The sequence below is a fragment of the Leuresthes tenuis genome, unplaced genomic scaffold, assembly GCF_036924035.1.
Source record: "Leuresthes tenuis unplaced genomic scaffold, fLeuTen1.0.hap1 SCAF_18, whole genome shotgun sequence".
In the NCBI taxonomy this organism is placed as follows: domain Eukaryota; kingdom Metazoa; phylum Chordata; class Actinopteri; order Atheriniformes; family Atherinopsidae; genus Leuresthes; species Leuresthes tenuis.
In genome coordinates this window covers 5,848,640-5,992,818 of record NW_027325372.1, presented here as the reverse complement: position 1 = coordinate 5,992,818, position 144,179 = coordinate 5,848,640, and the positions used below count along the sequence as shown (strand labels likewise).

The following is a 144,179-nucleotide window of genomic DNA, read 5'->3' as shown; positions in this document are numbered from 1 at the left end:
CGTGAAAGGGGTGTCATCTGTCACCCTGTCTGTATGAGCGATAGTCTCAATTTCTCTCATGTCCCCACCCGTCATGCATCGTCCTGCAATAGCTCTAAAGTCCCCCAATGCCAATTTCTGTCCTGCCGTCAGAGAATCCAATTTGCTGAGCCACAAATTTCCACCCTCGGCTACAGGTGGTAATTTCTCCACTATGGCCTGTATGTCCCCTATAGTAAATGGTCGGTACCGGTCACCTTGTCCTGGTACTGCTGTTAGTGGGTACATTGTGACCGGAAGGATTGTCTCACCACGTCGGCGCTGGCTAACTCTTCTGCCTATCGTATCTGTCAGTTCCTCTGCCACCTTTATTTCTTTCTCTACACTTCTCATCAGTCCGTCCCTTTTTTGACAGAGCTCTTCTATCTCTCTCCGACATAACTCATCTAGCTCTCTCTCTTTCCTGACGGCTGAATCTTCCTCCTCTTCCCTCCATGATCCTGCCAAGCTAAAACTTACTGGTACTTCTTGTCTTTCACCTTCCCACTGTCCCTTTCCTTGAAAAGAAGCTGTCCCTGCTGCTTCTGCTTCCTCCTCACAATCTGAAATCTCACTTCCCCTCATGACCTGCCTCCGTGGCTGTGGTGTGACTTTTCGTTTTACCGTGTGCTGTGGAGCCTGTTCTCTTGCCTGTCTCTGCGAGAATGGGTCTGGGGGCGCCGAAAGGTTATCACCTGTGAAGGGGTTATAAGAGGATTTGGACGTCGTCCCTGTCCTTACTGAAGTCTCAGCGGTTGATGCTGTAGGAGTGGCTGCACCTGCTTCAGTCACCCTGTCACTTACAAGTGTCTCTTCTGAGGATCCAACCTGAAGTGTACCACTAGTCACATATAGTGTGGGATATAACCCTGGTGTCGGTGCAGCAGGCGGTGCATATGGAGGTGGCCATGTAGGAGTGTCAGGTGCAGTTACCATTTGTTTGCCTCCTGGTTTTCCTGCGTTCTCATGGAGATGTCTCACACTTTGCCAGAAGACCGCCAGCTCAGACCAGCCCCGTCGTCGCTCCTCCTGCTCTTTCGCCTCCTTTTTTAATTTCGAACGTTGCAGCACACCTGCCTTTTGTCCCTGCTCTGCCAGCTCTTCTTTCCTCACCTTACATTCTTTCTCCTTTTCCCACAACCAGGCCCCTAACGGACCGGGGTCTGACATTTTCTTGCCCTTATATCTCACCAATTGTTCCACTTGTCCCTTTATGTCGGCTAATTTCCTGTCCCTACCCTTTTTAGGTAACACTGCCCCTGCTGCTTTTAACGTATTCTCTAACTGCAGCTCGAGGGGCCTCCAGGCACCCGTACCTGGGCCCCATCCCCCATCATCTATTTCCCTGTCAAACTCTCCCTCCATTTTACTTCTCTTATTCTAAATTCTGAGGCCAGCCGGTTTGTATGACGTACGTCCGAGCAACAGGCCTTGTAAGGTGATGATTTATTAACGGCCAGTCAGTTTGTATGGCATAACACCCGAGCAACTGACCCTTTTGACAAACCAAGCCACTTATGTTAGCACCGCTAGGTTTCGATGGCTCAGACAGATTACGTTATCACCGTTAGGTTTCCTCTGTCTGATTGTCGAGTTTGTCAAGACACCGTTTTATGTACCCATTCACCTTTAGACACCTCAGAATTTTGTTCTTCCCACAGCCCACTTCTCCTTCTCCTTCTCTCTCTCAAACAAATACAAAAACACACAAAGCACGTTAAAATCTTCACAAACTTTTTCAAAATGCACTTATAGAAAAATACCTCAGGAACCCTGTTCCTGTACTCTAGTATAGGGGACTCTAGCCCCAAACAGACTTCAAGAATTTATGAGGAGTATAACCTCAAGGGACTCTAACCCAACTCCGTAGAGTATACTACTTTAGGGGACTGTAACCCCAAACAGACTTCAAGAATTTATGAGGAGTATAACCTCAAGGGACTCTAACCCAACTCCGTAGAGTATACTACTTTAGGGGACTCTAACCCCAGGGACTCAAACCCAGTAGAATTCGGGGTGTCTTCACCTCCCCGGGACTCTAACCCAGCAGCCTCTCAGGCTTCCGGTTCCTCGTCAGGCAACCGGTGGGGTCCGCCACGACCAAAGACAGTCTGTTTTATCCTCTTTTTATATTCACTTTTCTTTTATAGTTTTTTTTTTTTTTTTTTTTTTTTACGCAGTTCTCGACATTAATTCTTATCGTCTTTTGCTGATTCAACCACCAGTTTCAGGACAGGACACGTTGTTTTAAGATATTCAATGTGCAGAGTTTGATAAAACAGGTTCTGCTTACCTCTGTGTTAACGTGCCGGCTCGTGTCCTGTCTCTGTCACCGTGAAGGAATCTTTTATCCGAATGAACTCCGTCCTCTCCTCACCACATCCCGAACGAGCCCCCAAAATTGTTGAGGTTAACCTGTGCCTCTTTCCGAGTCCGTTGATGCAGTGAAGGAGGAAGACAGAGGAGACGATATAAGAATCATCACAGTTTTATTTACGCAGTTTGCAAAGTGCGGAGAGCAGTTCAGTACAATGCATGCGAACAGCACAAAGTACGGAAAAGCTCTGTCGTTGTCTAGGGGTGTGATGTTATATAGACTTGAGTTCAGTCTCCGCCTTATGAGATGTGTGTGCGTCAATATCTTATCTCTTCCTCTATGTGTGTGTGTGTGTGTACTTGTATAAGGCGTTACTTTCAGAAGACCGTTGTGGGTGCAGTCCTAGTTTTACAACCTGTTGTTCTCAGAGATATTTCCTTATCAGGCTGCTGTGCAAGCACAGAAATGAGCAAGTCAGTTATACAGGATATCACCTTATACAGCTATCCTCACTCACATCTTTTAACTGGACTTCCCAAAAAGAGCATTAAACATCTGCAGCTCATCCAGAACGCTGCTGCTAGAGTTTTAACCAGGACGAAGAGATCTGAACACATCACACCAGTTTTATAATCTTTACACTGGCTTCCAGTCAGTCACAGAATAGATTTTAAAAGCTTTCTGATGGTTTACAAATCCCAGAACAGTTTAGGCCCAAAATACATCTGCTATATGTTCAGATAATATAAACCTCGCAGAGCTCTTAGATCCAAGGACTCAGGTCAGCTGGTCCAGTCCAGAGTCCAGACTAAACACGGAGAAGCAGCATTTAGCTGTTATGCTGCAAACAAGTGGAACAAACTGAGATTAAACTGTCACCAAATGTAGACATTTATAAATCCAGGTTAAAAACATTTCTTTTCTCATGTATCTATGAATTAAATCTGCACGATATATTCTAACTTATCTAGACTGTTGCTTGTTTTTATTAATTTAGATTATTTTATCTTTCTTTATATTCTTTTACATATTGCCTCTTCCCCCTGCTTGCGTCTTCACTCACCTTGACTCCCCACGTCTTGACTCCCGGGGCACTTGGCCGGGGGCACTGGAGCATGCACTGGTCCACTGTCCTTGGCCCTCTCGAGTATTGGGTGGGGCCTCTGCCGGAGGGTTTAGGGCCCATGTCTGGGTGGCGGGGCTTGGCAGGGTCGGTGGGCTGTTGTCCCTGGTTCCCGGGGGGCCTCTGCTCTATGCTTATGAGGGCTCTGTCCAGGGGCTTCCTCTGCAGTCTTCTGGGTGGATGCATGGTTGTCCCTGTGGTGGGCTTCCCAGGTTCAGTGCTGTTCTATGCTGTGTCTGGCTGAATCTCTGCCTCAGGAAGAAAGTCACCAAGTCTTGGACCGCTCGTTGGTATTTTACTGGAAATGAACTGAGTAAAAGCAGATTCCGCTAATTATGTAAAAAAAAAAAAAGCACATGTCTGAAACATGGTGAGAGAATTCACAGTATGAGCGCATCAAGGGTGAGTTCCACAGAATCCACAGAGCTCTTAGAGCCAAGGACTCAGGTCAGCTGGTCCAGTCCAGACTAAACATGGAGAAGCAGCATTTAGCTGTTATGCTGCAAACAAGGGTGAGTGCCACAGGATCGGAGGACACTTTTCAGAGCAGCTCAGGGGCTGGAATGTGGGCAGAGCCATTTTATTTTTGTTTTTATATTTTTTAAGTAATACATTTACTATGTCCAAAAATGTAACTAATGAAATATAACTTACAAAAAACTAAGACATTGTACCTCAAGGTTTTAAGTTGTCGTATGCTATGAAAATAAATGTATTCAAAGAGGTATGGACCCCAAACCCAGTGAGCCATTGTACCTCTACTAGCACAGGTTGATGTCACAGAATGGGACCACATTCTCCAAAGGTATGAAAAGATCTGTTCACAGTGTGCAGCTGATGCTAAACTGCTGACATGATATGCATGAACACACTGATTATATTTGCTTAACTGCTTGGCATTTGTTCTTCTTATAATAATTGCAGGGCTCATTAGAAATCAAGCATCATAAGTACTTGTACCCAACTTATTCCATAATTGAAAAAGTTAATCTGTCTAGCAACTAAGCTTATGCTTAATGCAACTCAGAGTTGCGGGAGGGCTGGAGCCTATGCCAGCTGCATTAGGCGAAAGGCGGGGTACACCCTGGACAGGTCGCCAGTCCATCACAGTGTCACACAGAGACAAACGAGACAAACAACCATTCGCTCTCACACTTGATTGCAGATGTGAAAAATGTGAAAATTATCTTCCGTGACTTGTTAAATCCCTTTAATCACATCTTTGTTTTGGTAAGAAGCCAAATGTCTACTTTCACTCTGAACATCCCAACACATGAAATCATCAGCATTTGTGGAACTTCTTGTGTTGATGTGACCTCATTCGGAATAAGAAAACACATTTGCCAGTATGTGCAGACACGGATTTAGCACGAAATTACTCTCTCGGGAACACCATCACTGAAACGATTTAGGTTTTGATTCATGTCTTGTCGCATCATTTCCTTTTATTTTGAAATATTAACTTCACTCTCGTTTCAGGTAACTTGCTCTTCCTCCTGTGTCTGAGTGTCTTCCCTGATTCCCAAAGTGTTTCCACCTGTTCCCCTTGGCTCCTCATGTGCTCAAATAGTCTGCGTCTCCCTTGTCTTGGGCCAGTGTGTTGCCTCTTGTCATGAGTCTCATGCTAGCGGCCTTTGAGCCACAGTATCCACAACCACAGAATCCTCGAGCCTGCAGTGAGTTATCCTCCTGCAGAGCATATCCTTTGTTTGGTAAAATTATTCCATAGCTTTAATTTAATTCACGGTAAGTTTCACAGCCTGGTTTTGTCCCTCCCGTTTGTAGAGATTTTGATTTGTTAATGTTTCATAGGAACCTCCGTTAGTGGAGCGATTTGTGTTTAGTTCTTTAAGATCTTTGCTGCCGTTTAAGGCGTGTTTATAGTTAATTGTTAAGCTTCATAGTGCCTCTGTATTTTTAAGAGAGCGTCATTTGTTTAAATCTGCCTCAATATGAGAGCGTGAGAGTTTATTTGTCTTTTCATAGCCTTTTCTGCTTTCCTCCTAGAGTGTAGAGTTTTTTGATTTTGATCATTGTCATAGCTGCACCCTCCTCTTCCACAGTTATTGAGGAGCGTGCTCAGGAGTTTCACAGCCTCTTTATTTGCTCTGTGTGGAGATCCTCAGCCTGCTGTTGTTTATATTAATAAACACTATTGACTCTAAATCGACCCTGCATCTGTGTCCTGTGTCCGAGGCCCTGACAATCACCAGCTGCAAACCCAGATACCGACCTAACCCTCACCAAGTGTCATTCCCCTAATTCAGAGAACCTTCCCAGAGTAACTTATCTCATGTCTGCCTAATTCATTTCTTGTGTACAGTTGGTACAGAATTCTGCAGCCAGACTCAAAACTGTCTGAGTCTCCAAAGCAGCCATCCTCTGTCATTTAGCTGTGCCCTCAAAATTTATGCCTTTTCAAACACAGTTGATGTTGCATTTTAGCATGGAGAAAATGCAGACTCAGTGTCAATGCAGCGTGATTAACTTTTGGAAGTCCTTATGAAATTTTCCTCCCATCTTTTCTTAATCCTTTGACATTTTTCAGAAGAAAAGCTGAAAGGAATTACATTTCTTTTTGACTACTCCAACGGATCTCTAGACTCGGTGGCAGTGAAAAATAGTGATTACATAATATTGAAAAACATTTGGCAAGAGGGGCTTGAACATGACAAAATGATTCAGTAGTCAACAATCTGGCAGCGCGCTGAAGCTGCATCCGCATATTTGAAGAGGCTGTAATGAGCATCTGTGATCAGTGAACAGCGAGGAAGCAGGGAAATGCTTCGGAGCAGGCAGAAGGCATGACAGCTGGAGACATATTTTTGTGTGCAATTCTCATATTCTCCAAAAGACAGATAATGGCTCCTTGTAAGGTGGTATTTCCAGAACAGAGAGGACAGCAGACAGGAGATAAGTTATTCTGGGAAGGTTCTCTGAATTACGAGAATGACACTTGGTGAGGGCAAGATCTGTATCTGGGTTTGCGGCTGGTGATGGTGTTCCTGAGAGACAAGGAGAGTACTTGTTTAGACCAGAGAATAAGGTAAGCATAGGAAGACTTCCAGGCAAATGGCAGGATATAACACAACGATCTGGCACTAAGTGGTGGTAAGACCATTTGTGATATACTGCAGAGTTGATTAGCTTGATGGAGAACAACTGCTTCCGGAGAATCTGCCAGCGTAGAGAAACAGCTCCACTCATACCAATTCTCAGGAGGGCGAAGACGCACATACAGAGGAAAAGGGGATGTGACACACCTGAATTCGTACACTCATGATAGCAGCGACCAATAATGACTTTTGACTAATTCTTAAAAAACTTTCCCCGTTCACCATGAATCATGCTGAAACATGCTGTTCACTGTCCAGAGGCTAAACCATAAAGAACGCACTTGGAAACCAGACACTTTGACCACGGGGATTTCCAAACCATACTTGCCACATATATTCCTGTACACTGTTCCAACCACTTGATTATGACGCTGCATGTGTGTCTGCATCTTACACCCTACTACTATGGGCTGTACTGTCTCAAAGGCCTCTTTGCACACTTTGCACCTGGGGTCCTATTTGGAGTGGTAGACCCAAGCCTCTTGCTCTCAACTCTTGTTTTTGTGTTGCTACAATTAGTGCCTCTGTGGTGTCTTTTAACCCGGTCTTTTCTAGACACTGATAGGTCTTCTCGATATATTTTCTTGGTATACTTGTTACAGGAACTTAATATTCCATTTTACTTCCTACTCTTTCTCCTTTTCATCACTAGATATCATAGTCTGGCTAGAATTTAATATCTTAATATCCTAGCTGTTCTAGAAACAGCTAAGATACTGCATAGAACCCCCTCAAGCTCCTGGGCATCTGGTAGAAGAAGGGCAGGTGTGGAGTTTTTTTTATACATACCTCAGACATATTATATATGTCAAGTTTAGATGCAGCCCCCTCAAGTTAGAATAGTGGGAAATAATTTGTGTCAATGAATGTCTTCATGAAGTCTACAAATGTACAAATTAATTCTGAATAACTACATATTTGAGTAGAATGAGTAGAGCTGTGACTGTAGAATCAAACCGTCATATGTTTCTGGATGCACATGTTGACCTTTCCATATTATAAAATGATGAAAATAAATGAAGATATCTAGGTGACATGTAACATTCCAAAGTGAGCTCATGTTAAGCATTACTTTGATCAGATCTGATTGAGACTGCAACTAGGCCACACAGAAACATTTGGCTTATTGTCTCCATCTAGTGGTTGAATCAGATATACACAAGTCTAAATTCAGTCTCTTCAATTGAGTTTCCTATACAATTCCATTTATATGAGTGCAATGTTTTCCCCTTGTAAATCCATCCATCCATCCATTTTCTATACCCGCCTAATCCGTTGGTCAAGTCGCTGGGGGGCTGAAGCCTATCCCAGCGGTCATTGGGCGAGAGCCGGGGTACACCCTGGACAGGTCGCCAGTCCATCACAGGGCCACACAGAGACAAACGAGACAAACAACCATTCGCTCTCACACTTGATTGCAGATGTGAAACAACCACACATACGCTCACATTCATTCCTAAGGACAATTTTAGAGTCACCAATTAACCTAACATGCATGTTTTTGGACAGTGGGAGGAAGCCGGAGAACCCGGAGAGAACCCATGCATAAACAAGGAGAACATGCAAACTCCACACAGAAAGGCCCCAGCCGGGAGTTCCCTTGTAAATCAATAAATAGATAATTTTGTGGACAACAGCTGCACAAAGAGAGCAAACAGACACCACAGAGAAAGAATCAGCAGCAGAAATCAGGCCCCGATTTTCTGGCTGTAAAGCCACAGTGTTGCTACAAAAACCTGTGTTATGACAATTTCTAATAAATCAAAGCCCCAATATTATATCTTTTGGATCAAAATCTACATTGATACAACCTCAGAACCATTTGCAGATGCCTTGACTTTAATCTTCAGAATATTATTTATTGAATTTCAAGAAATGATTAGTTCATAGTTACTGGCTCGTGACTATCATTTCATCTTCTTAAAACGAATACCATATTTTGACAGAATTTCTGTTTGAAAATGAACTATATTAGCATGAAGAACACTTTGAACAGTGAATACAATTTATTGAACAGCTCCCAGAGTGTAGTGGGAAAATCCAACAGTTTTCAGCTTGTTTGACACCGCCTTCATTATTATTAAATGTCTTAGCAGTGTCTTAATGTGATATGTTTCAAAGGTGATAAATGGTCCACACTTATACCTTACACCTTTCCACCTTTAGGCAAGGTTCTAAAAAGCCTTCTACAATGCATTTCTCATTCACCTTTGCAGACACATTGCTTCCTATTAAACTTATTCTCCATCATACACACACTCACAGCTGAACACATAGGGGACATCATGGAGTTCAGTGTCTTGGCCAAAGACACTTGACTGAACTCTGGATTGAACTGCCAACCCTGTAACCAGAGATAAACTGCTCTATCATCTGAGCCACAGCCATCCCAAAGACACAAATAAATTCATTTATGAACTGGATCTTCATAAATGAATTTCAAGCCGAAATATGTCAATCCTAACAAATATAAAGCCAAAAATGTAGAGTAACTTCGTGAAATCTATACTATGTAGATTATATTGATGCTTACAAACTAGTGTACAATGTTTTACTGTGCTGCAACACACCTACTTCTGCCTCACTACCTCACAAACAACATAATGAACATTAACTGTCTTTACGGTGCTTTCTTGTGGAGTTAGTTGAAAACAGCTCACATTGAGGGTTTTTAACATGAGATACATTGTGATTGATGAGGTATAAAAAACATGTCTTTGTGTAAAGTTATAAAAAATTACAATATGGAAAGCTCGGGCACAAGGTCTTGCTGACAGAAAAGTATGAATTTGAATATGTTTCTGTCTGTCTGACCTTCATCAGAGGATTTCAGCAGGATGTGAGATGTCATCTGAAAGATCTTCAAATTGTTTTCCAATTGCACCTTCCGCAAGTAAAACTCACACTTTTTCAAGTATACAGGGATTTCTTTTCTTAAAAGAAAGTTTGTAATCTACACTGTTGCAACTTGTAGGTTTTTTTGCTTTTTTCTGTTTGTTTTGGTTGTTTTTTTATGTCTGTATGTGTGTATTGTGCAACAACACTCCAAAGAGTCAAAGTAACTAAAAACATAACTACAACTACGTGAACAACTACAATCACAGTATGACACCGGCAAAAGGACAAAGAGATTCCAAACAACCAAAATATGCTAAACAAAGGGATAGATGCAAAACCGTTGTAAGCAATGAAAATCAAGAGCCTGACTAAGACATAAAGCTGATGACATTTAATGACACTGGCCTATTGGTATCAGTATATTTTTAATTAATCATTTATGATATACTTTTTTTTTCAAACTTATTGTCATGGGATGTCTGGACACACCCTCAGTTTGACATGAAGTCACCACACTACAAAGACATGAAAACCAACCTCAACTAGAGCTATCCATCTGTTATAAAATACTAAAAAAAAAACTGTAAATAACATCTGAACACATACATGTGTGTACATAGCATCCTCTAAAGTATGTTGTACAATTAACATAACTTCCGCTGATGGTGCTAAAGAAAACTAAAGTTGTAGATTGTAATGCGTAAAAGCGACCACCAGGTGTCAGGGTTTCCCTACTTTTAGCAGCATAAACAAACCGTCGACTGCACGGGAAGGAAAGGAGGGATCATGTGCGTGTGTGAAGAAATGTGCCTGTGTGATTTGTTGACATATTCGACTGTACTCACTTTGGATTCAAGCCTCATACTGAAAGCAAAGCTGTTACCCCTTCTAATCTTTTCCAACCACTATGCAGAAGTAAAGGACGTGTGTATGATTGTGCTGTGTGTGACTGCGTGTCTGTGAGTGTACAGGCATGTAGGGATGGAAGCGGACAGTGATAGTTAGGTAAGCAGGGTGTCGACAGGTAACCAAAGAAAACGGGACTACACCTTTGCCGTATTCTTGCCGCTCCACCTGGTGAAGGTCTGCAGCTACTTTTGCTGTTGTGTTTAACCCTTCTGTTGCCCTCACCGTCGGGGTGTTTACTTCTGCAGGAGAAATGTCGGAGGAAAAAACAGACATTCCCAATGACCTGTTCGGTAAGTTACCGTTAGTAAGCTTAACTTGAACGTCAGCTAACTTGCTCCCTGACGGACACTGTTAAGAAATTAAGTAAATAAGTCAGCGATATGTTGAGTAAACTAGTTAGCCATTATTTGCATTATTATTGTCGCTGGTTAAACATATTTTCACAAAAAAAGACCTTATGGCTCACTGAAGGAATATTAAAGATATATTAGTTTTTGTGTATGCTTTGAAGTATAACCGATTTATACCTAATCACTATGCAGCAAGTAAAAGTCACATTAAGTGTATTAAATGTATGAAGAAACTGAAGTTTCATAGACGAACCGAAATTGATCTCAGCTCTCGCCTTAATACATAGGAGCATATTCTGCTGATTTGTCTTGCATCAACTGAAAGTTTAAATCAGTTTTTCATCTTTTCTGTGCTGTTGCTGCATGTCAGCGAAAAGTTATTTTCATGCCCTCAGGGTTTGGCTGGCTACCTGAAAGTTTATCCTCTGCCACTTCCTTATCTGAAGTGGGGGAGAGAAGGCTTTGGGAGAGGGGTGTGTCCTGCGAAATTCCTTTGGATTGTGAGATATTATCAACACAGACTGCCTGGATCACTGAGCGTCCAAAAGAACAGTAAATCACAGCAAATTTACTGGAGAAAGTAAACTGTTGAGTTAAAGTTAGATGTGTAACTGGTGCTGCTAGGGTTGCTGAGACCCTAAGCGAGTAAGCTGGAGTTTCCTGACTCTTGGAGACTTAAATCATTGGACTTAAGTTGTTGATATCTGCTATTTTGGGCTAATGTCTTGTTTTTGTTTGAGGGTTTCATTTTAACAGAGAAAGAAAAAGCAGTAGGCTGTGACTCATTTATGTAAGCACTTTAAAATAATGATCAAAGCTAAATTACAAAAAATTGACCCTCAATAAGCCACTTTTCGTTTTATTTATTTTCAGGCAATCATATTAAGCTAGTGCTGCATGATGAAGCTGACTCACAACCCCGTGCTCTCTGTTACGCTGTCTGCAGCCCAATCTCCCACTGTATGTCACTGGGTTGAGTGATGAATGGGCCTTTTTGTTGCCAGCTCTGCTTTTGGTTTAATAGGACAGAGTGACCTGCTGCTGCTCATCATCAGCATTTCAATTTGAAAATAAAAAACAACCACGTCTGCCCTTTTTGTGAAACTAAAGGAAAGTGAGGATAATGTGTGCCTCTAAATGTTGAAGAGAAAGTTCAGCAGTGATACAGACACGAAAGCATTTCCATGTCTAACCTAGCCTTTTCAGTGTTAGGATGGTTCCCAACTACTCATCAACCATTCTCTTCAGTTAACTCTTATTAATGATTAACCCATAAGAAAGAAGTCACATCTCACCTAATTTCGATCACAAGCCCCTGATCATAAGTGAACATCTATTAATCATTAGCAATCATTTGCATTAGCAAGTCTTGAGTCTTTGGGGACTATCATATATTCAGATATGTAAATGAAGGAAGCAAAAATAGTTATTTATGAAGCTGGAACCTTTTTTTATGTTTCAAGACATCAAGATAAAATCAGCCATCCGTGCTATTTGAAATTGCAGAGAGCCACCAAAAGTCTAAGAAAGGCAAAGTCAGACAGATGGCAGGTCAGGCGTAGGAGACTGTAGGAGACAGTTCAGACTACTTGTGGAGTGGGGCAATACAACTACAATACAATACAAAAATGCATTGTGAGGAACCAATGAAATGAGAAGTTGGCACAAGTTGCATGGAGACGTTAGCCGGATGCTACCGGGGGTAAGTGGGAACTCAGACGAGTGAAGCAAGCTGGATCCTGTGCCCATTTGCTCTTCTAGATCCAGTCCCAGTGGATAGCAACTAGTGTCTTTGTGCTTGGTCATGGGAGTGGTCAATAGCACCCGCTAGCCCTCTGCTAACTTCTCATAGTCCTCAAAGCTTGTGCTAGCTTCTCATCTCTTGGTGTCTGAGGGTGAGTACCTTATCAAGGAGGAAAAGTTGGGAAGAGATCTATGAATATGACTTGGGTATGACTCAACATCTTGAAGGGCATTTTAAGGACACGCAAGGGTTTTTCTTTGAAAACCTTACAAATGTACAATTTTGAGGAACTTGGATTATTTTTTAGAGGGATTTCCTAAATGCTGTAGTGGGTCTTTGATAATTAATTTATGCAATCAATCTGCTATCAAAGTGTTCATGTCAGCACCACCTGCAAACTGTTGGTCATCGTTGCAAATACTTGAGATTGATGCCCTTTAAGACGATCATCTCCAACATTAAAACCACATGCTAGATACTGTACAGACTCCCCTCACACTGCCAAAACAGTGGGACGGGAAACACGAGCCAGCCGTGTGTAAGTGGGAGCTTGCATGGCAGAGCAGCCCACTCAAGATACCAACATAGTTGTCGCTCCTTTGATTTCACCAGACTTGCATGCTATTGAAAAGCACACATGAGCCCAATCAGACAATACAGTACAAGTGAGGACCAATGTGAAACTTAACGTATTTCTTCAAGCGGATTTTGACTTGTTTAATTTGCACTGCATTGATTGGGGTTCTGGAGTGATGTGACAACAAACCAGCCTTTGGTCTCACATTGGCTTTGGTAAATCCAAAGCTTCAGTATTCTGTTCCTCTGTGTTTAGTTCAGTTTTTTAAAAGGATAATGTTGTCTGGAATTACCAACATCTTGTGAGTAAGTGTTCTTATTGTACAGTAATGTCGGGTGGGGGGTATAAGTCAAAGTAACGTCCACATAAACGCTGTGACCCAGTGTTTCCTCGCAGAACTTATTGATGGAATTATGACTTCATACTACTGCTAGGTTTTAAAACTTCAGTGCACTTTCAGAATATTGGGAATGTTTATTGAATTAGCTCCCAGGCTGCCTTTGCATGAGCAGAATATAGAGTGTGAGAGCAATCATCAGTTTTGTTTTTACTTGTCACAGGTTCTTACTATTTGATTAGGGAATTGCTTAGTTCTCATATGAGCAAGTTGGACGCAGAGAGAAACCCATGTGTTTCTGATCAGCCCCTACGCTGCCTCATGCTGTAATGTTTTGATCCTCCTCATGACCTCATCATGTGTCTGAGCGCAGAGGAGAGGAGGGGAACAGCATGATGTCAGGAAGGCGGGCCAATGCTCTCCTGCTCATTAGGGCTCTCTTTTTGCCAGCACACATTACGTTCACACACTTTTCTCTCTAACTTACCCGCATTTCACCTCTTCTTTAGCGTTCTGTCTCTCTTCAGGTCTCTCCTACCTCCTTTGTTATTCTTCCTGTCATACTTTCTGTCTGTTGCGTAATCTCAACAACAACTACTACTTCTTTGCTCTCCCCCCATCTTGTTTCATCCTTCCCTAAAGTTTCCCACCACTACAGAAATAAAATGTTGGGGCCTTTTGCAGAAAAAAATGTTTTGTGAAGACGTTCCCACCAATTCAAGTTGTTTAAAACATTGTATAAAAAATGAATTTATACTTCTCACTATTTACACAATCAAAGCTAATAACAATCAGCACATGCACCAGGAAAATGCCAAAAATAGAAAATGTTTTCTTCTGAAGTCTGATTAGGAAAGCACCAGGTGTTCATTTTGTGTGTAATTTGATGCTTACAAGTTTTTTTTCTTCCAATGAAATAACAATAATACATGCAGCTGGCATTGATATAGTCAATTATTACTTTCTGTATACTCTTAGTACTAATTCTGTACTTTCTCAGCCGGGGAGGATCATTATTTTATATTTGCTAGCTTCAATCATTTCTCTTGTGTACTTTTTACTCACCTTTTATATCGTAGAGCAAATCGGGAAATAAGCTGATCCAAATTTGGGTACAGCTTCTCGTAAGAATCCAGTTTAAAACATGAATTTAGTTATTTGTCATATACAGCTGTTTCCATGTGACTCGGATTCATGTTTGAGACAATTTCTCTGACAATGATCTACCCTACAAAGCTGCTTACCAGAGCTGCTCATACTTCATAATTCCATTGACACAGTCTGTTTCATTCACTCTACACAGGCAATAGAATTGAGTGTGAGGTCCTTTTTCTTTTTTAAAGTTTGCTTCAAATGCTTGAAACATTATTTGAAAGGCAGCTTTAGTTTAGTTTGAAAACGCTAATTCAAGCTGATTTGAGGTTTTTGTATTTTATTCCTGAGGAACAAGAAAGGAGTAAACTAACATCCACTAATTTCCACCACCTTGCATTTTATAAATCAAAAGTTGCTACAAAGGATTCACAAAAACATAAATACTGCATTAGGAGTTGTTTTTATGAACCTGTAATTATGAATTTACTAAATATGAACCTGTTGGCAATGCATTCATTTTTTCAACACTGTTCATTCATTTTTCTTTCTGATAGCTGCTAGTTGCACCTAGTAGCAACTTCTCTGGCAAAATGGAGAGGTTTGGGCCAGCAGGGGGAATAGGGAATTGGACCAAAATCCTTTCCATCTAAATTAATCCCATTTGCTAGCATTAGACATGTAGTGGCCAATATTGTTTGTTGCGCAGCTAGCTGAGAACTGCAGAAATCCTAAACAGGACTTAAATGCTGCTGCGGGTAATCAAAGCTCCCCTCTGAAAAACCTGCACCCATTGTGTAATAGGCTGTAATGTGACCCCTCCAGCTGTTTCTGCGTTAATTATCCAGTGTTGTTTGTCCTTTTCTCCACCCCATAATGTAGAGAGTGTGCGGGAGGCGGTGGGACGGAGGGTTAAATTGACCCTGAAGCGGAAAGTCCAGTTAGAAGTCAAAGGTGACAAGTTGGAGAACAGAGTGCTGGTAAGTGAGCGCTTTTCTTATCCAAACACTATAATATGAATACAATCAAATCCACTTTTTTCTGTCAAGTTTGTTTTCATCAGATTAAGTCTCGTCTTAAATAAAATGGTGTGTATGACTGGCAAAGTGTCACTTTTATTAACCCCAAAACATCCAGTCAGTTGTGTTGCTGCGGGCATGTTGCTACAGGAACTAGTGAGTAGGAGCAGTTTAATTTGAACCAGGAAGTACAGACAATAAAACACCACATAGCAGGTTATATTTCTGTGGCAAGACTTGGGATACATTGGGATTTGATCACTTTGTCAGTAATTAATCTCCTTCATCATCAAGAAAAGAGAGCACGTTATCCCTGTTTTTGCACTGGCTCCAAGTATGCTTTAGAATTCATTTTAACTTACTATTGGCTTATAAAGAACTTTGTGGCCTTTCTATCTGACCTTTTAGAACCATATGAGCCTGCACATTGACTGAGTTTGTCTGAGAAAGGACTTTTCCTTGTTTTAGAAAAATAGTTTAAGGCCAGAGATGACAGGGCATTTGCAGACAAACTCTGGAATGAGCAATGAACTGTGTGCGCCGTAACTTCGTAATTCTTATTTCTTGGTTCAGATGTGATCAGGAACAGACTGGATGGTTGAGGTGAAATAAGTGACAGTAGTCTTGTCACACAGCAGGTGTGGTTTATAAAGACCAAGAAGAATTTTCAGGGTCAGGCATAACTGGGAAAAACAAGACAAGTGAGAAGAAGAAAAAGCACAGTGAAGGAAACATAAAGGGATGTGAATACTTTAATCACAATATATGAATGTTAGAAGAAGAAGTTAAAAGTATAAAAATAGAGCAATTTATACACGAAAAACACTATTTATTTAGAATTATGTGCATTTGAAAAATGTTTTGTCAGATATTTTTATATTTCCATTTGTGTTCATATTCATTGACACTTTTATTTATTTCTATGCATATTCATACAACTTTTTAATTTGTTTCTATGTAGATTTCCACTTCAATTTCATATTTGTTGAGAGATTTCTTCTTTTTCTTTTTTAACTCATCATTCCTCATAGATAAGTCATACCCCTGGTCATGGTGAGACTTGCAGTATTAAGGAGAATCTTTTTGTTTTCATATATTAGTGGACTGTTTGTTCAAACACTGCAGGAATTTTGTCTTCATAGAAAAGGCAGACAACCATCATCTATTTTAGTTCCTTAAAAAAAAGTCCACTAAAGTTACTGGTCGAGACATAGCTTAATGCACCTTAAGTGTTCAGTGACACCACTATGTGTTGGACGTGGTTAATTCTGTGACTTCTGAGTTGTCCAGCAGTGAAGCTGCAAGTGCTTGTTAAATATTTTGAATGACTGCGGCTACAGTAGCTCAGTCTGAAAGAAGCTGCTGTTGTGAGTCATGATTTGATTGCCTCCCCTTTGTCTCTCCATGTCTACAAACACAAACTTTAAAATGACCTGATATTGGACTTAAACTGATTTGATTACAGGATCATTTCAAAAGTAACAAATTATCTGATGTTGCTAATTGCTCATTTCATGCCAACTTAAGTTTGTGTGGGGGCATTGTCATGCTCAAACAGGAAAAGACCTTCCCTAAACTGTTGGCACTCTCTTTGAAATACCATTAAGACTACCCAAAATGCACAAAATATCAAACCTTTCTCTTTGTTCTTTTGTTTTAAAATCATGGAAGAATGTACAAGCAGACTTGGTTTTGACTTGGTATGAGGTCAAAAGTGGACTCCTTATCTGACTCTGCAGGGTGTTTTCTTGCAGATTGTATGAATTGTGCTGAAAAGGCGCTGAACACAGCACAGAGCCACTTTGCTCAGGAACATTGTTGTTGCTCTGGCAGGGTATCTGGTCTCATGTGACTGCAGGTATGTGGATTCACATGTCTATACGTGGGTGAGTGAAAATGGAAAAGAAAAAGTGGATAGAAGGACTCGAAAGAGAGACATTTTGATTTTAAAGCTCTGTGCCCTCAGCCAAGGACATTTTTTAAAAAATGTCATTTGTTTTAACACGTACCGTATTTCTTTGTCGACATACCACAGCTCTGCAGCTCCTGTTCGGACTTGACTTAAGCAGCCCACTCACAGCCACAGGGTGTTTGGACACACGCACACACACACACACACACACACTGAGATGTACACTACATTCCTCAGCTGTCGATCATTAGATTAGAAACCCATGCAATGATTTCTTTAAATGAGGCAAAACAGACCAAATATTCATAGTAATACATCAGACAAATTCGTTTTAATTTCTGCTAATCAAATGTAAGGAAAGATCTCATTGCAAGAGAAATAAAGCAGTGAGTCTTTTAGATGAAGGCAGTTGGGATGAACGTGTGAATATGTTTTTGCCATTTTTTTTTACCAGCCGTTGCAGCGCTGATCTCGGTGGTTCATCTGGTTGCCTGTTCATTGTTCCCTGAATGAAACTGATCTTTTTGTACACTGTCTTGAAATCATACCGTTAGTTTCTGTCTCTACCTCCCTGCGCTCATATTTTGTCTCGAAAATCTGACGTCGTGATGGCCATAGTTTGACTGCACTAACCTGGATTCTCATGTCTTATTGGTAGTGTGAGGATGTGGTGGTTAGCACTTTTACTTGGTACGACTAAACACATATTTTTTTTGTTTGCTTATGTGGTGACTCTTTTTCTATTTTACATTTCATATATAAAATGTGAAAGTGCTATGTTTGTATGTATTTCTGAGAATTAGCAAGCAGAAAATGTATGGTTTGTCAAAATTAGAGCAAATTAACAGAACTATTGATTGTCAATGAACTTATCTTTGTTGACAGTTTGAGAGCGAAGGTCTTGTCCTCCAGCACTGCTTTCACACATTTTTCTTCCTGCTGACTTTGGATATAGAGACAGAAATGCTCACAGGCAATAGACTCCCATTTCATTTGACAGTCCAGGTCTTCCTTATGAAAAAAGGGAATCTGGTCTTTTTATGTCAGATACTGCTATCAGTGCATTTTAGTCCAGATTTCACTCACATAAAAATGCTTGGAGTCTGCAAAACACCTGAACCGGGATGTTTCCAGACTTTATAAACAGAAACAGGCTGTTTGAATCTCATACTGTCTGCTACCTTAGTACCTTATGGAGGCCAGTATCGTAGCCAATTTTCTGAGGCTGCCGTGAGTCCACGAGTTGGAGGACTTCATAGCTTATTAACTGGTAGCTGGCCATAAGCAGATGTGACCTGGATAGACCTCGCTCAGCTATACAATGGGTTACTGTACATACCACAGCTGGCTTAGCCTCCTGTCAACCACAGCACGCTTTCCCTTCATCCCCTCGCCCTCGTGCTTTTAACGTCATTATCAGGAGAATGCGATAAGGACCATTTAACTTACACCATTTCAACCATAATTCTGCAAACATTTCACACACACAGGATGAAAATAAGTTACTAATTTTGTCAGCTTGAAACACATGAGCTAATCTTGAGTGAGCAGCCATAATGTGCAGTCACTCTCTGCCAGAACAGCAGTTCAACACCTGGTGTAAGATAATATATATTATTATCCCACTCAGTGAAAAACCCTCTCAGGAGTCCAGCGCTCCTTTAGGCTTCTCTGCAAGTGGAAATAGGCAAAGCTGTTGGGAGGTAAGGCGAGAAGGGACTCCTCTGGTCTTACTCAGACTAAAAATTAGCAGATTTCCTCTATTTCTTTTATCTTTAAGTTTAATTATCCATATTGTTCCTCTGACCTTACCACCTTTATTATTAAATTATTTGAATGATGGATCTAAAAAAGACACATAGTGATGTGAGTGTGTGTGGCACCAGCGTACCAAAGTGCAGACACCACATGTAAGGTTAAATAACAAAAAAGAATTTCTGAATATATGAAATAAATACTCACTGAACTGTTTTGAAAGCATTTAGTGACTGGGGCTGCCATATATATGTACTGCTAGTTATAAAACACCTTACAAATTCATAATCTTGTTAACTTTTTCTTTATCAAATATTTATTTCACTAAAGTCCATTTCAAGCTCCTTTACTTTTTTGGAAGGTTTGATGAGTGTTGTGTGCTGTGGTGATATTATTGAAATGATTACAGTATTAAACCTAACTTTAAACTATTACAAGTCCTGCAATGTGTGTGTATTTTTTGGAGAAGCTTTTCCAACAGTGTCTGTGTCTGTGTGTCTGCAGGCTTTGGCATCACATCGAGCCTACCTGCTAACAGCACGGGTCCCTTCTAAGGTGAGGCAGCCTGTATATGAGTGTGAATTTCACTCATTCTACACGCTTAAATGTTGTTTTAATCCCCAACATTGTTTTACTGCTGTCATTTATTTGTTTTTGTTAGCTGATTTACTCATTTTTGCTCATGTTGAAATGCTAAACTACAACAGTCAACACTTTATAGATTATAGCTGCCGAACATCAGCAGATTACATGTATTTGCTCGAAAGCAGCCTCACAGAGCAGCTAGCGTAACTGTGAACTCAAAGCAATTCGTAACTCATCACAAATTACTGCATAATACCTGATTATTTAATTATCTACACTACAGTGTAGTGTTAGATTATCTGATATTTTTCTTACTGTAAAATAATCTCATGACATGATTAAAACCCACAATGTGTTCATTTGTCTCTTTACTCTCTCTGACATCTTTATCCACTGATTTCAACTGAAGATCATAACCTCCGACACACCCCACTTATCTACAGTTTCTTTCAAAAACGACTCTGGAATTTGGACACGGACATTTTTAGCTTTAGCGTCCCAAACGGGAGGAGTTAATGCATTTCTCTGGGACTATTTTCAGCAGCAGGTTAATCCACATTTGCCACTCTAATGAACATTAGGGGCAGAAAGACGATGTACGTGGGCTTATCTCAAAATAAACTTCTTCATGGTAATACAGGAACATGTGACTCAATGTAAGACTGTGACTAACTGAAATTTCCCATATATTGACCCATCTAACATACTTCCTGTTGCATCTGTTTTTAACCTCTCAGAATGCTTTTTTTATTAATCTCTGCTTTCACAGTTGTATAAACACACATTAGTTCAAATTTCCTGTGTTTTCAGTTTATCTGAAATGTCCGAAAGTTGCTGCATCTCTTTCCCTTTCACTGTCCTTCCCTTTCTCTTTCTCTTGCTATGTCTTTATGTGTCTCTACCAAATGAAAATAGGTCCCACCACATGGAGATATTTGATAGTTTTACCCACAGTGCAGCTGTAAGAGCACAGCCTGTGGGAAAGGAAAACAGTGACAGGAAGAAAAGTTCAAGCCAGAGGGCCAGAGACAGAGAGAAAAACATAGTGCTTCCACCATGAGCAAAAAAGGAAAACTGAAGTGTTTTTTGTTGAAAGATCAAATGGAAAAGACTAACTGTCACAAAGCTGAAACAACTGAAGTGATAGAAAGTGATCTGACCCCTTTTAATGCAAGACACGATCCAATAAACAAACTTAAGGTAAAAGAAATTAGCACCTCTGAATATAAGTTTCTGTGCCAACATGTTTCGGTTGAGGCCTGAGCTTGTGAATGTCCATGTTTAAGCTTGATGAACAGTTTCAGAAGATCAGAGTCATCAGATACCTGATTTATTCTCAGAGAAATCAGCCCAGAAGTTAGCCCAGGGTTGAACGCAGCTCTCAAATTACTGATGCCATTTCCTTTTTCTCAGCCTCTATTTTGATGGATCTCTGGTAACTTTCCAGGCAGGCAAGAGGGGGGGGGTATCACTAATAGTGTGTGAATCAAGCCAGACAACTTATAAATAAACTAGGAAAATCTGATGCGAAGGGAAACTGGTCTTCAAACTGCAACTCGTTGTTTTTGGACGATGCATCTGTGATTTTATGTTTTTCCCTCTTTTTAAAAAATATCAAAGGTAGAAGTTGTCACCTGATGATAGTGATTTTAATTTGATTTAAAAAATACAGCCATTGTTGCTGTAAAGTGTTCACACCTGAAAATAATCTCTATCTTATCCTTGTTATTTTTAATCCATTACTGCAGAGATTTTATTCAAAGCGACCTGTACCAAACAAGAACTGACTGTAGACCATATTTAAGAGATAGATGTAGCCACCTCAACAGCACCCATTGATTTGTGAATTCTTATTTTGAGGCCTCAACATTTGCATGTTGTTCTTCATGATCTGAGAAGAAGTCACCCTTATTCAGGCTCTTAGGATTACTGTGACCTGGAACTACACTGCAGTTTACAAACTGAACATAATGCTTTATTAAAGAGGACAAAACTATCAGTTTAGAATGGCCCTTCTATTTAGATGACTTGTTACGGACTAAAAGCATTTAGTGGAGTAACAAGTCATCTAAATAGAAGGGCCATTTTTCCCTAGACTTTGTTAGTTTGTAATGTTTTGTAACTACAGTCACCCCCCGCTGGCCATCTGATATGGACTTTTGTTTTCTAGCTTAGCTGTATGAATTTAACCCTTTGTTATGTTTCCATCTCTTGACTATACTACAATCCCTCTTGCAAAAATTTTTTTTTAATCTAAATGAGATTACCTGATTGAATTCAGATTAAGCACCAGTAAGTCTTAACTACCTGTGTACATCACACAAATTCAGGCAAAGCAGTTCCAACCTTTCAGGGCATGTTCATGGGACCACTGGGCGTGCCCTGTGGTGTCTGGGACTGAGATGTGGATCGGGCCTGTGGATCGGGCTTGTTCTGGCACATCCTGTGGACGCTTGATCAGTTTGGGATCAGGGGAGTTTGAAGGCTGAGTCACCACCTTGGTCTTGTGTTCTTCAAGCCGCTCGTGCACAGTTTTTGCTGTGTGACAGGGCTCATTATCCCAGTGGGTAGTGTAGTGTCCATGTGGAGGTGAATGTTTAGGTGGGTGGAGTGTGTAGAAGACACATCCAAGAGATTACCAGGATGCAAGATTTCCTAGCAAAACAAAGTCATTTGCATCCACCTCCAGTTGTTTTTGATGTTGTGGATGATCATTGTATTTTTAAGTCTATAGTTAACTCAAAAATGGGAATTAAACAGCGTTGGTTTTGTTTTTTAAAATAATTTTGAACTTTTGGTAGTTTCTGTAAATGCTACTCAGGTTTAAAAAACAATCTATTGACCTATGAACGTAGTTCAGAAACAGCAGCAAGAATAAATAAATTACACTTAGATAACTCTCTGAACGGAATCTGCAAAGCAAAGACCTTCAGCTCAGCCAGCTGACCCCTGACCTGTTGTTCCAGAGTGGGCCACTAGTTTTTCTTACTTTGTGTGTGAGAGGGAGAGTTAAACAGAGGGTGGTTTGTTCCTCAGTGTGTACTGTCCCAGCAGAGAGAGGCAGCAGGGAGAGAAAAAAAAAGACAATGGAGGAATTTAACAGCTGGCAAGACGAGCAGAGGAGGGGGCACTGCTTCTCTATGCCCTTCTTTTTTTCTGCTTCATTCTCACACTCTTCATGCTCTTACACTGCTTTTCTTTTATTTCTCCATTCCTTGCACATCTCTTAAACTTTATATATATATATATATACGGTTTCCATCTATTCCATATTATGTTGCTCTCTTACCATTTAGTCTCTTCATTATACTTTCAATCTCTTATTCATTCCGTCTATCTATCCCCTCTCTCTATCTCTCTATCCCCGTCTACTCTTTGTTTTTCTCCAACTTTTCCCTCTGTCACACTTGCTCTCTTTGGCAGCAAGATTAGATCACACAATTATTTTTTGCTTACTCTGGATTCAAAGCAAAATGTGTGCAAGTGTTTGCAGCTTTTGTTTTCACATTTTTGACACATTTGTTTTCACATTCTTTCTTTTTCTTATTTCAGGTCCTTTGTTCAAGTCCTGATACCATGTCCAGCTTCATATCATTAAATGTTTCAGTTTCTGTATGATGTCGTGGAAATAATTCATTATGCACAGCCACACAAGCTCCTCTGACCACCACAGTAGAGAATTAAAGAAAATCTTTGACAAAAGTGTGGAGCCACTTGTTAAAGCTTTTAAAACATTAGGAAATATATCTTGGAGGTTATTGTGACATAGAAAACTCTTTGCTCCAAAACAAGTAGGAGCCTGAAAAGTCATGTTAAGCTTATACCTTAAGCTCAACATAAGCTTGAACAGCTCATAGCAAAGCAACATCAAACCTGCAACTAGAACAGCCTCTGCACCGGATGTTGCTCCCATTTAACCACATGAGCATTAGTTAGGTCCAACAAATGGATGTTAAACGTTTTGTTTTGATATTAAACGCCATAATTAGAGGACATCTATCATCTGAAATCTGTTGTCATCCAGTTACAATTACAGTCTGTGTCTGGTAAACGTGTCCTGTGAAGATCCTGCAATTCTCAAGGGAAAGTATAAAGTTAATCTGTTTACTTTATTATACTCGATTGTCCATGTAAGAGCTCACCTGATGGAGAGACCTTTTGGGACATTTGGGACATTTGTGATTTGCTGAACAAAGAAAAGAAAAGAAAAAAAGTGTTGAGGCTGCTCGTTTGTTGTCTCAAAACATGCAATGCCTCCATGAGTAGATGTTGAAATACAAGACTAACTTCATAAGTTGAGGTATGAGTTTCATCATCTGTCCCTTCTCACTAATTTCAGGTTGAACAGTCGTTCAGCTACCTGGATATTCAGGGAGTTAGCAGCACCAAGCTCACTCAGGTACAAACACAGCACAAAAAGCAGTTTTGAAAGATATTTGAAGCATAGAGACACCTATGCTAAACGTTACATACTTGCATGCATATTTTATTCAATCATAGTCTCTGATGAAAGATGGTGGGGTAGGAAATTTCAATGTAAACTCATTCATTGGTGATCAGGAGGTTGCATGTTTGCTACAAACAAAACAACACACACACAGTAATATATACATATATATATATATATATATATATTCTAACAATTGCCATTGTTAGAATTGATTGAACCACCTCAGTTCACCTCAGCTTGTTCCATGTAAAACCAAAGAACAGAGCATCACTTTGAGTGATTTGTGCTTCTTGGTGTGTATCGCCCCCTGCAGTTAGTATTGGAACATGAGCGTGGTCCGTGGAGCCTCCGGCTGGGCTCAGCAGAGGCAGTGGACGAGGTGATCGCTCACATCGGCAGCTGTCTCCATCGGATCTGCCCCACCAGATCGCCTGTGTAGGTACCACACATCCCGCAGCCAGATATCAACACTGAGAGGACAGAGCTGAGGAGAGTCAGTGGTAGAGTCAGATGATTGGAGAGAAACAATTTCAACTTTCAACTTTCATGCAAACGCATGTGACAGAGCTCAAATGCTAAAACAAGGATTTGATAATGAATTGAATGCTTTGAACAATTAGCAACAATTAATGATTACTGCATATGTATAAGATGAAAAAAGAACATGTAACCCACTGTACAAGTTTAAGAATAATTTCTTGACAAGTCATTTGTGTGCTGTTACGTGTAAATAAGGGGGTTAAATGTAAAAAGATGTAGTTTACATACCTTATGATCTATAGACTACATATTGTTGTAAGTTAGTTTAGTTATCTATTAACAGAAAATGCCCTAAATGTGGCTTTTTTGCTGTTTTTATTATTATATCAGAATAATCAAGCAATTTGAATATGTTAAATCATTTTTATTTTATACGTTGATGGCGAAAATGATCTGCAGATTGATCACACAGAGAGATAGTGTTAATCCCAGTTTTTTTGTTTTTCTTAAGGCCCTACTGGATTGGCATTCAGCATTTAGATTTATGAGAGCTGGCTTTTCAGTCTTTAAGCCATCTGTGTGTGGAGCAGGAATGTTCTTTTTGTGCGATTTATTAGGCTCTTCAAATTGTATTCAAGTTTCCCCTCACCTCTCTCTGTAAGGAAGGAAGATGATGAAAAAGTTTAATTTGAAGCCTCCAGAGAGGATGACCGCCCTCCAGACCATCTGGGATGAGCAGGGCTCAGCTGACGTGGGACCCTGTGGTAAATCAGCCGCAGAGTTTAAAGGGAGAAAAAAAATCCAACAAGATTTCATGAAGCGTTTGTAATGAAATACGTTGTTGTCGTATGACTCTTTGCAGGCGGCTTTTCTCATCAGTACTGGTGTGTGTGTGATAACTTGGGGATGCCGTACAGAGAGGAGGTCCAATGGGTCAGTGCCAAAGTCTCAAATCCCATTTTTCTTTAATATGTATAGTAACAGGGCTTGTTCTTTCTCCTTACTGCAAGTTCTCTTCTTCTGCTTAATTTATCCTTTCATATTTATTCTTCCTCTGCAGTTCAGATTGAAGCAATGACTCAGGCAGTTGTTTGCCACATCTGCTGGAGCTGCATCTGATTTCCACCATTAGTGTTTCCATTATCTCTGTCTTTGCTTCCTCCCACTGCTTTGATTTGCACTTCTGACGCACTGTTTTCAAGCTGTTTTTTTCTGCCTGGCTCACCTTCTCCAGGATGTGGACACCATCTATCTCACTCAGGACACAAGAGAGCTAAACCTGCAAGATTTTGTTCACCTGGAGAACAGGTAAGCACACTCCTGAACTCCCTGAGTTATTCCATAGAATAAAGTGTCTGTATTTGGATTTCTTTTATCATATTTCTTGCAGGGATTTGGTGGCAATCATTGCAGCACTGGAATACAACCAGTGGTTCACCAAACTCTCAACCAAAGACTACAAACTGGTAACATCCTGCAGTTCAGTTTTCCACAGAAAATATTCTCCTGTGACAGTACTATGTGACACAACTTATATCCAAGACATATTTTTCTGCTATCACTGACGTGGCTGAAATATGATTCAAATCCTCTGTCTTTTGTTGTTTTTGTGCGTTTCTGTTTCAGTCTACAGATGTGTGCGACCAAATTTTACGAGTTGTGTCTCGTTCCAGTCGACTAGAAGAACTGGTGCTCGACAATGCCGGACTCAAAAGGTCAGACGGCGGAATAAGTAACTGAAGTTGGTGTGTTTTGTGCGTGTGCATAAATACAGGTCAAATCAGTTTGGTCTGATTCCAGATTCTCTTTGTCAAATAGAAAATAAATAGAAAAAATACATTTAAGAGCGTGTTGATTATTTTTAATAAAGTATGAGGGGTTATTAAGTTTGTCCATCATACAGTTGCTAAACCGTTTCCCTGATCCTGACCTTTAGTTTCTGTTATCTTTATCTTCTTCAGTGATTTTGCCCAGAAACTGGCCGGCGCTCTGTCACACAACCCTTCCTCTGCGGTCCACACACTCAATCTTAGCAACAACTCTCTGGAGGACAAAGGTTAAAACACCTCAGAACTTTTTATTTTGTATGCAGGGTTTTGCATAGGTTCTATGTACTTTTTCTAAGAGGATTTCTTTAGAATGATACATTTCTTTTTGTTTCTTTCATAGTTTGCATTGTCTTTGTATTCAAATATTCACTAATGTTAGGCATAATTTCAATGTTTAGGGTGTTGTAAATGTTCTCCTACCACACTTTTATTGCTAAAGAATTTTCTTTATCTGTAATGATCTCTTGATCACTCCCCCATGCATGCGCCCTCTGTTGGCCATGCTCCCTCTTGAATTAATTTACTGAATCTGTGTTGCTTTCAGGTGTTTCTGCTCTGAGTGCTCAACTCGCCAAACTGCCCATGGGCTTGAAGCACCTGAACCTCTCCAGGACCTCCATGTCTCCTAAAGGTGAACACACACACAAAAAGGGAAAATGTAAATTATTATTGGTATGTGTTGTATTTTTTCAAGCTAGCATATGTAATCTCTTGCAGGTGTAAATAGTCTCTGTCAGGGTCTCTGTGCCAACCCAGCTGTTGCCTCCACTCTCACGCACCTCGACCTGTCTGGAAACTCCCTCAGAGGGGATGATCTCCCGGTATGCAGCTCCCTGCCCTCCCCATCTTATGTCCCACTTCATGACAAATGTTGCAGTCATACATTTTTTTAAAACTTTGCAGAAAACACTGGACTAAGAAAGATGTAGTTAAAACTTGCACTCACAACCATCAATACTTTTGTCGACATGGGGATTTTGTCAGTCACAATATGCTGTTTATAGTTGTCTGAGTTGTTTGTCTTTTTTTTTTGTTCCTCACAGAATCTGCACGGCTTACTGAGTCATCCCAACATCCTGGAAACTCTGGATCTGTCCAACAGCGACTGTTCGTTGGAACTGGTAAGACAAATTTAACAATAAAAACATAACTCTGGTTAGTCTTCTTTGTGGTAGTATTGTTGTATTATGTCTGCAAATGTCTGGTTTCAGCCTACTTGCATAAGTTCAGTTTGTTTTTTTTTGTTTTTTTAGGTGTGTGCATCTCTACTGAGAGGATCTTTGAATCATCTTTCTGTCCTTAACATGTCAAAAACAGTCTTCTCTCACAGGTCAGATACAAACATCAGAACAGCTGACAATTGGTGAACTTTTATGTTAATCTGTTGCACATTAAATACTCCACAGCATATGACAGAATAATGTGCAATCTTTGCATTCCATTCTGATATTGACACTTCTCTCACTCACACAGGAAGTGTAAAGAAATCCCTTCCACCTTCAAGCAGTTCTTCAGTTCTGCTCAGGCTCTGAGTTCCGTGAGTCTATCAGGAACCAGGCTGCCTCTGGAGGCGCTGAAGTAAGAAGAAGTTTGATGTCAATTACAACAGTTTAAAACTGAATTGTGTTACATAACAAAAACACAAACATCTTCTATCAGTTCATCAAATTTAGGAGGACGTGCATCTATCTGACGCCTTCAGTTTGTGTCAGTATTCGCTGTCAGATGTTATCAAATCAAGGACAAAAGAGCAAATAGAAACATGTTTCTACACATAAAGTCACAGCAGTATACCAGAGACCAAATATGTCCAACAGACATTAAGGTGATCTAGGAAGAGACATGACTCCTTTTTCTACTTGAAGGATTTGAATATCAAGTTTGACACTAAAACAGCAAATTAAAACCTGATTTATGAGCTGTTCAAACCACTCCAGGAAACGTTAGAGATCTTTCCTTGTGGTGAAAGTCTACACAGAGGATTTCTACTACAATAATATGTCAGCTGAGGAAAAATGACTTCATTCATCCGTTCATTTTCTACACCAGCTTAATCCTGTTCAGGGTCATGGGGGAGCTGGAGGCTACCCCAGCCACCACTGCTCAAGAGGCGGGGAGAAAATGACTTTATTATGGTTTTTAAAAACATCCTGAGTAACTTTAATCTCTATAGATTGACTGTTCTGTGTGAAAACTGATGTTTGATTTGTTTGTGGATTTCCTGTCCGCAGGGCTTTGTTGTTGGGCCTCGGCTGCAACCCGAACATCAGTGACGTGTCTTTAGATCTCAGCTGCTGTGAGGTAAAACTGACATGAACTGTTTAAAGTCTGTTGAACTGTATGAATTCATACATTGGTGATAATCAATCAAATGTTTTTTCTCAGCTCCGCTCAGCAGGCTCCCAGATTCTGGAAGGTTGCATCGCTGAGATCCCCAACATTTCCAGTCTGGATATTTCAGACAATGGTGGGGATATTTCATCCTCTCTTTGCTCCTTGTAACTGGTGCTACGTTAACCTAAATGATGATCATAAGTCATTTATTTTTCCTCAGGTTTGGATATGGATCTCACCACCCTTCTCGTGTGGCTGGCCAAGAACCGCTCCATCAGACACCTTTCACTGGGCAAAAACTTTAACAATATCAAATCCAAGTGTGTGAACAACTTTAAAAAAAAAAATAATGTATTTGGGTATTGTAACAAAGCCAATCATTTAATGAAACTCTAATCATCTACTGTTCCGACAGAAATGTGTCTCTGGTCTTGGACAACCTGGTTCATATGATTCAAGAAGAGGATTCAGTGAGTGAAACTTTCTTAGAATCTATGAAACATGGTACTAAAATTAATTATTTTCTCCTAATGAGAACAGCTTTTATTTTATCATCCCATCTGTAAAATTATTCAGAAAGCAGTCAAAATACACTGTCAGTGAAATTCCACCATTCTTTGCAGCCTTTGACCTCGCTCTCCCTGGCTGATTCCAAGCTGAAGGCCGACCTCTCCATTGTCCTCAACGCTCTTGGCAGCAACACCTCTTTGACCAAACTGGACATCAGTGGAAACTCAATGGGGGACATGGGGGCAAAGATGCTGGCCAAAGCTCTGCAGATCAACTCTAAGCTGAGGTGAGCAAGGAAACAGCGGTAAAAATTTTGCTTTTAGATAGTTTAAGGGTTGCCAAAGCCTTGTCGATTCTCTTTGTTGCTGTTTGGAAAATTCCAAATGTATCAAAGTGATTTATGTTGGGATATGAGACAAGAAAAAGAGTCATTAGTGAGTCCTGCTATTTTTGGATAAAAATCTTAATGATGGACATTTAAATAAAGTGGTGGAACAAGAGTTTTGTCATCAAGCAATTCGACTTTCTGCTGGTCAGTAGTATCTGTTCTGATAAAAGTACTAAACAAATCATGGCGCAATGAAGCACTCAATTTTTAAAGATTCTTTGGTTTGCATGTTTCTGCAGGACATTAGTATGGGACAGAAACAATATCAGCCCTCAGGGTTTACAGGACATATCAGCTGCTTTGGAGAAGTAAGTATGAGATAGAGGGAACGTATTTAAGTCTCAGAAGGTGTTGCTGCATGCTGTAAGCCTGTGATCTTTTTCCATCAGAAACTACACCATTCGTTTCATGCCTATTCCCATCATGGATGCAGCTCAGGCGCTGAAGGCGAATCCAGAGAAGACAGAGGATGCCTTACTGAAGGTTGTCCACCTTGTTTTTAGATATGGCAAAGTTTTGCAAAGTGCCTTGTGTGTGTGATATCACATTTCTGAAAGTTATGCTGAAAATTGAAAGCCGGGGTATTCTCATGGTTGGTCTTGCAGATGGAGCAGTACCTGCTGAGGAACCACGAGACCCGTAAATACCTGCAGGAGCAGGCATACAGGCTGCAGCAGGGAATAGTCACCACGACCACACAGCAGGCAGGCAAAGCAACACACACACACACACACACACACAAACTAGATTAGCAAACCTTTGACTTAACAAAATCTATTATTATTGCAATTATTTAACTTTTTGCAGTTCTCTAAGCTCTAACCCCTTTGTGATGCAGATGATGGATATGATGTGTGTAAGGGTGCAGGATCACCTGAACTCTCTGAGGTTCTCAGAGACCAACTCTGTTCAAGAGGACATGAAGGTGGCACAGAACCTCATGAAGGACGCAAGGAACTCAAAAATAGTGAGCAGACATGGCTCATGACCAGAAGATTTGGGCTTTGTCCAACAAATTTCCAAACCAAATGTAGAACATGAGAATGTTTTCCTTTAACAAATGCCTCTTAATTTTAAACTTTGCTGTCTTTTTCACTCTTTCTTCTTACATTCTTACTTTTTTTCCAGCTGCTCCCCAACCTGTACCATCTAAGGAGTGGTGGGTCAAGAGGTGCATGTGTTGGAGCCATTCAAGATAAACTGGAGTCGATGGCTGGAGAGGTGGCAAGTGTGATGGAAGAGCAGCTGCAGGTACTGAACGTAATGCACTGAGCTCAGTTTCTTTTCCCTTTAAAGTAATAGTAATTTATGTGGGTCTCTGCTGTGAGAACACTTGGGTGTAATCTAAGATGTATGAATTAAAGTATGAGGTTTAAACTGTACCACCTCATCTGCCCCAGACGATGCTGGCGTCCATGGTGGAAGCTGCTGAGGGTCTGTGTCCTCATGTGATGAAGAGGAGCAGCCTTCGTCAGGAGCTGCTGAAGGCTGGTGCAGGGCGGATGACTATTCCTTGCAGCTTCATCACCACCACGCTGTTGGAGCAGTCGGGGGTCGACATCATCAACAAGATCAGGTTTGATCTCTGTTGCATGTGTTTGTTTACCAGTTTAGCTCTGTTCAGGCTTCACCAGTGGCTTGTATGACTGTATGAAGCAAGTTCAGCGTACTCTGAGAATCTTTTTGTTATTTGGATTCACTAACCCCAACAACTGCAATCACACTGAGCAGTGTCTAAATGCTGGTTATTAACTTTAAGTCTGTCTGGGTTTTCCCAGTCTAGCTTTGAGCATGCTCACATAGAAGAGGCAGCATTAGCACAGACATGGGTCTACAGCTACATTTTTCACAAGAACAACAAACTAGTTCTGGATAAATATGAAGAATGTAACATGGAGGTAAAAACTAAGGAAAACTGCATTCTTTATGAATTCACAAGTTAGAAAGATTATTAATATCACTGCTCATCTTTAAAGCACAAATATCTAAATCAAATTGTTACATTTTCCCAGCTATTAGAGAAGTCCATGACTGGTATTTACCAGAACAAGTCCAGTATTCCAGTCCAGTATTTCAAGTAGAATGAATTTCTTGTAAGTCATGTATTTCCAGAACAAACCATTTTTTATGATGTCCCTTTTTGCTGATTTTCAGTGATTCAAAGTAATTGAAGGGAGGGGTGGTGATGAGACAGATGCTAACCTGTGCACTACTCGTTACAAATACAACAGGAAAATGTCAGTTTATTCATGTGCTGTCTATCTGAAGTCTGCTGCTGTATTCTAAATCTCTGTGTTTTTATTTCTGTGTAAAACAGCGAGGTGAAACTCGCCGTGGCCTCATTTTTGTCTGATCGCATCGTGGATGAAATCCTGGAGTCTCTGTCCAGATCACAACATATTCTGGTTAGTGTTCACCCTGCCTGTCTGTCAGTTCAGTATAAATTCAGTTAAGTAGAATATGATTTTATTCTAATTCAATCCAATTCATTATAATTCAAAACTGTTTTAATTCATTATGATTTTATATTCAAATTATGCCAATTCATAAAGAGTGAACTAAATAAGAAAACCAATAGATTACATTGAATCTTCTCTTCCATTTTGTTCCCTGCCCTGACTGTCTCCAGGCCGACCATCTGATCAGGAAGGACCAACCTCTGGTACATCATGAGCCCCAGATGGAGACAGAGGTCCTGGATGAGACAGTTATACAGCCAGAGAACCACAACCAGGATCAGAAACAGAACCCGGACCAGAAACATGGGCTGCAGGATATGGAGAATTGCATGGTCAGGAGACTCACATACTATATGAAGTGTTATAAATATTTGGAATAGAGTGTAACTGTTATAGTACCTTTTTATTATCATTCTGGATGTTTTACAAAGTCGATGAGTGTAAAAGTTTACAATCTGTTGGATAAAAATGTGCTTTTGTTCATTAGATGACTCCTAAATCCAAGAGAAAGAGTATTCTGGTCAGAATGCTGCGGCCCGTCTCGGTGGCCTTCGGTGAGTGACAAAAAAATTACAAATGTGCCACATGACCTCAGACTGTGAGTGAATAATTGAATTATATTGAATTATATTTAATGTTTCCTGTTTTTTTTAATTTTTTTTTAATCTTATTATTTCAAGGAGTTGGTTATTTTGTCATCTGATGTCATCTAACAGCTCATTGTAGCTGCTCGTGCATATTTTGCATATTTCTGCATATTTTCTAAATGAACTGCTATCAGAAAATGAATATTGATGAATGTGAACAGTAACAGCCAAGCCTGCTCATCACTCAACTTAGATTTAGATTTTTTTCATGTGAATTGCAGTGTTGCACTGTTCATAAGCATTTTGCCAGTCATGTTTCCTCTTTGATTGCAAGATATTTTTATGAAAATGCGGGATATGTCACTTTAAAGCATCAGTACATAGTTTGGATATATTTTCTCAGATGTTGGTTTTTGACATTAGCTTTTGTGGCCTTCTGTTTGCCCAAAAGAGATGGAATTTGACTTGGATAAAGCTCTGGAAGAGGTTCCGATTCATTTTGAGGACCCCCCTCTTCCTCCCCCTCCTTCACAATCATTGGACAGAATGTCAGCCTACTATGGAGACCTCCCCCCTCCTCCTACTCAAACGGATACAAAGTTGGTCAGTTTGGGCGAACTGCCGCCTATTGAGCTCAAGACACTGGAGCATCACACCAAATTCCGCCCAAAACCCAAGAGGAGGATGAAACCCAGCAGATCACCAGTAGGTTTCTATCAGGAAGTAATATTTGTAAGATTTTTCCATACATTTTTTTATGTTGATTGTACAACCAGAGTGCATTTTCTTTATCACTGAATATTTTGTTCCAAGGCATGACTAATCAAAACTGTTCTATGATTTCATTAAAGAGATGTTTATGATTAAGCTGAAGAGCACCAAAGCGTACTGAAGGACTTTTTTTGTTTGGTTTAAAGTGCTTTATTTTATTAGATGGAAAACATAAGAAGCTACCATTATGTAATTGTTTCATGGTAGCACCTTTATGTGTTGGAATCTTGACTTTGACGATTAATTATTTTGTTCTCCAATCCCTACAATCTGTTTTGTCACTAAAGACCTCTGGACTTTAGTTTCATTTCAAATTTCTACCATTGTTTGATGTACAATTCACTAGAAGCCTTATAATACACCTCGACCCTGCTGCCTGTCTTTCAGCTGGAGGCCACTGGCAGCTTGATGCCACAGGAAGCAGAGCAGGACAACATGATGGCAAAGCTGGACGAGGGTCTGGATGACTTCTTCTCCAAGAAAGTCATTAAGCTCAGCTTCAGGTGGGTGCCATTCTGAATCTGTTTTTTAAATTTTTTATTATTTATTTTAATGACAGAAAAAAACATATTTATTTGTCTTTTTAGTTTTCCAATTTCCATTTTGATGTAATTTGATAAAATTTGAGGACACAATAAACAGTTATTCGTCATCAGAGTAAAAAGTAACCGAATACTTTCCTTCCGGGTAAAAACTCGCAAGATTAGGCTGCTTTTTCTTTTTGAGTCACTTATTTTTCTTTTCTCTGCTTTCATTTTCCTTCTTACTCAGACTTCCTTCTGTAAGAGGTTCATCCACCAACACGCAGGACACACCAGATAAGAAACGTGAATCCAGGAAGAGTGGCTTCTTTAACCTCATCAAATCCCGAACATCCCGTTCAGAGAAGAGCCATGGAAGTCGACCCATAACACCGCCTCAATCTGCCTCCTCTACCTCCGCTACACCGACTTCCTCTATCAGCCCAGTGATGGAGGTGACAACACCGACATCCCCAACACCGTCTGTGAAAAGTCCTGTTCCTGTGGCTGAGCCTCAACAGGAGCTCCACAGGGCACAATCCTTGAACCACACAGATACAGAAACTGAGGTGTTTCCGACTGATGCTGAACCTGTTGAGGACGAAAAAGGGGAGAAAAATGAGGAAAATAAGGAGAACCAGGACAAGATGGAGAACACAGAAAAGAAAGGCAATGTAGAGAAGAAGGAGAACCCCCACATACACCGCCACATTGGGGTTCCTGTAATGGGAAAGGACCTGCTGGCTGAAATGAAGGCCAGGCAAGAGAGAACAAGGCAAGAAAAAATGTCTGAAAAGAAGGTAAGTGGAGCAAAAATTTTACTAGTGATGCAGTATTTGATTCATTCTTAGCTATGTTTGTACCCATCATGAATTAATGGGTCATTTCATTCAGTGACATGTGTTCGAATATAAGCTCTCTGACTCTTCTTTCAGGCTGAGCCGTCATCTGGGCTGGACAAGGTGGATGCTGACAAAGGTGAGTATTTTTTTTTGAGCAATTTTTTGAGCAATTTTTTTTAGAAATGCTTTTGGTTAATTTTTTCTGGGGTAAAAAAACTCAACATATTTGACATAAGATGGCAATAAAACCAAAAATACAGTCATGTTTTTAAAAGCGTGACTTTTAGCTGGAAGTTTACGTTTTCCATCATATATCCCAGCACAGAAAGAGAAAAGTGACCCTGTAGCAGCATCAACATTATCAATTCATGCATACTTAATGTATTTTTGACAGTTGTGAATCATTCCGAATTTCCACATCTGCATGCATCTAAGATTTGATTATTTCACCTACCCCCTTTTTTTTTGTAAAATTATATATGTCATTGTCACATTTTCTGAAATGTTTTTGGTTTCTTTGTTGGGTTTTATTCATTTATGTTGCCATTCTGGTTTTGTTGATCTCTAATTGGTTTTGTTTATGTTGTTTTTGGTTTGAGATTTGTTGGTAAAAATATCCAAACTGGTAAGTGAATTTTGAATTTGCTCTCTGACATTAACTTGCAGCACAGTCAAATGTCCATGCTGTTGTCCCAGCAGACACTGAAGACCCCAGACCAGAACTGATTCCCAGGTCCAAACCACCAAGTATCAGCCCCAAACCTCCCCCACCCCAGGCTGCTAAAGTGCCACTGGCATCCCGCACCTCTGGGCCCCTAAGCCCAACTAGTTTCAGCAGTACCTGCATCTTTGGTAAGACAAGATCTAGTTTCATCGAAGTTTCATAGAACAAACATCACAAGTAGTTATCAGATCTCTGCTATATATTCAGTGCTCATTAATGTGGATTTGAGAACCAACTTGTGGTTGAATCTGTTTGTCTACGTTTGTGTCTCAGATGACTCTGTAGAGGCTCCTCCAGGAAGCCTGTCTTCAAAAGCACCACTTCCTGCTCCCCGCCTGAAGAGGGCGCCATCAGAGCAAGACAGAGAGAGCACATGTAGCAGCCCTGCTGGACCCCTGTCTCCACTGGATGGTTATTATATCTATTTGACCATTAATAATAGGACTGTAGCAGCAGAAGTGACAGTGTAATACTAGAAGTAACTGATTAAAATAACTTTACGGCAGCAGCTTAAAGAAGGAGACAAGGAAATAAAAAAATTATTTAGCTGCAAACCAATCACCCCAACATACAAAGCAAAACTGCACCTTAAAATAATCTGAAAGGATGAAAACCACAATTTTCTTGAGATCTAACCCTCTGTATTATCTGGAGGATTGCTAAAAACATAACACTCAATTTAACAGGTGATCAGATGTTAAATGAAGGCTTTCAAGGCCACTCTTGACGCCTCCACACGCAACACACAATGCATCTGAAGCAAGGATCCATGACACTTAGAGCAGATGCATTCACCACCACCACCCCACCCCCCACCCCCCCCGCTTTATTTTTTCCAAATGCGTGTGTGCGTGACTTTGTAGTTTGGTGTCCTCCTTGTGTAATTAACACTAACAGGAACTCCTCAGGGTTTCTTCTCTATAATCAGAAAGGCGAGTTGACTTTTTCAATTGTTGTGCAAAAAGATGTGATTTTAAAATCAAAGAGACAAGAGGAAAGGAGAATTTACTTATTTTAGGAGATTTATTGCACATTTCACATTGAGGACTGGGTTTCAGTGTTCAAAGGTGTTTGATAAACATCTCTCAGCATAATTTTAAATAAAGGTAAAAAAATGGTATATGTTTTATTATTTTTTTGTCAAAACAAGAAGAAGAGGGTTAGCATTTTATTAGCCAAAGATTTAAGCTCCAGGACACTTGTTTATTCTATTTTTTTTCCATTTGTCAGGAAAGGAGCTGGTTTTCTGACCATCTAATTATCTACACGTCCACATTATGTAACAAAGTAATGAGACAGAGAGGAGAACTTGAGTTTGACATAGGTGCTTGTGTTGGCTGATTTCTGACATATCTCTCTCTTCTCTTCCAGCTGAGTTTATGTTAGATGGTGACGCCTTTGACCAGCCTGTCGCAGGTACCGAGCCCAGCATCGGCAGCAGACAGTGGTCATCTCTGAAGGGCTCATCCAGCCCTCCGCCTGCCAGGGAGGAGGACCGTCAGCGTGCCAAGTCCCTTCCTGCCTATGGTTCGGCCCCTCACAGTACACCATTTCATTATTTCAATAGTTATTTAAATGCATCAGGCACGTCTTCTTGCTAAACAACTTCATAACATTCTTACATTAGATCATTTCTCGCTGAGTGAGGATGAGCTAGCTTCAAAGTGTGCTTCGCATCCCAAGGAGGAGAGCATCCTTTTCCTTATAAGATTTGAAAAAATGCAGAGGGTTTCCGACATTTAGAACAGTTCTTATGAAGCATGCAGATGTTTTTGGGAGACTGCGGAAATACCTATTTTGCTACAAGAAATAATGTTCAGGGAATGTCTGGTATTATTAAACCTTTATGTCTCGTTATATTCCTGATGCATAAGTAGTGACTTACTTAAAGCACTTGTTTGACAGGCCGTACTGGTGATAAGATTGTTCCAGAGCCCCAGTTTCATACTTTCATGTAAGATTTATCAGGGATTTTAGTGTCAAATCGCTGCCTGTTTGTAACATTAAACAGAAATTAGACAAAATGTTTCTTATGTGGAGTTTTCTCTGTTTATTAAAATACATTTATTTCTACAATGCTTAGTTACAGCCATATTACCCTGCCTGGAATGTCACTTATTCCTCCCCTGTCTATAAAAATTTTATAGGTTAAAAGTCACTGCAGGCTTCAATTTTTCAAAGACTTTAAGTCTACTAGAATTAAGGCGCTTAATTTAATTGTCCTGATTTGCATTTTTCAGCTCTCAGCTTTTTAAATTCAACAACTTTAGCTTCTTCTGATATATATTTTGATTTTGTAGTACTTTTAAAATCTTAAAGACAAAGAAATGCCTTGTTTGTTTATTTATATATTTTTTGGTTTTGTGCTTCATTCTTCCTTTCCTTCCTATCGTTCCAGTGAGTTCTCCATCTCAGGCAGACACAGATCTCAGTCCAGCCGAAGGAGAGCTTCCAACTTTGACTGTCGAGTCGAACAACAAATCAGAGGATGAGTCTGGTGACGACACTCCTTCAATGTGATTCCAGCAGCATGTTATTGTCTCTTAAATTCTGCTCGACTGTTGCTTCTGGACCCCTTAAACTTTCAGGAGTCAGCCACATACACACAGGCAAAGCTGATGTAGCCACAATAATTTCATTCTTTTTACATGTCATGCTCTTATCAGTGGAGTAACCTGATCTTGGATGAGTCCGACCAAATGGACGCCAAAACAGCTCCACTACTGTCTCTGTCCACAGCTCTAATAGGACCATAAAGAGCAGACCAGATGGGCTTTATCTGGTGCAGAGACGATCTGCAGATGTTATATAAACATGTCCAGCCATAAAAAGCTCACTTAGTCAGAAGCACTGAGGAGAATGAGTCTGACTCTTTTTCTTAAAACTATGATAGGGTCCAGATCAAAGCTGTCTAGTTTTATATCTGTTGTGCAGGTAAACTGTAGCTGGTACTTCAGTGACACATACCAGCAGGACATCTAGAAATTACTCACAGATGTTCTGATCATTGGGAGATGAGCAACAAGTGTCTAAAACAAGAGCTCACATGTGGGTTCACACAGCCAAAGTATAAATCTTTTTTATTTTTGATATATCAAAATGATAGCTAACAACACTAAACTGGCCTGCCCAAAGTTGTATTTGATTTTAAGGCAGCAGTGATGCATGATGTTGCGTTCAACAGTGTAAATTGGTCTTGTGGCCAAGGTTTTACAGGGTTTATGTCCATTGATTTGTAACCGTAGCTAGAAAATATTTCAGATCACCTCTGTGTGGCTGCCTCAGAGGAAGGCACTGACTCTTTGTTCAGTCACCGGGGACCAAGTCGTCAATGCACTGCAGAAATTTACACTGTTGACAAAATGAATAACTTCATTTCCTTCTTGATTATTAAACTTGCTCATTTTTCAGTTTATGTAAAGTTGTTTCCATTGGCAAAGCTTTTTCACCACTTCCAAGAAATGAGCTGTAAGAACAATAGGTTAGGTGATGAAAATACAAATATGGTTAGAAAGGATGGAGGTCTCTTCAGTGCACATCCTGATCATCAGAGATAACTGCTTTTGATGGGTTTATGCTGCTTTCCTGTAAATATTGCCTTCAAAAACACTGAAGTCCAACGATGACTATAAAGCTGAAATTTTCACAAAAGATCAAATACATCCTAACTGGTGCCTTTTAATCTCTGGAGAGGTAATTAACGCCTTATTTTATTAAAAACCCGTCCTTCAGCCCAGACTTAATAGCTGCTGTGTCAGTGTTTTTTTATATTACAGGTTCTTCTATCATTTAGTTTTGTTGACCTGTACGGGCTACAGAGCCTGGAAACTGAAAAGAGTCTTTTAGAGGAACAGTATTGCTTTTCCTAAGAGTATTTCCCTTGTGGCTGAACACCTAAGTTCTTTATTTAAGCATTAAAAATGAGTTAAAGTAATTTTGGACAACACATTTACTCTTTTCACGCGAACAAGTTAACAAATATCCTGTGTGAAAACAGGCAGTTATATATAAATGTTTATGGTCTCATAATTAACATCTAAATCAGCTTTAACACTACTGCTGTATGCTCACCTTAGTATGTATTTTTGTATTCTAATATCTGTCAATCATGTACTGCTGCACTTACAAATGTATTATATATCAATGTAAATATGTACTAACGTGTGTTAAAGGCTCTGTTTATAATTTTAAATGCGGGATTTTGTCAGTATAATGCATAAACTACGGGGTTTATATTGTGTCTTCTGAGTAGAAGACGTGTTTTATTGAGTGTAGCATGCTGATGAATCGGTATATGTGGTGATGGTTTTTATTTTATTGGGAGCTTTTTTAATTCACTTCAAAAAATGTTTTATTTTTCATGTCATTCGACCCATAAGCCTGAAAATGTGACATCAAGCTGACAAATAATTCTGTGTCTGTATGTTTATTCCAATAAAGTGAGTTAATGGTCATACAAACACTATCTCTCCTCACCCCTCTTCATTGTATTCTTTCTGCCCCTCCCATCAGATACAATAGGCTGCATCTAGTTTCTCTAGTCTCATTTTGCTGATTTCAGGAGGGAGAATCGGAGCAGATTTTACTTCGGTGGATTACAGTTCATCTCTGCTGAGAGAATTCACTGTGCAGCTCTGAAAGAACCTTTTGTCCTCTACTATTATTCGTTTGTTTTGACGTCCCCAGGTCGACCTTTGGACTGGTCTCCAGCACAATGAACAGCACATTGGAAAGACTGGATGCTGCAGGTTTTTTACAGATCTGGCAACATTTCGACAAAGATGGTACAAATGCAAGTTTTGATTTTTTTTTTGTAATGGCTCTTCTAACCTAAAATAAAAATAAATATTTTAGGTGAAATAGCAACTTCAAAAAGTACATTTAGCTATTTTTTACCCTGTTTTATCTTTTGCAGCTTGATTTGTTTCGAGATGATTTAATAAATTTAACAAATTATTGATAACAAACTCATATCTCCAAAATGAAACATCTGCTCAACTTTAAAATTAACAAATATTCCAGCTGAAATGTAGAAAAAGCTGTTCTTCACATAGAGATGCACAGCTGTTAATTATGGGGTGGCAGTCTACCTCACATCTGCTCTCTTTATGCGTGTTATGTCTGGGATTTCTGAGCACTATCATCGTCTTATTCGTTTAGTTGTTTATTCAATTCTATGTTTTGTGTCTGCGATTATGAATGTCTACGTTTTTCAAATTTTTTAAAATAGATCTCGGTCTCAGTGAAGCAACCTTATTGTGTGTTTAAGCAAATCCACATAATTACTCTTAAATGAGATGGGTGGATGTGGCTTTCAACATAATCTAATTCACCCCACCATCACCTTAAACCAGCATAATCAAAGCAGAAATTAGCATACCCATTCTTTCAGATTACATAATCTCCTATAGAATGAGATTATGCAGAAACTGACATAAAGTGTTACTTTTAAAGATATTTTATCAAGTAAATTTTACATTTGATATCAATTATTAAATTAGTAGTAGTTTTAGAGCCAAAAGCTTTTTTCTCTGGAACAGATGTACTTTTATTTCTAATAATTCTGAGACAATTTTAATATGTATTAATGTTGACAACTGGTGAATCCACCACACACATGCAGTATTTACTCCACTCTCTGTTATATTTTGTGTGTTATAGATAACGGCTACATCGAAGGAAAGGAACTGGATGCCTTTTTTAAGCACATGTTGCAAAAACTTGGGATGAAGGTAAAGACTTTGATCTGAGGGCAAAGTTTGATGTTGGTGCCTCATCACTTGTTTTAATGTTGAAAATACTGAGCTTACTAGAGCTTCTCATCATAACCCATGGTTGTAGGATTCTTCTAAGACAAACTGGTAGCACAGATCAATGACACCAGTTCAGTTCAGCAAATGGTTTCCTCTTTATGCCAAGGTTAGATTTATTTATTTTTTTATTTTTCATTTTTCATACCACAGTCCGAAATGTTCTTCATGAAGAACAACTAAAGATTAGTGTTTGCCTGTGAAATAATCAAACTGGGAGGTACATCATATATTCATGTATTTTTTAACATTGTATTTTATTCACTGGTTTAGAGAGCAAAAGCAAACATAAATAGTCTATCTTTTTTTACAATTTCTTTTTTCTAGTTTAAGTTGCACTTAAATTGTAGTTTTATATATATATATGTCTGTGTGTGTGTGTGTATGTAGTAATTAGTTGGAGCTGATACACCTAAAATAAAGCACAAAACTGTTTTCAAAAGCAGGAGATAACTGAGGACAAAATCAGAGGACTGAGAGACAGGTTTGTGTCTGGTTGTGACACTGCACCCGACGGACGTCTGCAGATCCAGGAGGTACGACTGCATCCTATGAACAGTAACTGGTTCAGAGTAACATTTGTGCTGAGCACTTAGGCCAAAATTAAGGCAAATACTGCATAACTGCTACATAAACAGCTTATCTGAAATGAGTGAGGAGAATTTTCCTATAGAAAATACAAAAACTGTACACTGTCATGTTCCAGTTGGCCACCGTGATGCTTCCTGAGGAGGAGAACTTCCTGCTTTTGTTCCGCCGTGAAACGCCACTGGACAACAGCGTGGAGTTTATGAGGGTGAGGGTCAAATGTCAACAACTAACAAAGAAGTGAATAAAGGAGTGGACGTTGTATAATCCAGTGTAGAGAAAGAATTACTCCAACATCCATGAAAAGTTTGTTTATCATCTAAGTGACTACAAAGTGCAGCTGGAAAAAATGATAAATTAAATATACATTTCAAAGATTCTTAGCAGGTGCGGGCTGACTGTCTCCAGGGGAAGATGCTTTATTTTGTTGTCCTGCTGACTTTGTTCAGCCTAAAATTTCTGTTTGCACACAATAAAAATGATCTAAAAGACTAGTGGTTGCACAGAGCTAAACCGAATATGAACATTGTTCTAGTGTGACGCTACTTGTGATGTTTTTAGTTCCAGCTTAAGGAGAAAAATAAACACTTAACAGTATTTCTATAAATTTTTCTTTCTGTTTTTGTAGATCTGGAGAAACTACGATGCAGACAGCAGCGGCTACATCTCAGCCAATGAGCTCAAGGTTACTGCACAGCTTAGATCTCTTTGTTTTCTTTTTTGTTTTACTGCAACCGATGATTAGATATGCAAATGTTTTAACGGCAGAACCAATGAGTCAATTCCTCCTATTTGAGTAACGGGAATGTTTGATATCAAGATGATAAATGATATGAAATAAAGTATGGTAGCTAGTTAAAGTGGGTTTTAGTTGTAACATGTAGTTATGCAAACAAAATGAATATGTTCATGGTTTATTGCTAAAACCAACGGTTCAGTTCATCCAGCAGTTCTGAGGCATCTTGGTTGTGTCTCTCATAAGGGGTTCCTTCAGGACCTGTTCCTCCAGCACAGGAAGTCCATCACCCCCGAAAAACTGGAGGAGTACACAGTCACCATGGTAACATACAGTTGTGATGGGACTGAGCTGCTCACAGATGGTTGTCACTGATTGCTGACTTCACTCTTTCTTTTATCTCGCTGTAGATGAAGATGTTTGACAAAAACAGAGATGGCAGACTGGATTTAAACGACCTGGCCAGGTACTGTCAATCTGTGTCATGTGACCAAGTAAAGAGGCATGACCCAGTGGCTTATATCATTTGTATCTCCTTGTCTCCACTCTTATCTGTCCTCTTGCCTGTGATAAAAGGACAGAGAACAGAGGAAAATCAATTCCAGCAAAATATTTTGAAGGATATCTCAATTCTCAAAATGCACCCACATGACCGAGGAGAGAGGAGGCTCGTCATAAGGGCAGTGAGCAATGATGCAAGAATGCATCCAACAAGTTTTTTTTGGCATCCCTTATATCTTAAGGAGGCATGATACATTAGTCTCACAGTTTGAATTGAATTTAGAATAAATGTATACACATTCACACACATTTAATGCCTATCTGACAGATATGGTTAAAAGCAGCCTAAATAATGCAGCTGTGCCACATATCATATTGAATTGACATCAGGAAAAGAGAACGACTCTGATGCAACAATGTTCTAATTTTGTTAACTGCTCGTTATTTCGGCTCCTCTCTTCTTGTGTCTCCTCCTCTGATCACATCTCTGGTGAAAGGGAATAAGAAAAATCATGGATGTAAAAGTTGAAATGGGAAATGGGATAACGGGGAAGTTATCTGCAGGTCTGACACAAGCTAACTTTAGGAAAAACTCAAATAAGATATATTTTCATTCTTTAATCCTTTCATCACTTTTTGGTAATTTTGATACCCATGTAGATAATTTCTAATTTCTCTGTTTGTCATTTGTAGTTTTATTGCATCTCCCGGGGGTTGGATATTGCTCTTTTACCCATAACCAAAAATATTAAACTTATTCATAGATTCATCACACTAGGAATTATAAGCAATATTTAGTTATTGCTAGTTACACGCAACAATGAACTACAAAAATATGATATACACACCAATAAAATGAGTGTAGATCTTTGTTTTCCGTCATCAGTTGTTTTTTTCCTCCAGGATTCTGGCCCTAAAAGAAAACTTCCTGCTGAAATTTAAGATGGATGTAAGTTTGAATATCTGTGTTTTGATTGTTTCTTTTCTTTTTAATTTAGTTTATGTTATATTTATGGTGTCCTTTTGAGTACATTTGTAGATTCCATGCTTTCAAATTCAAGCTTATTTTTGGATAAATGTTCTTGTCTTGTTCTGCTCTCAGGCTTGCAGTCAGGAGGACAGGAAGAGGGACTTTGAGAAGATATTCGCTCACTATGATGTTGTAAGTTCAGATTTCTGTTCTATTCAGCTGGAGGGTAGGATTTCAGCGGACATTTTTAAGTGAGGTTATTAATTTTTTGGTTGTAAAATAATGAAATGTTGCTAGGAAGTATTAGATCTAATGAGAATGAAACCACATCAAGATGTTTTTCATTTCAGAAATATGTTTATGTTGAGATCTTCGTCTGTTGTTATCATCGGGTAAATGAGCATATCCAGTTATTTATGGTAACAGCAAAAGAATGCAACTTGTTACCCTTGTAAAAAATAAAGTTGTTTTGCTATCTTCAACAGAGGTTTTCCATATCTGTGTGTGTTTGTGTCTGTGTGTTTAGAGTAAGACAGGTGAACTGGAGGGTCCTGAGGTGGATGGATTTGTCAAGGATATGATGGAGCTGGTGAAGGTAAAATAAAATATTTCAATCCATCACAATGTTTTTGCATTCCCAAATGAGTGTACCAAGACATAAGTAATCAGATATTTGACCTGCTGAAATGTGAATTCTGATGTTCTTTATATAACATCTTTAGTTTTTATACAAACCACCTTACAGAGTTACAAAACTCCTCCAACTGGTTGATTCTTTTTCATGAAACTTTTCTCTTGTTGCAAACTATTAATGAAACGTCTCAGAGTTACACAGTGATCATGGCTCATGATACTGTACACAATATTACAGTTCAGACCATAGCAGAACTGGTTCTGCAATGATGGAAGCCAGTAGATGTCTATAACATCTGACATATAAGCAGCCTCAGCTCCTCCAACAGCTGTTCGACACAAGCCACTAAACGTCTCTAAACTCAAACTGTCTGTTGATTTCAGTTAAACATGCATCTTCATCCCTGCACTCAACACATTTCTGCACTCAAGTGTGAGCTTAATGCTCACTCTTGAGTGCAGCACCATGATACTGTTTCAAGAAGATGTTGATGAAATGCAAACATATGCTTATAAAGTATGATAAAAATTTCAATTTTAGATTACAGTAATATGTTGTGTTGGTGTGTTTTTTGAAAATGTTGTATTCATAAATTCTGTTGTCTTTTTGTTTGATGTTTGAATATTTCAACTTAGAATTTAAGGAATACGAATGAGCTTTTTTCACTCTTTTTGTGCATTTTATAGACTAAACTGAGGATTTTTAAGCAGGCCAACGAACAAGCTGTTTTTTGACAGGTTTCTTTAGCTGAGGGGGGTCTATTATTTTAGTTATCAAATTTTTATTCTTGGTGTGATCGATCATAAGTGTGAATGGTTGTGTGTCACTGTGTTATCTATGTAACACACCGGTGACCTGCCCAGACTGTATGCTCCCCGTGACCATGTAGCTCATGGAGAAAGGGATGGAGGATTTATACAGACACCATTAAAACAGTCATTTTGATCCACTAAGAATTACACAGGTGTTTTACCTCTGACCCCTTGTTTGCACTACCAGTTTCAAATATCCCTCCCTATCTACAGCCCAGCATCAGTGGAACAGAACTGGACAAGTTCAGGAATGCCCTGATGGGTCACTGTGACATCAACAGAGATGGAAAAATCCAGAAGAACGAGCTGGCTCTCTGCCTTGGTCTCAAACTCAGCTAACAAACATCTGCAACATTCACACAAGGGGCGTTTATGTTTACAGCATGCCTCCTTCCTTCATCTCAGTTCTCTTTTACTCTCTCCATTCGTATGTTGTTGTTTATCTTAACTTCCCTCTTCTTTCTTCTTTTCAATGTCAATGTGCTTTTTCTGTTTTCTCCTCCCTTCATGTGTCGTCTTTGTCATTATATCTCCATTTAAATGTTAAACTACAGTGTTTTAAGATATTTCCATCTGGTTAACTGGACAAAATCATATGCTCATAATTGTACATATTTTCTTTACTTTATCATTTTTGCATCAGGGAACATAATGTACTTTATTTGGAGAAATGATTGTTTTTCTTGTGATTGCATGACATGCTGCTCATTGTTGTGTGGTAATACACGGTTTGGAACAGTGTTTGTATGACATGTAAAATTAGTAAAAAGAACAATGGTGAATAATGTTTATTAAAGCCTCCTTATCTGTGTCTTTCTCTTCTGTAACAATACAATAATTGAATTCAGTCTTTTGATTTGAAAGCGTTATCAACTCACAGTTAAAGTAAACATCAGTTAAACTCTGACAGTAGACCAGCATGCAGTGTTGCCAGATCTCATAAGAGAAATAAGCCCAAAGCGATCAACTAGGTTTTAGGAAATAAAAAAATCCAAGACAAGCACCTATGTGAGACCACTTGATTTCATTCTTCTCGCTGATGTTTACTGCTGGCATGAGTAAACATCTCTTTTATCTGCATGCATAATCTTTCTTACAGAATCTGCTAACTCCCCTCACAAACTGTCACCCACTTCAGGTTGAATCCTTTCAACACGGTCTCATTGTATTTATCTGTTTTCATCAGCATTTTTCCTGCTTTATCCTCGAAGTTGTTAGAGAAGTAGCAAATTCAACTTTGCTCTCTTGTCTTGTCAATATTGTCACCAAGGAAATGGGATAAAACCTTTAAAGTGGAGGACGTGAATGGTCTTTAGCTGGAGAGTCAAGAAAAAAAAAAACACCTGCAACACACAGTTAGCAACATTTGCATATTGAAAATAAAGAAAATAAACATAAAGTTACTCATGATAAACAGACTTTGCAGATGTGATTAAAGGCAGCCTAAACCCGCGGAGATTGATTTTCGGCCAGCTTTGAAATGCCTCTGTATACTTCCAGGAGAGCTAATGGCCAGGAAAGGAAGATTTGAGCAGCTCTACTTTTACTACTGCACTATGACCCCAATCAGCAGTTGAGACATTTAGAAGAAGTTTGCTTTGAAAGCTGAAACACAGGGATTCCCCGCGACAACTAGTTGCCTCATTTGTTGTCTTTTATTACTGACACCATGGCATACGCTTCAATTCTTATATCAGATTAACATTTCAGATCAGTTATCTTATGTCGTTGTATCAACTTTGAAGCAAGGAATAGAAAAATGAAAGCTTCTAGTTTAAGATTCCTTCTTAACGTTTCTTAAGAATTGTTGGATAGATTCTCCATTCACATTTGGTTTCTGTGTTACTAAACTTCACATTAAGCTGTAAACATTTCATCATCATTCCTTCTGAACTGAAAACGAATTTTGGAAGCACTTTTTCACTCGACAACAAATGATGGCTTTTTCATTGAAAGGATGATCTTGACTTTACTGGGAAAAAAACAAAGTTGCAAGAGGTTCCCTCACTGCTGAATTTCCCTCTTACCAGTTAAAGAAGAAACATCTGTTTAAAGACTATCCTAATAAGGTTTTTCTCAGATTTGGAACTTTATACCTCATTGTATCTAATCCATCAGAAAACAGAAGAACCAATTTCCTGTAAAAAATAAAAGAATTGATTTTGCAGAAAAAGTCACATTTACAGAAACAACTGTGTGTTTTGTGACACTGAGGTTAGGTCCCACAATATGTTATTGTCATGTGATAAGGTGAAGTTAACAAGCATAAAGTCAAACACATTTATAGGCAATGTAGTATTGTGGTGCTTCCGCACAACTTCTACCATGATGCTAAACTATGTCAGATAAGTACTACAACTAAGTTGATGGTTAGGAAAAAAAAAATTAGACAATCCATGAATAATCTATCTCAATCAGCAAATATTTTCAAACATATAAATGTTTACCAGATTCCACTTGAGAGTGATGCCTGGAAGAGATGGTGATGTTTTCTTTCAGCTCTTGAAGTAGAAAAAACATTTGAGGCTGAGCAAGGTTCTGGGTGATTCTAAACAACAGATAATGGATACTCTCTGGGAGACATGCTACTTATACTTAATCTATTTTTCAGTTCAGTTGTTTTATTTCCACTCCATGTGCCAGTGAAATAAAATGTGGTGGGTGGATCGCAACATATAAAGCACTGGTGAAAAAAATCAAGTGTCAGTTTGGAACTTTGGATTGCATGACCCTTTAAGTGGGTTTATACACTGAAATTAAGTTTGGTTAATTAGCTGAAGTGCAAACACCTGCTCAGGTTACCAAATCAAAGCCGGTCCTAATTACAGTTTGCCCATTGTTCTGTCTTGTCAGACGTGATCAGTTGCCTCAGGTACCAACACTTAAAAGGGAATCGTTGGGTTTGCAGAAGTCTGGAACTAAGTTTTTTTTCTTTCCCCTACGGTAGTTGCTATTAACAGCATTTTTTTTCCCCTAGATTGATTTGGTTTCAAAGAATGGGTTCTGGATTTTGTGTGAGGTAAGACTGCTTTTCTTTCTCTACCAGACATGCTGGTATATTACAGCATTTTTCATTTTTACAAATGTTATTTTCAGGGTGCTGTTACTCTCTCTAACCTTTGGGCAGGAGGCAACAGGTGGGCAATACTACCACTCACAGCATTTCTGTACAGCCCCTAATTAACTTAACCATTTAAAATGTTCCTCTTTCTAGCAAATGGATCTGGAGGCAGGAACTTTAAACTTTACTCAAAACAAGATGAGACTCTTTCTCATGGCTACAGACCTGCTTCCAACTACGAGACCCTTGCCCAACCAAGAGCCTCTCAGGCTACTTCCAGACTCCCTCAAAGTGGCTTATCAGACAACTCAAAATATTCTATTCCAGTTAGTCTCCAAGGTCAAAGTAGTCCTTATGGTAGGCAAGTAGCTGGTTACAGTCAACCAAGAAGTGTCCCTAGTTACAAGCCTGCTTCACGTTTGTCTTCAAATATCAGACAAACTTTTGAACAGCCAGAGACGGTACTCTACCGGAGTCGAGGTGGCGTATGGGATACTGTGTCGCCCCGCAACCGCTTTCCATCTGGTGTTGTTTCAAGTGGGGAAATTGAGATGCACTCCGTACCAAAGTCCTCCCAGCAGCCATGGTCCTCGGCTAATGTGTACCAGAGCAAAGCCAACATGTGGCCTCTTCCTCCTTCACAGGACGGAGAGGGGCGACGGTCTGCTTCTAACTTAAACCGTGCAATTCTGACGCATGCCGCAGCTAAACCAGATGACAAGCAGCCAGACTCCCTAGCCCATATTAAGTGGGATGCTGCTGCTGGCTCTAATGTGCAGCCCCCCGCTTTGCACAAACACATTATCCCGCCAGTAATTTCTAGACCTGCCTCTAACTACTACACGAGGGGCCAGCAGTTGGGGATCCCAGCCAATCCACCACAGCAGAGGCCAAGTATGCCGGCCAAACCACCACAGCAGGCAGGACACTCGGCTAATCTACCCAAGCGCAAAACTAGTGTCTGGAATCTTTCTCCACAGAATGGAAGTGGGCTTCGTTCTAGTGTCACTCCTAGTCGTGCAACTGGGATGTCTGACACAGCCAAGCCATACCAGAAGCACCTGTTCTCTCAGGTCTCTAGTGTACCACTACCCAGTGCAAGGGATGGTGGTTTTGGCTCCAAAAAATTTATGGAAGTCGAACCACGAAGTTCTAAACCGGTTCCTGTGTCGTCATTCTACCATTATGAAGGGCAACGGCCACAACTGAGGTCCATGTACAAAAGAAATCATCAGCCTCTGGCACCCTAGGGTAACCTTTTAATGGGGAAATCCCTTTCAATTCTAAACTCGACAAATGGGTATTCGATCTGAAATGACTGAAAGTAAACTGTGCTTTGAAACCTGCTAAATTGTCTCTTTTCAGGTTCCTGGCATCTTGTGGGAAGTCCTCACTGATGTGGCATCACTGACATTCAATAAACTATTTGACTACCTACCTTGCTGTCATCTGAAATTATTTGAAGTGTTTTAAATTATCCTGTGGCTCATTAAGCTATGCCTAAAGGCATTTTACACAAATTGCCACAGTGGTCCAAAATCAAAAGGCAGTTTCAAAGGTTAAGTCCTTAAAATTAGACTGTTTTACATCTTGCATTACTACACCAAGGGCTATTGCAAAACTAACATTGAAACCATTTGAGGTAGGCTGGCAACTAAAGCCCCCTCTCACTGAGCATTGGACTTCAGTTTCCTGTCAAGTTTAGGAATTATGTGGTTACAGGTCCCCTAAATACTACATAAGAACTTGTTGCACTGGAGAAAAAAATGATGTACCTGTTGGAGTGTGGATTACATTAAATTTAAATGTGCTTCCAGTCTCTCAATACCACATTTCACACATGGCCCAGTTTTTTTGTTTTATGCCATATTTTAAACTTAACCAAGTGTCTCCTTAACTGTACACCAGCTTTTTCCCCCTTTCTGCCCATTATCCCCCTCTCTGCCACTCTAATGGCTGTTATTAGTTCATTGTTCTTGTCTTTGAGGAAGATAATGACACAGAACCCTGTTTTTCTGGACACTATCAGCATGTGTGCTGTTGCCCCCTGTCATTAAGCAAGTCTCTGTGGTTAAAATGACGCAGCTCTGAAGCGCTGCCAACTTCACCATCTAATCCTCGATCTTCCTCTAATAAACAGCTTGGCTGTGCAGAGTCCTTAATATTTCAGTTTGGGGCCAAACATCTGCTGGTTTTCTCTTAGCAGTCATAATGGGAAGTGTTTGTCATGTACTTGTACATCACTGTTTTTCAGGGTTCCAGAGAAATATAATTTCAAGAACATCTTGTTTCCTTGTTGAGCATATAAAACCCTTGGTGAATACTTGGGCTTTGCCTAACATTGGGTATGATTCTTTTCAAAGTGTTCACACATCTTTCACAATCATTCATTTAGGAGTTAAAATCCAATTTAAAAATGATGAAAAAAGAAAATCATTTTAATTTCTGCTTAAACATGACAGTGAAATGTCTGAGATAATGTACCCCCAAGAAACACGACTTCCTGGAAGACACAAGATAGCTATATTTTGTTATCTTATTTGTACACTTTTGAGGCAAGGTTCTGATTGGATACACAACTGTGAACCCTTGATTATGAACACTTCTTATATAACTGTCTTAATGTCTTTGCTTTTAGTGATTTTGCATATTTTGGTTGAGAATCTCTTCTCATTTCATACTAATATGAGCAGAGACCTCAATTTTGTGCTGAAACCTCCACTTATTGTTTGTGGGACTTTTATGAAAAGCTTTTAATAATAGTACTTTCCAGTTTTTTTCCTGTTTCTGCTTCAACAGTGCTTTCTGTTGAAGAACTGCTTGAAGTGTACAATATTTTTTGTCCTCAAACAAAATGATTCTTATTAACAAACTAAGCAGAGATGTTTTGTCTATTTGTGATATAACTAAATTCTAAATCTGATAGAATAATCCACTAATCTGTATGCCATCATATTAACCTTAAATCATTCATCAGCTCATAATGTAGTTTACCTGCTTTCAGACTACTCAAAATAAGGTAAGAATGAGGCCAGTTCTTCTATTGTCTTTTTTAAAAATATATTTCAGGCTCTTTTCAGACTCATTGAAGTAATACACATGCATGGAAACGTGATATGATAGATAGACCAGTCATATTCAACTGGTATTTCACCCTCCTCTTTTCATATTTGTTTCTATCTTTTATTATTACTCTTCATGGGTATCTTTCATGCCTCATTTTCCTTTTAACGAACTGTAGTTCCATTATATATTCACTAGAGGGTAATGTTGTTTCAAATGTCTGTGAAAGTGCTTACTCAAAGAAGGTCTCCTTATACAACCACTGCTGCTTTTGTTTTTAAAAAAGACACTAAGAATCTAATTCAACAGCTAAATATAAAACGTTCTTAAAATGACCTAAAATTTAACTTAATGCTCATAACTTTTTTAGATCAAGTAGAAGAAAAATATGACATTGCCTTAAAATGTGTATTACTTAAACAAATACCTGCAAATTATGAATATGCAGATTAGTCTGCAGTTGAAGGAGAGTACCTGCAAAGCTTAACAAGCTGTTGCACCTGGCTGATTGGCAGAAAACATTGCTCCTACGAGAGAGCTGTCAGCGGAGACAATGAAAAGACAATGAAAAAACTTGAAGAAAGTAAGTCAAATCAGAGTCTGACAAAAGATTGTCAGTTGTTCTAGACAACTGTATCTAAGATTTGGAGTAAGAACAAACAGAATGGGACTTATGTAAAAGGGAAACATACAGGTCGACCAAGGAGGACGCCAAAGCATCAGGACTGAAAAGTCAGTGCAATATGCCTGAAAATAGAAACTGCAAAACAAAATAAATTAAAATCAAACGGGCAGAAACAGGAGTGAATATTTGTGGCTGAACTGTAAGAAACCTGCTGAAAGGAATGGGGTCTTACATCCAGAAAAGCCTTACATAAACCATCCCTAACAGCTAAAGAGAAGGAATAAAGGTTGCATGAGCTAAAGAGAAGCAGTTATGGACTGTGGATGATTGGATGAAAGTGATGAATCACCAATCTGCACTGCACAAAGAAATGATGCTGGAGCATTTGCTTGGTGCAGGTATAAATAGCAGCTGCCTTTGACCGTAAGAGTTTGTGTTGTAGGGTTTGACTTTGAAGAGTTGTGATAATGACAGATTTAATGTATGATATCAGCCCATTCAAATGGTAAATTGGCAATAAACTGAGCCTGAATTATAAGAAATAATTTGGAATAAAACCTCATTTTCCCTTTTTATATAATCAGCCTGGGGTTACAAGAGTTTGAAGAGTTCATTTCCGGTTAGACAACAATGACATAGTCCTATGTCTTGGCATAGGACCCCTTTATGTTAATTTTTTTGTTTAATTTCTTATTAATCTTGATTGTAAATTTATTTCATATGCATATTTTACTGCATTGTTTCCTTTTATCAATGGTGAATTTAGCTAAATAACCTAGTTGTGGCAATTAGTCTTCCATGATTATTTCTGTTTTCTTTCTGTCTTCTGTTTAATTATAATAATTTGGTATTTTGGGTCCTTTTAATTCTGATAGATATTTCAATGCGCATAATTTTTGTCTTCGGTAAAATTCTCAATATTATCATGCAGGCAACACCCCTGATTTTCCATTAAGAAAAACTCTTCCTCTGTTAAAGGCGGAGCCTTGTTAACGCGCGTGCACGACCCAAGAGACGCGTCCCCGTGCCCCGTTCCTTTCAGTGGTGCCAAAGGCGCAGCTCGATGTGTAAAGTTGAGCCTCTCCGGCAGCGACGTGCTTTTCTCTGCTGCCACTTTGCTCTCTGCTCCAACATGCATCGCCTCCTCCAGCAGACATGGAATTTACCGGCTCTGAGAGGAAACTAACCGGCCCTGCTGCGTCCTCTGCCCGCGTCCTGCCCTCCATCTGCCTGGAAAACCCTGCAGCGCGACTCTGAGTGTTCTCATCATCAGTGAACAACACCTTCCTGTGATTTGTTTTGTTTCAATCCGCTTTATTTATGGACAACATAAGCTACGAGTGAGAGTGTCTGCAATTTCCGTTCATACAGCTGAAGATGGAGACAGTGATGGAGAGGGAGTGCAGCGCGCTGGGGGGGCTTTTCCAGACTGTTATTGGAGACATGAAGGTAACATGAAGATTGTTATTCCGTCTGATTTCTGATTAGAATCACTGCTTGTCAAACAGAATACTACAACGCAGTCGCCTGCAACTAATTATTCAGACCTTTATGCACAAAACCAGGAAAGGGAGTCAATATTTTCGCCTGTTGGTTTAATGGAGGTTTGCAAGCGACATCATTAATTAGCTAATTATCCAGGGAAGGGTAGGGTAGGTTAGGTTAGGTTTGGGTGGGGTAGGGTGTGGGGTTAAAGATATAAAGGGCTTCAGCTTTGTCAATGGCATGTAAAGCCATCTTCTTCCTGGTAACCAGTTGCAGCATACTTGTGCATGCATGATAGAAAAGACTGTTGCTGTGACACTGCGGGAGATATAAGCACAGTTAAGTCCTACACGGTCAGTGTCTGCTCTGGGCTTCAGGGGACAAAACTGACCCCCTAGAATCTTTTTTTACATTTTTATTTTAAATCCGGTGAATTGATGGATTTATTTGCCACATTCATTGAATCTGTCATTGAGAGACGTGTGTGTTTGTCTTCAAGTGTTCATATAATGTACTGCAACAGGACAAGAACTTTTTTGCAAATAATGAATCATTTAGTCAAATTTAGGTTAGATTTTCTTTTTCTGGAATAGAAAGAGCATAAAGGACCAGGAGATTAATTGGTCTGTGAATACATGAAAAATTAATCAGCAGCTATTTTAAGACTTGCTAATTGTTAAAGTAATTTTTCAGCCAGAAAACACCAGTCATTTTTAAGTCCATTTTCTAAAATGAGAAAACTTGCTTTCTGTCTTTGTCATATATCAGATTAATTTATTTTGATTTTGATTATGTAAAACAAGCAGTGTCAAATCTTACCTCATGGTTTGATGAATTGTGATCACTGTTTTCCATTCCTCTTTGATACCATTTGATTACAGTTGCAACCCTTTGAAATGAGCAAAATCCCAAACATGCAAAACTTTGTGGATGATGTGGTTGTCATTAGGATTTTTGTTCTAAGATGGTAACTGTCAGTGTCTCCAGTATTATGAGGCAAAGGTGAGGTATCTGAATCTGAATCCCTTTTGAATGGCTAATTGCAACTGGTAGACTTAGATCATCTTAAACAAGTTATAAAAAAGTTAATAAAAATGCAATTTTATATCATGCTTCCCTTTTTTAACCCAGACCTGCAGTTAATGTGCCACATAGCAGAGACAGATATACATCACTGAAAATTAGACATAATCTGCTAGGGCGTGTGTGAAAACAGAAATAGTGAGATAGTTTTCTTGTCACATGAGCTGCCAGCAACATGCCACTAATCTAGTACTAATTAGAATGAACGTATGACACCAAAGTAAGTGGTACATTAATGGTCTGTTGATAGCGATTACTACTGGTGGAGTGGACTAGAACCAGGGTGCATTGGTGTATCGTAACTAGCAGCTCTTTATGTTAAAATTAAGTATTAGAATTCGTGCTTAAGTGGTGGTGTATGAGAGCAGAACAGGGGTGACAAACCGAGATTCACCTAAAAATTGTGAGGTTTAATGCTTATAACCTTTATGGCACAAAGCCAACAAGTAGACCCAATTCAGACCAGGAGTTACTGTCAAACATTATCCAATGTCTCCACATTCATGCCTGGACAAGAAAGGTTTCCTGCACAGTAGCTTTAATAGAATGAAAAAAGAAGGGCTGCCTGCCTTTAATTCTGAATATGAATCACAAACATCTGCTTTGACGTGAACTTCTTAAGAGTTTGTAATAATCTGAGAGAGTGGTGTGTGTGTTTACAGGTGATGTTAATATTTGAATATTCCAATTCCCAACAAATAACAAAGTGCTTGTTCAGTGAGGGCTGCCGTGCAGCCACACACACACACCTGTCTCTATGGTGACAAAATAATTGACAGGTGGTTTGTAACAGGTGTTGCTATTAGTTGATGGCAGGAGGTCTGGGGAATCTGCAACAACCCCATTCTTTACTTTTCATTTGTTCCTCTCCTTCTTCCTCTTTCTCTCTTCCTTTCTTATCTTTTCTTCCTCATTTTCTCCATCTTTGATCTCTCTGCCATCTCTTTCCTCCACTGTTTACCTCACATTGTTCTTTTCCTGTCCCAATGATCTTTTTATTGTATTCCCCTTTTCTATTTTTCTCGTTTCCTCGCCTCAGCTCCCATATCCTTTGTTGCTCTTCTCCTCTTCTTACTTGTGAAGTCTTCTCTTTGGTGGCTGAAATCAACTTGATCAGAAATGGCTACTTTTGTAATGTGCAATGAGCTTGTGATCTCTTTATTTTTACTCGGCCTGTCATGTCCTAAATAAAAAAACACTGCCGTATTGTGTTTAAATGTGACTGTAAAGGTTCACACCTGTACAACAATCAAAGTCGTTTCTGTCTTTTGGAGAAATTTGTGAATAATGACACATTTTTAAATTGCAGACTGAAGATGAGTCAGAGTCCTGGCTGGGCAGGGTTTTGAACTTGGCTCAGGGCAAATTTAGTTTAGGAGTAAGGGGATATGTCTGTACACATTCAGGTATGAACAGAGGATCCTCTTGTTTACTGAATTATTTATGTAATCATGAAGTCCCCTGACCGGAAGAGATTCAGTTATTTATTTACGAGGTCTCCCTATTTATCTTTTATTCACAGATGGATCGACATGTGTTGGACTGACGGGAAAGAGTTTTCTCCATTTTCTTGTGTCCAACATTCATGTTAAGAATGAATCTGTCAAGTCACCCAAAGTGAGCTGAGCTGAGGTCATCTTTTGTAGATCTAGTGTTGAAGCAGTTTAACTCTTTGAGTCAGTCTGTTCAGACATGTTGGCTTCCATTGTTGCTGCAGACTTCTGCTGATCCCCCATGCTGTTAAGGAGGGGAAGACCTGCTCCATTTGCAAACCAAACATTTGTTCATTGGCCTCCACAATGCTGGGCTCACACTACATGGTATCTTTAATGTTAAAATGTCTAAGAATAAATAATGGATTTGGATAGAATATGGAAACGTGTCAAACCACCTGCTGGTGGCTCTTGACCAGTCTTTAACGATCTTGTTTCATGTGGCATTTGTTGTTTAGGTCATTGTGATTAAATATCCGGCATTGGTTGTAGAGAAAATATGACTGCTGTTTGTGGCTGATTTTTAGAGTCTGTTCAGATTCTTTAAAAAAGACTTCTCTGTTTTAAGACCAACATCAAAGATATTTTGAATTTGTTACATCTTACTTTATGTGTGTCACAGACATGTTATCATGTTGTCTGTGTTGCTGCATACACAACATGAAGCTTTCTGTAGCTTGTTCAACGTTGACAGACACAGGATTTGATGTATCTGAGTGATACATGGTAGTCACAAAAATCCACACAATTATGACTTACGCATCTTTTTTATTCGTTTGTTGCGACTCCAGCAATGTTACGTGAATTACCCAACAGAAAACAACAGCTTAAGGATATATTACAATTTACAACCATAGATTGTAATGCCACTATGTAATGCTCCTAGTATTCATTTTCTGGCGGAACTTGGTTGTCAGAACACATTCAGAAACGTCTGTCCACATCGGTCACCAGACATCCGATTGGAACATTTAGAATCAGTTGTTGTACACAGCTGTAACACTGTTAAACAATCCCCAATTTCCACTTTCATGCCCTGCTATTTTGCAAGTCTATTTTCTTGACTTGACATAACACAATTAATTTTTCTGTTCTCTTCCCTCGCAAAAGCTGATTATTATTCCAATTTGCTGTCTTGTCTTGTCTTGTATACGAGCAGAACTAGTTAAAAACATTTGCACAGCTGTGAAGCCTAATGGAAGCTGTGGTTTATTTTTAATGCTTTCAGAAATTAATATTTGTGTGTTAATTTGTACAAATTTAAGATGTCTCCCCATCATTCTTGGGTGGTAGGAGCACTTTAGCTCTCGGCGCATAATTTAACTCTTATTTTCCTTTTATGAATTACTGAGTGAATCCTCTTAAATACAGTGAGGGTCACTGTAAACCTGAAGTATAACACTGTCAGACAGTGAGATGCAGGTTTTGCTCCTGGCATAAATATGTGGGTGGAGAAGGCCATTACTGTGTCGCGGTGGAGGAGACTCCAATCTGATGCTACTAATTGTCTTTTAGATGCATGAGCTTCCTCAGTGTGTTTGTGTTGCACACTGTAAAAGCCTCCTTCGTTCACCCATCCCTGTGCAGTTTTCATTATTGAAAGAAAAACAGTGGGGGAAATGACACTGAGAACACTGACAGTGAGTTAAAATCTCTTCTTGTCCGTCTGTTGATGAGTTGCTTCTTCTTTGTTTTTCTTTATTCTCACAATATCTGGGCATTAAGAGACAATATAACAAACACCAGGCACTGAAAGGTGAAGAAACTTAAAAGGCTTCTGAGCCGTAAGTTCTTCCATGTTTAGAATTGATTTGGATCTGCAGCATTAAAAAAGACAAATGAATGACTCTCAGTGATATTTTTATTTGTTGTGGGAACAACACAAAGAATAAAGCAGTTGAACGATAAATGGCAGTGTCAAAGTTAATAAGCCATTAAAGAATTTGGAGGACTGCTGGGACTGGGTTTGTTTGCACGTCATGTCCAACCACTTTGTAGTTTCTTAGTGTCCATGTTGTGATCTTTTTCTTTTTCTATTTATATGGCCATTATCTAAATTGTTGGGGTTTTCCCTTGGTGTCATGTGACAACACATTCTCTTAACCTTAACCTTCTCTGAAACTGTCAAGAAGTAGCTAGCCGGGTTTCCGGGTTTTGTAGTTTGGACTACACAAGCAATCAGAACAAAGTGAACACGGTTGGAGCTGTGGGAGATTTTAAATGTGGACTGATGAAGGATTAATCATTAAGAACATGATAATCATCTTTAACAATAATGAAAATGGGCTGCTGGTCCCACGGCTGTTTAATTAAAACATTACTTTGAATTTGAGCTCATTGTAATGGCTTTTTAAAGATATAACATAATACATGTTTACAGACCCTGTAAAAAGCACTTGAATATAAAAATGTTGCACTGCATTCCATCAGCCGCTGTGTTTTCCTTTGGGAGCATGATGTAACCGCAGTCCTATGAGACTGACCTGCTACCCTCATTTTGATTAAATCGAGTGCACGAAAGGTTTAGTGTGGCCTCTTTTCGCTTCACTCATTTTCTCACTTCAAAATATATGTTTTCTCTCTGCAGATTGCATACTCATGGGTTGATGCACATCTAAATGAGTTTATGTACTCCATAAATTCAAGTGTGTTGGCTGGTGTGCAGTTAATCTTCTAAATATCATTGTGCTGGTTAGATTGAAGCAGACACATTACTGTTGATCCATTTAAGTGGAACCGATATGCAGGTTTTTCCCTGGAGGAGAAACTGGTTCATCCTCTTATACTTCAAGCTTTACACTGAGCTTTTCATCTGCCTTTAAACTTGTATTTATGGTGTTTATTTTCCTAATCTCTGTTGCATAGACACTAGAGAAGGCTTACTTGTGTGGCTCTGGACCAGTGTGTTAGCATCCATGGTGTTGCATCTTCTTACAGTGTTAAAGCTGGATTAAACCACTCATTAAACTTTAAACACACATTAAACTGGATTACTTATTGGTATAATGAAAGCGTTTGTGTTTGCAGGATGTTTTACTAATCTAGCAGACACATAACAACATCAAGCTGCTGGAGTTTGATTTTTGTCCACCCGGTGAATAAAAGTCCCTTTTTTTTGCTATATTTCTTGCTGTGGTTCAGTCTCCACAAACTGGAGGAAACTTTCTGGCTCTGTAGTTGCTACATGTCCCACTTTTTCACAGCTCATCTGCAGCTCATTGCTGGGCTGGTGGTGTTTTCACTCAGCTTTAGCTTGTCTGTTGGAAACGACAGCTGCAGCTACATATGGAGGTTGGTGAGAGCCAGAGGACCCAGTCATGCGGATGGAACTAAAACTGAGCTTAAGGATTCAAAAAAACTGAATTTAATCACACTGATTAATACAGATTTGTCAGAAGTAAAGACATGTGTATGTCTCTGATAAATTTAGTAAATTGATATTTATTGTACTATTTCAAAAGTCATGGATACAATGAGTCAACAAGAGACATTTTTCCATAGATCTGCACTATTTCCTGAGTAAGAGCACTTAGGGGAAAAAAAAACTATGATGGACATAACTGTAGCAGTAGAAATGGAACTTTTTATTTCCCTTTAACCACGACATTGCTTCCAAGCATCAAACCCCAGTTCCAGACTTAACTGTGACTCCTGTGTTTGTGTTTAAAGTAATGGCTTTGAACACATTTGCTGAATGCTAATTGCCTGTTATATTGAAGTCTTAATGGCCTTGAAGCTAAAATAAACCCGGTCTCCTTTTCGGCAGGCTCCAGCTGAAGCAGGTGTAACAGCATCAGGATCGTCATGGAAACATTGATAAACTGGCCAAATGTGTCACTTTGTTAGTTTATTTTTGTGGTGTTGTTGGCATTAACTCCCTAGCTGTTTTGTAACATTTTGCGCTCTGTTTTTCTGATATCTAAAGAAATCTTTTATTGATTTTTAGTTAAAAGTTTGTCAGACTCAAACAAGAAGATGATTCTTAATCAGGTGGGATCCAAAGCACCACATTGATTAAAAGTGGGTTAAGTGTAACATATTTGTTTGTTTTGCTATTTTACGTAGTTACAAAATAATATTAATACCACACTTATGTTTATCCAACCATTCATCCCTCTGCTTACCCAAGGGCGGGTCGCAGAGGTAGCTGGTGCAGACATAAAGGCAGACATTCCTCTCCCAGTGACACTTAAACTCTTTTTGTGGGGGATTCTGAGGCGTTTCCAGTCCGGAGGGCATATATAATCCCTCTAGTTTGCTCTGGGTTAGCAAACCAACAGCCGTCTTAATTTGAGATTAAGACTGGAAATGTAAAAATCATCAACCTAGGGCTTTATATTAAGAAATAATAAACTTTCATGTACATGTGCATTTCAAAGGCTTCCTTGTGTGGTACTAAGACAGTACATGGACAACTGAACCTTGCTGTTTCTCTGCAGGTTGAGAAGTTGTCTGAAATAGTCATTGATCATAAAAAAAGAGGGGTAAATGTCCAAACTTCTATTTTTAACTTTTGGCAAGAAAGCTCATTTGAAAGTGATGTTTTGTGTTCGTATTACATTGAATTCAAAATAGTTGCTCTTCTTTCTCTGATCACAAGATTTCAGGAGTAAAGTAAAAGTTGCTATTCTCTAACAGGTCAAAGTCCCCACATCTAATGGGGGATCTTTCTTTATTCCCTTCATTGGACAAATCCAAACATATGCACCACAACGCTGTCCACACAGTTACCCCAGTTAATGTGCAAATGGTGATCTTGGACGAAGGGGAGATGGTACTTATAGCTTAAGGGCTGTCCAAACCCCTGTATACAGTATATTTAGTTATTTCTGTTTTTATTTAGTTAAAGAAATTGAAGTTAGATTTGTGTTACAGTTGGCAATAAAGAAATCCTAAACGGAACGAGACTAACAGATTTTGTGGTTTGAAGCCAATCGAATAGATCAGTGGATTCCTGAAGGACCAGCAGGCTGCTGCTGCTGCTGCCTCCGGTTGTTGCCACGGTGACAATTTATGTCCTCAGTGAGTGATAGATGCAGCGATCCTGCCCTTGCCTCTGTGTGTTTTTCAGAGAGAAGACGACCAAGACAGAGGATGTAATAAGATGTGGGTATTTATATATGTACAGTGTAATAGGGAGGACTTGATAAATGTGTTTTAAAGAGCTGGAGGAGGAAATGTCAATGCATTTAAAAAATGGAACAATAGTGTGTGTGTGTGTGTGTGTGTGTGCGTGTGCGTGTGCGCGCGTGCGTGTAGAAACAAAAACATCTGGAAGGAAAAGAAAAAGGGGAGGTGGGGCAAAATATTTGAAAGCTAAAAACTGAAATTGAGATCCAGAGAAACAAAGAAAGCAATGCTTGACAAAGAAACAGAATGTGTGTGTTTGGGTGAGGATGCATGCACGTGAGAGCCTCCCCTCCCCACAAATTTCTCTGTGTGAAGCCCCTCTGCAGCAGCAGCGTTACCATGGCGACGGTAGCCGGGCAATGACGCTGGGCATCTCTCTCACAAACAGGAGGCTGAACACACCCAGCTCAGCTGCACTGTCAGAGCGAGATCTGTGCTGACGATGATGCTGAGAAAAGGGGCAACGCCCACTCAGTGCAGCGAAGGAGAAAAGAAGCTGCTTCACATTTTCTGAATCCATCTATATACAGTACTCACATGTGTCATATCCATATGTTCAGTAATTGGTCACTTCAACTGTCTTTTCTGACCACACTGGCCGTGAGGAGATCCCATGACTAAGACGTAAGCAATAAGGCCCTATTGATGCATTCCTAAAATAGGTTTAAACTGACATGATGCTTGAACAACCTCAACAAGTAATTTGGTACTGTTGCTCTGTGTTAAAGGGTCATTTTGAGCTACATGTTGGTGAATTTCTATTGTCTGCCATTTTGCACAAATGACTAATTTCACTTCATTCCCAAGACAATTTTCATTAGAAAATATAAAAAAAATCTGTTTCAGTATGTAACAAAATAAAATCTGAATGATCTCTGAGTTGAGGCTTACTAATGCTCAAACTCACTCACGCCTATACCTGACTGACTGGGGACTGACGTTTGTGGACTGTGGCCTGAAACTGACGCAGACAAAGAGAGAGCATATGAACTCTACACAAAAAGGCCCCAACTTCCAGATTCAAAGTAAAAAATACTCAAGTGCTTTACTTACAGATTTGAGGTTTTTGTGTGCTGGAGGATTTCTCTTTTATGTAACTTAATACTTCAGCCACATTCAGAGGAAAACGTAGCACTTCTTATTCAGCCACGTTTATTTTAATGTTCTAGTTTTGCACGGGCTGTGTGGTGGTTGGCTGTCACCTCACAGCAGAAGGGCTCCTGGTTCAAATCCCAGTGGGGCTTTTTCTGTGTGGAGTTTGCATGTTTTCCTGCGTATGCGTGGCTTCCTCTCACCGTCCAAAAACATGCATGTTAGGTTGATGACTTAATTGATGACTCTAAATTGACCCTAGGATTGAGTGCAAGTATGTGTGGTTGTTTGTCTCGTTTATCTCTGTGTTGGCTCTTTGATGGATGGGTGACCTGTCATGGGTGTACCACGTCTTTTGGCCAATGAGAGCTGGGATAGGCTACAGCCTCTCTGTGACCCTGAGTTGGATTAAGTGTGTATAGACAATTTGATAGATGGATAGATGGATGGTTTTACACAGTGGAAAACTTTTCAAATATGACACATTGTTGAGAGTAAACGCATGGTTTCCAACATTTTTTGTTTTGCTTCTGATGTCTTAAGTACCTTTGGTTGGTGTGGTTGACGTTCTCGATGTAGCAAATAGCAATGTTAATGTCATATGTTTGAGAAAAAAGCCAAAGAGCTGCAGAGAGGAGTGTGCAAGCAGGTCTGTCTCCACATGCATCAAAACCCAAGAAGTTACAATTATTGCAAAAGTTGTGCAAAGATCAAATCCCAGTTAAAAGCTAAAATAAGTTGAAACTGTACTGTATTACTTTTGCAACACTTCCTATTAGACTACAGGGAGCCCAGCACACCTCATGGTTATGATGCTGTACTGATGTCACAGTTTGCTGACCAATGACTAACATGTTGAGCATAATTGACCCATTATAGATGCATTGTGTTGCCAGGGTTACATTTCATTCGTCTCCTCCATAAGTTCCACAGATGTATCTGATGTGAGCAGCTGCATATAACATTTTACACATCAGTGCATCATTAACACTCAAAACATTTGACTGTGGGATTTCATTTCAGCAAAACTGAACACGATTTGAAACATTTTGAAAATGCAGCTGTCAGATCATAATTGCAAACAAACCAAAGCTGGAGGCTTGTGCCTTTTTATAAATGTGATCTCAGATCATGTGATTTTGGATTAGTATGACTCAGACTAATGAGAATTGCCTTTTGTAGGACACTGGGTTTATGAGTTCAATCAAACAGATTTGAGAACCTGAACAATTTGTGATTAAAATGGCAACCCAGGACTTGTTTTTGTGGTTCTGATGAGAGCTGTGTAAGACAAATGGGACCTGATATGTCAAAGATTTTATGCTAGCATCATTCAGAAAACTTTAAAGTAAGATTAAATGTTTTTCTAATTCTGAGCAAAATCTTTACTAATAAAATCAAAATATGTCAAAATGCCCCAGATCTTTTGCTGCAGTAGAAGAGGGGGAAAAAGAAAAAAGCCCCACCCACGCGGACAGTATCAGGAGACGCCTGTGGACATCAGAGGGGTACCCCAGTTTCTTGTGTCTCTGTTAATTTGGCTGCAGTGTCAGTGTTTCCACCCATGCAGCCTCTCTGAACACATATATCCAGAGGAACCGCACTGCAGTGTTTGACTTCTTGGTCCTCGTGGCTGTCTCATATTAAACCCAGTCAGTGGACATGTGCTGTATGTGCATGCCTCAGGGTGCTTGTTTGGCCTTCTCTGGACAGGCTGTTGTGGGTGGGGCATATGGATCGGCCGCATTGATCTGTCTCCTTACTGTCTGTTTGACTGCTGTGTCTGATGTTGAAATTTTGTGTGTTTAGGAGCTGTGCGTGGGCAGACTTCTCATGAAGGGGATATTTTTCTGACTGTTTTGTTTATGTGTAATGTCAGTTTCTCTGAAAAGAAGTGGAAAACCAGAACTGTGTGGCTTTTGGGCTGATTGGAGAAAAAACCACATAATAATCACATATTATGTGATGGAGATGTCACAATAACCTGATCTTTTGACAGTGGCCTAAATAAATGGAGGTCAAAGTGAATGTTTTTTAATAACATTTTTTAAAATTATAGGTACAGTATTTTAATGTGATATTTCTACATTTACTACTTAAATTGATGATTGGGGAAATAAAATGCTGTTTGGATGTAAATATAAAACAGATTTTCTTCTTCTTTTTAGGGCAGTTACCCTGTCTGGGATGACTTTATCAGCAAAGCCAGCAAACTCCAGTCACAACTAAGGTAACACACACACACTTCCATGTGCTTTGTACTGTGATAAGGTTTTGCTAAAGGTTTTGCTTTTGAATCAAATTTTGAGTTCAGTGACAGTTTTGACCTCTTGGAAATAAAGATTATTGTGCCAGAGTCTGCTTCAATGTTGTTTCTATTATATTCTTTTTAGACAATCAAATTCTGCTGTCTAGGCTGTTTTTCCAGGGTTTTATGAGTGGAATGGAGTCAAGTCAAACTAGTAGACCATATTCAATTGTTCCATAGCATTATCACAGGAGAACTGAAAAAAAGGGGAGGGGGCAGTAACCATTTACAGCACCCTTGTTTTGGTACAAAGCATGAGAAGACTTTACAACAGCTTCACACAATGTCAGTCTGGCCTGTAGTGATGATTTTATAATTGTTAGTTCTGCCTTGGTGCTCATCACAACAAATGGTCAACACAGAAAAAGTTTCTTGGATGCACAAAAATTGCCTAATATGCGGCAGGAATATTTTTGATTGCACAGTTCCATTAGAATGCAAATAAAAGCTCTGACTGTTGTATCTACACAACAGTATCAAACTGTGTTTATTCAGATGTGTAAATATGTGAATGGTTGAATGATATACAAACATGTCACATTTGAACCACTTAGATTTGTCAAAAAAAACTCTGTGTGCTTAAGTACTCTGTATTTATTGGACTCTTTGCCTAAATTCAGTTCATCTGAATTTTTCTGAATGCAGTTCCAACCCTCCCAACACCACAGCACTCACTTCCTCATTGCTTTCAGGACACTTCACAAAGCATCACAAGTTAAAATTTAAGGATCCTTTAATATAGAATGGTCCCAGAAAGCACTCTTAATTCTTATCCTGAAGATTTTTTTTAAAGTAATTTCTCCTTACCATGACCTTATATTGAATGAAGTGCTCCAAACAAGTTACACTATGCCCTAAAGGCCTTATCAAACAATTTAAGGAAAAAGGAATGGGTTCCCTTTTATTGTAACTTGACTGCAACACTGTAGAGAAACCTGTTGGATTCCCCTCCATAAGAGTGATTTTGCATTATAGATATAACTAGTACACAATTTATGACTACAGTTTTCATGCTCGTGGATATTTTCGATCAATTATTATCGAGCGGTTTCATGTTCCCAAGTCAACAGTGTGCTGCATCGTGAAAAAAATTCAGTCACCCTTTTCTGCGAAGCGCTGCATTGAAGCTCCCATTCAAACAGAGCAGTGCGGTCGGCTTTCCAACAGCATACAGTGTGATCCAACTGTCATCAAACATACAGATCAGGCCATAAACAGAAAGCATCAACGTCCTGTTAATTTGAAATAATGAAGATAAAATGACCACAGTGGTTTTCTTCTCTTCTGCCATTTCTTTCAAGTTATCTGTGCTAAACCATTATTATTTGTTGTTATTTGATGTTATTATCACACAAAGAAATAAACAGTTTAGCCTTTTTTGAAATTCTGTGTGACACCATTAAGTGAGTCACTCAGGAGATTTAAACACAAGATGATTTGTGTAACTGGCATCTGATTCTTAGACCTTTTTGTGGGTTGCTGTTGCAGGAAATGGTTATGATCCAGCATTTAGCACAGGGCCTCAAAACAAAAAAACTTGAGTACTTTTTTCGAGCAAATTTGTGGACGTTTGACATTATATAGTCTCATTTTAGTTAAACTTAAAAGCTGATATTATTTCTTGCTAGCTGTAATAATTTGCTACACTTTCAGGAGTGCACAGATCATCGCATGCTAAACGTGTGCACAACCTGAGCTCATGAAAATCCAATCAGTCTGCTTCATTAAGTGTTTAAATGTCAGGCTCCCCTCCTGTTCTGTCACTATGTCCCCGACACTCTGGTTCACTGCCTCCACCGAACACTCACTCAGACACGCAAACGGGCACACACACCTGAAGGTTGCCAGCAAGGAGATGCACACACACAAACTGCAAAAACATACACTTAAACATCACTGCGTTGTGGGAAGTGCCACCACACATATATTTACTCACACCTTCCAGCCATTAACCACCCATTGACACCAACCCAAGCAGTAACACTATCCACATACACACACCCGTACAACTTGATTAACCCTCTGTGACTGGCAGAGATTAATGATACCACCATAAAGTCATTATCGGTGAGATGGAGATGAAGATTCTGGCCTGAACTGGAAATCAGCAGAGTTCAGCGCAGATAACAAACACACGCTGCATCCCTCCTCTTCCTCATCCTAACGCTGCACCTGCACAGAGAGTGTTTGTCTGGGTGTTTGGGCCATTTCACACACTGCTTATCCAATGGACTGATAAATTCTACCTATTTTTCTATTTTGATGCCAGCCTCTGCAAATGGCTTATACCTGTAGGTTTCATTGCTGATGACCAGGTTTCATAACATAACGCCTTTTTACATGATGATAAAATTCAACTGACGGATAACAATAATTTCTTGCAAATTTTTCCTTCTATCTATCTCCCAGGACGACTGTTGGCGCGGTAGCAGCCTTCCTGGATGCCTTTCAGAAGGTGGCTGATCTGGCAACCAACAGCCGAGGTAGGTCGGGGACAAACAATGTCTAAATTAGTTTGGTTGTTTGTTTTAAACCGTTTTCTACCACTATGGCTTCGTTCAACAGTTCAAAAGTGAATACAGACCAGTCACCTCCCGCAAAACTGCAATAATGCAGACAAGCCAGTTTTTAGTTTGCAAAGCAAATCTCTGAGTAACATGTGCTCCAAATATGCACTGCTCTCAGTCTGAGGTTTTTCTTTGTGGACCTTTCGGGGAATAATATTATTTTTTGAGTTAATCTGAATGCATAATGGAAGCGGGTATGTGTTCAAGTTTATTTTTTGTGACTTTCAGTTTTGTTGCTGCTTGTCACTCCTTAATATTAGCTTCGGCTTTCTTGTATTAAAGATTTTTGCTTTTTGGCTGCTGGCTGTGTCCAACACAGCAGATTGGTAGGAAATGCATTGCCTCTTGAGTTTTACTTAAATCATGTCTTGAAATTGTCACTTTGAAAATGATTTCTATGGGTAAAAAGTCAAGCTCCATCTGTACATCACATTTTGAGCATGTTACAAGACACTTCAAATACAATGAATATTATGAAACTTTAAAAGAAAAAAGAGAAATGTTGAATAAGTAATAACAATACAAGAGATATATTTCTAAGATCATAAAGTAAAACTTTTAAGCATTAATGTTTGCAAATACTGATTGAAAATGCAGGGAGAGATAGTGATGAGTCTAATCAAAAGTTTGAGTCTAAAGATGTCAACATTTTGAGCAGTTCTCAGATTGTTGGAAACGGAGCTCAGACAGCACAGACACAAAAATACTGCTTCATCAAAGTTTTTGTCCAACAACAACAATCAAAAGATTACTTTAGAGACCGTCCTTGTTTAGAGGTTGAAAATGAGCCAGACGAGTGAGCTGCTGCAAGCTCATGACGGACCTTGAAGATGAACAAATGAAAAAAAGAATCTCAGTGCTATATGAATCTGCTCTGTGCACGTACAAGAGTGAGAGTGAAAAGACAGGTAGACAGGGGAGAAATAATAAGTTTCTGCTGACCTAAACAGACAGAAACACTCCCCCACATGCAGTGTTGCTGTTGCCAGCCTCCATACAGCTAATGCACAGATGGTACTCTGCTTTCAGTAAATAAGCACAAATTGTCATGGTAAACTTGCACAAATGACTTGTCGCAATAATCGATTTTGCTTTCTGTTTGAAAGTACCTTTGGAACCTTATTCAGATAAAAAGAAATAAAAGGTTTTTCTCATCATATTTTGGCTGAAATAGCTAGATAAAGTTAGGTAACGTAGCACTGACATGCACTATGACATACAGTACGTAATTGGCTTGTAGTTTTTATGTTGCATATAGTTTGAAAATGTTTGAACATGAACGTCACTGATTTAGATATATAATTTAGATCCTTTTATAACTACAGGTTGTGTTTAACTTTATGTTGATATCTATGCGCTTATTAAACAATGCTTCCTAATATTAAAACATCAACATCAAAATCTGTCTTAGCTTGGAAATTTGAAAGGTTAAAGATGGTTGAATTTCAGCTCAAACATTACTGTGACATGAAATCCACAGCAAGCTTACTGATGCTCACAGTCACAATAAATGTCTGTATTATTATTTGCTGCTGCTTAAGGGTAATTGGGTCACAGATGCAGCGGTCTAAGAAAGGTAGTCCAGCAAATTAAACAACAGCACAGCCTCTCCAAGAAGATTTCTGAGGCTTTGTGTTGACTTCCTCAGTCAGACAAACAGAAGAGGAACTTGGAATTCTTTGTTTGAAGCAGTTTCACATTCTCTATTGATTTGTACTTTTCCGTTATTGACAAATGATCAGGGGCAGCTGTCTTTATGGTCGCTTGACTGTAAGCAATTAATAGAGGGCACTTCCTGGATTGATTAAAGGGAAGCAGGAAGCTTATATTGTCCGCTTGGGTTTATTTGTGTATGCATGTTTCTTGGCTGTTTATATGCCCTTTTTTCTTTTTCCTTTCATAAAAAAATGTATTTTATTTATTTTCATATTTTTTATCTCCTCATTATCGTGGGTTCTTGTGGGACTTTAAGGTTGACTTTGTTTGTGTTTATGTGTTCACAGTGCTGGATGTAGGCTAACTTCCTGTTAGGGTGTCTCACTGTCACAATCACAGTAGCTGAGGAAACAATCAGTCACTGCCACGATGATCCCAGGGCTCTGGGTTGCAGCAGCTCTGTAATTGGCTTTGTGTGTGTGATGCAGTGGCTGTTGCACCTGGCACGTTGTGTTGAATTAATGGCTTCTCTCAATAACTATTTGGATTATTAGAGGCTTGTTAAGCCACATCTCACAATCCCAGACTTCCTCCTTCACTAAGCTTTTCCAGTAGCTTTCTACCAAATGTGAACAAAAATATAAACACAATAAACATATTTTATTGATGAAAAATAAATATGTTTGACTTAGATGAATAAAATAAAAATAAAACTGAAAAACAGTTATCATCTGGTTCCTGTAGAAAAGCATGTTTACAAGACACTAACAAAAAAAGAAAAAAAGAGATGTTTTTTTTATGTGTTACAAGACATATTAATAACAAAATCATCCCTCTCTGCTATGGCTGAGGATTTCTGTTTTGAATCTGCAGAACACCACTGAGGTCAGGCAGGCTGCATGTTCTGCATTGACTACATGGAAGAGTCGGTGCCAATGAGTTCTGTATAGTTGCGGGTTGGCGTTATACAACTAATTTGCATGTGCTGTGATGATGAGCAGATGAAATGAGAAGCTTGCAAGTTGAAGAGAATAGCCAAGAACTCAGCAGAAGTAAGGCTGGGGGAGGAGTCGTTTCAGCAGGAGAGGGCAAACTCTTAAGTTTTCAAGGTACGAGCCGATCTGAAACTTGCTTGTGGCAGAAGCCAGTAGCTCTGAGAGTGCAAGGCTAGGAAGGCCTAGGAACCAGGCTAGCTCCTGGAGCTTCTGGTTTCTGCAGTAAGCAAGCTTTGAGTCGGCTCGTTGAGCGCAAGTCCTGTGTTCTACTATTTCTGCTTGCTCGCACCTCTGAGTTAACTTGGCTCCTCGACCTAGCAGCCCCTGGATTGTTAAAAGTATAATAATTTTGTATAATTTCTTCATCATGAATTTCTGGATTTATTTTTGTACTTTGGAGGGTTTTTTTAAACGTACAGTCATAAAACACTAGATATGCAAGTATCTGGCTAAATTACACCAATACTATATTTGTTCATTGCTTAGCAGAGACATGTAAGGCTGGTGAAAGCTGCTGGCAGGTGGAGATATATATATATATATATATATATAGAGTAGTATAGATTCATAGATTGCCATTCACTGAATGAGGAAGAAGAGTTAGTCATATCCTGGGCAGTTTTAAAAGCATGATAGATTGTTTTTATTTTATTTTTCCTGACAAAAATGTTGAGATCTACATATTTGAGGTGCAGAGATGAGTTTTTAGAGGATTTATAACTGGTAAAGTGGCACTTAGATAATGTATATTGAACTCATTTGTAGGATTCCCTGAATAGTAGATCAAAGACCAAAATATGACCAACCTCAATTACTATGTAGTTGCCTATTTTTTTAATGTGATTTCACTCTGTTGTGTACCTCTCACCTAGTAAGATTGACATCTTTAGTTGTAGGACAGAAGTGACCAGGATTCTCATTCAGACATGAAACTGAAACATTCAGTTGCCTTCACATTAAGGGAATGGAGTGCACAACAATCAGATACACAAATATCAAGCAGATGAGACAGAGCGGGAGTCCTCTAGCTGCTTATCTGGATTACTCTGTGTGTGTGTGGTTGCTCTAGCAACCTGCTGCCTTGGGAGGTTTTTGTCCTTAAAGGCGCTGGTGAGCAGCGTCCTTTTGACATAAAACGTCAGTATGTCAACACCTGGTAACTGGGTCAGACTGAGGAGGAGAAAGGGAGGAAGAGGAAAGGAGCCGGATATCTGACACAAAATGAGAGGAGGATAAATGTGATGAGACAGAAGAACAGATAGGAGAGAAAATTAAATGTATGACGGAGGGATTATTAAATAACTGAAAAAAGATCTGTAGAAAAGCCGAGTAGATGAGGAAGAAGCACAGCAATGAGGGCAAAAGAGGGAGTAGAAGGAAAAGGAAGAGAAGAGAGGAGACGAGGGTGAATGACGGCTGTTGATAAAGCAGGAAGAGCAGGAGAAGAAAAGAGGAGGTAGTGACCGAAAAGGAGGGGAGATTGTTGAGGAAGAACAGATAAGTGGATATGAAATGGAAAGAAAGTAGATGAAACAAGAAGCCAAGAGAATAGAAAGCTGGTTAAAGGAAACCCTTTTTTTGTTACTCTGCAATAAGTGGTAAACTGGTCTTTTGGTCAAACAGAACTGGACTCATACATTGTTAAATACAATAATTATTAAATCAAACATTTAATTAAAATTTGTTGTTTGCCTTAATAGCTGAAACAAGCTAGAGTGGATTCCATTTCTGTGTTGAGTTTCCATCAGCAGCCTTTCTGTCAGCTGTAAAAACTGATGAGGAGGTTATGAGCCAGAGGAGACGTTAAATGCAAGCTGTTGTTTTGGGTTAAAACACTCCCAGCATGTGTTGGTGGTTTTGGCTGAGCTGTGCACGCAGAGCTGCTGCATGTGGAGCCGATAGAAACCTGCGACATAGAAACTCCCGCTGGTCCTCTGAAGTTGCAGCTCCTCAACTGATATCCATCTCCCAAAGACAACGAATGCCGGCATCGTCTAAAGTTACTGTACCACTACGGCATCATGACCAAGAACCAGCCATCTTCAGACGTCTCTGATCTCACTTCAGCTGCTTTTACAGCCTGCGCTCTTCTACCCTCAGTCTTTCCACCAGATGTTGAATTAGGCTGCAGGGATTTACTCCCATGTAGCCACAGGAGTACTGGGGTCCAACATTGATATTTGGAGATAAGTTTTGACTCGCAGTCAGCATTCCAGTTCATCCCAGTGATGTTGGATGGGGTGGAATCAGGACTCTGTGTGGTCTTTCGGGTTCTTCTCATTGGGAAGAAGGTTTCTTCATCTGACCTGGACCCGTTCGCCTTATTGAAAGGCAAAAGAAGCCCTCCCTAAAGAGTCTGTACATATGGTGATGAATGCTGCTTTTTCACTGCACAGTCAGCAGCCGTACAGTGACAGCAAGTTTAGAATATGCCAGAGAGAAGAGTCCTCATATTTATATACAGAATTTAACAAGCTTGGAATTTTCTTGAAGTTCCAACATGCAGTATTTCAAACAACGAGCTGCTGTTTGCTTTGTGAAAATATACTGGTGTATTGATGTTCTAACCAGAGCACCTTGTCTCTCTCTCTCTGGTTAGTGTGTGTTTTCTGCTCGCTGGGTTGTGTTGTGGCAGCCGGTCTGACCGTAAATACATGTTGAATTTCTGATGTGTGAATAGAGCTCTTGGTTTTTCTCCACTGAATAAACCACATGAATCGAGTATGAAGACAAAAAGACGTTTTGTTTGGAAAGCCCAACTATAGGTTTCTGCTTTCAGCTCCATTCTCCATTGAAGACACTGCTGCTCTAGTGTGACACCCAGTGGTTTTCTACGGTGATCAATTGGACCTTTCTTAAGGAGTTTAAGTTTGCTGCTTCATTTCATGAACTCGTCGTGCAGTAGCTCAGCAAATCCAGCTCAAAAGTTAAACCTTTACAGCTTACTCGAGGGAAATTCTGGAAGGCAAAAACAGAAAGCAAAGTTTTCACTCCTCCCGGTGATTACGGCATTCCCATAGGAATGAATGGACTTTAGATTAACTCGTATATGAACCTGCTTGTATGTAGAGTTAGTTTTAAGTGTTTCTGTGCATCTGTCTAGATTTAATTTTTAAATAAATGCCTGCCTTTAACACAGGCCTGGTACACTAAGCTGTTGAAGTAGATTTGCCTCTATTTTAGGAAAAACTGTATTCATCTAAGTACCTTCAACTTGTATTTTAGCAGTTAGCCACTCCTTTGGTTGCAAAAAGATGACTCCTCCGCAGCTCCCTTGATTAATGACCTTCATGAATAAATATATCCGTAAAAACTTTCTGCCCTTCTTTGACACATCATTTTGTAAATTTACTGTCTCATTCAGGGTAAAAAAAAGCAGGGCATTCTCTGGAGTAGGACAAGTTTCTGCAACTCAGTGAATTTATTCAGTTTTTTTTATCAGATCCTGCCCTGCTCAAAATGTCTGGTCAGGAAAACAACTAAATGTTGATGGTTAAATGCCAAAAAGTAAGAAACTGCCTCATGCCAAAGTAAATCTGATCCAAGTGAATTCACAGTCTTGTCCTTGGTGATCTCTGTCAATACCAATATCTGTCAGTTGTTCTGACAATTCTGATGAGATTTTCTAGCAGTCTTGGTGTCGCATATCATTGTCTGCTCTGTTATGGAGCAGCGTGGTGTGGTTTTTAGCCTGTAAAGTGAATCCCTGTGGATGCTGCTGTTGTCGGTGTCTGCAGTGTGTGTGTTGGTGTGGTTAAGCTCACAGATGGCCTTCTTTGGCAGCTCGTTGTTTATTGATATCATCTTAGATGCAGGTGAGTGATGTCATATCTGCAGTGACCACATGCCACCATTAAGATTTTCTTCAAGGGCAGATGGAGGTTCGGCGCTCTTACCAGAAAAATGCTTGCTCTGTATTTTTCATATTCAAAGGGAAAATCCACTGATTTCACGCATCAGAGTGGTTTTCATGTGGCCAGGCGTGCTGCCTCGTTTGTGAAAAAGTTTGTGGAAGTGAGTCTCTGGTGGGAGCTGTGAGGTTGGTTTGAGCTGAACACAAGTTTAAAAAAAAACCCTGCTGAAGTGGAGAAAGACGTGAGTCGATGTCTACAGGCTACATTAGCTATTGCATAGGTAAAACATCTGAATCGTATTAGTCTTCAGACTGCATCATCATCACGTTGAAGGTCCTTCTTCAGCTTGGTTTTAAACTTAATATACATAATTTACACTTTCCCAGACATTATTTGGTCAAATATAATTCTCTTGCAGACGTCCCTAATAGCATCACCAGAGAGTTCTGGCAGATTTGTGACGCATCTTTAAAGCTCTGTGTCCAGGTTTGTGCCTAGAAATGAAAATTGGATACTTTATCTCGTACGCCATTATACATTATATCATTTGTTACTAAAACAGAGCTGCTACTAAACTCCCTTCTTCCTTTATTCATGTAAAGGAAAACTTTTGAAAATATTTGTCTATGTGTTGGTAGGCCTGTGACAGTTTTTACAAACTCCTAATTTGAAATTATGTAAAGTGGCGCCATCATTTTGCACATTCATTTCTATTAAAAAGTCATGCTTCGGTTAACATTACCACACTAGATCCCATTATTTGTATCCCTTCTTCTACTGTGGTTTGATGACATTAAGTGTTTAACTTTGGGCACTTAACTCAGTCTTATAATGAAAGCTAATTTTGATTAGCTTCTGTGATGTGAGTGGATTTAAGTCAAACATCTCTGCATCACTGTGGACACTTTTTTTTAGTTTTAAGCCAAATATTAACAAGGATCAAATATGTTAAAGGAGACAATTTGTCTGATTTGCAGTGACAGTTATAAGCACCAACAACAGAAACAAATAAATTATTATTATTGAATTATTTTTGCAATTAATTTTGGAATAGAGAGTCCTATTTTTTTCTTTTCTTTACTCTTAATCTGTTTCTTGTTTGGTACTGTCTCTTCTTTTGCAGCATACGACACACACATTAGTTAAGTGCTCTACACATTTCAGGGGCCCTAAAAAAAAAAAAAAAAATCTTGTACCTTGTATCAAATGTGTTAAAAGTGGTCAACAGGTTTATTTGATGGCTAGATGTACTGCATTTTTTTTCTTCATAACACCAAAACTAATCATGCGACATATTAAACCCTCTTTGGTCAATAATTAACAAGGTTAAAAAACTCCAAATGTCCATAAAATTAAAAATAAATGCATACATCAGAGTGAATTTGTACTTTAAACCATTTAATATTTTATTTGTGAAGCTGTCAGATGTTCATGTGTTAATGTGACTAATCTACTCTGAGGGCTGCTCGTGGTGTGAGGAACATTTACTTTGAAATCAATAAAAAAGTATGTACTTTGCTGTTTTAAAAAAAAAGAATTAAAAACAAAAAGCAGGGAACCTTCTAAAACTTATTTTTCTTGAATTTGACATTTACTCACAGCTTAAATTCTCTGTAAAAATTGTGCTTGACGTCCACTGATTTTAACCTAATGTACAAAATGCAAATATAAGGTAGAAAGTATGTAGCTGACTTATCTGCATGGTGCTGAGATGCACCGTGTGTGTTGTTGGGTAATGCTTTATACGATTAACTTCTGGGACGTGAAGACATTTCTATTCTTTTTGTTTACAAGTTCAATAAATTCAAATTTATTTTTAAGCTAACTGCTTAAAAGTTCCCTTCAAAGGGCTGTACAATTTCTAAATGAATTATGAATGAAAATGGCAATATTTCTGGAAATACAGTCGATGTTGGCTGTAATGCTCGATTTCAACAGACTTAGAATTGTTTTTTTCACATTTATTTCACCTGCTGTATGTACTGAACAAAATACATATATTTAGATAAAATAGGAAATTCAGTGGAAAAAGTAGGTAAAAATAAGAAATTACATTGTTTAAGAAATAGTGCTGGAGGCATAAGAGACATAGAAAATAAATGAAAGCAGCTGAGACTCTGCACAACCTGCTACCAGTTTTCTGTAGTGTCACAGCAAATCTCAAGGGCTTAAACAAAGACTTTTCAAAGTTCCAGTGATTTGTTTCACACCGGCACCTAAATACCACAAGCTATCCTTAAATGACTCATGAAATGTATTCAGGAACAAAGTCAAAGTTGCACCAGGATCACTGTTTAATCAACAGACCTCACAAAAAATATTGTATTACATGAGATGATGTCAGCACCTTAAACTATACCGGAGTCAGGAGTTTAGGGTTACCATAAAAGCAAACTGTCTGTTTCTCTGTTCCAGCTCCAAACTCCTCATCCCAACAGCCGAGCTACCACAGTCTCATATATCCTCTGCCCCGCTGAGGTCAAATGTTCAAAAATATAGGCCGTGACATGTCACTACTTATAAAACTAATGACTGTATTTATATGCCACTGTTGCTACAGGTTTGCCTGCTTACAGCGGGGTTGTTAAAATGCTTGAACTTTGCTCTACTTTTCAGCCATTGAACAGTCTTTCTATAAACTTTTCTGTGGATAAACAAAGGCAATTTGTCTGATATCTACAGTAGCTCTGATAGTGTCAGCAATCATCATTATCCTTGTGAAAGGTCCCCCACTACTATGAAACTCCTATTTTCTATTTATTGTTGTAGCAGAGTTTTCACTCCTCCTGGTGATCACGGCAAACTCATAGGAATGAATGAACTTTTGATTAACTCGTATATGAACCTGCTTGTATGTAGAGTTAGCTTTGAGTGTTTCATTTCAGCCAATGTCCGAACTATGACGAAAGAATTGAGTGTTTAAGAGTAAAGTTGCCAATAAAGTAATTTTCCGTCAGTTTGACTTTTTACTATATGCGCTCTTATACCTAATAATGTGCTCCAAAGCAGAGTGGAGTGGGGCATTCCAACCCAAAAATGATCCACTTGAATAGATGTAAATTTGTAAAATAATGGTTGAAAAGGGAGCTGCTGTACTATCTGTGTTATCTTGACCAAAGCATGTCAAAGATATTTGACCAAGACCTCAGTAAATTGCATCGGCTTATGAAAAAAAAAGCATAATGTCTCCTTTGAATGAGAAATCAGTCTCGGAAATATGGATATATACATCTTCTTCAAATCTTCAGTCCTAGATGGGTTAAATTTTGATTCAATGCCAGTCAGCTGGAAAGGTTGCTGTAACTCTGCTGGTATTCAACTCCAGAACTTTCCATCTGGCGAAGGAGAATCAGAGGGGAGAGGTTGAAGAAAAATATAAATACTGCAGAGCAGTTCAAACGCTATTTGCATATTTTTCAAAGAGCAGATGAAAGTCAAGAGAGCGTCTTTGAATTACACTTAGATTTTTAAATCGCCTTTCACAAGAACCAAGGACGCTTTACACAAAGAACTAGACAAGTTGAACAACAAGCACACAAGGTGTAAAGGTGACGGAGGCACTGAGGAGCAAGGGCATGCAGGAATTTGTAAGTGAGAAGGAGAATTTTACACTGGATGCAAAACTTGACTGGAAACCAGTGAATGGCAACTAAGAGTTTGAGGGATGTGCTGCCAAGGTTTGAGTTACAACCATGGCAGCAGAGTTTTGGATAGATTTGGAGCGTGTGTTCTTTAACTTTCCCTAGAAGTGATTTGGTGGCTACAACCTTGGACTCTATTGCTGTTGAGTTTGAGTAGATTAGAGGACATCTAGTGTTTGATGTGGCATAGAAAGCTGACCCCTTTAATATATCTACTTTGCTTTGCTGGAGTTCATAATGAGACCATCAAACCACCATCCACGATAGTTGAATTTCTGCAAAGTGTGAAGAATGAGCAGAATTGGATAACGACATAAATGTGCCTAAATAGTGCAGAATTTGCAGATATTTTCTGTAACAACTCGTGTAAAAGAAATATTCTTGCACAATGCTGTAACTATGGAAGTCTTGCATTTGTACATAAAATGCATGTCCAAGACAGAGAAATGGTGGTTTCTTGATGGTATCTTATGACCAGTCATAACATTTAAATAATTATGCTGATCCTCTCTACATCTGAGACCAAAACTAGACCCAGAATGTCCTTGGGGACAACTTGGGCTTTGCTTTCCAGGTCTGAGGATTTTCTGAGCAACATTTGAAAGGGGGGGAAACAGCTCCCAGAGATGAAATATTCAGCAGCTCACTTGTTAGTGGCTGAATTTGTATTTCTGCTGAAATAATGACTGAATTTGAAATCTGACCACAAGTCAGTGTTACAAACGAGGCCCCAGGTGTTCCTCGTCTCATGTTTTTTTTAATGTGAGAGGATAAGTGACTGCCAGCTGTAGGAGCAGCAGTGTGCAGTCTTAAAGGGGTTCATTATGGTATGGCATCACCGCGGCAACAGCAGCAGCTGCCCGCTCTGACATCATACCGACTATAATTCTGTGTTAGAAACACACATGCTGAACCGGAGCCTGAGATATGAGCACGCTGATTAATATAAGTTAATGGTGATGTTTAGCAGCCAAAAGATATGTTTGATTAAAAAAAATAAATAAATCTTCTAATTAAACCATTTTTAGCTGGATAATCTGCTCTTGCACAACGCAGGAAACAGTTCATCAGTGTCTGGTGAAAACCATCTATCTTGCTTAAGAGTGGTGCTCAAAATGGTGGAAGTGGATATACTTAGAAATATATTCTCCACTCAAATTATTTTAGAGAAATACAAATACATGACACAAGATAAATTAATTTTCATAATTTGTACACATTAACTTGAATTTTTAGCAGTCTTTGCCTCCTATTGAGGTCATATATATATTTTTCTTATCTTCATTAAACCCCATAAGAGTACAGCAATTTTTTTAATTGAATTGAACCCCCCCACCCCACTCCCCTCATTCATTTAATTATTTTTGCACCATCAGCTGTTGTTGTCTGTAAGAATCTTGAATAAATGAGACCACAAGTCAGGATGAGAACAGCCTGAGCTGATGTCACAAAGTCACTAAAACTAATATTAGTCTCTAAATTCTGACCTTTGCCTGCCAACAAAATAAAGAAATCTAGATTCTAAAGAATGCATTAGTCAAGTCAAGTTTATTTGTGTAGCACATTTCATGTACAAAACAATTCAAAGTGCATTACATTACAGCGGGGAGTGGAAGAAGCATTAGGAATACATAAAAGAATATTAAACAAACATAAGAAATAAGTTAGTTGTCAAGAAATCAAGGGAGAAGGGGAAAGAATGTGAATGTTAACATGAAAGCCCACCATGACAACAAATAGACTGTAGCTCTGCTACAGACCAGTTAAAATGAAGAAATCTTTCATTTGTCTGAACGATACTCATGCATTTGTTTACCATTTCTAAACTGCAGCTGTACAGGAATACAGGAGGTGTACCTGCTGAATGTCTGAGTCAGCTAGAGGGTGTGCTTGAATTATTAAACAGGGGCACCAGCAGGTGAGGCTGCATGTGTTCTTTTCATCTTCTGCACAAACTCCTTCTAATTAGTAATGAGTCCCCACCCGTCTGAGGGAGCATCACAAAGAATACCTAAGTGCTCCCTCTGCAGGCCCAGACTTGGGGCTCTGCATGTGTCTCTGTGGAGAAATGAATAAAGGAAAGGTTTTGCCCTATGTAGCACATCTTTTTTATTTATTTTTTTTTTAAATCACAGGGTCATCATATTAGGTAATTATAATATGTATTCCTTATTTTGTACGAATGACCTGTTGAAAAGGGAGATCCCAGCCACAGGAGAGGTGGAGGTTATCAGCAGGAGCTCAGAGTTGTTTGTAAAGGTTGAACGCCTGTTAAATAATTCACAGCTACATGGTCATGCGGCAGAGATGAGCTCTGTACCTGCCTCACCCTCATTTTCAGACAATCTCATGTCATTCTCCCAGAGTGAATGCATAGTGTGGTATTTCCATGTTCAAGCCATTTACCTGTCACTGAATCAAACCACTGCAGTAAAACAGAGCAAAGAATGAACTCTACTGACTTGTATTGCGCATTTGTTATTTATTCTACAACACACTGTTCTCTTCCCGCTTTGTTTGAATTTACAGTAAACTGTTCATCATGTAGGTGCTTGTTTTAGAGCTTCAGCATTACTTTGAAAGCACAGACTGGCTTTACTGAATCATCAGCTATTGTTCTTTGAGCTTTGGCAACAAAAACCTGGCACCTGTGCTAAACCTCCTGCCCCGACCTCCCTCATCTGCCCACCAGCTAGATGCCTGTCAGGGAGAGGTAAGAAGTCCTCAGGCAACCTGAGCGCTCAGGGACGTCTGGCCGGAGGACATGCCCATAGTAAATTTGCGGTTGAGTGCAGATGATTTACATGCTGGCAGAAAATGACAGAGGTGTGTGTGTTTCTCATCTCCAGGAAGGGATGGGAGGATCAAAGTATGTCTGGCTTAACAGACAACAGCCAATGACAGAAGAAAGGGATCTGCCTGAACAGGCTTTTCATAGTTGAAACACACATATGCACAAGTACAGCCCACACACACACACACACACACACACACACACACACCTGTGTTGCTGACAAAATCACCACTGGTAATGCAGACCTCCCGTGCAGTTCCTTACTAACCACCAAAAACCACCATTACACATTAATGCAACCTACCACATGTGCATCATTGAGCTTTGATTAATAAAACACAATTTCATTCATCCAAGTTTATGCCTTTACATTTTATATTTAGAAATTAATCTTTAAAGTCACATCGAGTTTTAAAACCCGGTTTTATTTGAATGTTAAGTCACTTCTGTGCCATGAGTCCATTGCATTTTATTATAAAATTTCTTTTGAGTGTATCTTACCCTGCATATTTAGTAGGTGCAGCTGGCTTACTCGTCAGTGAACAGCTCCAGTAAACTGAAGCACTGGTACTGTGTAATCTCTGCATCTTGTTTCATTTTTTTGATGTTCAAAGTGAGGTGCCTGAATGAGACGATGTTTGATGGCATTTAACATTTTTTCTTCTAAAGACTGAAGGTTTTTTTCTTTAAGTTACTTGAATGGTGATTTAGTCATTGCAGTGATAAGCACTGGAGATGTTTTTTATTTATTTTATTAGAGCACTGGAGATGTTTTTTAAGCAACTGCGAGTCTTAATGAGCTGCTTTTCAATCACGGTTTCTGTGTTATAGACAGTGACATTAAAAAGGGTTTATTTGGTTGACTCAAAGCAGACCAGTGGTATATGTACATTATCATTTATCTTCTGCTGCTTCACATTGAGTAGATATCACTATGCAATGAATGCCTGAACCTAACCAACCCATTCAAAAAGGGTAACTATTACTCGGCAGTGAGAGTCAGCGAAGGGCAGAAATTAACTGACTTTCAGCACATTGACAAAGATGAAACATTTCATAGAGTTAATAACGTGATATGAAACATAAGAGGGCAAACTTCGTATACCTGCATATACTCTGCATTACACCACTGCCTGTTTCTACAGACGCAGTAATTCAAGATTGAATTAACATTGTGTACCTGAGATGATTTTTATCTAAATAAAAAATTAATTTGATAAGAGTTTGCTTTATTTGTAAATTGAAAAGGACGCTTTCTTTGTTATGGTATAAAAAAAATGCATTTCACTGACAAAACTAATCGGGTCAGAGTATTAATGTCTAACAATATGAGAAGAAAGTGGGGTCCACAAATTTTGGTATCAGCTTGTTAATATATTGGCTTTTGGTGGAAAAAAAATATATAAATGGGGGTTGGTATGCATTTACATCCACATTTAATGAAAATAGTCTTTTATTTATAAAGCCCTTTCCAATTGCTCTTCTTTTAAGCATTTTTTAAACAAGTTCAGTTTTACTAACATATCTACAGCTTGTTCCCACGACAATATAATTGTTAAAGGAAAAACATTTAAAGCTTGTTTAGTTCTCCTTTGTGTAACTCTGAAGAATTTGCGTCCTTCATGATCAGTGTGATCAGAGGTTTGATCTGTTTTTAAAAAAAAAAAAAAAAGTGTGTGTGGCTGGGGGGTGCACCAGTAGTTGAATCCATCAGTCTCCTGTGCTTTTGTATGGATTGCAGCTCATTAAATGGCAGATGACCAAACAAACTGGATTTGAACACAATGTGTGTAATTAGTGTAAAGTGCTTTTTCTTGTGTATATGGAGATAAGGTAGAGCCAGACAGAGACACGCTCTCTGCACACCCTTATTATCTCTGTCTGTTTGAATCTCTTCCGTTTTCTTTCCCCACTGAATGCTTTCCTTTCTTCGCTCTAGTAGCTGCTGTTTACTGTCAACACGTTGTCTTGGTTTTGCTGCTGCACAGCTTCTCTGCTCTCAGTAATTACAGTCAAACATTTTAGATGTTGGCATATTTTGCTTTGCATGACTTATTGCAAGAGGATTTAATGAAGAATAGATCAGAAAAAAACCCCACTCAGGATTTGAAGCAAACACGATGGCTCATTCCACATTTCTCTGCTTCTTTCTGCATTTAACTTGGGGGGGCTTTTTGCTGCTTATGAATGGTGCCTGTCTTAGACTTGATTCATTTAGTTTTTCTCCTTACTTTGAATGTTTCATAGACTTTTGTTTAAGAAAATGGAGGCACATTGTGCCATACACTGCCAAATGAAATCCGTTTTTTAGCCCTAACCAAGTGATGTTGCCTTAAGCCAGTCAGGAAGTTACAAGTGTTTTAGTAAAGTGGTGTGTTATTGACAGAATGTATGTTGGCCTTTATGTCACATCACAAGAAAGTCCATAGTTGAAAGCACTTCTTCCTCCTTGTGCTGACTTTGAGGCTTTCAGGCAAAACAAATTTATTTATAGAGCACAATTCTACAGTTGGGTGATTCAAAAGGCTCTGGAACATTTTGTTTGAATGCATTTGATTTTTATTTTTTTTTTCTCTATAGTAAAATAGAGTGTAAGGTACAGTGCAGTGAAAGTTTAATTAATTTATCAAAGTGCTTCACTGCAATTCCATTTCTTTTTTAACCAAAAGACTTGAGAATGACTTCTGCTATGAAGTGGAAACGCTCATATGAGTCTCATTTCCCTTTCACTGGGTGTAGTTATAAGTCATATTGAAGTATATGAATAAACTACCTATATGATCATTACAGCTGGAGTTCTGGTGATTTTGCCATGTTTTGAAATGCCCAAGTACGAGCTACACCTATCAGTCCCAATATTAACACTACTGGCAGGTCAGGTAAATAACAATATTACGATTACTATTATAGATGATATTATATTTATGATAATTTTGTCCCATCAAATGCATTTTTAAGACCTCAGAAACATAATGTAAGGCTTCATACTACTGTGACTGCAGATGTATTTGTTTTCACTTTGCTGTGATTGCAGAGCATGTTCTATTTTTCTGAAAGCAAGTTGGTGAAACTCTGCACTGAGGCTGCTGCAGCAGCACGAGTGGCGTTAGCGTCTCTTAGCATTCAGACACAGCTCTCCCACTCAAACACACACATACATACACGCGTACTCGGAGGGCACCGGGTGTGCACAGTCAGCCTGCCAGTTCTTTCAGACTACAGATTAGCAGTGAAATAAGAGCTCTGGTTTTGGTCAGGGGATTGGCAGCAGCTTGGGTCAAACAAATCAAACGCTCACTTTACTTTGTTTTTGTGTCAGTTCAAAGAGAATGCGTTTGTGTGTGTGTTGGCTGAAATTTGTCGAGGCTGTGAACGATAGCTTTGGGATAGTCTTGGGATTAAAGGACGTCTGATATCAGTGTGATCTTGTTTCCACTCATCGTGTGTGTGTGGTTAGTGTTATTGGTTAGAGAGGGATTAACAGAACAGTATGGTGTGTGTGTGAATAAGCTGATGGCTGAGAAGTTGTCATCCTACAAGCTCTTGAGTCGTTCGCTCTGTTTTCTCAGCTGTCAGAGTAGAAGAAAGAACTGAGATGTTCATCTCGTCCAGGAATATCTCCACAAATATTCACCCAGAGCTCCACCAAAGCTGATAAATCTGCTGCTGTGTATGTAAAAGTTCATGGACACATGGGAAAGGATAGCAAGACATAGTGTTTCTGTCGCGTAAATGTGCAACATTTCACTTGATTTAAAGGTTTAGCACAGTTAGAAGAAAGCCAACTAAAAATGTCTTTCTTGACCTATGTGTTTGCATCAGTGAACATATGGTTTTGCCTGGATGATGGGCCATTGCCATTTGCTTTGAATTTTAAATATATTCTGCTTGTATGATATGGGATCATACTAACCACCTAACGCAACAAATAGGACTGCTTAATTAAGTCTGCTAACTATTTGAATGTTCTGGACATGTTTATCATAAGATAAAGACTGATAAAACTTTCGGTGAGAGATTTATATGAATCTGAGCTCTCTGGGTCATGGTTGAAATGAGACTGTAGCTAAATTAATTTCAACTACTAATTGGTATAATTTGCTGACAATGCTGACAATAATGTAAACTCATCCTATTCTCTTCCTGCAGTGAGATCGAGCAGCATGAAGTTGCTAGCCTGTAGTTTTTACAAGATGCTCTCCATTTAAAGAAAAAAAAAATCCTTAAAGAGTCTGGAAAGGCTTAAATGTTTGAAAGCAAAAGTGCTCAGATTGCAGCAGTTTGAGTGTGAGTGGGTCAGTTGCTAAAATGGGGGAAGAGGTGTGGAAATGATGTGCTACATGCAGCGCTACAATAAAAGAGGATGTTGTTAGTTTGGGTAGTAAAAAATTACAGTATAAATAATTACTTACACTCAGTCGCACCGCTGCTTTTGTGCCTCTCGCCGGGTCCCACCTGCATTCAATCCTATTCCTGACTTGAGAATAAAAACAATGTTTTGTGGGAATAAATGGGTGTGAATTGATGTGATGGACAGGCTGTTTGGTCGATCAATGGATCAGCTATAAATGTTTAATGCTTATCACAGAGTTTGACAAATTGAATTTTATTGTCATGTCCCAAGTGCAAGTTTACATTATCAATACTCTGATTAGAGTAATAAGATGCATTTAAGGTTTTCCTGGGGTGAAGGAAGTCTTCTGTTCTACATTCCTTTAAGTTGAGGTCAGAGCAGCTGACAGGACAGCAGCTGCCTCATTGCTGATGACTGACAGCTATCCCTGTCCATGGCAGCCCTGTCACAACCCCAGGATACCAGCTATAGCAGTGATGGGTCAGCAGACATGTCTGCAAAAGATGCCAAATGTAAGACTCATCCATTAAAAATAGACCGATGAAAAAGTGTTTGGAGTGTTTGATTCACAAAAACCTGCTGTGAAGACTTAAGAAAGGTATTGGTAAAGCGATGCTGTTGGTAGGTGGAGTAACACACTATGTCTGATACATGATCGTAAAATTCTAGCAGCAGAAAACTGATACATCAGTCCAACGGGTCCATCGGAGTGATATTCTCAGGATGAATATTTAAAAAATTCCAAGACTCTACTGTAAACTCCCGCCGACACATACACACACACTCGTAGAAGGCATCTTAAGACTGCAGCCTTCACTCACAGGCATCCTTGGCATGCTCCCCTCCCTAGTTGGTGTGTGGTATTCCAGGACTGAATGACCCTCGTCGCTCAGGATGAGCTGCAAAGATTTCTGTTTGCTCCTTGCAATTCTCCTTTCACACATGCACTGTAGCCTAGTTAAAGGAGACTTGTGTTGCATTTCTGAAAGCTATAAGATGCAGGAACCACAGTTAAATCTTGTTCGATATACAATTTTCACCTATAGCTCCTTGCCTTTTGCTTTGTTTCCAGCTGAGCTCAATGTGACCTTTCTGGTGTGTGTTGCTAATCAGCTGGAACTTGGTATTTCGTGCCTCGGCATTAAAAAGATTGACAGCAGCGGCAAAGTGACACTTTGGCTTCTTGTTGACATGTGAGACACACTGAAGTCATGAAGTGACCTTGGCTATATGGAGAGAGGGAGAGATGCTGACTGATGCAACTAGCCGGCAACACTATGCGGCTGTTTTATATACGGCTGACACCTGACTGGTTTCTGGTGCCAGCTGTTCAGTAGCCACTCTGCAGCTGACATCAGAAACTGAAATTACGTGGTTTTGTGCAGTTTGTTTTCATTCCAGATTTATAGCTTATTTTATAGGTGTCACTGGAGGGTAGCAAATGGAGCCGCTTCATTTAGAATGACAGCGATATTGTTTGTTGTTTCTTGCAATTTAATGCGCTTACTCATCTAACAAAACTTTGAGGGTGTTTTGAATTCTGGCATAAGAACATCTGCCAGTTAAAGACTTTAAGCTGAAATTAAACTTATGTATACCAATAAAACATTACAAAAAAAAAATCACATTTTTGCACATCAAAATGGAACAATCCATGACTGTTTTACAATCCCAACTGATAATAGTCATTTAACTATTTTTGGTCAATGGAATAAAAAGGCAGATGGAGGAAACTGATTTTCAGAAAGAAAACTCAGAATTTGTGATATTCAGATTGTTTTCTTGTGACTTAATAAAGATTTGCCACTCTAACGAGTGAAATCTCTTGTTTTTGCAGCATGGCTTTCTTTACCACATTTGTCTTCTTTAGAGTGTGTAGGACTCATGGGATTATTTTAAGGCAAGCCAAGTTTTCCTAACTCGTTTTAAATGACTAAACCTCACTAGAGATGCCTGAACCTAACCAAAGAGATGATGAAAGGAAATGGAATCTGAAAAGAAAAGTGAAACTCATAATCAAAGTGTACAAAGTATTGGGTTGATTGATAAACTAACTTCATGAGTGCAACAACACCCCAATCACAGGCCCTTTGTGTCTATGTAAAACTGGTTAACTCTCTATCTGTGACAGTTCTATGAAAGCTATGAGGCTGTATTCCTAAACGTATTTATTTTCATGCCCCATGTAGGGCTGAGCGATTTTTATCAATACCGCGTTATATATCGATATTTTGTTTCCTGATAAAGTATCGATTTTTCAGCCTTTTTAATTTATTTATTCTTTTTTTAGCAAACTTTTTTGAAAAGTCAGACGTTACAATTAGTGAAAACACAGAACATTAACATAATACAAAACAATGCCAGTAGGGTCACATTATAAAAAACAGTGATAAATTAGTTTTAAAAAAATGTTTTATAAAGTGCATAGCTCAGTGGTTTTAATGGCTTTTCTGTTTATAGAATGTAGGATTGTTGTAATTTATTGTTTGAGCTCCTTCTCAAAAATTAAAAAAGATGGTTTGTGATTAGAGAATTTGGATTTGTGTATATGGTATTTAGCAAGTAAAACAAGCCTGTTGATGATGTAATATTCACAACATTAACATGTTGAGTCTGCGTACGCTGAAGACACAGTTGTGACATGTTTGTTTGTTTCCATTTGTCTGGCAGTGTTGTTCAATCAGCAACGATTCATGTCAAATCACACTGTCCCTTTAAAATCTTTCAGAAAATGATGTGTTAAATCATATTGAATCAAATCATAAAATCGTATCGCTGAATGCCGTGTATTGTATCGTATTGTGAGATTAGTGTATCGCTACAGCCCTAGCCCCATGTATCAGTGGAATGTCTTTCAAAAACTCCCATGAGACATTCTATTGTGCAACATTTAGGATGATCTATTGGCAGACAGGCACAATAATATAACAATGTTTTCATTTGTGTAGACCGAAAACGCGTGTGAAAATAACTCTCATTCAGCTGGATGCAATCTGCAACTTCACCACTAGATGGCACAATATCCCAGAAACTGCTGTTTGCAATAGGGACATTGTCAAATGTATGAGAAGGATACTTCCGTGACACAAACAACAAAAGAAAGTTGGAAATATTTAAGATAAAAGTTTGAATTTTGACAGTATTCTTTTATTTTTCTTGCTGTAATTTATTTGTTTCTAACTTTTCTTATAAGGTCACATAATCATTTATGAAGTTATGATAAACTCAAATACGGGCATTTGCTCACATAAATTATCATTTGTATTGTGTCCCAAACTAAGTACCAAAAAAAAATGGATGATTAATTAGCATTCCTGTTAGAGCTGCTACAGTCAACAGATAATGTGGAAGCGAAAACACATATAAGGTATAAAAAGGTTGCTTTCTCCAAATGAGTTAAGTACAGATTTAATTAAAATATTTTAAGATATTCTTTTTACTTAAATCTACCCTTCTTTCCTGTGTTCTTCCTCCTTTTTAAGAGTACATCTCTTTTGTTCTCCACTCCTTCTGTCATCTTTTTTTTTCCTCATGCTCCAGTGCTCAAAAATAGCTCACCAGCTTGAGCCTCCCTATAGCAACAAGACAAGAAATATAGCCTGATAGTACGGGACAGTGATTTACTGCCTGTCGCGCTGGGCTGCAGCGTGTGTGCAGCTTCAGCTGCTCCAGTTCTTCAGCCCAGTTCCACCAGCAGCTCCTGTGGGAATGTGATGGCTGAGTTCACATCCCAGTCGGAAGGAGGTAGACCGGTTTAAATTCTTGTCTTAGATTCCAGGTCACCTACTGTTCACTGCAACACCATGCTGACACACCACACCATTCGCTCTCGAGAACCGAGACATGCACTCGACAGCGAGGCCGCCGTCTCTGAAAAATCGGTCAGGACTTGCACGTATTTGAAATTAAGGTTACATCCTGTCACGGTCTGCTGGATTTTGTCACAAGAAACTTCACAGGAAGTTTGTAACTCTAATTTTACCAGAAGCCCAGTGATGCTTGGGATTTTTCATTTTGAGAATTATAAGCCGTAAATAAAAGTACAAACTGAGTCAAATAGATATCGGTGCAGGCTTTAAATGTTTCCACTCAAGCTGAAATGTGAGTTTTTTCCCCAAAGTTTCATGGGATGAAAGGAAAAAGGAGAAGTTATGAAGACTGAAAATGACTGTTAATCTTTGACCATGTGTACAGTATTGAGCTCTTAATCGAATTTCAATAAGAGGTTCTGAACTCTACATGGGTGTAGTCAATGTATTTGGTTACGTTCTATCAATGAAAATTATCTATAGTAGCTAAAATATCTATATTTATAGAGATGGGTGTTTCAAACTGCTAAAGATGTACTTTTTGAGGTAAATACACTACAATCGAGCAGTACGTTACATGGTACAGCAATATTAGAACAGAGTGGTGGTTGTTTGCCATGAAAATGCTCTCATGTGAGTAGGCATCAACTGTCAATGCATATTTTAGAAATAGAGGTAGAAATGACTTGTGAATAAAATATGTCCTACATCCATCAGCCGTTAAAAATACCAATTTTTTTGTTTCTTCTCACATTTTGCTTTTCCATTAACCTTATCTTAATGGAAACCATTCACTGGTTAAATGTCTTTTTTTGTTTGAACACATGTTTAGCGCTGAATAATGGCAGCTGCCGGTCTTTAGATAAAGATGGACTTGAATAGAGACAGAGAGATAATGGGAATCCAAGCTCGGTCCATATTCACATTGGTTGGAATGTTTTAGATTTGATGGATGCTATCAAATTGCTGCCAATATATGTAATTTTGTTGCTTTAATCAGATAATTGATGATCTCAGTCATAGTTTTCTACTTACAGACTGACAGTTTCGGCTGTAAAATTTAGTCCAAGGCTTCTTTCATTCAGTAAAAAATTGATTTGATAGAAAAAAAAAAAGTGCTCGGTGCTCGAGCTTGATTTTGTCGGTGCAGCGATTCTGAAATTCTGATTAGATATTTCATTAAAAACTTTCAAAGTACTCTCTACTCAGTAGATTAGTTTCATTTAACATCACTTATCCAATGAAGACAGAGGCTTACACTTCCAGTGTTTCTTGGATGGTTTAAAAAGATGTTTTGAAGGACATTTGTGGTGACTCTTCAGTGTTGAGCTCAGCTTGTCTCCTGGAATAATGTAGCTTGATGTTACTCTGCTTCAGCTCTGAACTGTCTCTTTTTCACACTTTGTTGGTCTTTGAACTACTCACCTCCTCATCCTGACGTGACCAGGACTTCCTCTGAAAGTTTGAATGGGTTGTCTCTGGTCTCGCATGCAGATGAGTAGCTGTGGAGTCTCGGGCCATCCTGCCTGCAGCTGCAGATGAGATCAGAGAGATCTGTGCCTGCAAGTCAGACAGAGACGCTGCTCTGTCCCACTGAATTGGGTCAACTGGTTCTTAGTGCTGCACACGGACAGACAGGCCTGGTGGGAGAGGTCTGTGGTTGGGTCAATCAGCTGCAATTGACAGGAACTTATTTATTGACTGCAGGCCAGACGTTCACTCCACTTGTGCAACCTCTACTTTAATGTTTCAAATGGCTCAACTCTTGAAAAACGTAAGAGTCAAATTCAACTGAAATAACAGTTTCATGTGTTTGAAGACTGATCTAGGCAGTTTCTTGGCACATGGACTGGATCATATTATTTTTACTCCACTTTCTGGTAGAATGATTACTTTAGCTTTGGTCCACACTGCATTTGTGCTCATTTTAAGCCTTTATGTTTCCAGACTTGGGGCTAGAAGCTTCACATGGGGTCACCTCATTGGTAGTGTATTAACTTTTAGATTATGTTTTTAAAAACTTGCTAGTTCTACAAGGTTCTTCATATCCACAATATCTGATCTGATCCTTGTGCGTTCAGACAATAAGTGTCTTGGCATAAATTGAAATTGTTACAATTATTATCACTGCGCCTTCTGAAGGTAATGAAGAAAAACAAGATAACTGTTGCACAGAATTAATAATGCAGTCTTGAACTGTTTGTGAGCTTCTGGATACACAGTAATACGAGCTCAGGAATGGCTTAGAAATGTTGACTTTTAGCTCCTGTGGAAACTAACCAACACTGTTGGCAAACATTTGAATCATGCAGATCTGCTAAAGCGATTTATTTTCAAAGCTACAGTGCTCAGTGAAATGCCCATCGTGGGTCTTAAGTCCTGTGAATGAAATTCCCATGTGAAGGACACAACTTTATTAGCATGTTTGAATCAAACAGACCTTATGAACTGAGCTAATTGGGATGTCTGCTGTTTGACTCTGTTTTTGTTAAATGTTTCACGCATGTTTTTTTTGCTACTGCAAAATCAAAAACATGAAATAAGCTGAAGCGCTGCCATGAGGCCATGAAATAATCATCTTATCTGCAGCGTACTGCCACTGCCCAGTTTGATGGGAATTTAGCCTGAGAGGAGGAGACTAGGTGAGAAGAGAGGAGGCAACACCTCGCCTTTAGGTGAGAAGAGAGCTGGCAGGAAAAGGATGAAGTGCAACATAAAAAGGGGACAGAGGGGGATCTTTGGTGTAAGAAATGTTGGGACGAGAGTGGCGGATGATGTGTTAAGAGGGATGGGGAATGATGGAGTGAGATGGTGTGAAGGAGGACAAGCAGTAAAGGGAAGAGGACTTAAACAGTGACCACAAACATCTGTGAATTATTGATAGTGTACTAGGTGCAGCCCCTGAGGTTGACAAACTCTCATATTTACAACAAAGCCCCAAAAAGTCCTACTGAGAAAACTGAACTGAGTAGTAGTAGTATTCAGCCCCTCACTCCTGGCAGGATATTTAGGACAGTGTGGCCTCCTGAGGGGGGAGGAGAGTTAACAGCCATACAGGCAGCAGCATGAGGCTGTTCTTAGGAGCAGCAGCATGCCGACACTGAAAATGATTGTGTTTACTGTGTTAGTTTAACATGACAACATTTGCTAACCTTTAATACAGCAGAAGCTAATGTGAATACAATATTGCATGCATATATTCCTAACCAAAGTACTGGACCCACACCTTTTTGACTCTATGAATAATGCTTGATAGGACTGGGTCTAAAAATAAAAAAATATATAATAATAATAATTTTGCCATCCTACCAACTTAGCAAGCTTGATTTGTCTTTCGGGAAGCATTTAGCAAAAGTCTAGCAACCTTTTAAACAAGCCGTAGTTGATCTACTTTCTGTGGAAAAAACTGGAAAAGACATTCCAACATCAGTGACCGTCTTCCTGTGTATGGCATGGCACCTCGAACCTTTGGTTCATCTCTTTGGTTCATCTCATGCATGAAAAGTCAGTAAATCACTGAAGCCAACAAATGTGAGCTCTTGTGGCATTTGCTTTTTAGCGAGCTGCTGTCTCGTGTTGGTGAAACATCGTAGCAGTTGTACCTGAAAAGTTTTGTAACACAATGTGTATCAGAAACTGAGTACAAAGTAAGAACAATTTTAGAATCTCGACAGCTGGTCATCAAGGCTTCGGTCAATCAAAACAGTGCTCTTATTCCTTATTTTCTGGTCATTTTGAGCTCTGAAGCATGATCATTCCCAGTAGCTGCTTTGAGAGGCTGAAGTGCAAAGGAGAGAAATGGAGACGGGGTGTGACAGATGTGTCACAGGGAAGAGAGGAAGAGGATGGAAGGAAGATGTGGGGAAAGATGAAGAGAGAAAGAGGAGTCAGTGGTGCATTGCAGTGCTCACCACCCCACCCCACCCCACCCTACCCCAGCCAACATACACGTTTGTGTATTTGAGTAACTTTAAGGAAACCTTTATTTATATCTATAAGACAGAAAAAGATGTGAGATGTTGATTAGAACTAGAGTAATGTAATCAAAATATAGAATCGAAAAAATATTTTTCTCAACTGATATCAAAGTATGAGAATAAATGTGGTTATCTACACTGCTCCCATGTGTAGGAATATAAGCAGCATGTTTGTAAGTGTTTGAGATGTTGTTGTTGGATCTCGAAGCTGACAGGCTGAGATCAGGCGAACTTTTCCCCAGGAGGGAGTGTCCTGTCTGGGGAGAGAGATGACGACCATCTGGCCCCTGCGGGTGCCTGTGGAGCTTCTGCTGCACTGACAATCCGTTGTGTGACAGTTAACTTCCACCCTGCTGGAGTGTCCTTGAGCAAAACTCTCATGCTGAAAGGCACCCAGCTCCAGAGCTGCTGAGAATGCCGTAAATTCTCCAGCCTTCTATAGTTTGATTAAAAAGTTATAAGGGCTCTTCTTATGCTCTGACTTCTGAGCAATCAATCTAAACATCTACTGTTTAGATTGATACTTGTGATATAATACCACCAGAGAGGTGCCTGATCAGTCCCAAATTCAGAAAGAACTACCTTTGGTCATAAGAGCAAGCATTCCTGAAACAGATGGTCTGGCCCAAACACAAAGTCCTGATCTCGATATCATGGAGTCAGTGTGGGATTACATGAAGCATCAGAACCCAGTGAGATGGACTAAATCCACAGAACTGTGGCAAGTTCACAAAGATGCTTGGAACAACATGGCTTGTGCTTTGAAAAAGACAATTCTCCTCTGATTCATAGTCCAAATATCCATAAATCTCTTAGCTCAAATCCAGAGCTGTGGTTGCAACAAAACATTAACGATTTGTTGAATGTGTAAGGAAAAATAGGCTATTTAATGTATGTGGTCTATTGAGGAATCAACTCTTTTGCACTCTCATTGGCTGTAACTCAAGGCAGTTTGTCCCCTGCCAATTTCTAAAGTGTAGCTATATATCTAAACATCTATTCAGTTGATGACGGGGACGTGTCCGATTTGTTTTCACACCCACGGGTGACTGAAGATTGACCTGCTGATTTAGCCTCCAATCTGGGCCATTTGTCTGTAAAACTCTGTCTACAAACTTTGTCTGTAACATGAAAAAATGGGTTTACAATGAAACCTGTTTTGTATGAACCTGGCTTAAAGTAAAGCCCACTCTGCGTACTAATACTCAGTTTGCATCATTCATTATTCTTAATTTGACTTAAATTCCTAACACTTTGATTAGAAATAAAAAATTAAACTTAAGTAGTATGTATGAACATGCATTTATGAACTTTTATACCTTCAGTATGCTTTATGTCAAAAAGCATAGCCCAACGTATTCCTAAAATGGTCCCTGTATACAGTATAAAGAGCCTCTAGTTACTTGCTGTTATAGCTTTAGATTTGACTGACAGATTGTGGGTTTTTGTGTGTGTGTTTGTCATCAGGAGGAACCAGGGACATTGGTTCAGCGCTCACCAGAATGTGCATGAGGCATCGCAGTATCGAAGCCAAACTACGCCAGTTCTCCATGTGAGTAGTGTGTGTGTGTGTGTGTGTGTGTTGTAAACAGGTGTAGCATCTCTTCCCAGCGCTTTATGGCAGCCTGTTTCTCCTCCTCCTCCATCTTGCTTTCTCCCCTCTTAAGTTTTTCATCTTTCTTGCTAAAAAAGAATTCTGCATCTCATTACCTACTTCATACCTTCCTTCCCCTCCTGCTGTGTTGATATCCTTTTACCAACCTCCTCTTGCTTTCCATCTTTCACAAAAGCCTTTAAAAAAGCTCTTCCTTTTCCTTACTCACCTTCTCAATGGCAATTCCTTCTACCTCATCTTCATTTCCTCTACACAAGTCCATTAACTCCCCCAGTGTTGGAGGTAGAGTGTCACTCAGGTTGAAATGGGAAGACGAGATCTCCAGCTGAGTTGCTGAACAAAAATATGATGGAAGGAAGATGGAGGCTGCAAACAGAGAACAAATTGGTTCAACAGTATGATGCATCAACATCAATGTACAAATATACTAAGATGACCTTCACCCCAGTGACATCCTCCAGCGCCTCTCTGGGGATCCGGGGGTGTTCACAACACCAGATGGGATATACAACACTGTCCACTCCTGACAGGGATCGTAGTACATTATATCAGCCCTTGGGACACCATCCAACAAATATGAAGAACTTTCAGTTTTTATTTATTTTTTATTATCTTTCTTCCCCATATTTTACTGATCAAACAAACAAAGTGGAAAAAAAAACAAACAAAAAAAAACACTTTGGGTCATCCAAACATAAGTCTACGCAGACATATCAGAAGGTTATTTTCTTAACAAATGGCGGCTAAAGAGCCAAAACTAGTTTGGTCCAGTCAGATGGTATTTTTTCCGCTTAAGAACCTTTCTTACTGCGTGAAATGATCAGCTTGTGATAACAAAGTCACATTTGATAATATAACATATTATAGTAGCATAATATGTGTATAAAGCAGCCTCTGTGAAACAACATATTTTCACATTTTTTAAGATGTGCGATCTCTGAAGTATTTTCTGAACATCTGTCGTTTCAGTGCTACAGACCCACAACAAGTTTGAATTTAAATCTCTTCAGATTGGCATTACAGCATGGTCTTCTTTTCCTTAGTCTCAAGGAATTTCTTCTACCACCTTTCCTTGACCTCATTGGAAAATGTCACGAGGAAGGAAATGACTTAGGAAAAAAATAAGTAGTTCTTTTTTTAAACTCCTCAAACCTACCCTTAGCCAGACAGCAAAACATTTGGTGCCATGACATGAGCCATTTAATTTTCTACACGTGCTCGTTTCATGACGCTGCATGTTAACATGTAAATACACGGCCAATGTAAATCCAACTTAACACAACCTTATAACAGCTTGCAGAGCCTACCGTCTGCAATGCTGGAACTCTTATTGATGGAAAAAAACTATTGGAAAATATTCCTTCAGGTCCTTGGAACAAAGTGTTGTTATGAATCTAATTGATTCTTTAAACAGTTTAAGGTAAAAATTAACCCAACATTCCTGTAGTCATGCTGCTGAAATATGCAAAATAAATACATGATTAAATAGATAAATAGCCTTTGATCTAAAACTGTGCCTTCTAAGAAGCACCTTGCCTGTTAAAAAGCCAGAACAATCACTTTTATTGCCACACTTACCCTGATCTTAACCATTAATAACACTCAAAACCTCAAAGTAAATGTTAAATAATATGTGTTAAGGAGGCTTTTTTTTGTCTCGTTTTCAATTCCAATAGGACAGTTTTAACAGCATGTTTGTGTTTCCAGGGTGTTTCTGGACTGTCTGATCAACCCTCTACAGGAGCAGATGGAAGAGTGGAAACGAGTGTCCAACACTCTGGACAAAGACCATGCCAAAGGTTTCATACACACAGAAGAACATACATACATAAAAAACCGAATCGATCACAAAAATATGTATCTATCTTCATGAATTTGCACACATTCTATGTGCGATACACATTATGAGCAATAAATGCATCTATATGTATGTGTTAGAAATGACATACTTCTCTGTAATTGTATTGGTGTGTGTGTATGTGTGTGTTATTCTGCAGAGTATAAGAAAGCCCGACAAGAAATCAAGAAAAGATCATCAGACACTCTAAAGCTGCAGAAGAAAGCCAAGAAAGGTGTGTATTCTCTGTTCTGTTTGTTCATTTAGTTATGTTACGGTAACAAAGGGATGCAGAGTGACAGAAGTGTGTAGCTATTAGTCACAAGTAGTCATATTCATGAAAAATCCAGTCAGTAGTTATAAAGGCTGTAAATGCTTGATGAAATGTGAATATAATGCGAGTAAACGTTGTTTTTTTTCCCTTTCCTTTTCCAACAAACTACTTCTTTCCCTGCTTACGGTGTCCCATCGTGATCAGCTGATGTATTTGGTAAGTTGTTGTACACACCCACCCACCTGCCAGCCACACACTTTAGTTTCTTGCTCTTCTCTTTCTTATATGTGATTCTTCTCAAGATGCAGACATGTATTTGCCTGGAAAAGCTCACACATTTGGTGGTGTTCTGATTTTTCCACTGATCTCTTCATCCTCAGTGGCCATGCTTCAGTACAATCTCTGATGTTTGGCCTGCTTGTGGTTTCAATATGCCGGTTATGCAAACTGAGTGTTAACTGACTCATTTTGGCAAGAACATAGAAGCAGGAGATGAGAGAATAGCAAATATGACGGAGAACAGATAATGTGAGTAAGACACTAAATGCTCAAACACTGCTCTGTCAAACGTGCTTTTAAAAATTCAACCCAGCCCACTTTGGTCAGCTGAAAAATGTTTGTGGGACTCACGAAACCAACAGCCTGAACACAACAAAGACCAGTCGCACTAAACAAGGATCTTTCATGGCTACACAGAGCCACGCTGATAAATAATTCAGCTGATGGAGCTTATCATACATGTGTCAGCTCCTGCATATATGCTAACTGATGGATGATAAGAAATGTCCTACTTCCTCCAGCCCATTTACCATCATTCACACATATAATAAATGTTTAATTTGCTATGGGCTAATTTCAAACTGCATTCAAGGTCAGATAACTCCTCTTTTAGAAAAGCCTTTTTTAAAATCTCATCTGCTAGTTTCTGCATGTTATCTCCATACCTCAAGGTGGTTCTCTATCAGGTCTCAGGTTTCCTCTCACAGAACAACCTCTTTGAATCAGTCCAGATCCAAATCCAAATCAGTCCAGATTTAAGAGTGAATACTCAATGACATGTCTCTGCTCTCTCTGACAGAGGCCCGAAAGGTAGCTACAGATGTGGCTTAGCCCCGTGTTTCATGCCACTAGACCTATCTGCAGCTTTTGGCACAGGAAATCATAGTTTCTACCATCTATACTCTCTTGTATGGTCATCTTGTCCAAATCACGCTCTTGAATCATACCTTGCTGGTTGTTCTTTTAAGGCGTCATATCTAGGACAAATATCTGCATCCCATTACCTCTCCACATGGGTTACACAAGTCTGTGTCCTGGGGACTCCTGTCTTTCTAATATACAACACCTCTTTGGGTCTTGTCATCGTTTTTTGTTTGGCTGCTTGGATCGCTGGTATGTAGATGACATACATCTATTGTCATTTCTGCCAGATGAACTCACGGTCTTAACAAAAGTCTCAGCCTTTCTCGTGGACTTGTCCAAGTTGTTTTACGCCTCACAATGGAGCCAATACACATCATCATTCATACCTATGCACCTGACCTTGATGGGGTCAAATCAGGTCATCCGTCCCTCCATGCTCCTAAGTACCAGACCGGTACTGCCATCCCCGTGCATGAGGCAGTGTTGGTCCATATTGTTCGGAAGTGTGGTTCCAAGATGATGGAAAAGCTACCAAATGATATCAGAGCAGGGGCATAAAACTCTAAATTCAAAAAGCCTAAATGAACACCAAACAAAGTAATTTCAGTCTGAATCATGGTACTGAAATGGGTTTTATTACGACTCAAATCAAAAGCTTGTTGTTGCTGCCGACAGAGGGATGGATGGCTTCCAGCTTTAAATTGAGCCTTTAAAACAAAACAAACAGAACCTTGAGTTGACCCGAAAGGTTCCTCAGATGTGGTAGAGTTCTTTCTGTCCTCGAGCCCTCCCGACCTGTTATTACTGCAGAGAGGAAACTCCCTTTGCACTAGTTCGAATGTCACAAGGGAAGAGGACATGGTTTCAAAGAAAGAACATAAGAGGATGAACTCTTGTTGGAATGAAATGAATGGAATGAGTGAAGGACTCAGGAAAGTGAGACAGAGGTAAATTAAAAGAGGAAACCAATGAGTCAAAGTTGATATAATGGCTACAGATCCACGCAAGATCCCATCCAACTTCTGTGTGTTTAAGAGTGAAAAGGTGAAGTGCAAACTGTTGACACTGTTGAAAGACACTGAAGAGGGTATAAACCAGTGGACTATTCTTTATGACATTATCCATCGACACTGCAAGACCATCTCTAGTCCCCTCCATTGACGACACCTTAGTTAAGTAAAATTTTGGCTTGTGTTTTGACTTATAATGAATGTGATTATGATTGATTATAGATTGTAAAAATAGACCAGACAGAGGTGACGAGAGAAGGAAAATGGAAAGAATACAAATATAAAGGGAAAGAGGCGCAAACAAAACGCAAAAAGCAATATGTTACTCCAGGCATCATATTGCTTGAATTCTGTGGGAAACCGGGAATTGCATTCCCCTTTTCTTGAAGCCAGTCTTCGTCTCTTTATCACGGAAGCATCTGCCTGGAAAAGTTCAGTTAGAGAGACTGAGCTCTCTCCCATCTATCAGCCTGACCACAGAAGCCAGCTGTGGGTCTCACTGGAGAAATGAGGAACTTTAATTGCATGTTTATGTCTTCCCTCAACTGTAGATGATGGGATTGCTAAACAATCGCCTTAAAGAGGAAAATCTGAAAACCCAAAGCACAGAAAGAGCAAAAAAGCAGCAATCGACAGATTATAATGAAATTAGTGGATTAAAAGTGATGTGGTCACACATAACTGAATGCCACTTTGTGCTCTGGGAAATTGCAACAGGCGTTTTTCACTCTGTCGTGTCCTACTGCCAACAAAACCATGAAGAGTGTGAGCAATACATTTGGTTGGAATATTAATGCTTTCAGTCTTCCCTATCCTGTCTTTACTTTTCAAGTGTTAGTGAAAGGAAATGTAAAATGACAAGTTTGTTTGGCCTATGTGTCCATGCTTTCTCAGAAAGGTGTTTGGGCTAAACATTAAGGATAGACTGAGGAGCTCAGTCATCCTGGTGGGGCTCAGAGTAGAGTCGCTACTCCTCTCCATCAAAAGGAGCCAGTTTAGGTTTTTCAAACCTTTCCCCACTTCGGAGGTCGCCTTGGGGCAGACCCAGGATATGCTGGAGAGATATATGAATCAAGGATATAAGAGCTCCACAAAATGGAATTTTTCTTCATTGTCTGCTCAAAGCCAAACTGATGGCTGGATTTCAGTCATTGCACGGCTGTTACAGATCAACCCTACGTTATTACCACATATCAGCATTCTTTGTGCTTTAGGGAAAAAACAGTAATGACATTGTGACCTGTGACTGGTCAATTTGCAGTTTAATGACACACAGATGTCAAAGTTATTTCCTCTGCAAATCATCAGCTTACAACAGCCCCTACTCTTCTTATAGGTCCACAGTACGTCAAGTCTCAGACTTTGAGAACGATCAAAAAGGGGATTAAAAAGTAAATCAAGGGAACACCAGCAGCCTGTCAGCAGGTGAATCAGGCTGAAAAGTAAATCAGAACATGTACAAACTGAACATATGACTTCCAATAACCCTCTAAAGTTAATAATCAGATTATCAAGGCCTGTAACACTCGGACTATAAATCAATTCTTTAGTGAATTCATTGCAGAAAGTATGGACCGAAAACACATTAAAAAAAAAAAATAAAAAAAAAAAGTGTCCAAAAAACCTGATTTTTAGAAAGCAATCCTGGTTGCCTGGATGCAATAACTCAAGAGTCCTCTTATGAAATGACGATGTTTCACAATAGAAGTGATGCAATTCAAGATGTGGTTTCTCTGCAAGCAAAAATAATGAAGATTATTAATAACTATCTAATGTGTGTTTTAATCAGACACCAGCAGTTGTTTGCTTCCCAGTGGAACGGCCTGACTAATTGCTGCCTCTGAACTTGGTTAATTCTTTAATGTGGTTTGATGGTTTGTGGGGGACTAACTATTGTTTTGAGGCGATCTCGTGTTTGCAGTCTCAGAACAGACTGTTCTCTGTCTAAGTCCCGTTCTGTTTGGTGAGACTGAATCTTACGGCTAGTTCATAATCTGGCTGCGGTTTGCCTGAAGCTGTCTGTCTCCTCTTAATTTCCCCTCTATGTTTCTTACACTCACTATCTCGACTTTCTACATCTTAATTATGATCAACTCAATTCAGTTGTCTTAATACTACAAACACTCATCTGAATGTCATCTTATGCTGCTTCAGTTTTGCATCTTAAATAAGCATCTTGATGGAATTACTTTGGAGACTTTAGATTTTTGTCTATGTCTGGAACTTTTTTTAAAAGCAGCTTTTCATGTCGTTTTCTTCTGTGTGCCCATAGATGAGTATTTAATTAATTTATTATTAATGAAGAAACTAAGTATTTTTGAGGCGTTATCTTTGGAAATGTGTGTGAATCTTATGGGCGGAGTGGAAATTAGCCTCATCTTTAACTTTAATTCTTCAGTGTTTCAAGCAAAAATGTGAAATCTTCTCAAATCCAAGGATTGCATAATATGTTTTTGTAAGACAATTATTTTTTGGTGTCATCTTGGTGTCCTTTGATACTGATAATTATGAAAATTGTTAACTATGTAAATAAGTTGGTTGCGGCCTGGTTCTGAGCATGTTTATCATCCTTAGCAGAGCAGAGCAGTGTGAGTCTTTCAGTTTTCTGTTATCATAACTGTGTGTGTGTTTCTGTGTTCAGGACGTGGAGACCTGCAGCCTCAGCTGGACAGCGCTATGCAGGATGTCAGCGATAAGTACCTGCTGCTGGAGGAGACAGAGAAGCAGGCCGTCAGGAGGGCGCTGGTGGAGGAGAGGAGTCGCTTCTGCTGCTTCGTGTCCATGCTGCGGCCTGTTGTGGTCAGTGACACATTGAGACTGCTTATGTAGCCAAACCACTGGGAAGAAAAAGTGGAAAACAAAAAAAAATAAATAAAATGTTAAGAGGTTTCAGGAGTGCTGTCCAGTATTAGAAAAGAAAATCTGTTTCTGGAATATAAGAATGAAAGCATGTTTCTACTGCTGCTCAGCTCCTGTATCTCCTCCGAGATACATCGCAGTGGAGTAAATTCTGGAGTCAGCTGATGTTTGTTTGTTTGACAGGATGAGGAGATGTCCATGCTTGGGGAGATCACTCACCTCCAGACTCTGACAGACGACCTGAAGACACTGACCATGGACCCACACAAGCTGCCTGCTTCCAGTGAGCAGGTACAGCTGTCTAACACCAGGGTTCACCCTGCTGCACCGCCCCATCTCAAAGTTTCCTCTGATACGAGCATTTTTCAGTGATTCCTAGAGGTTTTTAAACCAGGCCAACCTGTGTTATTTCCTGTTGGTACAATGATGACGAGGTTAGACTATTAAAGAGGATTTGTATCCCACAGAGAAAGCTCTGATAGTTATTCTATCAGAGCTTTCTGTGCGACCTGTCTTTGCAGACTTCCATCTTTTTATATTCTTATCACTTCTTCTCTTTGCCCTTGCTCTTTTTCTTGGACTTCTTCTAACTGCTTCTTGCTTTACCATCTTAAAATGCTCTGTTGCAATACATTTTCAGTGCAGTTCAGATTTTTCTGATTGGCTTTAATAAGTCGTCTCTCAAGAGTGAGTAAAACAAACTTTGTTCTGGAAACAGTGAATTATAATATATTAACTTTTACAGAAAATCTATTAGATGTTTGTGTATAAGGCTGAAATTTCATCAGCTTATCTACTGGCACAGAATGATAGAATTAATTAGATCATTTTCTGGTTTTAGCTTCTCACTTGTGAAGATTTGCTGCATTTTTATGTGAGATGTTTCAGTGAACAAAATGTGAGTTGCTGGACTGTGAGTTGCAGAATGAATCCAACTGGAATATCACATTTTGGCTCTGGAAAATTGTTCATTGACTGAGAAATTTGAATATCTACGTGTTACTAGCAGCCAAAACCTGCTTCACAGAGCTGTAGGCCAAGTAGCAGATGGTCATCTTCCTCTTGTTCTGACACACGTTCTGCCTGCTGAGGATAAATCAGTTTTCTGATACTGTATGTTGATTTAGGTAGAAGTCACCCGGTGTTTTGTAAGCCCACCGATGTGTAATACTACAACTATTAAAGCAGATCCCCATTCATGCAACTATTTTCTAAAGCATCACACTTTATTGTTCAAGTACACTTAAACTTTTTAACGTTAAATCTGAAACCAGTAGGTCATCACACATAGGACACTGACAGCGTGAAAAAGACGTGCGATGACGTAACCAAATGAAGAGCAGACTGAGCCCCATTTCATCATAAAACCTACTGGACTCACAGTTTGAGTTTGTAAATGAAAGTCTTTCCTGTTAAGGGAAGCCTTGTCAAATGAGCATTTATCCTTAAGACTGTTTTATGTTCATTTCTCTCCAGGTAATTGTAGACCTAAAGGGCTCAGATTGCACCTGGTCCTACCAAACTCCACCCTCGTCACCGAGCACCACAGTATCCAGGAAGTCCAGCATGTGCAGGTTTGTTACTGTGGCTAAGACTATGGACCCCCATTACTTTTTGGTCGTGTGGGTCCATTTTGCATTGTGTTTTCTGGGCAGCAGCAAACTGCCCATTATCTGCACAAAACAACTAAAAAAAAATTTAGATTACACTTTCTGCTGCCCCTAAGTGGTGCAAACGTGAAACTGCACATTTTATTCACTTCCTCGTGTGTGAGCCATTGGTTTATTAGAAAGACTAAGGCAATCCAGGCATTATTGATGCACTCTGAAAAATCAGTAAATGGGTCTGCTTCAAGTATTATGTTTCCTGTTAGATTAAGGTTAATAGGAAAGGGAAGAGCTTCAGATCTTGACCACATTTTTACTTTAGGTCCTTGAACATCTATATCCTTGTAGTCTTGATGTCGTTTGCTGATCCAGATCTCCAGAAAAACAGCCATGGAAAGCTCACTGTGGTGTAGCATGGCTCACTGTGGATCTCCTTGGGTTACAGATGTTTACACATATTAAACCTAAAACAGTTCCTGAATACATTGAGGTGTCATCCTCATTCATCATGCTCTCTCTCCTCCTCTGTTCCACAGTAGTCTGAACAGCGTGAATAGCAGTGACTCTCGCTCCAGCGGCTCACACTGCCATTCGCCTACCTCCCATTTCCGTTACCGGGCCTCCTCCTCTTCCTCTTCGGTGCTGCCCCAGCAGACGCCAGCCCGTCTGTCTTCGGTGTCCTCCCATGATTCCGGCTTCATCTCACAGGACGCCTTCCAGTCCAAATCCCCCTCACCAATGCCTCCAGAGAGCTTGCAGGTAACAGTAGTTGGATATATGTACTCACTGCCCACCAGAACAGAAAAATATGTTCATACTCTCATTTGCCCTCTTTTCAAACATGCCTATTGTCTCAAAGTAGGAAGTCTATTGATGGTCCCAGGTTGCCTCCTAGCAATAGACCAATGAAGCAACAGCTGTGTGTTTGCTGAGTCACTGCAGCTTTACTTCATGGGTAAAGTGTGGACAGAAGGGAGAAGAAAAGTATGCTACTCTGAATAAAAAAAATTAAAAACAAATAAAGAAAGAAAGCATCAATTACATAAGAGAATTAAATACATTAAAAATATATATCCTCTACATTTTCAAAGAGTCTTTGTTGGTGACTTCTTTGATCTGATCAATCGTCTGGTTGATCAAATCAAACAGGTTGGCGGTGAGTTGGATCTTCCTCTGGTTTCAGTAGGATTTGTGCTTAATTGTAAGCAAAAACACCTAAACATCCTGAGGAATTAGCCGTAAACGTATGTGAGATGCATGTGCAGTGGAGATTTAATAGCTCTGTTCTGAAATAAAGCTGTAAGCTTTCCATGTAACTTTAGCTTTGCCTCGCTGTGAATACAGTCTAAATTTTAGCAGCAGTTTTGGAGCGTTGTGCAAAATTCCGACATTGCTTCTACATTTTATATGATAACATGATGTAGTTAGGTTAAACATAGTCATCTTATCATTAATGGAAATCACGTCTTTCAAAAACCTTCATTTAAATCTAAACAATGAGCTTCATCCCATCATGACATACTTTTTATGGCCACGAAATTTGACTGTTTGAGCAATACTAATTTAACATTTCTAAACAAAAAAAAAAGAAACATTTGATTGTGATCTCGTTTTGTCTGTTCATCACTTTCAGCTTTGCACTCCACTGAACCTTCCTCTTTTTCATTTAACATTTCTTTGTCCTGTCCCCCCTCTTATTTCTGATTAATTTGTGTACTTATTAATTCCCGTGTTGCTTTTGCTGCTAACATTTGTCGTGCTTCCTCAGCTTTTCTTGTGCTTTTTTCTGTGTGCGTCATCTGCTGCGGCGGTGTGTCTCTTCTTTGTCGTCTCAGTCTGTCAATGAGGAGGCCTCCTCATCTTCCTCACCCACACACCCTGAGCCCAGCTATGGGGAGCAACAGGTGAACAAATACATGTGAAAACATACAGGCGTTAGGTTTGTGGACCAGTCGGACCATTGACACAAACGCTGATCTGTTTTTGTTTTGCGGTGCTACATGTAGCTTTCAATCATGCATATTTTACTGTCAGATTTAGGTTGAGTGTCCTTTAAGAAAATGGACATTGTCGTGATAAAAATGAGCAGATTTTATGGTTGATGAAAGCTTTTTATTTCAAACTTTCCAATCGAAGAACAAATTCACGTTTGTTCAGCTGCTGCAGATGCTGATACAAAAGCGATGAAACCTCTTTGTGCTACATGTAGCACTTTTCCACCTGCGCCTTGTTTTCACATCAGGTCATAAATCCTCATCTTTAATTTTTCACTTGTTTCTGTTTCTCCTTCGCCCACTCACCCTCAGTTATCAAACGGCTTTGACCATCATGCTGCCCTCTGTCTGCACGGAGTGGTACTGCAGACCCAGGATACCCACCTCCACCCCTCATACTTCACCTACTCCTCTTCCTCCACCACCATCTCTCCCATCTCCTCGCCCTCCTATTCGTCAGTTTGTCCAACATGGCCGTGGTCTCAGTCAGGCCAACCAGGAGAGTTCCCACCTCTAAGCCCTTCAGGGCTTGGAATGATCCCATCATCCAGAGTCCCAACCTGGAAGGTTTGATCCGCATTTCTCCCTGTCGTCTTCCCCTTTTCCTTCAGTTTCATCTTTGCTTCTTTCTATTGATTTTCTTCTCAACGTTTTGTTGCAGCACTCTCTTTACTTCTTTGGCTGCAGTTCAGATTAGAGCTGCAACCTTTTTCAAAGTTTTGAAAGATGTGTGCCGTCTTTGAGTCCTTTATTATGAACTCACAAGTCAAACAACAGAAATGGAATCAAATCCTAATTTAGTAAAACATCTTTTTACAATAATTATAATGGAGGCCATCTAAACATTCTCTCTATAGCTTCACCAAGGAACCAAAAATATTATTAACATTTTAATTCTTTGATTTTACAACATTATTATTTATCCCTCTCCAAGATACAGTCTTAGTTTTAATTTAAAGAAGAAATGCATTTTTCTTAGCTTTCTCTTCACCCATAGATTTGGTATTTGATCATTTAGTCTATAAAATGTCAAAACCGACAATTCCAATCAGATACTGCAAAACACAAACTGCCCAAAATGTGGTCAAGAGTTGCTTTGGATTGCGTCTTCTTCTGTAGGACTGGGCCAAACCGGGCCCGTACGACCAGCCCATGGTCAACACTCTGAGGAGGAGCAAGGACAGGAGGGAGACTACAGATCCTAGCAGCCATCAGGGCGCTGATGTCGCCACACTAGGGGAGGAGCCTCACAGGGTCAAAGGAACATCCCCAAAGGTATGAAAGAGTAAAATGTTTTTTTTTTCAATTCTTCTGGACACGCTGATCACTTAAAATCCAAACAAGTCAAACCAATATTCACCTCCTGTGCCTGTTGTGATACCGAAAGGTGGACAAGGAAGCCCATGAGGAGCTGGCCAGAGCGCTGGCCCGAGGCCTCCAGCTGGACATCCACAGCTCCAGCAGGGACTCGCTGCAAGGCTCCAGCGGCTACAGCAGTCAGACCAACACACCCTGCTGCTCAGAGGACACCATCCCCTCACAAGGTGCACACTAACACATCTTCAACTTCAGTATCACAACGTTTCTCACACAACTTGACGGTTAGAAAAGCTCATTTGTGAACTAAATCATGGAAATGCATCTGCTGAGTAACACAATTGGCAACAAAGGATGTGTTGCTGCTGCAAGGCAACTACCTATTCTGATCACGGGTCACTTGTTACACAGCATTTGTTTTAGTAATTACGGCTGGTGAATTCAAGCAACCAAAACGACTGCAGACCAAGTAAGAATATCAAAATTGACCTGAGGCTAATTTAAGATATCAGGCAATTGCATGCAAAGCCAACATAAAGACGAGTAAACAAACTTCAAGGTTACTCTCAAAAAAAGTTAACCCTAACCCTTCGAAACTATACATCAGTGTAATGATGCCTGTTAAAGTGTAGAAAATTATTCACTAGAATGCTTAAGTGTAATTGTGAGCCGTTAACACTCACCAGTTCCATAAAAAAATGTATGCAAACAAAAATGCAGCCTATATAGGGATATTAGAAAGACTTTGTTTACCCAATAAGAGCACAGTAATTCTTCAACTTTTTACATATTTTCTTTTTTGAATGCAAACAATACGGAGTGATGTCCATATATATAGAAAAGGAGCTGTCAGAACAAGGAGATCACATGCATGGCATAACTCCAGGAGGATGTGATCACAGGATAAAATGATCCTAGACAGGACATTATTATGCTTGAGAGTATATGGGAGCATATGGGTGTCACTGCAGATTCAGTAACTACCCTCTTTCTTTGTTTCGGGTCCTCAAAGTCTAAAAATATGCATTTCTGTGAGCCATTCAGATTTGCAGGAAACAAGCGTGTCACAGATCTCAGTAATTCTAAAGCATTGTTGTCCAGACTTCTTGAAGTTCAGATCATGGTGCATTCACTGTACGCCAGAACTGTTCTCAAATTCTCATCAAACAACAGGCCACGTGAGAATGAAACAAGCTAATAACAGCTTTGATTTACAGTTAGTCATGAAAACACTGTTGTACTAACCCTCTTTTTTTGTTCACCATAGTGTCAGACTGTGACTACTACTCTGTGGGTGCAGATCAGGAGGTTGAGCAGCAGCACCAATCAACAGATTTTGATAAGTCATCCACCATCCCAAGGAACAGTGACATCAGTCAGTCGTACCGGCGCATGTTCCAGTCGAAACGTCCCGCTTCCACTGCTGGACTGCCTTCTAACCCGTCGGCCATCGTCACCCCAGGTATAGCTACTATTCGACGAACTCCATCCTCCAAACCCAACTTAAGGCGACCCTCTGGGGGCCTCAGCTTGGGCCCAATTCCCATCAAGCCCCCCATGATCCCAGTCAAGACCCCAACTGTGCCTGAACATCCTGGTTTCCCACCACGGACCCCACTTAGCCCCCCGACCACCCCGCTGTCACCTGGCAGCAGCGGGCCACTGTCACAGAAGTCCATTGGCTGGGAGACCCAGCATCTAGATGAGGGATCTGATCCTCCTACCCCACCACCACAGCCAAGCAGTCGGATGTCCGAGTGGGAGCGCCGACCTCTCCCAGAGCTCCTGGAAGAGACTGAATACAGCGAGGTGGAGGACTTTCTTGTGGCCATCCGACGTGGCGTCAAGCTCAAGAAGACGACGACCAATGACCGATCAGCACCAGTTATTCACTGAGACTACCAGGGTTGGTTTGACTTGATCAGTTTTGTGTCCATAACTGAATATTCAGTTGAAAGGACACAAAATGGTTACTGCTAAGTAAACGCAGATAGAACTACAACCTGAAATGAGTGCCAAATTAGGTAGAAGTTGCCCAGGGATTAATGCAGGATCAGTTTTGAAAGGCGACCATTTTTAACTCTGTAACCTCTCCGTTTGGCCAAAGAGTGATTATTATTTAATTATAGAGTTTTGATTTGGAGCAAACGAGCGTAGCTTCTGCCATCGCAACCCATACCTACATCATTTGAAAATCTGAACTAGCATAATGCAGGTAAAATAAGTTTGTTTTTAAAAATCTAAAGGTTTTGTTACTGCTCACATGAAACAGCACATGAAAAAAAACCAGTACAGACCAGGAATGTATACAACAACAATGTGACTTTTACCATTAAGAACTCATTTGAAAGTAAACTTGGAACCTTGTACAAGTTAAAAATGACTGCAGCGAACACTGATCCCCGATAGTTTCCTTTGGGCAACTTCAGTCTGTAAAAGAAAGGAAAGGATAGTCGACAGTAAGTCTGGTGGAAAATAAGGCTTAAATGGAAATGAAAGAGGTAATGATATGAAAGAAGTAATGATAGATAAAAATGATGAGATTATGATGAGCTGGAAGGAGTGATTGAGTATTTTCAAAAAGATCAAATCATTATTTGTATGTACATATTTAGATTTTGTTGTTTGTCATACGCTCGCTTTACATCCCTGTAGTCTCCCATTTTCACTTAAGGTGCCAAAAGCTGATGTGCTGGATATGACATTTTTTCTTTATGTTATAACAAAAATATGGTGTTTGAGGAAGAAATGCGCTATTAAACAAACTGAAGAAGTATTTGTATATGTAGGGTAGCATATTGAAGAGTGTAATCATTAACTAAAGGTTTTTTTTTGTTGTTACAGTTATTAACAGTAGATTGACCTGCATGTTTTGACAGTTTGCCCCAGTATGAATAACCATTTAGCCTTTTAAATTTAAATAAAAGCGAATAGAGCCTGTAATATCGGAGTAGTGGTTGTGAGCTGTGGATCTGGACTGATCTCAGCTGTTATGTCCCAAGTTATGGCCACAATTCTGTAAACTGCAAATTTAAGGATATTGTTTTGATATTTAATTCCTTTTATAATTTAAGTTTGATTATTGTATTATTTTAACATTTGTTTCCTGTGAAGCACTTTTAAAGTTTCAAACAAATAAAAAAAGAAAACAAAAAAAACAAAGTAAAAACTTAATCAGTACGTGCAATTATTAGTAATTATTCAAAACTTTCAACCTAAAATGTAGCAACTGCACAGTATGTGTTAGCATACAATACAGCAAGTCCACAGCACTAATAGAGGCTGTTACCACAGTGTCCGTGTTACTACTCATCTGTAGTAATTAAGTAATGTGGATTAGTGTATCGGTCTGTTGTAGAGAAGCTGATTTAGCCGACACTAATGTAAACAGTTGTGGACATTATTATAGTGAAGCTACCACGGAGTCGGAGCTTAGTGTTGGGACAGTGTGCTGCAGTAACCAGAGTTTTAAAACATGATGTATGTAAACACCTGAGAAACTGGTCTTTGGAACATAGAAAAAAAAAAAAAAGAAAGAAACCGTCAGTGGCAATCTTCTCAGCAGAAACTGGAATGGTGCCCTTATTAGCTCACCATCTGAATTTCTGATAAATAGATCCAACAGTTAAACCACTTATTTTATGATTAACAGCCATTAGTCACCACGCTTCAAGTGAGTTAGAATCCGAGTCTGACCCGGTCGATTACAGATTGTTCCGTGCATGAAAAATCATGACTGACCAGCAACACCAATACACATGAAAAGTGTGAAAAAAACTGTAATCTTTTTTTAGAAGAAGTACAAGTTTTAAAAAGGAAAGCTACATACCTGGTTTCTTTATTCAGATGTCCAGTATGCAGAGATTTTTCAGTCTGTGCAGCACATCTTCAGGCTAACACATTGGAGATCCGTGTCTCATTAACTACAAATGTCTTACTTCCCATTTAAAATGTAATGCTACACGTACCAACACCAACATTTTCAAAAGAGGAGGAAGTTCGAATCTGTAAAAATGTAAGAGAAAAATCAATTTCATGCAAAAGAAGGCATTTGAGAATAAAACCTGCAGACAGTTCCTGAGATAATTCACATGTTTCCAAGGGTCACGAAAGTTGTTTTGAATCACTGTGATTAAATCACTTTTCCTTCTTGCAAAATCTTGTTGCAAAATGTCATTTAATCAGGTCCATTACGGTTGATCCCATCTTCTAAAGTGAATAGATGCAGTTCCCTGATAAAACTTTGTAAATATGTAAGGTTTTGTGCGTCTTTTTAAGTCTTGCAAATTTACTTTTTAAAATTTAAAATGAAGGGTTTATTTCCTTTTTCTATAAACGCTAGATGCTGTGTGCACAGCGCTCTGTGTGCACGTCAGACCTGTCACATGACACAACAACCTGCTGGGTGAAGATATTTTTCAGTTGTGCATCTCCAGCACTTGATAATCGATCTAAACCAAGTGCAGCTACATGATTTTTGCTTACTTTAGGTTTCATCTTCCCGTTTCAAAAAGAAATCAAAGGCCATTTTAATAGTGTCTTAGCTAATTATGTGACTGAGCAAATTTTTAATTCAGATAATAGAAATATATATTTTTTTTAGCTGATTTGAGCATGAAATATCACACGTTATATTTCTGTTGCTTAAGAAAATGACTAAACATTTTATTTTCAGACACTTTAGTGTTGTTGCTTTTCACTCACCTATGAGGAGGTGAAGAAAAATGACGACCTCGCGCATTTTTTAGCTTCATTAGTGAAATGTCACGTGATGCATTAATGCTTTACAGCTGCAAATCCTGCCCGTGTGTCTCCGACACAGATCTCCTTTACCACAAAACAAACGAGGATGAACAATCTGCTCGGATGAAACGCACGGTTAGAACACGAGCGGCTCCCGCTGCATATCGACAGATACATTTAGTGCAAGAAATATGTAAAACTGTAGCTTTATCAGCTTCTTATTTACAACATGTCGAACGGCCTGGTGAGTTTATATTAGCGAATTACTCAAGCACAAGCTGAGGTACATGAATAGTAACATCAATGTTGCATTTTCACAGGTCAATTTATTCTCTTTTTCCGTCGTCACGTTTTACTTTTTCTAAACTTCCAGTTGTACTGTTGGAGCATATAAAGTCTATTAACCAATATATTTAATATGCATGTTTGTTTCTTTTTTCTGTTTTAGGGGGGTGAAAACAAAGAAATGTAATGGTCTGCTTTTTTTCAGCTGGAACAAACATCCTTAGTTGGTCTGACTCTAAATGAGCAGAACGTTCAGTTTTAAATCAGATTCTGATCACAGATGTTTCATATTTTCTGTGACTGCAGTTCGACACCCTGTATGAAGGTTGAAGCCTGTTTTTATTCAGATTCATTTTCCATTGCAGATTGACAGACGCACTTGTAGCTGATGCGAAAACAAGCGTATGAAGCTGAATCTCTGAGCCTGTGATGACTCTGTAACTGTGTTATGTGGGTGAGGCCAACACACTGAGAATTAGACAAGTGAGATGCATCTATTTCTAATGAAAATCTGCTCAGTTATTCTCATCTTTTTTTAATGTAGCTGGTTTGGAAGAATAACAATAATTTGAGACGTTCATGTTGGATAAAAAAAAAATAAATCACTTGTCCTGTACTCTGTGTGTTTTGAGGCCATTTCTGTCAATGAGCTGTGAAGAACAGCAGCTGTTAATGTCTTCTTACCCTTTAACATTTGACCTTTAATTTGAGACAAGTTGCCAATTTTTATTATTTTTACAGTGTATGCTAAATAATCCAAGTCTAATTTTTGTATTATATTCTTACTTCAGGTGCTCCTCTACAGTGGTTTCACGTGTCCATTTCCCAGATAAATGCTACCAATTTGTCTGAAACTCTTGTTGCAGCCACTTTCTCTCAACATAAATATCAGATATGGAGAAACGATCACTGAACGTGTTTAGTTATTTATCCATTTCCTTTTTTATCCTTTTCTTCTTTGCACTGGGTGTAAAATGAGCAATCTAACTTTGGAAATAACATAAATTTGACTGATTATTATACTGCAGTTTTGGATAGCCAGCCACTTGAAAAAAAAAAGAAGGAAAAAAAGGGACATTTGAGTATCAAGAAACTACAGGAAAACAAAAACAGACCAAGATATCATCAGCTAGATTAAACTTTATGGGGTGTTTAAAACAGTAATTTGCTCTTGATGACAGCTAAAACCGATACCTGCATGAACAGTTTCTTGCTCACAGGAGAGTTGTTGTAAACCACAAAACTAACCATTTCTCATCTCCTGCAGACAGATGTTAAAACAGAAGTGTTGGGGGATATTTGAGGCTGTCTATTAGAAGCTGCCTTAAACTGTGTGTTGTTGTTTATTTATTCGTATGGAATTTAAGTAATCCTTACAATACTTTATAATCAGACTTTTAATTAACTGAGAAGAGTGCTTATAGTAATTACAACTGTAGCAAAGGGTTTGGACATTGAGTTTCTTCCTTCTCCTTTAATTACAAACTGAAATTTTATTCAACCTGGGTTCTCACAAGATTATTCTTTAACCCGAGTGCTGCTTTGGAAATTATAGTTAAATTCACAAATTGTTACAGCTAACAGGAAAAACAGAACGCACACCTTAAAGAACCTAATTCAAAATAATCCTCTATAACATTATAAATGCAAGAGAGCTTGAATACGCATTTAAAAAGGAAACAACTCAAGCTAATGGTAGCTATTTAAAAAAAAACAACAAACATCTTAATCAGGACTGAAAACTAACTGTTAAAGCTAATCGCTGCTAATCCTGATTGGTGGAAGAAGAAGCTGAATATAACATGTTTTTCCTAGTCAGCGCCTGTCACTTTAAAGCAGATTAAACAGCAAAGAAAAAAATCCCCTCGTGTGAAAGAACTAAAACCAAATTCATGTCATTTAAAAAAAAAAAAAAAAAAAAAAGGAAGCTGGCTGAGCTAAAAATGTGAAAGACCTGCAAGGTGAATGTGACCGTTTTACTACGCAGGGTCTGACCTTAGTGGAACGTCCAAGCTGTTCTTTGTCGGGACTCACTGCCTCTGCTCCGGACCACCTCAGAAATGAACAAGATACTGAAGCACAGCATCACCTGTGAAGCCGCATGTAAACACTCTCATATTTATTATCTTCTTGACTTGCACAGAATTTTGCAAAATGCATACACGCTGTATATATAGACAGTACAGGTTTTAAAGTACAAACATGTATCAGTGCAAAGCAGCTGCTATTCCACACTGTCCACAAGGTGGCAGCACAACATGGCATTCCATCAATTTGTTGAGTAAAAGGAAGACAAACTATTGTTCACACGCTTCAAAACATTTACATTTTTTCCTTTAGAGAACAAAATTATAGTTATAATTATATGGAGAACTTATAACTTGGGGTTATCACATGATCCCAACAGAGCTACAGTGCTCGTCATCCTCAGCAACAAATTCCTCTGCTAAAGAGAAAGATGAACAGCTCATCTTCCTCAAGGCTTCTCAGGTAAATCCTCTCCCAAATTCCAGTTCAGTTGGTAAAGAGAATTAGCCGTCAGACTTGTTTTTTTCAGCCTTTAAATCCTTTTGGGTATTTTTGTAATTCAGGCATTTCTCATTTCAACGTTGAGTTTTCAATCGTCAAACTTTTCAGAGCATGGAAATAACTCTGCTCTCTTTCCAATGTTGAACACGAGGTCAAACATGTTCCAACAGTGCACGATGGGAAGTGGAGTGATTGCGATCAAAGATCACTCTTGACCACACACGCTGTGCTGTTCACTATATAACAGACACTAAGTATTTAAATATGTAGTAGAAGCGCACCGAATGTCAAGGCTGATGTGATATTATCACCGTTCCAGCTACAAAATGTGAAAAAGGACAAAAGGGTAGAGATTTTAACTGAGCACTTTGACAGGATTCAACACCTCTGCAGCACAGAATACTGTTAATGACTGTAAACTTACAGGCAACCAGTTACTGGAAATCTAAAGCCTCTTATTCCTCATTTAAACAAAAAAAGAAAATCTATAATTATCATTTCACATCAACTCATACAAGCTGCATTCATCTCCATAGTGAGCAGTGAACTGTCCTGTGGCAGAATGTTTATCAAAGACCTTCAGCCTGATATGAAGTTTTTATATTTCTGCAATCAAATCATTAATAAGGAACAAAAAGGCCGTTGCTGAGACATTATGTTGAGCAGGATTTGTGACATTTGATAGAATAAACAACAAAAAAGATGAATCAGGGACAAAATTCTGCTGGTTGAAGCCCTGATTCGGACACTTAAATGAAAGCAGTAAATAATGAGAAACAGAAACAGCCAGAAAAGCATGTTTCACTGTCGATACAAAAAGCAACTCCAGGTGTGCTGAGAGATGGAGTAAATGATAGAGAGATAGATGGAAAAAGGATCAAGAAGGAAACAAAAGAAGGGAGTGAATGAGATTAGATAACATCTGTGCTGTTGCTTTATGGTAAGAGCTGTTGGAGTGGATCATCTTAAATGGTAAATCTCAACCAACTGGCACTTGTCTGTGGATCTAAAACTAAATTACACAGATGGCACGATCAAAGTCAAGAGTATGTGTGAGAGAAAGTAGTTAAAAGAAATGGGAAACAAAAAAAAGAAATCTGCCAAAACTGAAAATAGCAACATCAGTTTCCAAATAGTGTGTACTGCCACTGAACGCCTCCTTCCTCAATGTAGCCATACGAAACATCGAAAGATCATTAAACATCTAATAAAAAACACGATCAGGATAAAAACTGAGATAATACAACACCATCAGTTCTTCATGCAAAGCAGACATTATTTCTCGAGGTAGCAGGTGACACTGTTCCAGTTTCATTTACAGCGTTGGGTGGAAACTTGAAGATGCACAAGACTGCTCACACTAACCTGCAGTGACTTTACACTGAATTAAAGACAAACTCCTTATATACCCATGAATAAATAGTGTTGTGAATATAAATCTTTCAAACGTATAAAGTCTCTGCAAAAGAAAGAAAAAAAAGTTCTTCTCTTTCATCATCGAGTTAAAAAGAAAAGGTACGACAGCCGAGCTGTCTGATGAACAGATGAAATGGTGCTCCTACTGCGAGCTGTCATTCAGTATCTACTGATGGGGTTTCTGCTGTCATGATGGGAAATGACCACCAGTTTGGTAAAACAGTGAAACCGACTGTAGGAGTCTTGGATCTCCTTTTGTGGGGAAACAAACAAAAAAAGGAGGAAGAAGAATCAGTTACTGGTGAACACTTCCCATCCTAGAAGCTACAGAGGTGGCGTTCACGTCACACATTTGTGCTTTTTTTAAGGTTACAAATTTGTGAAAACATGACAGATATATACTAATAGAAAATGCCAAAATAAGCAAGGATGAACTATTTGCATTTGCTAATCATGCATGATTAATTTGTCTTCAGGGTCTCTGCCAGGATCCATCCATCCATTTTTTTTACATCCACTTATTCCAATTTAGGGGTCGAGCCTATCCCAGCGGTACACGCTGGACACCCCTAACCTTAACCCTTACTAGGATCATTTTACGTTAAGAAACCTCAGACTGCCGAAGCTCTGAAAACAAGCTCTGAGGAAGGCGACCTGTGGCCATAGTGTTAACTTATGAAATAAAGCCTACGCTGCACGATCATGACCGCGCACCTGCTGAATGATGGAAATATTTTTGCCGAGCATCTCACTTGCTCATCATATTTTGATGAGCACGTCTCCCTACAGTTTTGAGCGCTTTCGCTCCACGGCGCACTGAAAACGTAGGACATCTGTAACTGAAAAATCTGTTTACACTTACATTCACGACAGGACCACAACTATGTGGACGAGATGCCAATCCAAAGTATTTTTTAAGTGCACCATCTATACCCTAAGACAGCACCCGTTGCATGCAGTTCTATTTAAAGACATATTACAAGAATAGTTCACGTCTGCAGCCTGTCACTTCTAAACTTACCATCTACCTGTGAGGGCTTCTTGCTTTAGGGGCCTGTCAGGGCAATCTTGACACGCCTTCTTAATGTGGGGAATTGTGCAGGAATTCTCAGGGTACTTGGCTGCTTGGCTAACCCCCTGTTCATCACACTGGTAGTGTTGCAATTTAAGTGTATCTATATCTATGCAACATATCCAAAGGTCATAAAATAGCATTTCAACCCAACAACCAGAAGGAAACACGCCCCCTTACTGGGAAACGTGTCATTTAAGAATATTTTTAAAGTGGTCACCTCAAAGGAATCTGGGGATTGTAATTGCTTTAGTCTTGCTGTAAGTATCAATCTATCACAAAGGGGCCCAACTACCAAATTTAATCAATAGAAATCAATCACCGTACAGGAGCAAACACTAATACCACCATCTAAGGCTTCAAACTGCCTCAAAATGTTTAGAGAAGACCAGTGAACGCCCTCTGAGCAGGATGACAGAGAAACAGCCAACAGTAAATACATCTGTAACGGTGACATCAGCAGTTTGCTGTTGTTGTGCTGAGATGTGACTCTGTGCTGATGTAGTGGCTTGTTAGGAGGAGTGTGATGCTGTGTCGCTGCAGGGTTGTGCTTCTTTGTCTTTCTCATCGTCATCGCTCAGGAAAAACAGCGGGAACATCCCCAAAATGCACCCGATAGACACGCCGATGGCTTTGCCCTGCATGAGAGGAAGGAGAAGTTATGGTTTAATTAAAATAAAGTAAAATCCACTCAATTCTGTTCTTACAAACAAAAAACTGAAACCTAATCACATTCATTTATAGGTTTAAAGAAGAGAAACTAACTGAGACGTGTTCTGAAGCGGGATCCATAATTCAGAACAAATGAGTTTTTAATGCAGTAAATGCAGACATTTGTTAATTATCCCACGAAACCTTTGATAGAATATTATGCTCTTTACTCATAAGAATGAATCCAGCACAGATTTATCTGACTTTCTATGCCTCTTTTTTATCTTTTTCCTGACACATATTTTGTATTAGTTAAGCTTTCCCTTTTATTTTCATCTCTACAAGTTTTTCAGTGTCTTCCCTTTGAAAATGGATGCTCGAACAAACAAATATATCCAAACTGAAGCGTTTTTGTGGCCACGTGCCTCGTGCAAACCATAAACTTGTATAATACTTTAATATTATAATGTAATTATTATCGGTAAAAGATTGTATTGAAAAATCTCACCATATGAGAGCTGAGCTTGGTCTGCCACATGTCGACTTGTTTGGGCGTCAAATCTGGAACCTGCATTCCCAGTCTGGAAGCCAGAGCCTCCACATAACCTGCGAGACTGCGCACACACGCACACACACACACACACACACACACACACACACACATGGACTTTTATAGACAACATTCATTCCCAACAATCACCTTTGAGAATTTCTTCAGTTAACATGGAAAAAAAAAAAACGAAACCAATAAAGCGTTTAAGAACCCCCTCAAATTAAGATTGAACCTGGTCTCAGATACTCGGCCAGATTTTTGTACCAAAGTCACACCGACATGATGATGACTGAGAACAAGAGTTTCCTAACATTAGCAGCAGGCTATAAGCTGCTTACTAAAAAAGATTAATAAATAAATTAAAAGAGAACAGAAAACATGCTGCAGAAGCAGAACTGAGGAGATAAAGCAATAGGTGTAAACAAAGAAAGTGAAATAATATCACACTGGTAAGTCATTCAGATGAACAGATGAGTTTAAGGCTTTAAAACGTAGTCAGTCCATCAACAGCTCTGTGCAAAAAGCCTGCAGGTTGCAGATAATAATGTGAGTTATAAAAATGACTCACAGACATTAAGTTTCATTTTCAAGACTTGTGGGTAACTGTGGTTTGCAGCTAATGCTACTCTGACACCTTTTTAGTATTTCATTCACAGCAATGCTCTCAACAGAAAATTATTGTCGTCCCGATTCTTAAATAAAATGTTTATCACACTAAAAATCATTCATCAACAGCGGCTTAACGCTGGGAGTTTAAAGCCAGTTAAACATCCACCGACACATTTTCATTCCCTAATCCAAACCTAATCCTTTTTAAATAAAAATAAAAAAATCTGACAGTTTTTAAATCATGAAGAACAGGCTGTTGCTTTCAGAACCAAACAAACGGGTAAATAAGCAACACGTAGCACAGCAAAGAGAAAGCAGCTATCAGCTTTCAGCTAAACCAAAAAAACATGACTCAGAAAACTCTGCTCATTAATATAGAAATGCACCAAGTCCGAGCTCTTCTAACCTGCACAGGAATTCCTTAAACCTGACAGATCCAACTCTCAGAGAATGCTTGAAAGGCTGCTTACCCAAGACCTGCCAGATCTGAAACCAGGTTCCCCAGAGCGGCAGCTGCAGAAACAAAAAGAGAAAAACACTTTGATTTCTGCTCTTCCCTGATGAGAAAAGAAAAAATCCTTTGAGGTACAGAGGAACAAAATGCATCACACTTAAGGGATTTTGCAGCATTTCGACAACGACCTGGTAAATGATCCACGGCTCCTTTTAATAGAAATGCTGTGTTTTCTTGTCTTTAACAGCTGAGGCATTTAATTAACCTGTTCAGTTTAATTCTTTATAATCTGAAGGAGCTTTCAGAAGTTTTAGAATTAGAATTAAATCGCCAGGCACACAACCCTCCACTGCTCCCAGGAGTCCCTCATGTAACCAGCGGTCCATCAGGGCAGGCAGGTTCCCCCGAACCAGAGCTTCTCGTCGAGAAAATTCTGTCAGTTGCGTTGAGACCAGTGGACCAATTCCATGATTTTAATTTGGAGAGCAATGCAGAGAGAGGCACCGAAGTTTGAGACAGGACAGGACAAGACGTGAAGAAAAAGCAGGGAAGATAAGGGAGAGGGAAGATAGAGGAGAGGAGAGAAGAGAAGAGAAATGTGACATCTTCATTGAGAGCTGGAAGTATTTGAGGTTTCCCCTCTCTGGAAACTAAGATTGTAGACATGATGCACATTCCTGGTGAATGGACACAACTTTGTAAAGCAAGTCTGACCTGGAAAAGATTCAATTGATATGATTCACCACCTGCTTCCAGTCTGAGCCAGCAAGCCAGCTCATATGACTGCAGATGACAGTAAAGCCTCTCTGCTTTTCTTCTCCTGAGCTTAACGACAGCTGCTTTTCCAGCTTGAGCTGACAATCTTTTATTGCAGCTTTTTAAAAAAAGATAACTCCTCAGCATTTTCCAGGACCAACTGGGCCGAGTACGTCTTGCTTACTCGGTGCTTCGGACAGATAGAGGATTTTAGATGGATGAATAAAGAAAACTTGAATAAGTGACTACATCTAAAATTCTTCTGTGCCAAGTTGCCCACATACACTTCTGCATATTCAAAGTGATGTCAAGCAGAACAACAGATCAAAGTGTCAGATGAGAGAGAAAAGGTGTGACCGTTCAGAGATCAAAGAGCAGTCAGCTTCTTTCTCCTCTACCTTCAAAAAGAAAACTGTCAGCAAACTCACCTTTTTTAACAAAGGGTGCCTGATAATATAGCAGAATATGTATTTGCTGATTAAAACAGTGAAGGTGCCAAGTATGTTTGTTTTGCCTTAGTGAATCACTGGAGGCACACAAAGCAGCCATGCTTGAAGTTAAATTCACCTGCCGATTGCTGCAGAAGTTAAAACTCAGGCTTCAGTCTTGGTTTTCTTTAAAGAGTAACCCCAAGATGGTGATGAGGATGCAAGACAGTGACGCAGCCTCACCTAATGTCACCAGAACAGCAGGGAAGGGATGGGTGAATAAACAGGAGTTAGCAATAAAGTAAAAACCTTAAAAAGTCCCCCTCAAAATAAGAATAGAAATGAAAAAAAAAAACGTCAACCGGCTGAACAGTGATGAAACAAAAACTGTGCCTGGATAGATGAAGGCATCATAATGGAGCTATCGATTTGAAACCCGCCTTCAGCCTCTGATTTGCACCTTGCAGCGGAAATCAGATCCAAGTATCCATGGAAACAGAATAATCTAGCAGTGAAGAGAGGGAGAATGCAAGCTTCAGTGTCTTTTCACAGCGTAATAAAGAGCCAAACTGAGAGCCTGAACAGAAGCTGTAACGACAGTCGCCTGTGCTGCAATAACGTGCAACAAGATTTGGTGGAAACAAGTGGGGGAAAAATACAGCTGGTGGCACCACATGAGCTGAAGGACTAATAAAAACGTCCGAGGAGATTGCTGACAGAAAACGTGTTATTGCTTTCTGACAATACGTGCACTGCTGAGCTACCAGATTCCCAATTCTTTCTGGTTTTTAATAACAGCTGCACCGACCACCTTATTTAAAATCTAGATTATCTGGGGAGATTTGGTTAACCTGTTTCTTAAGGACTCTGACGCCATGGCGACACAATTTGTCATATTAGTACTGACACTGCAATGAGCACAGGTGGAATAAATACATCACAGGATGTTACGGGAGGCAAATTAAGTAAAACTAATCCAATTCTATTTATGAAGCACATTCAAAACAACAGGGTTGAACTGAAGTCAATGTCATGTTCCAGCTTTTTTTCCTTTACAGGCTGATTCAAAGGAAGAATTCAAATGATCATTTTCTTTTAAAAATAAAAATAAAATGTAGAGTTTGCTGCTAATAAGTGACGCAGAGATAGAGTCGGTTAGAAAAAGATGTGCGTGCAGCTGTCCTGATATCACCGGCATGAGGTCAAATTCAGTTTTAACTTGCTACCTTTACTAAAGTGTACAAAAAGTAATTTACCTGTGAAATGTTCAGGAGTGTCATATTAACAACACACACATTTCCTAAGACACCAACACCGCAAATACAGGGCGAAAGTAACCACTGCAACATAAGATCAAATGTAAAAATGTCTTTAAATAGAAAAGGGCAGATAGCAAGTTATAGTTACAGATTATTATGCATGTGTGTACTAAGAAGTGGGGTTAATCCTCCAATGAGCTACCATGAAACCACAGCAGAGAAGGTGAGGGAAGGAAACCAAAACCCATTCAAATCAACCAATCAGAAGAGCAGTCACAGCACTCACTTATATACAACAGGAAAATTAACTGTATTACTCCTGTTTGTGCACATACACATTTCTATAAGGCTTTTACACAGCATCTGCTCTCTGTTACAGACTGAAAAACTGCAGAACATGAAAGGATGCAAGGTCTCTTTCCCTAAAAGTAGAAGACTGCCCCCTCAGGTGCACTTTGATGGATGCTGACTCATATCCATGCCACCACTAAAATAACCCTTACTAAACAAAGTAAGCGTCATCTTGATAAGGACCTTAACCCTTCCCAAGGTAGCCTTTAATGGTAGACATTCAATCTACAGCAGAACAATGCTGTTATTGGTTCAACAGCAATGCCAGGGTGTGGATGGACTGTTGTCCAAATCCTTTAATTTCCTTGTAAGGCTTTAATCCAGTCGGATTACTACGTGTTCTTCCTTCACTGACTCTACAGCCCTTAATCTGGACCGAATACAGGATGCTTAAGTCGATAATACAAGCTATCAAGACAACAAAGGATTTTAAATATTACAGCAATGTGACTCAACTACAGGCTGCTTGATCTGTTCTTACCAGCCATGGTGGAGATCCCCAGAGTGACTCCAATGGAGAGTTCGATCTGTGTTCCCTGGAAAACAGATGACTCGGTGTTATTACATGAAGGTTAGACATCCAACTCAGGTTATTTTTGAATGATTCCTAAAAAATTGCATTCCAATCATTTAACTTACTGCTGCAATCATGATGGCATTATCCAGAAAACCAAATCCAACGAAAGGGATGGCATTATGGAATAAGACTGCAAAGCAAGGGAGACGGTGGTCAGGAAACAGTTGACATAAACAGCAATCTGACAGTAAGTCTAAGAAACTCCCCTTAACAACATCAACTTGTTAAGTAAGGAAGAGGTTTATTTCCATTTCCAGTGTTTTCAGCAACAGAGTTGGTAGCTCCAGTTTAATATCAGACAGCAGTGAAATAAGAGATGCAAACACTTGTTTCCCTCGTGTTTAGCAATTCCTTTTACTGCATAATTTACATGAAAATATAATTACATCTTAGAATAACTTGTGCTTAAAAGAAAGTTTGCAAATGCCTTCACACACAGGATATGACAGCATTCCACTTTTGGTGCTATTTAGCTGCTCTATAATATAAAATGCAGCTTTGTAGGAGATAATTGTTTTTTTCCATCCTTTTATGTTGAATCCTAAAAGCCTTACTGATGCAATTTGAACTATTTCTCTACACTTTGCATTAGCTTAAGCAATCCATCCCCAAAGATTTAATTACATTACACATCAATATTTCCTCCTTCGGCTCTGGTCAAATCTGTCATTTTCTATGGTGGATAATTACAATTTGGGATCAGCTCTGTCCTTCAGGGCTTTGCTTAACAATATAGAGCCGAAATATCAGGACAGTTACTGATTTTAGGTTATCGCTGATATTCAGACTTCACAATCAATCAAACTAATTGACACTGTCGACACAGAAAAAGCTTCTTGCCAATTTTCCAAATGAAAGTATACAGTATTTAAGCCAGAACTGTGGACAGAAACACTAATTAATATATCTAAATGTGTGTTTTCCTTGCCAAAAATAGGTGATAAATATAAATATATATATGCGTGTCTGCACAGATGTGTGTGCTAGATTTCTTCTCTCACCATATCTGATCTGGGCTGCATTTGGCGGTGACGGCTCCAATGTCTCTGAGGAAAACAGAAAACACATCAAAAACACATCGGAAGTTTTCTCATTAGCTGCTAACGTTTCACTTCAAGCATCTACATCAACACAGGGTTTGTTCACCCCAAACTCATTAGTCTCCTCTTTTGTTCAGCACTTTGCACCCGGAGCAGACCGTAACGTCCAAGAGATCCACAGCAGAAAATCTGGCTTACAAAAGTGTCTTTTTTTTATTTCTGTGTCTTCTCAACCACAATTAAAAGCTCAAACTTGTTAAGGAGTGATTATTTTCTAAGGAAAATATGCGTTTCTGTACTTGGATCAATAATCAAACAGTAGCACAAGAACAACAGAAGGGCATTGCTGTCCCAAAAGGACAGAACAAAAGGAATGTGCCGTTTCATGTAAAGATCCAACCCTCAATACCAGCCTCACAAGTCCAGAGCAGTTTTTCTAATGCCAGAAGAAAAAAACCCAAAAAGGTTGATCATCTTTTCAGACCTTCCTTCCTGAGATGCGAGCAAAGGAGGTGAGGCGAAGACACTGAGAAGGTGAGGCGACAGGCGGTAAACCGGATAACCTCGCTTTGGAGCAGCCTTTTTAAACGGAACATGAAGTGTGACACCATGACGCTGCACTTTTTGATCTCTGCCAGATGAAAACTAGCAGCACCTGTGACAATGTATACATTTAATTTAATTTACAATGTGGAATAATGTGTCACTTCCCTTTTACAGACACAGATGCTGAAAACCCTTGCCAACAACTGTGAAGCCCTGCTTACAGCTCTTCTGAGCAAACCTCCTCTCTCTCATTAAGTTACATTTCAGCAACTGAAACAACCTTTTGAGATAAGATGAGCTTCAATTCTAGGGTCACAAGCAGAAAAATGAAGGATATGGGAAATGGAAGGAGCCTCTACAGAAACAGAGAGGCTTCAAAAACAATAATCTTAGTTAGTAATGGAACAATCATCTGCTTCTCTGTTAAAAACAGAGCAGCTTTGCAAAGGACAAGCGGCCTCTGCTCCGTAATCTAAAAACTTGAGAAACGATCAAAATATTTTAGTTGTTCCATAAATAGGTGAGACTTTCATTCTTATTTGAACTTCTTACCACATCGTTTCATTTTACAAACCATATTTCGTAATCAAAAAAGTTCCATAGAGGGAAATGTGTGCCTGTACGCGTCTGACCAGCAAGCATGATTGAATTCTGCAGGATGCTAGGGGTCTGTCAGCTGGGACCAACTTTCTCTTTTGGGATTTTTGGCAGAGCTGCTACTGCAGCTTTTTTCTCCTGTCATCCATCGATCTCACCCGTCGCAAATGTAGGAAACCATTGTCATAGAAGACGAATAAAAGAATATTAATTTAATAAGTTCATTTAAATATTATATGGCTACAATCAGTATTTGTTAAGGCAACTGTGGACTAAATGAAAAGATGAAAATAATGACGTGAACAGCTTCCCAGAGCTCTTACAGGGAGACTCCGGCACCATCCCACAACTACACTGCGCTGGCTCGCTCTCGTAGCGTCACTTTTGGCCATAAAGGGGATTATTCTCTGACCTAAAGCCTGGCTGCATGCTTAATTCTCCTCACCAACAGAAACTAGATGATAAACACAGATGAACATTTAGCAGCCAGGGAGAAGATGGGATTTCCCACAGGAGTTTGGAACGACTGAAACGCCAAATGACTTCAGATTCATAACCAGCAAGTGGCCAAAAGATGACTCTCTCCACTGCTCAATCTGTAGATCTACTTAAAGGCTGACATGATAACACTGAGTTTCCAACTTGTGTTTTCTACCCTCGAGAAGCCTAAAAGTATGTTAGAGATTTAGAAACTTGTAGATGTATTTTAGTGTTTTCCCGTTAAATTTGTGATGTGAAATAAATGCAGAAACCGCTCCAGACTCTGTCAGAGACTCAGAGCATTTCTGGAAGAGAAGATAAGGAAAAACGATGGTTACAACCCACCCACTGGTGTCAGACACCACCAGAACTTTGATCTCGTATTGCAACCGAAAGAGAGAACTGTTGGCCAATAAGAAATCGTTATCAGAAACTAGTTGAAGACTTTTGTTGTCAGTCCACCAGCATGGTTACATCCACGGTTAAGTTGAGCTTATAGTTCCAGCTCAACAGTGCCATTTAACATTTAAAAAAAAGCTTTGAAACATTCTGCTGCTTCCAACTTTCTCTGTGGGGGTCATCCTACGTGTAGGTATGTCTGAATTCATTGCACAGATGTCTTAAAGTTACTTGAATGGTAATTCTGTCAGATGATGGTTATAAAAATCAGGAATTGATTAGAGAAGAGTGATAAATGCCTGGTGAATGATACGAGCAACTACGAGCTGATATAGTCTTAATGTGTCGCCATCTGACAAAAGAAACACGAAAGAAAGAAAAACACAGAAATAATCAGCTTCATGTCAGCTGTATACTGTTTTTTAGAAAAAGATTGAACTTTGGGGCATGTGCAGCGCCTCAAGGATAATTTGAGTCCAGTTAAGTATATAAACGCAGGAGTGACTCGACATCCAACCACAGAATGGGTAAGTTAGTCCGGTTTTTGGGAAGCTTGATTCTGAATCATTTTGTTGGGACTGCATCTTTAAAGTCTGGTTTTTATGGACTAATCTACTTTGGGACATTGAGATGACTTAAAGTGTTGTAAAGTTCAGTTTGCAGTCAGTTCGTGTTTTTGTGCATTGCTGCTACAAACACACAAAAACAATATCAGGAAAAATCACCATAAACAGAGAAATAAAAAAATAAAACACCCAATACTGAGTCAAATAACAGTGTATGCAAATCAGAGTTAGAGAACTGAACTGATTCAACAGAAGTGTCAGTGGAGCTGAGTGCATTCTGAGCCAGAGCTCAGTTACAGAAACAAGTTGACTACAGCTACAAATTTAATCTGCCGAGTCCTTCACTTTCCAGCCTGTGTTTACAGCATGCGTCTGTGCAGCTGCACGCTTGTCTCAGTATCGCCAACTTTTTGCCCAGTTCGAGGAAATGAGAAAGAGGCAAATAATTCAGGAGGAAGTCAAGTGTGCGTGGCTGCATGAACAAATCAAAGGTCGGACTTTTCTGTCAAAAAACAAGCAGAGGCAGCACCGGGGACATCATCGCAGTCCACTCAACAACCAGCTGGGGTCAAAAGGTCGAGGTCTATTTTAGGACCAAGACAGGCTGGGAATGTGTCCTCACTAAAACAGGATTGTTAGCAGTATACATCTCAGCATTAACGATTAAAGATCAAAGCAAACATCATTAGTTGAAGTGTTCCTGTGCAACAAAGCTCTCACTTGGCATATCAAAAAAAAAAAGCAAACACGACTTTCTTTTGTTTTTTCTTTTAAAAATGCACACAGGCTCTCCCCTTTAAAACACTCCCTTCTGTGCTGGAGTTCTGTTCCCTTTCACAGCGCAGATGTAGGTCCTGGCAGGTTGGACAGTGTGTTCAACTTGTGCGTTTTTTTGACCATTTGGTGGAGAAGTTATGTGAGAAGACCAAGCAGGGGACCTTTTCATTGGTGGTTAGAGCCCCTCCTGAATGCTACAGATTAGCAACAACCTTCATCTAGAAATTGAGATGCAAGTGAAATATTATAGAATAGAAAAATACAGAGACGTCTGGGTTTCTCTGCTCAAGCTGCTGCCCCCGCGACCCGACCCTCGGGATAAGCGGCAGATGATGGATGGAAAAATACGTATTATTATTATTATTATTATGAAGGGTCGAGAGAAATTCTAGGTACATAATTCAAAACATGCAAAACTTTTTTTTTAAAACGTAGAAAATTCCATATTAAACAAAAATGGTTGTTTAGCAGACATTAGCAGTTGTGCACATTGAAGTATCAATTCTCCTGTTAAGTGCCACTGCAAAGTCCAACTGAGAACCAAACATGCGCGCTGGCTAACGGGATCGTTAGATTGTATGCAACATGCTCAGAGTTTGTCGTGAGCTTGCCCTACATGCATGAAATTGTTGCTCTTTGAAGCATTTTGCTTTGATCAAACTGTTCCATCTCAGCCCAGAATAAAAACCTCTTACACATTGAATATATTCTGAAATGATAAAGGTAGTAGAAAGAAATCTCATTTTAGGTTTATTACAAAATTACAGTTCAAGTACTGCAGTAAAAAGCCAATAAAGCTTAATTATCACCAAAAAGGCTCCGTCATTCTGTCTGATTGAAGCCAAGTGAATTGAAATGAGAGGTTATGAGAGTGCTACATCATCATATTATAAGTGACAGAACATCCACTGCATACATCATTTATTTAACTAATGTGCTTATTATGTGTAAACCAAATCAAGAGTAGATCAGACTCATTCTTCCCAAGCTCAGTGGAATTTATTTTCTCATGGAAACCTTTCATCAGCTCATGTATTATGCATTTCATGAGTTCTTTCACATATACCGGGTACATTTACGTTTTGAAAAAACTCTTACCGCAATAAAGTGTAAATGTCTTTACAGCTGAGCTGCGTTTTCTTTAAACGTGCTGCTTCATTAAAGTGATGGTGGCATCATTTTCCTCTTTTCCAAATATCCTCCGGCAGAAATCTCTCAAAAATCTAAATCGATCCAGACACTAATACACAGCCTTTATTAAATCCCAAAGGTGTCTTCATTGTCGATCTTGGGAGCCAGACAATGAAGCTACAGCGTATTCATTTACATCTACAGGCCTATGAAACCATGAAAACATCCACTGCAGCTGGTGCGGTCGGCTCACAAGGTCTTCATTAAACACGCTTCGGTCTACACAGCTCACAATACATCAGAATTTCTTTAAAGTTTTTAATAAAGAGACATACACCATTTCAACTGCTTAATCAAGAAGCAAAAGTCTTGGTTAAAGCTACATATGAAAAGAAAAATTCCAGTGAGGCAGATAAAGGCAACAGAAATAGATGGTACAGTACGTTAAGCACTGGAATGATTGTAGTGCAACTCTTTGGTTCAGATTAGTCTGCATCAAATTCAATTTTGTGCAGAACAGCTATGAGGGATTCCACTGCAACTTTTCAACCGAGTCAAGAGAAAATTCCAGTTCTGTGGGTGACATCCTGCCTTGTTCCAGTACCTAAAAAATGTCATACATCAGCCCTCAGAGACGACAGACCAGTTTCCCTAACATCCCCCATCATGAAGGTCCAGGAGAGACTGTGATTGGCACATCTAAGTAAGCAAGTGAACACCTTTCAGAACCACTTCTTATCATTGGTATGGTGAAGATAATCTACCTGCTTCAGCAAGCACATTCTCAGCTGGACAAACGAACGTATGGTGCGTCCGTGCTGTTGACCACCTGTACTCTGACTTTTGTACACTTCAGACTTTCAGTATAACACAAGAGTCCTGTCATCTCAAGAAATACTAAGATGACTCTGCAGTTGCATCGGTGGAAAAATACATGTGTATGATTTTTTCAATTAATTTAATTTTGTTGTTAAAGTTTGCAATTTAGATAAGTGATCTTAAAAGTTAGAGTGGTGGCCTTGTCATCAGGTTATTTCTGGGCAAATGGCAAAGTAAATGTGAAAATAGACTGAAAGAACATCCAGAAAGTTCTAGTTTTGTGCAACTCTGTAATGCAACAGCAAACATTACAGTACCGTGAACACAGTATTTGCAGCCATTAACTAATATCAGTAATCCACCTGAACACCTGCTCAGTTCTCTGTTGGTTCTCTCACTTCTCAAATTAATTTCATGCTGAATTAAATTGTTCCTCATCCACCCATCAGGTCATATTTAAAAGGCTGTGGTCTGTCAGCTGTGTGCATTTACAATTTGAATGCCTTCAAACTTCTGTTTTGATCCAGATCTCTATGATACACTTGACCAAACTTGATTAGCTGCTCGTCCCGATGCTACGTCCCTTCCAAACAGTGTTTTCTAAGTTACACAAAACGCTGATTCCAAAACAGCTTTTATTGCTATTGTATGTATATTTAACTAAACAAGACGAGGTTAAAATGAAGAATATGGTTGGACTGTAGTTAGTGTGCAAAAGTGTGGGAAAAGAGACAGTCAGTGTCTAATGTCCATGTTTAATGACAGTAGTGCTGCCAGAGGAAGTGATTATTTTCCCCCAGCCAAAAAACTGTGATTTTAAATAATCCTCAACTCCCACAACACTTCATTACTAATTAGGCTCGCAGCCCAAATCTGCCATCTGTCTTTCTGCAAAATCATTTCAGAGGAATTAATAATAAAAAAAATTTAAAAAGTATTCCTCATCTTTGCCAGCTCTCCTGAGGGTGATGCCCAGACAGCTGCCTACCAGCCTTCACTAATGAATCTGGCCCAATAAACGGGATTTAGAATTTGATATATGCAATGAAAATCAAACAGTTAAATGGTCTGCATTTATATGTAAAGCTTTTTGATTCTTATCAACCACTCAAAGGGCTTTAAAGTAAAGGTATAAAACATACAAATTTGTACAACAAGCACACCATCTGAGAGTTTTTAAATCTCACAGGGAACACATTTCTCGTCTCTACATCTCTACCTTTAATTTTCCTAAAGAGATATAAGACAACTTTGTGATGGACTGACAACTGGACAAGTCGCCCAATGATGGCTGGGATAGGCTCCAGCCCCCCCGCGAGCCTACAGTTGGATTAAGCTGGTTAGAAAATGGATGGATGGATAGATATAAGACAGTCATCCTACCATGGCATTTCGTTATCTTCGAACATTGGAATAGTTGGAAACAAGTTGTAACATAACTGAGAGCAATAAAAGCTTACCAACAAAAGATCTCTGCTTCACCAGTCATGCATCCCCTCACTCCAGAACCAGGAAAGAACCAGCAGAGACTCATGAGAAGCTTAAGTGAAACAACTCCACTTGAATGACAGTTACAGTCGCTGATCCACTGAAATCACTCGATAGAACTGAGCATGTATATGCCTGCATGAGATGCTTGCTCAAAGAATGTACAGATTGCACATTCGTTAGCCCTTATAAGCTAAACATGTGCTGCAAACTGCTGCCCTGTTAATGATGCTTCTTTCTTCCGCACCAAAGTACACTGGCGCTGCACTTCTGACAGCTGACTGAAGCCTTGAAAAGCCTAAAACAGATACTGAACATTAGATACACATTTGCTATGGATTCAACAGAAACCCTGCCTCTCCATTTTTCATTCATCAGATTACTCAGTGTTATGGAGCCTGCTGAGAATTACAGCCTCACAGGGCTGAAATGGCCGTTGATTTTTTGTTTTATTCAGCTTGTTTTAATATGCACTGCTCAAAACATCAGGCCACCGTGTTCAGCCTCCGTTTCTGACTTCCTAATGACTGGTGTGAATACAAACGATGTGACCACTGGGAGAAAAGTCCAGAAATAGATCTGAATGACAAAAACAAATATCACTGCACAATCTGCCAAAAAGCTGCAGCTTTAGAGTCAAATGCAGAAGAGCTGTACCTCTCAGTGTCAGCTGCAGAATATTTCCCACAGTGCGTAATGAGAGCAGCATGAGTCAAAACAGTGCATATGTCAGTGTGATGAAGTCAAACATAAGCTTACTGTGTGTGTGTGTGTGTGTGTGTGCACATATTTAGCCTTCAGCAGATGTTGCATCATCTGTCTGCTTTCGGACTGCGGCTTAACAGAGTGCTGATTCAACATACTGCAAACCTGATGAACGCATCAACAACCAGGCTGCTCTGCCATTATGAGAGAACATTTAAATAAGTAATCACAGGAATTATTAGTGTTGTTTTAGCTGATGCCAAAACAGATTTTTCTTTTTCCTTTCCTCTCCACTGTGATGCCAACATGCTTTAAGCAAGTACACGCTCCCTGAGACACAAAAGAAAACAACATAGTTTTATCTACACGGCATAGTTTAACCATCGGAAGCACTGAAGGCATTCGGCACTTATTAAATCTGCTCAACTGTGGAAGAAAACATTTGCAAATCTACATTTCAAAATCATTTTCTTGTCCCACAGTAGATGTCACCTTGAAAACTTTCCAGCAAGATGAGCCAATTGTTACAATCTCACCTCATGTGAAAATAAGAGAAATCTAACCTCATATCATTGATAAGTCACTATTTAAAGCATCGAGCACTAAACAAACGGGAGAAATCACTTTAGTTCGAGCGAGATTAGGAGACGTTCCTGGAACGTGGTGCAGATTTTGTGGGTTGGCCAACAGAAAGGCTCGACACAGAGTTGAATTTTACATTAAAGAGGTTTGCAAATGTTGCATCCACTTTAAATCATAGTTTTGGAATCAAAGAAAATCTAGAAGCTACGGGAGAAAAGTCCTCGGCGATCCAGGGACCAAAGTCGTATTTATGAAGAAAGTTTTAGGACTTTTATTTCCTCCAACCAGCTCATTAACAAACTCCATCCATCATGTAGACTCAAGATGAAATAAACGTGATTTAGTGATTGGGATTTAGTGTGACAGGAGGGCAATGCATTTTTAACACAGCAGATTAAACAGGAGCATGTTCGCATATGTATGAACAAACTGCAGATGTGATCAAAAGCCGCGGCTTTGCTGTACGAGCCATCTGCATTTTCTAATTTATACGGAGTCTTACCTGAGACAGTTTGTTTTGGAACACATGATCAGAAAATGATGCCAACTGCGATGCTTACGTACGCTTTATTTCTAAAAGTTCACACATTGCATAATTGGACTCTTACAAGTACAATAACTTTGCCAGAGTGAAAAGTCTGACCATAATTTCAGGTGATATTTTTGTATTATTAGTGCCAAACTTTCTCTCACTTTCAGAACGTTCCAGAACTTAGAAGGAACGCTGACAGCAGTTTTATTCAGAGGTCTATATTTTGGCATCTTACATCCTTTTGGCTTTGAAGTAACAGTCTTTTAGGACAGGAGGCTCTACTGGAAGTAGGCCTCTGCTGCCTGCCAGAGAAGCAAATAAATACTGTAGCTTGGCTGTGTAACAGGAGTACTATGACTGCAAAAATCACAGGCTAAGAAGCTAAATACACTAAGGAACATAATCACAGCCGACGTCAGCATATTTGTTGACCTGCGGTCCAAACACTGACCACAGATCAGTCATATCCTCAGCTGCAGATTATACTCATTAAGTACCTACTTCTCCAATAACAGATGAGACTAAATGTTAAATGGATAAACTTCATTAATCTAGTTTTTGTGCACGCCATCAAACAACACAAAACTAAGAATCTGTGAGACAGTTCCTGAGTGAGAGTGGGGAGCTGGACATTTTTGTACAAATTAAACTCTTTCAAACAACAAACTTTGAAGCACAACTTCCTTCAGTGGCTCATGACGTAGAACTGTCCAAAAACACAACAACTGTAGCTATATGATGGATGCAACTATATCTTGTAGATAAATGCATCATGAGTTGTACCTTAAATCTACTTCAGAGGAATCCAGTATAATCTCTTTCAATCTTACACAAACTTCGCAGATGCTGCTCAGCACCTCAAAACTGTCTCCTATACAGATGGAACATCTGTCTCAAATCTCAGAGGAAATCACTGCTGCATTCCCAAAACTCTTATATTTAATTTCCACAGCATGAAATGAGATTGGCAGGTTTGTCACAGTGTGTTGGTACCCAGCAAAGCTTGAACTGCGTCAAACACAGACAGCACACTGTAAGCAACAGCAGGATTATGTGCAACACCTATAATAAATGCATATCTCAAAAGGTTCATGAAAAACACATATCTGAGACATAAATCCTAAACTGGTTTGATTTTCTTGACCAATCTCTGACAAAAAGAGGGCTGTAAAATACTCCAGCCTTCTCCGTCAGTATGACAGGCGGTGAAAAAATAACCTGAAGCTGCTGAAACTGTGCTGATGAGATCACACCAGCAGGCTAAAAACATTTCAATAATGAGCTGAAAAATGCCAAAACTCCCTGTAAACCTGCAACTCAGATTACACTCAGTTGGTATCTCTGTGACTCACAACAGATGCCTTTAAAATAATGTAATTTCATATTTTGTTCCGGTAAAAAAATAGCAGTTACTGCAGCTTTATGGATGGATTTAACGATATCAGACCTGTTAACTGGTGGTACACGGATGGTGAGACGGTCCGTCTCCCATCCAAATACATCTGAGGCACATCTCTGTTGGTCATTGGAGACGAATTAAAATACAAAAGCTTGTACTTTTAAAATGTACAAATAATGTAAATTTCCAAATGAATCCGTTCAGACATAAGGCAATGAAAATCCCTCTAAAACCTTAAAGTTTTTGCTACCACTCATTTAGTAGTTTTTGCATTGTTTGAAGTACTTTTGAGTCTTACCAGCAGCAGACGGCAGTCATCACGCTGTCAGTTTGGAGAACCAGATGGCAGGTTTGATAAGCAAGCCCAGCTAATAGCTCCTCAGAGTGGGGACACCAGAAAAGCAGGTTTTTGCCATCCAAAAACAACCCCCCCAATTTTTTTTTTTTTTTTTTTTTTTTAAATGGCAAAGAAAAAAAGAAGAAGAAAAAAAAGGTGATATTTACATTTTCACAACAAGAATCTTCTTGGAAATCCAGTAAAGTGTGACTGTATATTAGGGTAGCCGAATTCTTAAGACAGCTGTGAACTTGTGGTTGAATAAAGCATTTCCAGACTGTCGCTCTGCTCTAATAAAATCCTGATTTTTAGACCACAGCATCTGAGAAAATCCCCATCTTTAATATTAATTTAAAGATGGCGTCTGTGCAGTGAACTCACTTATACTTAAATGTACAATGAGCCAACACTTAGAAAGTTAGATGCAGCTGAATATCTTTGTTCTTTCACAGTTCAAAGTTCAAAAACCACAGTTCAAAAAAGAAAACCTGATTACGCTCCCGTACATATATACTGGGACAAGGAGGCGGTCTAATTAAAGTCCACTGAGCTGGACAGCAATTGTCACTGAATCTACAGTCACCTGGTAAGACACGCCTGCAGTAGACAGTGGTATTACTTCACAACAAAAAATATCAAATAAAAAAGTAAATATCCCTTTAAACTTGTCCACTAAAACCTTTTATTTCTCAGGTTCTTAAGAAACTCGAAACATGAGGAAAAAACAATTTGAAAGGTTAAATCCTTAGGCTTTTACTGTGAATTACTGACTTTCCTTTTATGCTCATCAATTAAAAAAAGAAAAGACTCATATTCTTCTAACTTGAATATGATGTAGCAATGTTATCATTAAATCAGGCTTGAAATGTAGGAGCAGGCATGTGTTGCCTCAGATCGAAAAGGACTAAAAATTCATCATACGTAAAGAGATTTACTTCCCGTTTCCATTCTGTCGGGCTTGTTTCAGTCAGGTTTATCATATAAAGGTTTGATAAATTAATTTAAATCACTACTAAAAACTTTAAAACCTGTGATTTGTTTCATCACCATGATCACAGTCGTGGCTGAACAATAATAAAACTGACTCATGAACCACAAGGAAACACCTGCATTACACTGACATATTAAGACTGAATTAAAAACTGAATAATTCCAGTCAAATTCGCTTCTGCTTCAGCATCTTTTTGCCAGTTTACCACAGTCTAGACTCGATAAACGAAATTCAGTCTGAAGCCATTTAAGTCACTGATACACAATCAACTCTTTAAAAGGCATGAAACTGATTGCAATCAGACTCTGCAAAGAAGCGAGCTAGCTGGCTTGACAAAAGCTAAAACTCCAGTCAGGTATTAGACAGCGGTCATTAACTTTCTTTATAAACCCAGCTTTTCCTCATCAGGCTCTGTGCTCACTCACAATAAAGTGACATGAAATTGGTGCTTCTTCTGTGCAAAAACCCTCAGTCAGATGCCACTTCGTGTGAAGACGAAATGAAAAATAATAATTATAATTCCAACAAAAAAGCAAGACTGTTGCATAAAGGAAGTAAGAAGAAGAAATGTCAGAAATCTAAACATGATACTCAAGTGTTTTGCTCAGACAATGTCTCATGATGAAGATTATGCGGACATTACTTACATTTATTAACCGAGTGGAAGTGAAAACTATCTTACTGATGATCCTCTGTAATAAAAACATTTTCTCATCTCTGCTCCATTACCAGTATTTTCTGCCGGGTAAGACAGACTCTGCAGCAAACCGAGGCCAAACATGAACAAAGAAATAAACAAGCAGGATACTGAATTACTGTTCAGGCAGTGTTTTTCATAGCTAAATCTAAAGGTCCAGGGCAGGTTAGCATAAATTACCATGATGATCAGGCCAGGTGAACAGAAAGTCTCTGGTAATTTTACTGCCGTCACTGAAGATTAACCTCGAGTTACGAGAAATTTGAACAATTTCAGATAAGTGGTAAAAGAATGAACTCAAACTGTGGGGAAGAGATTTAAAAATGATAGCAGCGCCGGAATACAATTACATAGTAATGATGTCATCAGTCAGACTGTCATCTTCAGTTTTCAAGAGTTGTCATAATTTAAAGTGGAGGTAAAGAATAAAAAAAAAAAGATTTCAGTAAACAAAGTATGAGCTCCCAAAGAAAAGGAGAGGCCGACTTCACCAGACTCAACACTGAAATGGCAACATGTATCGGAGGAAAGTGGCAGTAAACAGAGTAGGCTGAATATGCATCGATTAAGTTATTCTGCCCACTTAATCCAAAACAGAATTTACTTCAGCAAGTAATCACAATAAAACAAATCATTATTTTACTCATTTGCTCCGGGGATAGACCAATCAGGATGCACCAAATTAATAGATAGGTGTTCCTCAATATAGGACATTGACCCGGTTCTATGGGAACGTCACCGGCTCCCTGTTTTTTAACACCTACTCACAGATCCTCATCTTCCTTTTCCTCTCACCTTTGCCTGCTTGTTAATCGCTGGGTCTAGCCTTTTGCCTCCCAGCTTTTGCCTATGAACTCTCGCCCTACCTTCAAATCTTGACATAAAACTAATTTTCAAAATGAGTTATTCTACCTGATCTGCTCTAAAAGGCACAACAAAAATAAAGTGTCGCACAGATGATTTTTAAAAGGTAATCTTCTGCAATGCCACATTTTGTGCCGGGATGACACTGAACGCACCGTTGTTTGTCACCAGTTCCACTAAAATTGTCTCCAGTCAGCTCTTAATGGCACTGTGTCCCAATGAGAGCTGCAGTTCTTTTATTCATGGGAGGAAAATAAGAAAAGAGTAAAGTTTCAGATGTAGGCTTCACATCTGCTCATTTTACACTCCTTTGGAAACGTTCATCATGCTTCAGATGACACAAGGAGTTGTAGTTAACTCCTGGTTAACCTGGTTATGAAGCCTCAATAGCTCAACAATAAATAATAGTTCATTGACTTAAGTCCAGTTTTGAGCACTCATTTTCTTCCTGCAGGCTTTGCTCGATCAGCCCCTCTGATAGGACTCTTCAGTGACCACTGATCACCTTTTTATTTAAGACTGTAAGGTGCTTGGAGTGTCTTTAAAGCCGTCTCCAACAATAAATGCATCATCATCACGATGATCACCAACATTTAAATGATATACAGGAGATGTGAATAAAAGTGGTAAATTTATATGTTATGCAAAAGTTCACTTATCATTTTCATCTCAGGACAAACATTTTTTGAAAGTATCTACAAATTAAAAACTGCAACAACTGGATTGAGGAAGACCACAGAGGATGGCACCCCGGGCAACCCAAATATGCCAAAGGACGACAAACTTATCCCTTTGCAGTCAGCTGCCACAAAGTGGAGGTAATTCTGTGCAACGTGTGAAAGCACGTAACCCAAGGAGCAGAAAGAGAGTTTTCCATCTCCTGCAGCTCACTTTAAGCTGCAGTTACTCACACTGAAGACAGCACATTGTCTTTATATTTTAAACTTAGCTCAAAGCTTTGACATTTCGTTATTTTCAACTCTGAATAATTGTTCAAATGTTGAAAACCAAACCTTGGATTCAGAAAAATGGTGTCATTATTTTCCTCCTCTTTTCCTTTGACTTGAAAACAATTGGGTCTGTAAATGTATGGACACACCAACTATTAAAGAGTTAATGCTGTTTTAACAGCTGGATTCACATAATATTCAATTATACATTTATGGTCTCACGCATAAAAGGACCAATCCAATTACCTTGGAGCAAACTTAAGATATTTTGTGTAATATAAATACAATTATAACAGTAAATATAAATAGAGCAGAACATTACATGAGAATTGAAGTCATAGTGAACAAAGAATCTTTGTGGTAAATGTAATCACAGAAAACGATGGCTGTGTAATCCATCGTTTTCTGTGGCAGGGGATGTTGCATGAGCTGAATCAAGCAGTTCTTATAACGTACTAACGTTCGAACCCAAACCTGCTGGTTTGTTGGCAAACTGCACACAGGCAGGTCTCCATAGCTGCTGCGCTGGTTGAATTCCCATAATCTTTACAGAATATACAGAAAGATATGGAAACAGAAATCAACTGGGAGCCCCAAATGGGCGTTTAATGATGAACACTTAGTGCCATGGAAGAGAGATCATTTTCGCTGGTTAAAATCCCTCATGAACCAATTTAAATGGACACCAACCGCACTTTTAAATATCATCATCTGCATCTGCTCATATGTAAAGGCAACACATGAGCAACGGCAGATCTGCACTTTAATTGCACATTTTAATTGGACTCCGTGGGACATCATGTCAAGCTGGAACAGAAGATTTTGGGGGGGGGGGGTCAGTGGTAAAACCAACACTGCGTATAAACATTCTGAAGGGTCACCTTAAATGCAGTCACTGTGTATAATCATATTAGTACAGTTCTGTGAAATTAGTTCCATCATACAGTGTGACACCTTCTTCAGGAGTGTTTCCTCATTTCCAACTTTCATCAAGAAATGCAATTAAAGTCAAATAAAAAGACATTTTCCTGGTCTTAAAGGGGCAATACTGTACCGTGTTGCACTCATTTTAGAGCCGATTAAACCACATCCTCTGACAGATAAAATATTCTGTTCCACGTTTTCCCTCAAACGTTTTAATGAACACACATTTTATTTGGTAATAAACTCATTTCTGTGTTACAATCCAACTAATGTAGACTGAAATGTGAGACAAAAGACCTTATTTGTGCCACATTACTTGTTCTGCGAGCTAAATGCAAATGTCAACAATGGCCTTTCTGAGGGAAGATAAGCTGTCAGAGATACATTCTTCCTGATGAGTTTTCTAACTGGAGCTGAAGTCTAAGGGCCTATTGGCTTTTCACCAGTTTGTGTGGTGTCCTCAGACACCAACAGCAGATTCCAATGATGCTCCAGTCAGACTTCGGAGCATCATTAGTGAGAGGAGCAATTTATTAGCAGCGTTGACCTTTCAGACAAATTACTAGCAAGAGTAAACCGACGGCTACTAATCAAAACAACTCAATATCTCTGGTGTTGATGCACTGGTGAGTTTCAATAAGCAATCAAGAATCTAAGAATGTAGAAGAAATGCAACAGCAAATCAGTGGCAAACTGCAACGCTATATGTCATAACATCATTAAACAACACCAACGAGCCCACAAGACAAGAGTCATGTAACGCATCTAGAAGAAAAAAGGTTGCTTTTAATAGACAGCTACATCCATGTTTGGCAACTTCAAATATCTGCCGTGATGAAAATTTACCATCCTTCTTACAAAGACATAATTCAGCCTAGTGTGCCCCCTTAAAGTCTTAACTGTATCATTAACAGCAAGCCTCCTGAGCTAATAGAATTTACCAAAAGTCGAAATTGAGGATGTAATGTTTTAATGAGCCTGCAGCCACGTTCAGCATCAGAATGTTTTGGCACTCTGCAGTAAATGCTTCCGATCTTCTTTCCACTCCTTGATGGCATTTAGCTCATTAGTTGTGAAAGTGGAAGAGGGGGCTCATTAGTTGAGACTTTCACAGCTTAACTTGTTACTCCACTGTATAGTCCAATTAAAACGGTGAATCTAGCTGCAGAAAGGCTTACTGCTTGTAGTGGCCGACTCTGCACCTTAGCTCAGGCTTAGCAGAGTTTCCTTAAAGCAATATATTGGAATCATATAATATGCAGGCAGATTATCAAAAAAAAAAAAATCTCATTTGCTTCCAAGCCTGTTCCCTTTTGAGACATCTGCTTTTTTTCCAGATGTGTTAGAGTGAATTTGTTTTGTCACATGGGATTATAGATATGATTGTTTCCCTCAACCGCAATTCTGGACAATCTTCTTCAAGATTTGTTTACTGTGTTTCCGATTGTTTTTTAGATAGCCAGGGTGTGTTGTTTACCCTCCACTATCCACTATCTCACAAGGCTGGAAACAAGAAGTGCAGCTTTGGAGTATTTAGGCTCCATAATGAGTGAGCCACTTATCCTGTGAATACACAAAACTGCTGCTGCATCACTGCAACACAAAGAGGAGATTTGCTGATTGGGTCAAATTCAAGAGGAGCTCGAAGTTCTCCTCTGCCAGGCTGACATTCACTAATCTGCAAAAACTACATTTGTGACATGATGTGTGAACCAAAGTGGAATAATCACTCATGATTTCCCACCACAGCTCAAGTGTACTGCTAAAGAGGGGCCATAATAGTGCCTGCGTAAAACTGACCTGCACACACTCTCACAACAGAAGACCATAAAATGAGGAGCCCAGATTTTTTGGGTTACATATTTTTAATCTGATTACGAATGAATATTTCAAGTTTGAGCAGATTTAGTAACAATTTAATTCTTACACAGTAGTCAAAAATGTTATGGAAAGGATCAGGTGTGGAGCAAATAGGCGAGGTGGTGCAGCTCCGTAATCTCACCTGGGGCCTCACACCTGTGTGTGTGTGTGTGTGTGTGTGTGTGTGGAGTTCAGATATTCTCATTCATCTCCAGGTTCCTCCCACAGTTCGAAGACACGCACCTTAGATTAATCTATGATCCGACATTGAACAGGACAGAGCGGGTGAAGAGGATGATTGACTGATGTGTGTGAACCCAATGCTAGAGTTTAGCTAATTAAAAACTCTAAATTATAATTCTATAGCTTCCCTCCTAAATTCATCGCAGTGGATAAAATGCTGTTGACTGCTGGGCAGATACATTCATTTTGTTTCCCAAAAATCAGCTAACATATCTTTTTACATAATACCCACAACGAGCAGCTTGGGTGCACGGTGTTAATGAGCAGTGTGGTTCAAAACACAGCAACGAAGAGGCCACAAGCGAAGCGCATCGACCATTTTGGCTGACTATTCAAACGAAACAGCCAGTGGGATACTCCTAAGACATGGTGGACAGGAAATGGAACACGAGACATTTAGGAAACAGACCTGAAGCGTCGCCCAGACACCCGAGGATATTACTCAGATCTTGCTACTCCAGATTCAGCAGCTGAGTTGACTATTTTGGTGCCACGATGAGTCACTCGTTTGGTTTTGTTCACAGAGAAATTCTTCCCCTCCCGAGTAAACAGAAAATACCCTCTGGCGACTCAAAAGGGGAACTTTACACACATGCCTCGTGCACACACATACACGCACACCTGTCCACACCCACAGATGACTCTACAGCAACACGAGGCAGAAACAAACACTTTCCAACTGGGGTGGAGATATTTTAGTGCAGTGCTCAGCTGCAGTTATACCAATGGGAAGTTGCTCTTTTAAAAGCAAAAGGATATCATTTGTTAATTGATTTTTCTATAAGTTTGACACGTTTATACAGATAATCACAATGTTCTCTTTTCTAAACTTTTAGTAAAATGATTTGAAAAAAATTGAATGAGCCCGTCACAATCTGCTTTATCCAAACAACGTCCCAAAACCATCAGTGATCACATAACTGAAAGGAAAAGCAGAAAACCTGTAGATTTAAAAAGACTCCTCACTCCTTTAAGCTCCTCAAATGCATTTTAAGTCCCAATCTTACATTTGAAAAATAGCTTCTAACTGCAGCTGACGGGGTAAATAATGAAGGTAGAATATTTTCCAGTGACAAGCGCAGAGGTAAAAGTTTGAAGCAGGAAAATCTAAACGCAGAATGGCAAGTGGACTGCATTTATATGGTGTTTTTCAACTTTTCTCACTCAGATCACTTCACGTTATAAGCCACATTCACCCATCTAAGATAAGACAATATGAATCTTTATTAGTCCCACAGCAGTCTGTATAGTTTCATTTACAGCTAACGACGTTGTGCTTTGTTTTCTACAGCACACACACACACATTCACACATCGACAAATGCATCAGAGACAAGGTGGGGTTCAGCGTCCTCCCCAAGGACACTTTGACATGAGAACGAGGGACGCCAAGGACCAAACTGCTGACTTTCAGACTGACGGACAACTGAAGGACAAACAGGTCACTTAGAGCTTTGTTCTGCACACACTGCGCTTTGAGGAGATTTACTCAAACTCCACAACTTTCACTGCAATGAGTCAAACTGAGTGACACCGGGAAATTGTGCATGTGAAGGAGAAGCAGAAAGTGAAAGAATTCTTTTTACTGGACTTCCACTTTTTAAGCAGCTGCAGCGACTTCACATTGTCCACTTCTCTGTTCCTTCAGGTTAAGGAAGTCAATACGTTTATATGCACAGTTAAGTCAAGCTAGAGTTACCCCTCGACTTGGACAGTTAAGAAGAACTCTCCTTTAACCCAGTAAACATGCAAGAGAGGGATGCATACAGTGTTCGAGACATTCTGCCACAGCAAACGTTCTCTGCGGGAGATCATTGTACATATGCACAGGTGTCGTTTTTAGATTACCGGAATGGTGGTTTTGTCAGATAACGCTGTGGTTATTAGAGGATTTTTTTTTTAAAAAATCAAGGTTTTATCAGAGTTTAGTGAGAGTCTAGAAACTCTTCAAGCCACTGTGAGTTGACATAAAGTCTTAATAAGCTGCTTTCTGGTCTCAATCTGTACTTACCTATGTGAATGAGAGCAGCTTTCCTGGGACACCAGCTGTATGGATGTACTCGCACACGTTATTATACAATAGCTCCTGGGATTATTCTTTGCTGTAACCAGCGTCTTCTTCTGTGTTCTCGATGGAAAGAGTCCCTGGGCCAGTTTGAGCATACACGTACAGGAGTATCGCAGCTCCCAAGTGCATTATCTGGGGACGTTAGTCTGGTTTTGATAAGCTCGATTATGTACAATTTCAGTCTAACTAATGTGTTTATGTGCATTTGAAAGTCTGGATTTGGTCAGACTAACAATAATTGTTTTTTTTTTCAAATGTGAGTCTGATACAGCTAACAACCAAGTCAACCAAGATTTTAACTCCTTTCACATAAAGTTTTAGAGAACATTAAAGAGTAGTTGAAATCAACAAAGATCTCTCTGTTTCTACCAGCTTCAGTCTGGAAAGAGCATAAAACCAATGACTTTGGGTAAGCAAATGCTTTGGGCAACAAAGTGAAAATGGTGCGTTCTTATGCAAAGACATGAATGACAACCAGCACTTTTCACAGTTTACATGTTGTGCAATTTGAGAGAAAACTGAGATGCTAGAAAAGGAGGGAGCAAAGCAGAGTTTGTCTTGGCCTTGCCTCTCCACTCAGGATCTCTGCCAAACTGTGAGGCAGTCATGAGTGATGCTTTCTATTTACCTTATCAGTTATAAATCACTGGCAGTGACTGGATCCAAAAATACAAGATTATATTCGTCACATACCACACATACCATATGATTCTATTTTCCAACACCAACTCAGCCAGACCGGAAAGACAGCTCAGTCCCATCACTTGGCCAACAGCCATAATGCATGCTGCAACTGCAGGTATAAGAGTGAAGACGCGTAACTTTCAGTTTTAGCTTTGCAGTTTATCATCTGATGAGTAAAAACTGTATAAAGTACATCTAGACAAATGCCAGTATAATTTACTAACTCTGGAAAAAGGCAAACCTTTGCAAATGTTGTTTCAGTTCCTAAAGCAACTACTTAAGTTACATATTTACAGTTAGGACTTTTACATATTAGTCAACTAATAACAAGCTATCGGTCTCGCTATTCCTTTGAAATAACTCAATTCAAGTTAACCCCTCCCCAGTGTTTAACTGAAGGCCAACAGGTTTCCATTCAGTCAAAACTCCACCCAATCATCAGCGCTAGTTGAGCCCAACAATAAAATCACCTGCTGAGGTGATAGACTGGGATGAGAATCTGCTGAGAGTTGGATCCGACATCGTTTGCAACCGGGGGGGGAAAAAACGATGTGCGATGATGCGTGTCAATATTGGCCATATGGTAGCGGGATGAAAATAGCATGCGATTTCTCATCTAGTCTCACAGGGATTGTTACGGAGCTGCCACCTTTGACCTGCATGGTTAATTTCTTACCTTGAGCGATGGCAATGGACTCGAAAGTCTGCAGCTCCTTGAGTAAGCATGTCCTCTCATTCGGCTGGAGGCGGTAAATAAACTCTTTGGCTCCCTGAGGACAGTTGAGCGGCTCCCTCGGCTCGTTTCTCCCATGTGTTCCCATCCAGCAGCTCGGTGTGTGTCGCCCAGTTCCCGGCAGCCTCTGAGCTATCACCAGCGCCGAAGGAGCCCGCCTCAGTCCCGACGGTAACTTCTGTACCGCCGGCCCGAGAGCTTTCTGTAGGTATATCTTAAGCATTGTGCCCGAATAAATAAAAACGTCAGTCTATAACAAGTAAAACTTGATATTCTTAAGGAGCCTTCGAGCGCCGACCTACGCTGGTGCTCCACAAACGTCTGGGGCTCGGACAGAAGTTGACTGTTTGACGGTCCAACTAGCCAGATTCGACTTCAATGGAGAGAAAATCGGTTACTTCTAAAAACAGTTAGTGTAAAACCTGCCTCGAACTTCAACGAGAGGAGCATATTATATTTCCGTGCTGTCCGCCACCCCAACCGTCTCATGATCTTTTAAGACTCAGCGGTCAGGAGTTTGGCACATGAAGTTGTAGCTACAACCGAACGAGAACAGCGTCAAATTAGCCGAAGTAAAACAGGAACTGGTCCAAACGTCCTTTCAATATAAAAGCTGCTGCTTCCGGTGAGACGTTTTCATATTAAATCAAGACTAAAAATATGAATTCGTGTTTGATCGATTGCTTGAATAAAATTTCAAACGGCGTTCTAAAAACACTCCACGCACGCCAAGACTCTTAACAATCATAATTTAGCTATTTATATATATATATTTAAAAAGTACAAAAATACTTGCAATACTGC

General features: G+C 39.4%; 4 protein-coding genes across 6 annotated transcripts; 3 read left to right on the top strand and 1 right to left on the bottom strand.

Moving 5' to 3' along the window:
- The first annotated feature begins 10,223 nt into the window (after positions 1–10,223).
- On the top strand, positions 10,224–40,052 carry LOC140274604 (F-actin-uncapping protein LRRC16A). The gene is made up of 39 exons (XM_072369943.1): positions 10,224–10,495; positions 10,567–10,611; positions 15,304–15,401; positions 19,612–19,662; positions 24,032–24,091; positions 24,456–24,577; positions 25,289–25,386; positions 25,485–25,555; positions 25,857–25,930; positions 26,013–26,088; positions 26,249–26,337; positions 26,584–26,678; positions 26,996–27,082; positions 27,169–27,272; positions 27,495–27,572; positions 27,705–27,781; positions 27,925–28,029; positions 28,683–28,752; positions 28,837–28,918; positions 29,006–29,105; positions 29,201–29,255; positions 29,409–29,581; positions 29,923–29,991; positions 30,073–30,166; positions 30,289–30,387; positions 30,522–30,650; positions 30,812–30,934; positions 31,084–31,259; positions 32,001–32,088; positions 32,313–32,474; positions 32,630–32,696; positions 33,181–33,434; positions 33,888–34,003; positions 34,272–34,821; positions 34,957–34,999; positions 35,530–35,715; positions 35,861–35,998; positions 36,959–37,114; positions 37,986–40,052. The coding sequence occupies exons 2-39, from the start codon at positions 10,572–10,574 to the stop codon at positions 38,105–38,107; spliced, it is 4,377 nt and encodes a 1,458-aa protein (XP_072226044.1). The 5' UTR covers positions 10,224–10,495; positions 10,567–10,571; the 3' UTR covers positions 38,108–40,052.
- Positions 40,053–40,162: 110 nt separating this feature from the next.
- Positions 40,163–46,219, top strand: LOC140275124 (secretagogin-like). Its single transcript, XM_072370525.1, has 11 exons — positions 40,163–40,371; positions 41,249–41,319; positions 41,841–41,933; positions 42,104–42,193; positions 42,614–42,670; positions 42,968–43,045; positions 43,132–43,187; positions 44,126–44,171; positions 44,325–44,384; positions 44,719–44,787; positions 45,852–46,219. Exons 1-11 carry the CDS (start codon positions 40,302–40,304, stop codon positions 45,975–45,977), a joined length of 816 nt encoding a protein of 271 aa, XP_072226626.1. The 5' UTR covers positions 40,163–40,301; the 3' UTR covers positions 45,978–46,219.
- A 7,182-nt stretch (positions 46,220–53,401) lies between these two features.
- Positions 53,402–111,588, top strand: LOC140274961 (protein MTSS 1-like). 3 transcript variants are annotated; one of them, XM_072370344.1, is made up of 15 exons: positions 53,402–53,836; positions 64,839–64,900; positions 67,388–67,461; positions 94,093–94,177; positions 95,948–96,039; positions 96,238–96,312; positions 96,556–96,567; positions 101,146–101,303; positions 101,547–101,654; positions 102,840–102,937; positions 103,510–103,729; positions 105,277–105,531; positions 106,084–106,239; positions 106,352–106,508; positions 107,549–111,588. In XM_072370344.1, exons 1-15 carry the CDS (start codon positions 53,765–53,767, stop codon positions 108,175–108,177), a joined length of 2,253 nt encoding a protein of 750 aa, XP_072226445.1. In that variant the 5' UTR covers positions 53,402–53,764; the 3' UTR covers positions 108,178–111,588. The 3 variants fall into 3 exon arrangements, with proteins under 3 accessions (XP_072226445.1, XP_072226444.1, XP_072226446.1); XM_072370343.1 differs by having other exon boundaries at positions 103,507–103,729; XM_072370345.1 differs by lacking the exon at positions 105,277–105,531 and having other exon boundaries at positions 103,507–103,729.
- Positions 111,589–113,413: 1,825 nt separating this feature from the next.
- On the bottom strand, positions 113,414–143,938 carry tmem65 (transmembrane protein 65). The gene is made up of 7 exons (XM_072370346.1): positions 143,319–143,938; positions 122,966–123,010; positions 122,027–122,094; positions 121,869–121,923; positions 118,610–118,652; positions 117,486–117,591; positions 113,414–116,964 (listed from the first exon to the last, which is right to left on the bottom strand). The coding sequence occupies exons 1-7, from the start codon at positions 143,596–143,598 to the stop codon at positions 116,839–116,841; spliced, it is 723 nt and encodes a 240-aa protein (XP_072226447.1). The 5' UTR covers positions 143,599–143,938; the 3' UTR covers positions 113,414–116,838.
- Between the last annotated feature and the right edge of the window lie 241 nt (positions 143,939–144,179).

What these genes read in the sequence shown, in the direction of transcription:
- tmem65 (XM_072370346.1), bottom strand. Translation starts at nt 143,598, where the DNA reads ATGCTTAAGATATACCTACAGAAAGCTCTCGGGCCGGCGGTACAGAAG. An exon ending in TCAGATCTGGCAGGTCTTGG is followed by an intron (nt 117,592 to 118,609) that starts GTAAGCAGCCTT and finishes GTGTGTGCGCAG; the next exon opens with TCTCGCAGGTTATGTGGAGG. An exon ending in CCAAGCTCAGCTCTCATATG is followed by an intron (nt 116,965 to 117,485) that starts GTGAGATTTTTC and finishes CCTCTCATGCAG; the next exon opens with GGCAAAGCCATCGGCGTGTC.
- LOC140275124 (XM_072370525.1), top strand. Translation starts at nt 40,302, where the DNA reads ATGAACAGCACATTGGAAAGACTGGATGCTGCAGGTTTTTTACAGATC. An exon ending in AGGAGTACACAGTCACCATG is followed by an intron (nt 43,046 to 43,131) that starts GTAACATACAGT and finishes ATCTCGCTGTAG; the next exon opens with ATGAAGATGTTTGACAAAAA. An exon ending in ATATGATGGAGCTGGTGAAG is followed by an intron (nt 44,788 to 45,851) that starts GTAAAATAAAAT and finishes CCCTATCTACAG; the next exon opens with CCCAGCATCAGTGGAACAGA.
- LOC140274604 (XM_072369943.1), top strand. Translation starts at nt 10,572, where the DNA reads ATGTCGGAGGAAAAAACAGACATTCCCAATGACCTGTTCG. An exon ending in ACAGAGAGGAGGTCCAATGG is followed by an intron (nt 25,556 to 25,856) that starts GTCAGTGCCAAA and finishes CACCTTCTCCAG; the next exon opens with GATGTGGACACCATCTATCT. An exon ending in GTCATTAAGCTCAGCTTCAG is followed by an intron (nt 34,004 to 34,271) that starts GTGGGTGCCATT and finishes CTTCTTACTCAG; the next exon opens with ACTTCCTTCTGTAAGAGGTT.
- LOC140274961 (XM_072370343.1), top strand. Translation starts at nt 53,765, where the DNA reads ATGGAGACAGTGATGGAGAGGGAGTGCAGCGCGCTGGGGGGGCTTTTC. An exon ending in TGCCTCCAGAGAGCTTGCAG is followed by an intron (nt 103,730 to 105,276) that starts GTAACAGTAGTT and finishes ACTCACCCTCAG; the next exon opens with TTATCAAACGGCTTTGACCA. An exon ending in CCAGAGTCCCAACCTGGAAG is followed by an intron (nt 105,532 to 106,083) that starts GTTTGATCCGCA and finishes CTTCTTCTGTAG; the next exon opens with GACTGGGCCAAACCGGGCCC.